Consider the following 144,179-nt stretch of genomic DNA (forward strand, 5'->3'; position numbering starts at 1 on the left):
CAACCCAGGGCTGCAAACACCCCAAGCATACTGTTTATCAATCCCTACAAAAGAACTTGGGAGATGCGATGGAGGGTTTTAGCTATTTGGTTATGCACTCTTTGCTGGGCAGTGGGCCAGGATCCAAAGGAGGGCCACGTGGTACCTAGAAGCAGGGGAAATACATAGGATGGGTCATGTGCCCAGTGTGCAAGTGGTTTCTTCAGATGTTTTATGAGAACATTCCTTTACTTTATAACTAAGGTCATTCTGTTTAGATCCTCTCCTTAAGATTGGAGATAAGGGAAGTGACCAGCTTCCCCTCTCCATTCCATTCCTTATCGCATTCTTCAGATTCCTTATCTCACTGCCAGCTCTCCTAGGCACTGATTAGTGTTTACCCCATACCTCCTTTAAGAGTTCTGCTGATTTTCAGGTATTTTAGAAGTGGGACCTTTGAAGCAATTTATTTCTTCCATCTTCCTTCAAAGTTGGATTTGAATAAAATGTATTGAAACTATATTTATTGAAACCAAATTCCCTGCCTCTGCATTATAATCACTGGGGTTCTTGTCTCATGAACTCCAAAAATAAAATCTATGGATAACGGAGAATGAGTGCAAAAGATTAAGATTTATTCAGGCCAGAAGAAACAGCTTAGCTAAGTGAGAGGGGCCCTGAAACTGGTCAGAAACACCAAATGTTACCAAGCTGGGGCCATCTGGGAAACTGAGGCAGTGCAGAGGCCTCCCTTCAAACCCTGATTCTTGCAACCAAGTCAGAAAGATTTCAGACATGTTGCTCAGAGTAATAGGCGTGAGTTTATCAGAAGGGATGGGAAAGGGGAAAGGAGGACACCCTCAAATGAGAGAGTAGGTCCTCTTAGAGGAAGCGAGATGAAGTGCTCCTCCTGCCCTCCAGATTTATTGGGAGTCCCAGGGTGAAAGGAAAGTAAGGAACTAGGAGACAGAATGAGCGAGAAATGAAAGACGGAGACCAGGCAGAGATACACACAAGAGTTTATTTGTCAGAGCTGACAAAGGCCATCTCTCCATAGGTGGAGAGAGGGGCTTTTATGGGGCAGACTCAGGGATTACAGCTGGGTGGGTCCTAATGTAAGGGTCCGGCGAAAAGTCGGAGAAAGAGACCACCAGGAGACTGACTTATGCAAATGCAGAAGGGGATTTATTGAGGATCCAATTCAGCGCGCTGAGGCCCCAGGCAGGCTCGCTCAAAAAGCGAGAGCAGCCCAGAGCCCAGAGCAGAGGTCAAGCAGAGCTTAAGTACACTTTTTGGGGAGGGCGGGGGGGGGGGGTGGGCTTTTGCATACATCAGAACAAATCATCATGAGGCTCTGGAAAATTGAACAACAACTCTGAGACATGATTAGCACATTCATTGGCGGGAACAGGTCGGGCGGGGGTGATTGGTCACTCCTAAGCTGGGTACACATTCAAACTGATTGGTTCGGGCCCTGTGACAAACTGCACAGGGCCCTAGGCTAAATGGCCAGTAGGGCGTTGTCTTAACTATCTCAGGAATTTCAGGTTCTGGGTGTAGCAGAGGAATTTAACAAAACCTAGTCTTTTACATTTTAATTCAGACTTTGCAGCTTAGAAACTTTACCCTTTCATTCCCCACTCCTTTTTCTGACTACTTTTAATCTTAAAAGTAATAGATCATAATTATTGAGGGGTCTCACTTTCCGTTTCTGCCAGAGAAGCGTACTGCTGTGTGATAACCATGAGTTTCACCTGTCCAATCTGAGCCTGGAGGAAAGAAACTATACGGTTAAGTATACAGGGTCCCACAGTTAGTATGGCTAGAGTGAGGGATACTGGTTCCGGGGCGGAAACAGGTTATTTGTTCCCCTACTAAACCTTCAAATGATTCTGCATCATGAAAAAGCACCCTGGGGAGTATTTGTACCATTACACAATAGTTTGCAGAGCTGTCAAACACCTGAACTGAAATGCAAGGAGTTAATCCTGAGTCACACGCCCACCATGTTCCTTTCTCAGGGACTAGAAAGCCCTGCGTGACATTGATTTCTCCTATCTGGGTGCATACGTGTTGTTTACTTTTGGGTGGGGACCCTAGACATAAATCTGCCCCGGTTACTTCTGGGAGAGTTAACTTTGGATTTTTGCCCCAACTACAGGTGGAACTCTGCGTCTTCAGGCATAAGTCCCATTAACTGCTATCCCTTCATAATAAGGGGGCGTGGCAGAGAGGCATAGCCAGCAGGATTGGGTGAGGTCTGGCTGTGTGGAGTTCAGTACTGTGAAGGTTCCTGTAATTAATTCCCAGAGGGAGGAGTCAGCTATACTCTGGACTGGGGAAGGAGGCAAAGACGGAAACCGGGAGGATTGAGATAGTAGAGGGGTTCTGGTAGTTCTAAGCAAAGGGGGTTTGGGAGGCTTAATTCCTGGTTTGGGGGGATTGGGCCCTATTGCTGTGGGATTTTCTTCCTGCTTAAGTCGGATGGTGAACCAGAGACCAAAGTCATAAGTGGGGCCATAAACATAGAATCGCATTCCCCAGGTATTTCCCATAAGCCATGTCGTCCTGAGTTAGCCCCTTGCTTTGGAGGTGAAAGTTGTATTGAGGGGGTTACATAGACTATTTTTTTCACAGCGAGTGTTTGACACTCGGCTAAACAGTTCCTAGGGTGTATCCAGGTGTCATTTCGCCCTACCTGAATCATGCTGTCTGAGGAGTTTGGTTTCCACCATGCAGCTCCCGTTTGTTCACAACCCCAAGATTTGCAATAGAAGTCATCGGGCCCTCCACAGGTTCAGGCCTGTTTGCGGCTTCGGAAATCAGCCGGGCACACATAATAATCAAGACTGGCTAGTCTACACCTATGATAGGAGTAGATGACATCCATAATACATATGGTGTGGGGGATGTTGCCCTGGTTTGGGGTTGAACGGGATCTGTGTGGGGTCCTCTATGTCAGGGAGGTCCCAGTCAGAGAGGCCTATGGCCAGTTGACAAATGTCTGGATGGAGAGATGGCCACCAAGTCCATAAGGGAGCTGTATGTGAAATAGACCACACTACTTGTCCAGTGGGATTTATAATTTGCCATTGTTGTTGAACAGGCTGATGGGGATTAGGGCTGCAGGTGGTCAGGGGAAGAATCCATAGCCCTACCCACACGATGGACAGGCAATTTGAGAGGATTACCAGTCTGTTCCAGTTTCCAGCCAGAGTCTGGACAGGGCGCAGGCTTGAGATGGGAGGCATGGATCCTCCTGTAGGTGTTATAAGCAGCACCTGGTATGGTCCTTTCCAGCGGGATTCAAAGGATGACACCTGATGTCGTCTCACGTAGACGAAGTCTCCCACTTGATATCGGTGTGGGGTTCCTTGTCTCCGGGCTGATAAGCAGCGGCCAACTGTTTCCACAGGTATTGCTGGGTGTGTTCAAGGGCTTTAAGTCTGTTAAGCAAGAGGGTGTGAAAGGAATCCTTAAGTCTCAGGGTTGGAGTCAGGTCCCTGATTGGAGGAGGGGCACCATAGAGAATTTCATAAGGGGTGAGATTGCACAAAGAGACAGAGGGGGTATTTCTTGCACAAAACAGTGCATAAGGTAGGAGCATAGTCCAATCTTTTATGCCAGTCTCCAAGCTTAATTTCGTTAAGGTCTCTTTGATTGTTCTATTCATCCTTTCTACCTGTCCTGAACTCTGGGGTCTATAGGAACAATGTAACTTCCAATTAATCCCCAGGGTCCTGGCCAAACCCTGACTTACCTGGGCCACAAATGCCGGTCCATTATCGGACCCCATTACCTTAGGCAGTCCAAATCTTGGAAAGATGTCTTCCAGAATCTTTTTGACCACCATGTGAGCCGTTTCTTTCTTCGTGAGGAAGGCTTCGACCCATCCTGAAAAAGTATCTACAAAGACTAGGAGATACTTAAGTCCATACCTTGCTGGCTTGATTTCAGTAAAGTCCACTTCCCAGAACTGTCCAGGTCTGGTCCCTCGCAAACGCTTTCATGCAGGAAGCTTGGATGGGTATGCATTAACTAATTGGCAGACTTGACAAGCTCTAGTCACCTGCTCAGCTTTCTTTTGTCCTTCAAGAGTGCCTGTAACTTCTTTGAGCCTAAATGGGTGAGCTGGTGTACATCTTTGACATAGAGTTGGGCTTTTTGGAATTGTGAACTTGGCTCTGTGGGATCCCGGAGTTCAGTGTCTATGTCCCCAGGCCATAAGTTGCCTGAATGTTCCTGTGCAGCCAAGTTTCCCGGTTGTTGTTCCCCCGGCGTGGAAACAGTTAACAGGGTCACTCTGTTTAGGGCTGCCAACTTAGCTTCCTCATCTGCCCGTCTGTTTCCAACTGCCACGGGGTCATTCCCCTTCTGGTGCCCCTGACAGTGCACTATAGCCAGTTCTTTAGGGCCTTTTACTGCCGAGAGAAGGTGGAGGATCTCATCTTTGTTCTTTATTTCCTTCCCGGCGGAGGTTAGTAGCCCCCTTTGCTGGTAAATAGCCCCGTGCACATGAGCAGTGGCGAATGCCTAGCGGCTATCAGTGTATATGGTGGCTCTTTTGCCTGATGCTAGCTCCAGTGCTTTTGTAAGGGCAATTAGCTCTGCTTTTTGAGCTGATGTTCCTTCTGGAAGGCCAGAGGACCAGATAACATTAGTTTTGCTAACTACTGCTGCTCCAGCCTGCCGCTTACCGTCTTGGAGGAAGCTGCTCCCGTAAACCATAGGACCTCAGGGCGGGGCAGTGGCTGATCCTTTAAGTCTCGTACACTGGTCTCTTCCGCCAGTATGTGTTGACAATCATGAGCGACAGGTCCTGATGATTCTTCTGGCAGTAGTGTAGCCGGGTTGAGTGGAGCAGGGGGTCCCAGCGTTATTCTGTCCTTGTCAAGTAAGAGGCTCTGGTAATGGGTTATTCTGGAGTTTGATAGCCACCTGTCTGGAGGCTGATGGATGATGCTCTCCAGGGCATGGGGAGCTATGATAGTCAGCTTCTGTCCCAACGTTAATTTATCAGCATCCTTTATTAGAAGGGCTGCCGCTGCTATAGCCCTTAGACATTGGGGCCACCCGCTAGCCACTGGGTCCAGTTTCTTTGATAAGTATGCTACCGGCCTTTTCCAAGGTCCCAAAGTCTGAGTGAGCACTCCCCGCGCTATTCCTTTCTTTTCTTCGATGTAGAGAGTGAAGGGTTTTTCTACATCTGGGAGTGCCAAGGCCGGGGCAGATAGCAGCGCCTTTTTGATATTATCAAAAGCCTGTTGGTGTTCAGGGGTCCATTGGAATTGGACATCCCCCTTTATCAGTGGGTATAAAGGGGCAGCCAAAGACGCAAACCCAGGAATCCATAACCTACAAAAGCCGGCAGTCCCAAAAAACTCTCTGAGCTGTCTCTTATCAGATGGGGGTAGTATCTGTACAACAGTCCGTTTCCTAAGCTCAGTAAGCCATCGTTTGCCTCCCCTAAGAGAATAACCCAGGAAGATTACTTCTTGTTGACAAACTTGGGCCTTTTTGGCAGAAGCCCTATATCCGAGCTGAGCAAACTCAGATAATAGTGCTTGGGTCCCAGACTCACAGTTCTCCTTGGTGTTGGCTGCCAGCAGCAGATCATCCACATATTGGAGTAGGGTGACTTCGGGGTGTGTAGTTCTGAAGTCATTGAGGTCCCTGTGGAGAGCTTCATCAAAGAGAGTGGGGGAGTTTTTGAACCCCTGTGGGAGTTGAGTCCAGGTTAGTTGGCCAGATGTTCCTATTTCTGGGTCTATCCATTCGAAAGCAAACAACAACTGACTGTCCTTATGTAGGGGCAAGCAGAAGAAAGCATCTTTTAAGTCCAGCACAGTGTACCATCTCCACTCCGGATTCAGAGTGCTAAGCAAATTGTATGGGTTAGGCACCGTGGGGTGAATGTCCTGCACTCTGTCGTTGATCTCTCTCAGGTCTTGAACAGGACGGTAGTCCCCAGTTCCTGGCTTTCTTACTGGTAACAGGGGGGTATTCCAGGCTGATTGACAGGGCCTTAGGACCCCAAGAGCCAGGTATTTCTGGATATGGGGTCTTATCCCATCCCTAGCTTCTTTGCTTAGAGGATATTGTTTAACACTGATTGGAGAGGCAGAGGCTTTTAATTCTACTACTATTGGAGGTTGTTTTATGGCTAGACCTAACCCAGCAGTTTCTGCCCAGGCATCAGGATAATCCTTTATCCATCTCTGGGGTAGTCTACCTGTTTGATCAGTCCCAGGGGCCATGAAGAGTTGATGTTCATCTTCTACTGACATAGTCAGAGCCGTGACTATAGGGGTTTTTACTGAAGGGTTTAGAAACTCCACTTGGGGACCATCAGGGTTGAAGGTTATTTTAGCCCGGAGCTTGGTGAGTAGGTTCCTGCCCATCAATGGGGCCGGGCATTCTGGGATCACTAGGAAAGAGTGGTGGACTTCCCCTTCCTAGGTCCATTGTCCTCTTTGTTGTCCAAGCCCGATATCTACTGCCATTAGCCCCTTGAACTAAGGATCTTTTATTAGATAGAAGGCCCAGTGGGGCCTTGAGGGCTGAATATACTGCTCCTGTATCTACTTCAAAGTTCACTGGGGTCCCCTCCACTTCAAAAGTTACCCTGAGCTCGGGGAGGGGATCCGAGCCCCGACTTTCCTAGTCATCTTCTAGAGTCAGCATGGCAGGCCGGCGCATCTGCTTCTTTTTGGGGCACTCTTTAGCCCAGTGTCCCTTTTCTTTACAGTAGGCACATTGATCTGAGGCCAGGGGCAGCCTTTGGCGTGGGCCCAGGTATCCCTTCCTGTCTCCTGCCTTCCAACTTCTGGCCTATCTGTGGTTGTGACCAGGACCTTAGCCAATGCTTTAGTCTGCCTTATGTTTCTCTCATCTTCTCTGTGTTCCCTTTCCTTCTCCCTCCTCTGTTCCTTTTCTTCCTCAGTTTCTCTCTTATAATATACTTTCTCAGCCTCTCTGACCAAATCTCTTAAGGTCATATCTTGTAGCCCATCTAAACGTTGTAACTTTTTCTTAATATCTAGGGCAGCCTGCCCAATAAAAGCCATTGCAACAGATGCCTTTTGATCCTCTGCCTGAGGATCAAAGGGAGTGTATCTCCTATATGCTTCCATAATTCTCTCCAGAAACATGGAGGGTGATTCATTGGGTCCCTGAATAATCTCTCTTACCTTGGCCAAATTAGTTGGCCGCCTAGCGGCCGCTCAGAAACCCACCACAAGAGCCCGGCGATAGGTGGACAGATGCTCCCTACCTTCAAAGGTGTTAGGGTCCCAGTTGGGTCGGTTTAAGGGGAAGCCAGCTTCGATGATGTTAGGAAGTTGGGTTGGTCTCCCATCTGGTCCAAGAATATTCTTTCTGGCTTCCAAGAGGATTCTCTCTTGTTCCTCTGTTGTGAAGAGAGTCCCCAAAAGCTGTTGGCAGTCATCCCAGGTGGGCTGGTGTGAGAACATCAGCAACTCGACTAAACCTGTAAGTCGGGTGGGGTCCTCAGAAAAAGGGGGATTGTTATTTTTCCAGTTGTAAAGGTCTGAGGGGGAGAAAGGCCAGTATTGGTAAGCCTGCATCTCTCCCCCGTGCCCATCATCTATTGTGGGCCCATAGGGACGAAGAGGAAGCATTACCGGGGCTTCCAAGTTCTCCATTATCCTCCGCCTGCGGGTTCCTTTAGCCGGTCCAGGTTCCTCCAGTGGGGGAGGGGCTGCTGCTGCTGCAATCATTGCAGCTGCTTCCCCGGGAGGGCTTGGGTCTGACCCAATCACCTCTAGCGGTGGGGCGACCGAGTCAGCAGCAGGAGGGTCAGCTAAAACGGATTGGGGGTTTGGGAGCATGGGTAGAGGATAAGGACGTGGGGGGGGAGTCCAGTAAAGCTAAATCCTGTGACTCAGGGAGAATGGAGGGACGAGGGGAAGGAGCGGAAGGTTTGAGTGATAGGATCGTGGGGGAAGAGAATGGAACAGGAGTTGGGAAAAGAAAAGGCTTCACCTATATGGGAGGAAACTCACAGAGGTCCTGCCAGGTTAAAACATATGGCTGTTGATCTGGATGGCCACGCGGCCCTGGCTGAAAGACAGTATCTCTGACTTTACGGATTAAAGGGAGGTGGAAGGACCCTCCTGGGGGCCATTCAACTCCGACGGTGGGCCATTCTGAGGCGCAGAGTGTCCGCCAGGTCCTGTGTTTCACTGAAAAAGAAAGATTCTGGGCCCTTGAGCAGACATCCGTCCAATGATCAAGAGTCAGGGACAGAGGTGTGGAATGACTTTGTCCCATACTGGGAGTTACTTGAACAAAGACAGGGACAAGACAATACAAACGAGACACCACGAGACACAAACACGGACACACAGTAAACGTTTAACACAAATTTAGAAGCAAAAATTAAAGACAGTCAACTTAACCAGAGGAAAAAGAATAGCCAGATGGGTTGGCAGCAAAGTACACCTGACGAGGGTTCGTCCGCTCCTCTACCTGATGGGGGGCACTTCCGTCCCCCCGAATCCCCCAGGGCGTCCCCTGAGGGGTGGCCTGTGGCTCCTGGACACGTCTGTCCACCACCGCCAGGGGGAGCTTACGCTCTCCGCTGGCAGCCACACGCTGCCAACCCTCAAACCAAAGCTCTGAGAGCTTACGCCCTCTGGGAGCTTGTGCTCTCCACTGAGCCAGAAACCAGACCTGAGCGCTCGCAAAGGAAGAACAAGAAGGAGGAGAAGGAGGAGAGAGAGAGAGAGAGGCGCCTTACTTACCCCCTAAAGCAGTCCGTTGGGGTCTCCCTGTCCGGCGATGCGCAGTTCCCGGCCAACGCACCAAATGTAAGGGTCTGGCGAAAAGTCGGAGAAAGAGACCACCAGGAGACTGACTTATGCAAATGCAGAAGGGGATTTATTGAGGATCCAATTCAGTGCGCTGAGGCCCCAGGCAGGCTCGCTCAAAAAGCGAGAGCAGCCCAGAGCCCAGAGCAGAGGTCAAGCAGAGCTTAAGTACACTTTTTGGGGAGGGCGGGGGGCTTTGCATACATCAGAACAAATCATCATGAGGCGCGGGGAAAATTGAACAACAACTCTGAGACATGATTAGCACATTCATTGGCGGGAACAGGTTGGGCGGGGGTGATTGGTCACTCCTAAGCGGGGTACACATTCAAACTGATTGGTTCGGGCCCTGTGACAAACTGCACAGGGCCCTAGGCTAAATGGCCAGTAGGGCGTTGTCTTAACTATCTCAGGAATTTCAGGTTCTGGGTGTAGCAGAGGAACTTAACAATACCTAGTCTTTTACATTTTAATTCAGACTTTGCAGCTTAGAAACTTTACCCTTTCACTAATGGGGGTGCTTCAGTGTGGGGTTGGTATGAGTGGTGAGTCTTTCTCAGAAAGGCCTTGAGGGAAAGCAAAACTTGTTCTGAAGATGGCGGCTGTCACTTAAGATGGTGGCTTTCACTTAATATGGCCATCCAAATGCTAAGCAAGGAATGGCCTGTTATGCTTGAATTCGGGACCTCCAAAAGACCACCAGAGACCAAGATTGATGTAAACAGCAAGAGGTGTTTATTACGAGCTAGCTCGGTCCTCTGCACCACACAGCAACAGGTGACGCTGAGAGGCCCCGAGCCCAGGGTTTGCAGCAGTTTTATACATTCTTTGGAGAAGGCAGGGACCCCCACATACATCATAGCATCTCTTAGCAAATCATCACACACCGCGGGAAAATCAAATAACTCTAAAACATGATTAGCACATTCACTGGCGGGAACAAGTTGGGTAGGGGTGATTGGTTACTACAAGAGGGGGATTTGTTTGAACTGATTGGTTTAAGCCAAGAGGGGTGTTTGTGCTGAACTACATGGTTTCCCAACAAGTTATCAACCACCATAAACTACTGGGAGGGTTATCTGGCATCCCAGGTATTTCCCTGTCTCATGCTGATTGGTGGCTGCTAGGGGGCTGCTATGGGTCCCCACCTAGCCTGACTGAGTCAGGGACACCTGGCGCAGCAGATCTCTCCTGTTATTTGTAGATAAACAACTCAGCAGGATGGATATGTGCCTAGGAGTGCTCTGTGGGTCTTTCCAAGGACAAGGGTCACGCCCCCTTCCTTGGACAGGCTTTGCTCTGAGATAGAGGCTGGTTTTTCAAGGTGAGAACTTTTAAAGAGGCGGGGATGCACATATGTGGATCTATTACCTGTGCTGGGAGGCCCAGATCCACTCCCAGAATCTCTGGGGCCTGTCAGGGTGGGGGAGTTGTAGCCCCACAATCTCCACCCTCAGTAGGTGGAATGTTCCCCCTTCAGAAGGAGTAGGGCAAATTCAGGCTGTTTCCTAATCTCCAGAGGAATACCCCAAGAAAAAGCCTTAGACTTGGAACGAGGAGGTCAACTAGACTGTAGTGGAGGCGCTCCTTATTAGTGGGGCGGGTTACTGGGGCTTGCTGGGTGCCTATGGCTGAGGTGTTGTATACACTCCCGTGTGTGGGCCTTTGCTTATTTACATAACTGTGTGTGGGTTCCTTCCTTTGCCAGGAGCTCTGTTAGTTGATTTCCAGGCTGCTCTGGACAGGATCTGTTTTCTCTGCTAAATCCGCTCCACACCCTCCCCTCTGCTTTGTGTTGGAGGTTGACCTTGATGGACAATAGCAACCTACACTTCTCACTTCTGGTTGCCTCTGCCAATAAGAGGCCCTGATGAAGAAAGCTCTGAGGGCCAGAGAGTGAGGCTGGAGTATTGATCCCCCACCCCCAGTTTCTGCAGTTAACTTTGGATAGTGCAGACATTTTCATGGTGCTACTTTTTTCAGTTTTGAGCATGACATGTCTTTTCATTCCCCCCACCCCCCATAATTTCTCTTGTCCCTCCTGACTTCTGCCCTATGGGCTTGTCATGGTTGACTGAGATCCTCTACTGGGGGCCATTGTAGCAGGTCTTGGACAGCTGACTTTTTCCAAGTAATTATTGTCTATGACTTCCAGAAACTTCTGTCTTCTCTTGGCGGAATAGACCTGGGGTGGAGGTGGCACCCTGCTGTTAATGGCCCGACATGCATGGTCCTTGGGTGGTTCACCTGAAATTAACTCACAACCTGGGCAAAAAGTCCCCCTGTAAGGGGACAAATAGATGAGAATGTGGGAACAGGAGGTTATGAGAATCATTGTATAAAATAAGCCCTCTGTATAGACACCCCACATGCTTTCTTTGCCAAAAAGCAATCTGCCTGCAGCCCCGCCTGGCCTGAGGGGACAGGAAATGTCACATTCCTCAACAAATTGAGGCAGGTGGGAAGGTCTGGCAGTCAGTGTGGATAATGAAGGATTGAGTGCAGAGAGGTTATCCCTGGGTAATCCCTAACACACTGCCCAGCCCGAGGGGTGCTAACACCTTCCCAGCGCAAGCAAGCCATCACCCCCTGCACTACTCCTGCCTGCCCTGAGACTCCTGCGGAGAAGAAAGAGAAGGTGGGGTTCTGGGGTCTATAAAAGGGCAAGACACACCCACTCCCATGGTCCCCAGCTCTCCAGAGAAGTCTACTCCCTTAAGTAAAACTTGCTTTCTACGCTTGACTTGGTGTTTCTCAGATGTTTAATCTTCAGCACCGACGGAACAAGGACCCATTCCTGATCCCCAAGACTGGTACTACTCAGTACCCCACTTGAGTGTGTCATCAGTTTCCTGCCAGAATCCTGAAAGTCACACATTATCACATTTGGTTTTTACCACAACCTGGAAGAGATATGTGTCTTTACTTCCATAGTGAGCCCGAGAAAGGCTCAGAGAGGTTATGCCATTTGCCCGGAGTTACATAACTTCTATACAGGACAGCAAGATTCAATGGGAGGTGTCATTATTGAAGTCCTAGGCCAGAGGCTGACTCTGGGGTATCAGATCTGGTCATCTGCCACCCCCAAAAGTTGGTCTATTTAACAAAGGGAGCAGACATGGTGAAGCAGGAAGGAGTCTATTTTTGGTTTGGTCAAACAGGGAACACTACAGAAAACTTTCTTCCTGGTTGGAACAATAACTCCATGGTTATCTAGGGAAGGGACGAAAGCAGGGCACCCAGAGGTACACATACGCAAACAACTTGGCCAGGTGGCACCTGCATGCTGCAGCTAGGCTTCTCTGGGTGCCAGGGCTTGGGGGACAGATTTCTCTTCCAGCAGGCGATGAAGCTGGGAGGGAAGGACGAAATGAAGTCAGTCAGGAGAACAGATGCTGCTTCTTTTTTAAAAAAAAATTGTTCTTTTTAGTTATGTGACAGTAGAGTGCATTTCGACATATCATACATGGAGTACAGCTTCCCATTCTTGTGGTTGTACATGATGTGGGGTTTCACTGGTCGTGTATTCACATATGAACGTAGGAAAGTTATGTCCGATTCATTCTACTGTCTTTCCTATTCCCATCCCCCTCCCTTTCCTTCCATTCCCCTTTGTCTAATTCAGTGAACTTCTGTTCTTCCCTACCAGCCCCTTATTGTGTGCTAGCATCTGTATAGCAGAGAGAACATTCGGCCTTGGATTTTTTGAGACTGGCTTTTTTCACTTAGCATGATAGTCTCCAGTCTCATCCATTTACCAGCAAATGCCATAATATCATTTTTCTTTATGGCTGAGTAATATTCCATTCTGTATATGTACCACATTTTCTTTATCCATTCATCTGTTGAAGAGCACCTAGGGTGGTTCCATAACTTGGCTATTGTGAATTGATACGGCTGCATCGCTGTAGTATGCTGATTTTAAGTACTTTGAGTATAAACTGAGGAGTAGGTCAAATGGTGGTTCCATTCCAAGTTTTCTGAAGGATCTCCATAATGCTTTCCAGAGTGGTGACATCAATTTGCAGTCCCACCAGCAATGAGTGAGTGTATCTTTTCCCCCACATCCTCACCAACATTAATTGTTATTTGTATTCTTTTTTTAATATTTATTTTTTAGTTTTAGACAAACACAATATCTTTATTTTACATTTATGTGGTACTGAGGATCCAACCCAGTGCCTTGTGCATGCTAGGCGAGCGCTCTACCACTAAGCTATAACCCCAGCCCCTGTTATTTGTATTCTTGATAATCACCAAGAATGGTTGCTTCTTTGAATCCACCATTTACTCTTATTTTTTTTTTGCAGTGGTGGTAGTTGAACCCAGGACCTTGCACATGCTAGGCAAGTGCTCTACCACTGAGATATATCTCCAGATCTTTTTGTTTTATTTGAGGCATAATCTCCCTAGATTGCCCGGGCTGGTCTCTGACTGCAATCCTCCTGCCTCGGTCCTCCAGGTTGCTGGGACTACAGGCCTGTTCCACTGCACCGATTTTAATAAGCCTGTTGCAGTCTCTCTGACTCAACTCTACTGTCCCACCCTGTCCCTATATTGGATTACCTCTGTGGTTCCCAATCTTGGTGGGCTCAGGGCTCCTCTTCATAAAAACCTCATTGATAATCTTGAAATTCATAGTTAAAATTCACAGTTAATATAGTGTATTTATATACTCAATTTCAAATAAAATAAATATATTTAAAATAGAACAGTTACTTATAGTAAGATACCTATTTTATACGCAAACACTTAGGCATGACCACGTGGGTAGATTGCACTGTGGTTGTCAGCGGCATGGACTTGCTATAATGAGAACATTTGGATCTAACTTAAATAAGGCAAAACGGAATTTTTTCTTTATAGATGACAGTTTGAAATCAGGGCTAGCTAAGTTAGATCATTTCCAAAGAAGCACTGAGGTAGATTAGATATTTGTTCAAAACTATTCACTTTCGGCCTGGGAATGTGACGTAGCTCAGTGGTGCAGCAATTGCCTAGCATGTGTGAGGCCTCGCGGTCCATCCCCAGAACATCAAAGAAAAAAAAATCACTTTCTTCCATCTCCACCTCCTGCATGGGCTGCATGGGTAATGGCAAACAAGACTGAAGTGGGACTTGACATCCGCAGTGCAGTGGGACTTACTCTCTTGTGCGTTGGCCAAAAATCACAAGGAGAGCCTCTTCCAGGATTCTGCTGCCCCTTCAGCCTGGCCCCACAGGGACACACGGAGCAGCATGGGTCCAATCCAAGCAGAAGCCCTGCCTGGCTGACCAGGCCTGGAGCTGCTCTGCCAGCTGAGCCCGGCCTAGAGCTGCCAAGCCTGGCCAACTGCAGTCACAGGGGAGACCGCTCCTGCTTTGATTTGGAATGACTTGCTCCATGATGGACACAGTGATCCCAAGGAGAGGAGCCACAGGTGCAGGTGGCACAGGAGGGTGGTCCTGGGCATTCAGGTACCACCAGCCACGTTGCTGGTTTTGGTCATGTGGTTTTTTTCCACAATGGTGAGGGGAAAAAAAAAAACAAGCAACTTTTTCTGGATGCAGTGTATGTCCCCCAGATGTACATAATGGTTGTATCATGGAATATTCAGAGGTATTAAAACTGTACAAAAATACCTTGTGTAAATTAAAGTTAGATTTGAGTCTCAAGTGATTATAGACAGGTTATTCATCTAAATAAATGTCTATCTAGACTCTAGAAATGTGTGAGACGTTGTGTGGGACTGTTCTAGTCTTATCTGTCCTTTAGCACCCAGTCCCCCTCCAAATACAGGAAGTGTCCCTCCATCATTGTGATAGCTTGAAACACTGGCATGCGTTTCCAAAATGTCCCCTAGGAGGTGGCAGGGCCCACTGTAGGTTCATTAGAGGAGACAGCTCAGTGGTACCTTTCAGCTCATATGTTCTTGGATTTAAAAAATCTGATTAGAGTTGTCATTGAACCAGTAGTATCTGTTACATGCCAGTACTGCTGATATAAGAAAAACATAACTATTGCTTTCAAAAGGCTCAGAAATCGGGGTGCACAAGCCAGCAATGAGGTGACTGTGTACAGGGGCAACAGCGCTGCAGCTGTGGGTGCAGTCAGGTGTCACAGCAGCACTGAGGAGGAGGGAAAGGAGGAGTAAGTGGGGGAGGATGAAAGACGGGGAGGGGAGGGGAGGGGAGGAGGAGGAGGAGGAGGAGAAAGAGGAGGAGGGCGAGGAGGAAGAGGGGGAGAAGGAGAAGGAGGTTGAGGGAAGGGAAGGACGGGGAGGGGCAGCATGGGCTCCACCTGGGCAATGAGCAGGTATTAACCAAGCAAACCAGTAAGGAGTGTGGGATGGAGGAGGAGCAGGCAGCCCATCTGTCCCATAAAGAAAGGACAGTCCACTGAGACTGCAGGGGGAGGACTGTGGCAGGGACAGACCTCGGTTCAGATCCTAGCTCAGCTCTAATCCTGAGCCATCACAACAAGGGACCAGGACCATATGAGCTGCTAGTCCAGGTACCTGAGGAGTGCCCACAGGGATTCTCCCTTCAAGTCTTCCTGACAGGACCTCAGAAGGGCAGGGACGATGGTCATCATCACGGTATGGAACAAGGAGGATGAGGTCGGAGCCTGAACTAGGACGCGTGGAGCTGGGATTCGAGCAAGGCAGCCCGACTCTGGGCTGACCTCCTCCTGCTCTGGAGCCTCTGATCCTGCTTCCTCACCTGGAGGGTGGGGGCAACGAGGCCCCTGTGAACTGGTCCGTGCATACATACGTGCATTCACTTAAAGCATCAGACACATTGGTAGGATTTTTTTTAAAACAAAACAATAGTTATTTTCCAATTTTTTTACATTTTTACAGGAGGAGCATCGTAATCTGAAGAGTTTTTAGTTACAAACCACTCATTTTTGGTCATAACTCCTCAGCCTACGTTGAAATCAGTTTGGCTCCATAGGGCACAAGTGACTGGCTGTCCTGTGTCTGCCTTCCTCATGAGAAAGATACACCTGGGCTGGTCGGTGGTCTGCTGGTCCCTGGAGGAAGACAAGAGGCACACGGAGCTGAGTTCACCGGCCAAGGTGAAGCTGGATCCGTCAGCCACTAGTGCCTCTGTCAGTCAGGTTTGGTTGCTGCGACCCTAATACCAGACAGGAACAACCCAGAGGAGGGAAAGTTTATGCTGGCTCACTGTTCCAGGGTTGAGCTGACCTTTCTAGGGCACACCCACCTCCTCCAGCCACAACCCACCTGCCTACAGTTTCCAACCAGTTAGTCCATTCAAAGGACTGAAGAGGCTACAGCTCCTGCAATCCAGCCCTTTCACCTCTGAACACTCCTGCATCAGCACAGGAGTGCTCAGGGGACACCTCGTGTCCCAACCGTAACAATCATGGTGTAGTCTGGGCGGCGGACACTGCAGAGCCAAACCCCTCAGATGCGTCATGGATGTCCCTGAACTGATAAAACCTCTAGGCATCACAGTTCTCTCTCTCAAAGCCATTTTAGCACTGTCCCAAACTCAAGGCAGTCAGGTTGTTCTTGGTACCTCTCACACTGCATGGGCTAGAATTGGGGTGGGCTGGCTTCCCAAAGGACAACTGTGGCCCTGGGGGTCCTGGTACGAGAAGACAGAGAAGATGGTCAGGCACCAACTACAAAATGCTCCTCTGGCTTCAACCATTTTATCGGAGGAAGATTTGGGAGTTGACAGTCTTCAAAACACACCTCTCTATTCTCTTAATAAAGTCAAGGGGTGAGACTTCCTGACCTCCACTGCAAGTTCACCAGATGGTCCCCAGCCTCTGCTGGAGGAGCTGCTGGATCCCACGCTGTGTGACAGGAGGGGTGGGTGGTGTCCACCTGTGCTCAGGCGTCAAGGGCCTATCTTCAGCTGTGCCTCTAGTTTCCTTCTGGAACCCTGCTGAGTCTCTGGTGTGTCTCTGCTCCCGGATTTTCCCCATATGAACTAAACCACTATTAGGAAGCAAAAGGAGACATTTACAACTAATTGCTCATCTCCATGACCTCCTTAGCTGGTAGCCAACCTTGACTATTGACCATAGTCAGTCAGCCACCCCAAAAGGACTTCTCCATCATCCATGGGCCCCATACATGACAATGGTCCCCCAAATCTATATCCCTAGTGATGGCATGACTTTCCTAGTTTGTGGAAGTACCCTCTATGATGTTTGCACAACAAAATCACTGAGGGATGTGTTTCTTAGAACAAATCCTGTTGTTAAGTAATAGGATGGTGTATCTAAATATGATGTGAGGGTTTTTTCTTTTCCTCTTCAAAGTTTTCTCTCAAAAAAGAGATAATTACCTTATTTTTGTAAACTTTACTATCTCTGACTACTCTGTCATTTACTTGTCTGGATTAACTTTGTGTGTGTGTGTGTGTGTGTGTGTGTGTGTGTGTGTGTGTGCCAGGAATGGAAAACCAGGCCTCGCCCATACCAGGCAAGTGCTCCACCACTGAGCACCAGCCTCAGACCTGTTGGGATTTTTGCTTGGGAAGTTTACCACACTGGTTTCAACTGCTTACAGAGGCCACCTCACAGAATCAGCGTGATTTAAACAAGCAAATGAAATTTAGAAATTCAGAAACTAATTTTGTTGGTAGGATTTCATGAGTTCAATGGAAAATTTTGTAAACAAGTCTTTTGCAGATCACAAAATGTATACAGAAGACATTTTAAGATAAATGATAATGTGACTGGGTAGTTAAGTCTTGAGATAAAATTCCCCCAAGGGGCATCATGCTTGGGACCAGAAAGTTCCTTATCTTTCAGATGTAGAAGTACAAATTACGATGTCTGGAAACTTGTGCTGATACCTCAGAAAAATGTTACATCACAGATGTTACTGGCACATGTGCAGAGTGTGAATGACAAAGAGCAATAGTTTTAAAATAATATGTCATAGTAATGGGTCATGCTAAATTTGTATGTGTATCAATTCTTTAAATGATACAGATGACATTTGACTATTTCATTTATAGTCTCACATGTGCACACATGTGGTATGTCTTCATTACAGCAGCTGTAAGCCTTGAAATTACGTAGATCGATTCCTCCTGCTTTATTCTTATTATTGTAGCTATTCTCTTGTATTTCCATATAAATTTCAGCATAAAATTGTTTGTATTTGGCTGGAATTTTGAGAGAAATTGCACCAAACCTGCATGCCCTAAACCTGGGAAGAATAACATATTTATAATGTTGAGTCTTCCAAATAAAGAACACAGTATCTATCCCTCTACATTTATTTCTGTCATCCCTGATTTCTTCATCAGCATTTTGTAGTTTTCTGCTCATGACTTCTGTATATGCTATGTTAGAGTCATACATATTTCCTTTCTTTGAGCAATTGTAAACGATATTCTTAGTGTTAGTAAAAATATAGAACTACAATTGATGTTTGTATGTTTATCTCATATCCTGCAACCTTGCCAAACTCACTTTTAACTGGAAGTTGTAAAACCTGTACATTCTTTGGCATTTTCTAGGTAGACAATTTTATGTATCATTGGCACATAGGGACAGTTTCTTTCTTTCTGATGTGCCAATGTCAGTGTGCATGCAATTATAATGGACATCTATAAATATCGTCCGAGACTGAGGAGACGACACAGTCACTTGGTAAAAACAAAAGTCTCCATCAAGTGCAGCTGCTGCAGCTGTTTCAGTTTTTGGTTAGCGGCTCCTGGTGGGGACGCTGCCTTTTGGGCCTACAATCTGAGCCAATCTTTGTTCCAAAGATTCATCTCACCTCCTGGCTATGTTCTTATGAAAGAAGGTGCTTAAGACAAGGCAGATAGAGGGGAGCTCTTGTCACAGGTCCAACAAGGAGCGGGCGGCTGGGGACCCCTTAGGGGCAGCTCAGGGAGGGCGGGGACGGAGTGTCGGGGCGAGGCCTCCGCGCGGCGGCCCCCAGCTCCTCCCAGACGCGCGGGGGCGCTGTGCGTGGCCGCGGGTCAGGGCGGCGCTCCTTCTCAGCCTCCTTGGGGCAGACTGAGGCTTTCGGGACGGCGGTGGGAAGATGGCGGCCCCCAGGAACCGGTCTGCCGCCGTGGAGGCTGAGGCGGGCGCCAGGCGGCAGGGGGACTCAGGAGTGGAGTTGGCGCTCCCCTCCGACACTGCCGCGGCTGCCCCGCTCTGCCCTCACGGTGGGTCGGCGTCCGGGCTCGGCCCAGCGGCCCGGCGCTGCGGTCGCGGGGCGGCTTGGAAGTGCTGTGGGCTTTTAGGACTGTTCTTTGGAAGAGATTTTGTTCTCTGTCATGTGTGATGCCGAGAAAACGCCCTTTTTTTCCGGACCTCGTGTTTGTCCACTTATTTGGGAAGCCCTCCCAAGTCCCCGCTGCTGTGGTTTTGGCTCCAGGGTCTTAGGTCTTTGTTGGCAGTGAAAAGGGCCCAGGGTGGGCGGAGGGCTGCGTGGTGTTGGGTGACTCCCAGGGACAAGTACTTGGTGGCGTCTTTGTGGATTGCTGTCTTAAGAAGAAAGTTAGGGAGAAGGGCAGAATGAACCTGGAAATCAGTTTTCCTCTCACTGCTACAGAGAGGGTGTGTCCTACCATAAAAGCTCAGTAAAGCTCTGGAGGTGGCAGGTTCTCGATCCTTGGGGATTTTATTCTCAAGACCCGAAAGTTTGTAACGTTGACAACATAGGCAGCAGCTGTACAGGCCATGGCATTTTCTGTCTCGTAGAGACCACTTTTTAAAAATGATTTCTACTGAGTAGTCCGTGCCTGGAAAAAAGAAAATTTATTAAAGAGAGCAGACTACAATTAACAAAAATAAATATTAAAAAAAGAGCAGAGGACTTAGTTATGATAAATTGTGCATACAGCCTAAACAAGTTTTTATTTAAGGCAATGAAAACTAAGGACTTTGTAGATGACTGTCCTTTGACTTGTTTTCCCCCTATTCTGGAATTAGGACCCACTCTTCTGTTTGTCAAGGTGAACCGAGGGAAGGAAGAAACACGAAGGTTTTATGCCTGCTCAGCCTGTAGAGATAGAAAAGACTGTAATTTTTTTCAATGGGAAGATGAAAAGGTATGACAATTTTCTGAGTATAAACTTTTTAGTTTTAGTGAATGTCAGTTTTACTGAGAATGTCTAAACCAATGGAAATACAGTTTGAACATTTAGTGAGTTGAATTCCTCCCAACCCCCAGTACTAGGGGACTGAACCAGGGCCTCATGTGTGCTAGGCAAGCATCCTACCACTAAGCTGTAGCCACCAGTCATTTTTATATATTTTATTTTGAGTAATGGTCTCGCTAAATTGCCCAGGCTGGCCTCCAACTTGTGATCCCTCTGCCTCAGCCTGCCTAGAAGTGGGGATTATAGACATGCATCACCACACCTCAAGATTTGCTGAGGTGTTAGTATTGGGTGACTGATTCTCTGTGTCTTAGCTTGGGCTTCTGTAACAAGAACGCTATAGATGGTGTGTTTAAACAACAAATACTTCCTTCTCAGAGCTCTGGAGGCCAGGAAGTCCAAGATGAAGGCCTGGTAGATCCAGTGTCTGGTGAAGGCCCACTTCCTGGTGTGCAGATGACTGTCTTCTCATTGTGTTCTCATAGCAGAAAGGGTGGGAGATGGATGAATATGAATATGAGAGCATGTGCATGCTAGAGTGAGCAAGCTGTCTTTCAAAGGGTACTACTACAATCCATGAAGGCTCAGCTCTCATGACCTAATTACTTCCCCAAGTCCCTGCTCTAGATATGTATTGAATATCCAAATTAGGGATGCTCAACCAGTACCTCATTGAGGGCTAGGCTTCAAAAATGTGAATTTTGGGGGGGCGCACAAATATTCAATTCCAAGCATTCCATTTGCAAATACTGTGTAGATTTTTCCCATAAGACTCTAGGTTATCATTCCTAGAATTAGGAAAACATTTAAAAATTTTTTTTTAATTTTTGCATTAAATATCCTTTAATCTACTAGGTGACTGAGGAAGGCACTTGGAGAAATAGTTATAAGCTTGGTATCCTCTTGGACTCAGTTCCCATTAAAGTTTCTGAAAGCTCTGACTAGAGAATTTTCAGCCTTTTTAGTTTTATGGGAAGATGCTCTCTTTACCACTCTTCTGTAGACCTGTTAAGATCACTTTGTAAGAATGAATTTCTCAGTGCTTTAATATATTGGGTGTTGCTTCAGACTGTCATAGAATCTTCCTAGTTTTATGTGATTTGTTTTCCCTCAAATGAATGCTGTTTATAACATTCTGCTGCTAAAATTTCTTGCTCCTGGATTGCAACAGAATGTGATACCAGTTTTTGTAGAGTGGTAACATGTTTGATAATTTGTTCAGTGGGTCTTATATTGTCTTTCAGTTGTCAGGAGCTAGACTTGCTGCGCGAGAAGCTCATAACCAAAGATGTCAGCCTCCTCTGTCCCGAACACAGTGTGTGGAAAGGTACTGCTATGGCATCATCTTTCTTTATTATTTTAGCTATTTATGTATATCTTTTTTATTTTTTCTCTTCTTTTAAATTACTTTTCTTTTTTTTTTTTTTTACTGTGGAGATACACACACACATCATGGTAATATATATATATATATATATATTATCTCATAAATCTTATCATTTCAATGATGTTTAAGTGTACAGTTCAATGACATTAATTATATTCACAATGTTGTGCAACCATTACCACTATATATTTCCCAAACTTTTTCATCACTTCAAACAGAAACTTTTTCACATTAATCAGTAAGCAGTCTGCTTTTTGTTGCTATGACTGTGACTGTTCTAGGTATCTCATGTAAGTGAATCATACAATGTTTTCTTTTGGCTTATTTCACGTAGCATAATGTGTTCAAGGCACATCCATGTTGTAGTGTATGATAGAACGTCATTTCTTTTTATGGTTGAATAATATTTCATTATATGTATATACCACATTTTTTTTTATCCATTCATCTGTTGACAAACACTGGGTTTGTTTCCACCTTTTGACAGTTGTGACAGTTGGCACACAAATTCCTATTTGAATCTGTTTTTTAATTCTCTTGATAGATACCTTAGGGCATTGCCTGGTTATGTGATAATTCTGTTTAGTTTTTTGAGGACCTGACAAACATTTCTATAGTGGCTGCACCTTTTTAATATTCCTATAGCAATGTATGGGTATTTCTGCCAATGCTGGAGGGTTTTTTTGATGATAGCCATCCTGTCATCCTAGTAGTTGTGAATTGGTATGTTATGATTTTTTTTTCACTTTCTTTCTTTCTTTTTTTTTCCTTGTGGTACTGGGATTTGAACCTGGGGGCACTATACAACTGAGCTATATCCCTAACCCCTTTTGGTTTTTATTTTGAGACAAAGCATTGCTTGGTTGCCTAGATTGGCCTCAAAATTATGATCTTTTTGCTTCAACCTCCCAAAAGCTGGTATTACAGAAGTTTTTTGATTTTTAAAAATATTTCCCTAATTACTAATGTTCCTGATCATTTCATGTGTGCATTGTTCACTTTTATATCTTTTTTGGAAAAATGTATGTTCAAGTCCTTTGTCCATTTTTAACTGGATTGTGGTAACTTTTTATTATCGAGTCACAGGAATTCTTCATATGTTTTGGATGTTATATCCTTATCAGACATGGGATTTGCAAATATTTTGGCCCATTTTGGAGGTTTCTTTTGATGCGTAAGAGATGTTAATTTTGATGAAATTCAATTTATTAATTTTTTCTTTTGTTGCTTACACTTTTGATATCAGAGTTGTGAATCTATTGGCAAGGACTGGGGATGCAGCTCAGTGGTATAGTACTTGCTCAACAGGTGCCAGGTCTGGCGTCAATCTCCAGTGCTGCAAAACAAACAAAAAACAAAGAGACCTTCCCTTTGCAAAGTCATTGCCAAATCCAATATCATGAAGATTTACTGTAATGTTTCTTTCTTGAAATACTAAACCAAAATAATTTTTTAAAGTTATACATATCTGTTTTTAAGAATCTGCTTTGTTCAGATGTTTCACTGGGTGAATTAGAGTTGAGTCATAGATTTAATTTCTTAGCAAATCTGTGAGTACAGTTCATTACTCTCCTGTGTCAAAGGCATGGTGTTCTATATGCTGAAAGAAGCTCCTTAAGAAGCCTGTGGTCTGAGTCAGGTGGTGGCATACACCTGTAATACCAGTGACTCCGGAGGCTGAGACTGGAGGATCCCAAGTTTGAGGCCAGCCTGGGCAACTTAGTAAGACCCTGACTCAAAATAAGAAAGACTTGTGGTGTACCCAAAGGTGGAGCACTCCTGGGTTCAGTCCTCAGTACTGCAAATGATGATGATGATGATGATAATGATGATGAAAATAGATCCTGGTTGCTAATGACAAAAGGTTTTGCAGTTTCATGATAGTTCCTCCTGCTACCCAGGCTGCTTATATTCAGGGTTGTGGGATCTCATTCTGGCTAAGTGCAAAGGAGTACTGAGATCTGCTTGAAATAATTTTCCTGAGCTTCTTTTTCTTTTTATTGTTGCTGTATTTGTTTTTGATACTGGGGATTGAACCCAGAGGTATTTTACCTCTCAGCTACATCTCCATTCCATTTTCTAAAATTTTGAGACAACTTAAGTTGCTTAGGGCCTTGCTCAGTTGCTGAGGCTGTACTTGAATTTATGATCCTTCTGCCTCAGCCTCCCAAATCCCTAGGATTACATGCATGTGCTACCATGCCAGCCTTGAGCTTCTTAGCTTTTAAAGCCCTCTTAAGGACAAAGCTTTTCTTAAGATAATGTGGTCGCCTCTTAACTGCTGTACTTAATCAGAGATGTCTTCTTACTGCATGGGAATTCAGTCAACGACAAAAACTGTTGAGAAGGAAATTAATGTAAAGTGAGCATTCTTGTGAGGTTGGCACTGTGCTTGATGTTCCTCATGAGATGATATTTAATCCTGCTTAGGCAGTTTACTTAGATGAGAAAATTGAGACTTGCAGAAGTTAAATAACTTGAAGTTCATGCTGCAAGAATGACTGAGTTGTGACTCTGTGACTCTAAAGCATCATTTTAAAACATAAAAGTAGATAGTGATTAGTAAATGTTGTATAATGATTTCATGTTAGGAGGTACAGAGAGATAAAAGGTAAGGAGTGGTATAGTATTATACCATGATGAGGTTATCATGAGAGAAAATAGAATATTGAAGACGTAGGAAAGAGGAAAAACACTATGTACACCCCTGAACCTATTGCTTTGTTCATTTTGTAGAAATTCTGGCTGGTGAGTTTTGCTGTGCCAAGTTTTCTTTGTTTTACAAGGTTGTAGTCATAATGTAAACAGAGTCTTGTACTTTGCCCTTATCTCCTACTTTTATGTGATAAGCATGTTTTTCATGTTATTACAAAAGGATATTAGTGATTCAATTAAATTCAAAAAAATCTAGGTTTCTTATTTCCCTATATGATAAAATTTTAGTACAGAGCTAAACCACTGTTCTTATCTTTGTCCTGTCAGAATGTGTTTTTTTGATAATAAAGAATATTTTTTTTTTCCAGAGCTGGGGATCAAACCCAGCATGCTAGGCAAGCCTTCTATCAGCGAGCCATGTTCCCAGCTGTGATAATAAAGAATTTTTGAAATACATATATTAATTAAAACATAAATCACTTGCTAAATTATGAAGTTTTAGAGGATTTCCAAAAGATTATTTATTGGGGACCATAATTTAATGTATCTTGTGCTGATCCTTGAAAGCTTGTCTTAATAAAATTGTTTTCAACATCTTAAACCATTTGTTCTTTCATGGTGCTGGGGATTGAACCCAGGGTCTTGTACCTAGGGCCTTGTGCAAGCAAAGCAGGCACTGTACCTAGTGAGCTATATCCCCAGCCCTGAAACCATTTGTGACCTTGGCTTTTGTTTCTAGTAGCTTCCATCCATCCATCCAATCATCTGTTCATCAGGTATTGTTGAAGTCTCAATAAAGAACTTAAAATGCTAGTAATGGGTTGAGATATATATACATATTATATATACATATACATATATATGTATATATATATATATGTATATATATATATATATATATATATATATATATATATATATAAAGATTATACAGAATGAGGAAGATTATGTTAGACATCAACAGTATTCATAGAAAAGACTACATGCTCTGGAAAGTGAGGAACTTGTAAATTAGTTGATCGATACAGCTTAAGGACACAGTACTCAAACAGGTGCTGGAAGATGAGTAGAAGTTGAAAGTTTTTGAAATGTGCTGTCATTGATTTCACTGCGACACTTTCTAAGTGATTCTTCTGGGCTTTTTTACATGCTTTATGTGGGGTACAAGTTTGAAATCAGTCATTCTGAAATTTTGTGGTGCTTTAAGATAAATCCTACTGAAAATTGGCTTTTTAAAGTCAAATCCTTAATTAATTACCTATTAAAAGTGTCTTCAGTTTGAGACTAGCAGTTTATTCTTGTATGTAAAAGGACCCAAGAATGATGTATTCCTACTTGAGATTATTTTCTAATGTGTATAATTTAATTTCATACAACTCATTTATAAATTTAGCTTATTCAAGAGCTACTATATTTGAAAGTTCTAAACTGCATTTAAACTTTGTACCTATCAATGTAACACAAACTTCCTCTCTTTTTGGGCACTAACAAGAGCTTTTTATTGACTATTTTTGAAATTTTAGAAAGGCACGATGGTAACTGGCAAGATAAGTTGACTTTTGTTACTATTTTTTTTAAATCATGGAATTTGCAGTGCTGCACAGGTTTCTAGTTTGCAGAATAGGATTTGATATTTATTTTTCTAATCTCAACTCCTTGAATCATGCTTTTTTTTTTGCGCCAGTGGGCAGGGGTGGAACCCACCGCTTGGTCTATGCTAAGCACTCTACCACTGAGCTATATCCCCAGCCCTCTTTTAACATTTTGAGACAGGGTTTGCTAAGTTGCTGAGGCTAGCCTAAAACTTGGAATCCTCCTGCCTCTGCTTTCGGAATCACTGGGATTATAGACATGTGCCACCAGGCCCAGCTTCATGCTTTATGTTTTATAGGAGTTCAATTGACAGATGTAAATTTTCTGCCTGAGATTTGCTTTTCCTTTTTTTTTTTTAAGCTTTTAAGCTGCCTGTTATGCTCTGAAATGTGTTAATATTCTATTATGTATTATGTTTGCACCCTTATTGTGACCTATGAAGTCTTAGGAAAGACAAATTCGAATGCTAAAATCAGTGTTAATTTATGTACATCCAGATAATTTTGTTTAGTTGATATTTCATTTGGTTAAATTTTTTTTCAGAGCTCATTTAACTTAGATTTTCAAGGTTTGCTATTAGAGAAATGCCATAAACATAATTTGTGTACTCCAGGAAAGGCAAATGGAACATCAAATGGAGATCAATAAAAATGACATTTCAAAATGCTAGCCTGCAATTTGTGATCATGCTGAGCCATTCGCAGAATGAATTTCCTCTCCCCCCAGGGCATGTGCTGTAAATACGAATAAGATGGGGGCGAGCACTGAGTAATCCTTAGTGCTTAACAGTCTCATGTTTTTCTACCAAACTTCAAAAGCCTTGTGTCTGAATATTAAATTTAAAGTAGTATAGTTGAGTGATGATGCTGTGATTTTGAAGGGAGATATATGCCCAAGATCCCAGTTTATTTTTTGTCAAGAAAAGTTTAATAAATTAGCAGTAAAGCTTTCCTAAGGGCAATTTGGAAGTACCTGAAGGAGGTATCAACAAGGTCCAAAGATGCATCATGTAAGTGGAGGTTCGCTTAGCAGTGTTGCACTCTTCCTTCTTTTGAAAATAAACTTAGGTCCCTATGGTGGGTGAATCTTTCTACCTGGGGACTTTCTTTCCTCTTCTAGTGTTTTTGCAGCTTCTGCCTTCATCTGGTGTTACAGTGTGTGCTGAGTAGTCCTTTTGCCTATGTTCGAGTATCAGAATCTGATGTAACTTCATCTGCGTCACCTGTGGGTGGGATCTTCCTCCTTTTCTCAGGTCCTGCAAAGCCTGGTAGCTGTGCTGGATGCTCCACGATAAGCACGTACTTCTCCAGCCAGATGCACAACCTGCTGCTCTGTCTGGATACTCAGAGCATGCGCAGTCATGTGTTTGGTACTGACAAGGTGACCATGGCAGGGAGCTCTCCCTGTGATTCTGGGGTTGCCCAGAGCTGCCTGGAGACAGCGCAGTGTCAGGAGCCAGGACTAAGTTCGCATGTGGGCATACTGTCGAACCGCGCCATCCCCTCTGCCTAGCTGATGGCAATTATCAACCATACCCAATATCATGCACGTGAAAAAGTAAAAAAATACACATCTTAGAAGTGATGAAATTGGATGGTTAAATCTTGCTTTGTGACCCAGTCTGACAGGCTTTAGTGGATGTATAATCTTAGTTTTGCTACAATGCTTATGTTCTCTATTTGTTTCTTTTTGCTCAAGTTGACTATGTGATCTGTGTTTTCTTTTTTCATGAGGTTTCTTCTGTGTTTTCTAGTTTTGCCTTCCTAACTTTCTATACTATGTTTAATCCTTTTCTCTTTTGTCTCCGTTCCTCTAAAAACTGAGAAATGATGGGTGTAGTACATCTCTGCTTCCTGTCTTTCCTTCTCCTTAACTACTGCTGATTTTAATTATTTATTTTCAGAGTTAACTTTTATGTCTTCAAAATTGCTTTTCACTTTTTTTTTTAAGAGAGAGAGAATTTTTTTTTAATATTTACTTTTTAGTTTTCGCGGACACAACATCTTTGTTTGTATGTGGTGCTGAGGATCGAACCTGGGCCGCACGCATGCCAAGCGAGCACGCTACCGCTTGAGCCACATCCCCAGCCCTTAACTGTTTTTAACTTGATTTTCAGCTTTCAATTTTATGTTTTGGCCCATGACCCATTTTACAACATGAGAAAATCACTGTGCTTACACTGGCTCCTGCCTTCTCTTCTCCTTTCATCTGGATTTGTCTTATCCACATTTTGTATTGCGCTGTAGCTCCCTCATTTGCCCAGTCTGAATCTGGGTAAGTGGATTCAGGGCCCACTGATGCCTTTTGGCTGTAGTGTCTTCATTCTTCTTCTGTTTGGCTAAGATTCAAAGCAGTTTTTACTTTTTAAATGAAAAGTCTTTTATTAATCAGAAAGTTCTAGATAAAAATCTATATGTGGCTACTATGTAACTCAATTTATGTGAAACATCCAGAGTGTGAAAATGTGTAGACACAGAAAGTGAATTAGTGCTGCTAAGGGCTGGGGTGGGGCAGTGGGAACAGCTACTGATGGGAGGAGGTTTCTTTTGGGGGTAATGAAGATGTTCTGGAATTAGACTGTGGTGACCCAGCACAACGTTTTGAGTGTGCTAAACACCACTGAGTTGTATAGTGTGTGAATTATGTCTCAATAAAAATCAGTCTGTTGCAGTTCTGCTGTGATTCTGGATAAAGAGTAACCTAGATCTCTTGTCTCCACGCCTGCCTTTTCCCACCAGAGGCAGCTGTGGTCAGCTCTTCTGGCTTATGCTTTTAGAATTCACCATCTAATTGTTACTTCTTTTTATATAACATGAAAATCTCTAGTTGTTCACATTTGTGACCTTTTTTTCCTTTTTTTTTTTTTTTTTTTATACGGGGGGACTGAACCTAAGGGCAACTTAGCACTATGCTATATCCCCAGATCTTTTAAAAAACTTTTATTTTGAGATATGGTCTTGCTAAGTTACTTAGAGCCTCACTAAGTTGCTGAGGATGCCCTCGGACTTGTGATCCTACTGCCTCAGCCTCCCACGTTGCTGGGATTACAGATGGGCCACCACACTGGGCCGTTCTTTGTGTTACTGGGATTGATTGATCATGTGTTCAGGTATCAGCCAACCTACACCAGCCATTATACAGTTAATCATCAGCCTTTCTCCTAGTGATTTTAGAGGTAATTGATGATCAGTGCCTAGAGACTTATGCATTATGAGCTGTAATTCTTTTTGTGGTGGGGTACCAGGGATTGAATTCAGAGCCACTCAACCACTGAGCTACATCCCAGCCCTTTTTGGTATTTTATTTAAAAACAGGGTCTCACTGAGTTGCTTAACCCTTTTACCTTTGAACTCTTGATCCTCCTGCCTCAGTCTCCTGAGCCACTAGGATTACAGGAATGTGCCATCATGACTGGCTGTAATTCTATTATAAAGAAACCTTATCTCATGAATTCTTAGCTTCCCATGTTACAGGTTATGTGGGAAAAGACAAAATAAATGTCTAATTTCTTTTCTTTTTGTTGTTATTTTGCAGTGCTGGGGATTAATCTCAGGGTCTTGTGCATGCCAAGCATATACTTGACCACTGAGCTATATATCCCCAGTCCTTCTCTTGTTCTTTTTAACCAGTTCTCAGAATAATGATTTGGTATTTCAGCCACTTCCAATTGGGGCTGTTGTCCTGAGAGTACATGTATTTTAAAAATTTGGTACATTTTAAGTTCATTGAAACATTCTTTTTGATATAGCACTTTTCAAATTTGACTGAACTTTCACAAGATGATGGGGGTCCTATGTAGGGTGACTGCATAATTTTAATCCAAATCTGGACTCTTTGAAAGTGAAAGGGACACTAACCAGATAGAACTCCAGGATGGCAGATGTAAGCTGGAAATGACCTGGAAAAGCAGGGATTTCTGGTCACTAGTGATTTGTGGGTTGTTAGGGCTTTTTTCTACAAAAAGCCTTGTTGGGGTTGCGATTGAGACATCTTAATAATATTGAGTTTTCTGCATGGTTTATCTTTCTGATTACTATCTCATCTTTGATTTTCCTCTATAATAACTTTTTATTTTTATCTCTTCAGCTTTTCTGGGGTATAATAATTTGTGTAAAATAAATTTCATATATTTAAATGTACAATTTGATGAATTTTGACATATGCATTTACTTGTTTTTTTTTAATTTTTTTTTTAAATTTTTTTTATTGGTTGTTCACAACATTACAAAGCTCTTGACATATTGTATTTCATACATTAGATTCAAGTGGATTATGAACTCCCAATTTTTACCCCAAATGCAGATTGCAGAATCACGTAGGTTACACATCCACAATTTTACATAATGCCCTATTAGTAACTGTTGTATTCTGCTACCTTTCCTATCCCCTACTATCCCCCTCCCCTCCCCTCCCATCTTCTCTCTGTACCCCATCTACTGTAATTCATTTCTCTCCTTGTTTATTTTCCTGTTCCCCTCACAACCTCTTATGTGAAATTTTGTATAACAATGAGGGTCTCCCTCCATTACCATGCAATTTCGCTTTTCTCTCCCTTTCCCTCCCACCTAATGTATCTGTTTAATGTTGATCTTTTCTTCCTGCTCTTCCTCCCTGCTCTGTTCTTTGTTGTTCTCATTATATCAAAGAAGACATTTGGTATTTGTTTTTTAGGGATTGGCTAGCTTCACTTAGCATAATCTGCTCTAATGCCATCCATTTCCCTGCAAATTCCATGATTTTGTCATTTTTTAATGCAGAGTAATACTCCATTGTGTATAGATGCCACATTTTTTTAATCCATTCATCTATTGAAGGGCATCTGGGTTGGTTCCACAGTCTAGCTATTGTGAATTGTGCTGCTATGAACATCGATGTGGCAGTGTCCCTGTAGTACGCTCTTTTAAGGTCTTCAAGGAATAGTCCGAGAAGAGCAATAGCTGGGTCAAATGGTGGTTCCATTCCCAGCTTTCCCAGGAATCTCCATACTGCTTTCCAAATTGGCCGCACCAATTTGCAGTCCCACCAGCAATGCACAAGTGTACCCTTTTCTCCACATCCTCGCCAGCACTTGTTGTTGTTTGACTTCATAGTGGCTGCCAATCTTACTGGAATGAGATGGTATCTTAGGGTGGTTTTGATTTGCATTTCTCTGACTGCTAGAGATGGTGAGCATTTTTTCATGTACTTGTTGATTGTATGTCCTCCTCTGAGAAGTGTCTGTTCAGGTCCTTGGCCCATTTGTTGATTGGGTTATTTGTTATCTTATTGTCTAATTTTTTGAGTTCTTTGTATACTCTGGATATTAGGGCTCTATCTGAAGTGTGAGGAGTAAAAATTTGTTCCCATGATGTAGGCTCCCTATTTACCTCTCTTATTGTTTCTCTTGCTGAGAAAAAACTTTTCAGTTTAAGGAAGTCCCATTTGTTGATTCTTGTTATTAACTCTTGTGCTATGGGTGTCCTATTAAGGAATTTGGAGCCTGACCCCACAATATGTAGATCGGAGCCAACTTTTTCTTCTATCAGATACAGAGTCTCTGGTTTGATATCAAGCTCCTTGATCCATTTTGAGTTAACTTTTGTGCATGGCGAGAGAAAGGGATTCAGTTTCATTTTGTTGCATATGGATTTCCAGTTTTCCCAGCACCATTTGTTGAAGATGCTATCCTTCCTCCATTGCATGCTTTTAGCCCCTTTATCAAATATAAGATAGTTGTAACTTTGTGGATTAATCTCTGTGTCCTCTATTCTATACCATTGGTCCACCCGCCTGTTTTGGTACCAGTACCATGCTGTTTTTGTTACTGTTGCTCTGTAATATAGTTTGAAATCTGGTATCGCTATACCGCCTGATTCACACTTCCTGCTTAGAATTGCTTTTGCTATTCTGGGTCTTTTATTTTTCCATATGAATTTCATGATTGCCTTATCTATTTCTACAAGAAATGCCATTGGGATTTTGATTGGCATTGCATTAAACCTATAGAGAACTTTTGGTAATATCGCCATTTTGATGATGTTAGTTCTGCCTATCTATGAACAGGGTATATTTTTCCATATTCTAAGATCTTCTTCTACTTCTCTCTTTAGGGTTCTGTAGTTTTCATTGTATAAATCTTTCACCTCTTTTGTTAGGTTGATTCCCAAATATTTTATTTTTTTGGAGGATATTGTGAATGGAGTGTTTTTCCTCATTTCTGTTTCAGAAGTTTTGTCGCTGATATACAGAAATGCCTTTGATTTATGCGTGTTGATTTTATATCCTGCCACTTTGCTGAATTCATTTATTAGTTCTAGTAGTTTCTTTGTAGACCCTTTTGGGTCTTCTAGGTATAGAATCATGTCATCCGCAAATAGTGATAATTTAAGTTCTTCTTTTCCTATTTGTATGCCTTTAATTTCTTTCGTCTGTCTATTTGCTCTGGCCAGTGTTTCGAGAACTATATTGAATAGAAGTGGTGATAGAGGGCATCCCTGTCTTGTTCTAGATTTTAGAGGGAATGCCTTCAATTTTTCTCCATTCAGAATGATGCTAGCCTGAGGCTTAGCATAGATAGCTTTTACAATGTCGAGGTAAGTTCCTGTTATCCCTAGTTTTTCTAGTGTTTTGAACATAAAGGGATGCTGTACTTTGTCGAGTGCTTTTTCTGCGTCTATCGAGATGATCATATGGTTCTTATCTTTAAGTCTATTGATGTGGTGAATAACATTTATTGATTTCCGTATATTGAACCATCCTTGCATCCCAGGGATGAATCCTACTTGATCATGGTGCACAATTTTTTTGATGTGTTTTTGTATTCGATTCGCCAGAATTTTATTGAGGATTTTTGCATCTAGGTTCATCAGAGATATTGGTTTGTAGTTTTCTTTCTTTGAGCTGTCTTTGTCTGGTTTCGGAATCAGGGTGATGTTGGCCTCATAGAATGAATTTGGAAGAGCTCCCTCTTTTTCTATTTCCTGAAATAACTTGAAAAGTATTGGTATTAATTCTTCTTTAAAGGTTTTGTAAAACTCCGCTGTATACCCATCCGGTCCTGGGCTTTTCTTGGTTGGTAGTCTTTTGATTGCTTCTTCAATTTCATCCATTGATATTGGTCTGTTCAAATTGTGTGTATCCTCCTGACTCAGTCTGGGCAAATCATATGACTTAAGAAATTTATCGATGTCTTCACTATCTTCTATTTTATTGGAATATAGGTTTTCAAAATAATTTCTAATTGTCTTCTGTATTTCTGTACCATCTGTTGTGATATTGCCTTTTTCATCCCGTATGTTAGTAATTTGAGTTCTCTCTCTTCTTCTCTTAGCATAGCTAAAGGTCTGTCGATCTTATTTATTTTTTCGAAGAACCAACTTTTAGTTTTGTTAATTTTTTCAATAGTTTCTTTTGTTTCAATTTCATTGATTTCCGCTCTGATTTTAATTATTTCTTGCCTTCTGCTACATTTGCTGTTGTTTTGCTCTTCCTTTTCTAGGGCTTTGAGATGAAGTGTGAGCTCATTTATTTGTTGGTTTTTTCTTTTTTTTAAGGAATGACCTCCAGGCGATGAATTTCCCTCTTAAAACTGCTTTCATTGTGTCCCATAGATTCTGATATGTTGTGTCTGTATTTTCATTTATCTCTAAGAATTTTTTGATTTCCTCCTTTATGTCTTCTGTAACCCATTGATCATTCAGTAACATATTGTTCATTTTCCATGTGATGTAGGATTTTTCCTTCCTTCTTTTATCATTGATTTCCAGTTTCATTCCATTATGATCAGATAAAATGCATGGTATTATCTCCACCCCTTTATATTTACTGAGGCTTGCCCTATGGCATAATATATGGTCTATTTTTGAGAAGGATCCATGTGCGGCTGAGAAAAAAGTATATCCACTTGATGATGGTTGATATATTCTATATATGTCAGTTAAGTCTAGGTTATTGATTGTGGTATTGAGTTCTATAGTTTCTTTATTCAACTTTTGTTTGGAGGATCTGTCCAATTGTGAGAGAGGTGTGTTGAAGTCACCCATAATTATTGTGTTGTGGTCTATTTGATTCTTGAACTTGAGGAGAATTTGTTTTATGAATGTCGCAGCACCATTATTTGGTGCATAAATATTGATAATTGTTATGTCTTGTTGGCGAATGGTTCCTTTTAACAGTATATAATGTCCTTCCTTATCCCTTTTGATTAACTTAGTCTTGAAGTCGGTTTTATTCGATATGAGGATGGCCACCCCTGCTTGCTTACGAGGACTGTGTGCGTGGTATATTTTTTCCCATCCTTTCACCTTCAGCCTGTGTATGTCTTTTCCAATCAGATATGTCTCCTGGAGGCAGCATATTGTTGGATTTGTTTTTTTAATCCATGATACCAGCCTATGTTGCTTTATTGGAGAGTTTAAGCCATTAACATTTAGAGTTACTATTGATATATGGTTTGTACTTCCAGCCATGTTTGATTATTTATCCTTTTTTTTTTTTTAATTTAGTTTGTTTCTCCATGATAATCTTTCCCCCCTCCTTCTGTCTTTACCGAGGCACTTCCCACTGATGGTTTTGGTTATTGTTTTTCATTTCTTCCTCATGTAGTGTTTTGCTCAAGATGCTTTGCAATGCTGGTTTTCTGGCTGGAAATTCTTTTAACTTTTGTTCATTATGAAAGATTTTTATTTCGTTGTCATACCTGAAGCTTAATTTTGCTGGATACAGAATTCTTGGTTGGCATCCATTGTGTTTCAGTGTTTGAAATGCATTGTTCCAGGACCTTCTTGCTTTTAGCGTCTGTGATAAAAAATCCGTTGTTAACCTTATTGCTTTACCCCTGAATGTAATCTGCCTCCTTTCTCTTGTAGCTTTTAATATTTTCTCTTTGTTCTGTATATTGGATATCTTCACAACAATGTGTCTTGGCGTTGGTCTACTGTGATTTTGTGTGCTCAGTGTCCTGTATGCATCTACAATTTGTATATCCGTTTCCTTTTTTATTTCTGGAAAGTTTTCTGTAATTATTTCATTCAGCTGGTTACTCATTCCCTTGGTTTGAATCTGTATACCTTCCTCTATCCCGATGACTCGTAAGTTTGGTTTTTTTAAGTTATCCCAAATATCTTGGATGTTTTTCTTGTGATTTTTTTACCTGCCTTTCTGAGTTGGCTAGACTCTTTTCAAGATGATATATTTTGTCTTCATTATCTGACGTTCTGGCTTCTACTTGCTCCACTCTGTTAGTAATACTCTCATTTGAGTTTTTAATTTGGTTTATCGTTTCCTTCATTTCTAGAATTATTGTTTGATTATTTTTTATAATCTCTATCTCCTGATAAAGATGCTTAACTTCTTCTTTTATCTGTTTATGTAATTCGTTTTCAATGTGTTCTTTCACTGTGTGAATTTGGTGTCTCATATCCTCTTTAAGGTTCCATTCCATCTGTCTAAGGTGTTCCTTGAGTTCTTTATATGACCATTTTTCTGATGACTCTAGGTCCTCCTGAATATTTAGGCTGTCCTGCATTGTTTGTACTCCTTTTCTTCCTTGCTTTTTGAAGCTGCTCATGTTGCTTCTTGTTCTGTTTGACTGCTGAGTTACTGTTTACTCCTATAAATTTATTTGATGCTTGGGTGGAAAGGTATTAGAATGGAAGGGAAGAAGTCACTAAAGAGAATGAGAGTAAGCAGGTAGAATTCAAGGAAGGGGGAATAAGAAAATTGAAAAGAAATGAAAAGACAAAAGAAGAAAAAAAGGAAATAAAAAAGAAAAAAAATTTAAAAATAATAATAATAATAAAAAAATAAAAATTAAAATTAGAAGAAAAAAATTTAAAAAAAATTTAAAAAACAACAAGGACGAAAAATGAAAATGAAAAAAAACCCCCAAATTAAAAAAAAAAAACTAATGTAGTCTTAGAGTTTGATTAACTTCTCTTCCAGTAGGTGGAGCTGTGCCCACCGGGCCAAGCTTCTCCTGTCAATAAGCGGGAACCAATCACTGTGCAGCAGCTCCTCCTCCCAGACTGGGCGAGTCTCCAATCCTGAGTGCCTAGGGCCTCCTCTTGTGTCTAGTCCCTTCCCCACTTTTCCTCTAGCCAGGCCCCTCTCACCTGGGACGCTCACCACAATAGTGGCTACAGGCCGGGTCTGCTGCTCCCAGGAGCCCTGTTTTCATGAACGACTGGGTACACTCTCCTTGTTTGCCATTCCCTCAGACCCTAAGTTTGTAAAGCTTGGGGCTGAGAATCCTCAGGGAATTTTACTTGCCCTCCGGTAGCCACGCCCCCGGTAGCTGGTGCAAGAGACCTCAGTTGTCAGCACTGGTGGGAGCGGTAGTCAGGAGTTCCGAGCCGCGGGTCCCGCGCCACTCCTGATTCCCTCGGTCTGGCTATCGCGCTCACGGGAGAGCTGGGAGGGGCCCTTAAGGTTTCCCCGATGTGTGGAGAAGGAAGGCTAGGGGATTACACACCTGTAGCCGCTGGTTTCAATGAAGTTATCTCCTCCGCCGCAGTCTGGTGATGTCAGTTCTCTGCCATGGTGGTGTCTCTTGCAAATGGCGACAGTTCGTTTCCCTTTGCCGGGTGACCAATGCAACGGATGGGTCGTGACTGTCTCTCCTAAGCCCCGTTTCAATCCTGTGGCCACTGCCTATGAAGGCTCGGTTGGCATTTACCTCCGTAGGATCAAAAGGGCCGACCAGTTGTTTCAGCGGGATGGATTAGTGCTGAGTCACAGCTGTTTGTCTGTGGGAAGCAGGCGAACGGGAGCTTGAATTCAGCCGATCCGGGCTCAGTGTGTGTTCTGAGAGGCCCAGACTGTTCGCCCCAGATCCACGTCAGCTCAGCATTGCCTAGTGATCCTGAGCAAACAGCATTTAGACTGTTTACGACTCCCTATGCCCACACAGCTGAAGAGGTCAGTGACTTGATCTCTCCGCGCCCGTCGCCATGTTGGATCTCTCCTGCATTTACTTGTGACACCATCACCATGGCCAGGATAGTGAACATAACCATTATATCCCCAATTTCTTCCTGCTCTATTGTCCCTTATCCCTTCACCTTCAGGGTTTCCATCAACTACTGATTTGCATGTTGTCATTACAGAATAGTTTGCATTTTCTTGAAATTTATATAAGTGAGATTGTAACAGTTTGTATCATTTTTTTAAAATGGGGGTTGTGTTCCTTAACTTAGAATCATTTTTTTCTTTTTACGTTTATCTGTGTTGATGTATTTGACAATTGTTTGTTCCTTTTATTCCCCAGTAAGATTTTATTATATAGACATGTCTGTTCACCTGTTGAAGACATTTAGTTTTCCTCCAGTGATTGATTTCTACAAATAAAGCTCTGGTGAACTTTCATTTATAAGTCTTTGTATGGACTCACACTTTTCTTTCACTTGACTAAATAGCTGGGAGTTGCATAGCTGGATCATATGATGTTCAGCTTTTTACAAGTGACCAGACTTCCCGTGTGGTTGCCATTTTACGTTCCCAATAGCTGTGTATGAGGATCCAGTTTCGGACGTCTACAACATGTATTATTACCTATTTTTAAAGTTGTAGCCATTGTGAAGTGATATAATTTTGTGGTTTTGCTTTGTATTTATGATGTTAAGCATCTTTTCGTTGTATTTATTAATTTTATTTTCTTTGGAGAAGTGTCTATTTCTTGCTGTTTTTAATTGGACTAATTGTCTTTTTATTATTGAGTTTTGTTCTTTATATGTTATAATGTCATTCTTTTACTCAGTATGTAATCTTCAAATATCTCTCCCATTTTTGAGTTACCTTTTCACTTTCTTTATGCTGTTCTTAGATGCACAAAAGTTTTAAATTTCAATTAATTTTTCCTTTGCTGCTTATGAGGTGTGTGTATGTATGTGTGTGTTTGTTTATTGTGCTTGGAATTGAACCCAGGGCTTCATGCATGCTAAGCATACACTATACCCAAAGCCCCATATATTATCTGTTGAAGAAGTTTAGGTCATTGATTCTTTTATACTTTGTGCCCAAGTCCTATTTAAGAAGTCTTTTCGTGTTCATCTATGTAATCCCAGCAACTCAGGAAGCTAAGGGAGGAAGATTGTAAATTTAAGGCCGGCCTTGGCAAATTAATGAGAGCATGTCTCAAAAAATAAGGAGGACTGGGGATTAGCTTAGTGGTAGAGCACCCAGGTTTAATTCCCAGTACCATAAAAACAAAAACAAACCAAACAACAAAAAACCCTGCCAAATCTTTTTGACTGTATAATTTTAATTTCTCCTAGAAAGTTTGTAGTTTTAGGTTTTAGTCTTGGGTCTGTGACTTAATCATATATTCAAAGTCCCTTTTTTCATATAAGGTATTCGTAAGTTCTCTGTGAGGATGTAGACATCTTTAATGGGCGGTGAGGGATGGGCATGATTCAGCTGGTTACAGTATCTTTGTAAAACACCAGTTGACTATATGTGTGTGGCTTTTTCTGGACACTATTCTGTTCTTTTGACAGAAGTCAAAGGTTGTATTTGATTGGGTGCTGGCAAGGTGAATTTTATCTTGTTGCACATTGGATATTTTTTTCTTTTTATGTGAAAAGTATAAGTGTATGTTTTCACATAAATGCCATATTGTTTTGATTACTGTGACTTCATCATAACCTTCTTGAAATCAGGTAGTTTAAATATTCCTAACTGTCGTATGTTTACAGAGTAGTTTGGGCTATTCTAGTTCCTTTTCATTTTTATATTAATTTTAGAATGAGTTTTTTGGTTTCTACAAATAGCCTTGTTGGGATTGCGATTGAGACATCTTAAAATACTGAGTTTTCTCCATGGTTTATCTTTCTGTTTACTATCTCATCTTTAATTTTCCTCCATAATGTTTTTAAATTTTCAGTGTGCTGGAGTTGTACATCTTTTGTCTGTTTTGTCCTTAATAAAAGGGCTACAATCCTAGGCCTTTTTATTTTATTTTGAGATGGGGTTTCTCTGAGTTGCCCAGGCTGGCCTCAAATTTGCTATCCCTCTGCCTCCTATGTAATAGAATTTTAGGTGTGTGCTACCACCCCTAGCCTTCATATATTTTAATGCTGTTTTAGATAGTATTCTTTTCAAATGTCAGTTTCTGATTGTCTGTTGCTGGTCTGTAACAGTACAGTTGATTTTGTGTATCTTTTGTTCTGCAATCTTGCATATTAGTTTTAGCAGGTGTCTTGAAGATTTCCTTAGGACTTTCTACATGTCTGTGAATAAAGATGTTTTAATATTTCCTTTCCAATCTATGCCTTTTATTTTTTTATCTTGTTTCATTAGATGGTGAGAAACTCTATAGTTATGTTGAGTGGGAGGTGGTGAGAGCAGACCTTCATCAGTATGATGCTAGTTGTGAATTTTTCTTGGATGATCTTTATTAGTAGAAGTTCTCTTTGATTCCTTTTTTTTTTTTTAAGAATTCTTACAACTTTTATTGGGTAAAGGGGAGGGAAGGGAAGGGAGGATGCACGGGGGCAGGAAAGATGGTGGAATATGTGACTACACATGGTGTGATGCTACATCGTGTACAACCACAGAAATGTAAAGTTGGGCTGCAGTTATGTACAGTGACAGCATTCTGCTGTCATATATACCTAATTAAAATAAATAAAAAATTCTTACTGTCATAGGATACTTGATTTTTCAAGGGCTACTTTCTGTATCTGGTGTATTGGGTTTTTTTTTTTTTTTATACTGTTAATATGGTGACTCCATTGATTGAATTTATTCATTAAAGCAACCTTGCATTCCAACCTTACATTCCTACCTTATGTTCTGAGATTAACTATATTTAGTCATGATTTATTACTTACTAGTACATTGCTGGTTTTGATCTGTAATATTTGTTAATTGTTGGGAGTTTGTGTTCATGAGGTATATTGGTCTGTAGTTTCTTTTCTTTCTGGTTCTGGTGTTGGAATAATGCTGGCCTCAGTGTGTAGACTTGGTGTTTCTCCACTTCCCCTTGTTTGCATTGTTTTCAGTGGGGAACCTGATGTCATTCTTTGTTCCTCTGTCTTCAAGGTTTTTTGTTTATTGTTGAGTTTGAATAATTTTTTAATGTATATTGTAGTTTCCTTTGTGTTTCTGTTGTGGTTGTCTGAGTTTGTGGGATCTTTTGAGAACTTTTGAAAATTTTCCAGAACTTCTGTTCTGCCCCATTTGGGGACTCCATTTATTCTTATTGAGGCCCATTGATGTTCTGTTTTGGATAGTTTTTGACAGCATTCCTTTACTACAGATCTTTTCTTTTGTAGGCCCTAAATTTCTGTTTATTTTTATTTTATCTAGAGCTTAGTTTTTTCCATTTCAGACAGTTAAAAAAATTTATAGGTTTGATATGGTCCTTTGCTATATTTCCGTGCATGTATTATTTTATTTACTTTTAATTTTTTTGGAGCTGCGGATGGCACCTGGGGCCTGGTGGGTGCTGAGCACTTGCTCTGCCACTGAGCTGCAGCCCCGCCTGTCACGGTCAGGCCCTTGCTTTCCTCTGCTTTCTTGAACACATGGAATGTAGTTATGGTAGGGGCCTCTGTTTCTGATTATATCACCTGTCATTTATAGTTTGATTTGGATTGATTTATTTTTTCCCCATAGTCACAGTCATGTTTTCCTGTTTGCCTACCTGATAATATTTATTTATTTATTTGGCATAGAGGTTTATTTGGGAAGATAGATACACATTCAAGGGAGAATGCAGGCTCTCTTGAGAGTGAGAAGCAGCTTTACCTGGTCGTATTTGATTGGGTGCTGGCAAGGTGAATTTTACCTTGTTGCACATTGGATATTTTTTTCTTTACTTTTTTTTTTTTTTTAATTTGTGATGCTGGGGATTGAACTCAAGGCCTCAACCGTGCTAGGCAACTGCTTTATCACTGAGTCACATCCCCAGCTCTCCTTTTCATATTTTTGACCTTTGTTTTGGGACACTGTTAAAATACTTTTTGGTAGTTCGATATTCTTGAATAGGATCTCCTGAACTTCGTAGAGGGTCCAGAATAGTTTGTCCACTGTCAAACCAAGGCTGAAGGCCAGCCCCAGCCAGGTCTATTCATTTGCCTTTACTTTGTGGTTGCTTTGTGCTAAAACAACAAAATTTCTCTGTTTTGACAGAGAAAATATATGGCTTGTCAAGCTCAAAATATTTACTGTCATCCTTTACAGAAAAAGTATGCTTTTATTTAATTAAACAAATATTTTAATTTTGGACACAATATTTTTATTTATTTTATTTTTATGTGGTGCTGAGGATTGAACCCAGTGCCTCACATGTGCAAGGCAAGTGCTCTCCCACGGAGCTAGAACTGCCACTGGCCTGCTTTTGAAAATTTGTTTTTAAGCTTTTTAGGCAGGACAGAGCAGTTCCAGGCCTGTTTTTTTTTTTTTTTTTTTTCTCCTTTTCTGTGCAGTACTGGATATTAAACCTAGTAGTGCTCTACCACTGAGCTCTATCCCCAGCCCTTTTAATTATTAGTTTTGAGACTGGGTCTCACTAAATTGCCTGGGCTGGCCTTGAACTTGTGACCTGACTACCTCAGCTTCTCAGGTTACTGGGATCACAGGGGTGCACCAGGGTACCTGCGGGGATGTTTTTCCACATCACTGAGGCAGGACCTGTCTGAGCACTTGACCCACTGCTTGTGCATTTTGAGGGTTTTGTACTCTGGCTTATTGGTGGACAAACTATTTTGGGCCCTGTGTGAGTGTTCTGGCAATTCTTTCACTTGCTCCTTTCCAGTGGTTCTCTCCTTAGCCTTGGGTATTTCTCCACTTGCATGTGTGGAGGGCATCATCAGCAAACCTGGGAGTGTGCTCCCTTTTCCTGCACCCCATCCTGTTCCTCTCTGGTGTGCAGCTTTCTGCTCTCACATACTCTGTGAGGAGTGCTCTGCACTTGAGTTCTGGCTGTCTTAGGCTGCCCAAATTCTCTACTCTGTCACATCAGTTCATTGACCTTTACTTTGGGCTATCAGTTGTCCAATATTTTAAAACGGTTGTTTCATATATTTTGTCTGCTTAAAAATTTTTTGAAAATGAAAACAAAAAATTTTTTTTGAGGGCTAGGATGGTAAATCTAGCCTTAGCTACTCTGTCCAGGCTGAATGTGGAAATCTTCAATAGGTACCATTTAGTGTTGAAGGGGAGTACCAGTAAATGAAGTGTGTTTGTTGTTGAGGAGGGGCTTCTGATGCTTTCCATTTGCATTTCATGTCTTGGGGGCCTTTTCCTACTGACATTCTTACTTTGAATTACTAAGAAGTTTCTTTTAATATCCATCTCTTTTTTTTTTTCTAGTCATGGATAAATCTGTCAAATGAACACTTATCATAGAAATCAAAACATTTAAATTGCTGTCACGGTAGCTGATTTCTTGCTGTAGCCATTCAGAATATCTATTTGTCACTGCTGTGGGTGCTTTGAAATGAAATTGCTTGGGTGGAAAAAGTTTTAATACTCACTCAATTCCTTATTAAGTTTACAGGTTCTACATTATAGTCCCCAAATTTAGTTCCATTCAAACTGTTGGACTCTTGTGAAATTGTAGAATCCTTTAGTGCACTATTTAACATGCCTATATTTAGATATTTCTCATCCTCTGTAGTCACCAATAATCTTATTTATATTCCTTTTGTGTTTTTATTCTGTTTTCATCACATATACAAAATCAGCATTTTTTGAAATATTTTTTTTAGTTGTAGATGGACACAATATCTTTATTTATTTATTTTTTATGTAATGCTGAGGATCAAACCCAGTCCTCACACATGTGAGACAGGCAATCTACCACTGAGCTACAGTCCCAGCCCCCCAAATCAGCAGTTTTTAAAACATTCTGACTTTTTTTTTTTAAGAGAGAGGGAATTTTTTTTTTTTTTTTTTAGTATTTATTTATTTTTTTAGTTTTTGGCGGACACAACATCTTTGTTTGTATGTGGTGCTGAGGATCGAACCCGGGCCGCACACACACCAGGCGAGCGCACTATCGCTTGAGCCACATCCTCAGCCCCACATTCTGACTTTGATTATCATTTTCTCTCTTAGATGGTCTCTAGTAAAATGAAGGGAAAAATAAAAAAAGAAATGGTAACTTTGAAATCAAGTATCAGAGTGACTTTTGAGAAAACATGTGGGACATCAGTCAGGTTCTTTTTAAGGCTTTACATATTGTCTTGCTGTTAGGGTTTGTGCTTGCTTCAGCCTCCATCAGTATTGCTGAGAGCAGAAGAGAACATCTTTTCTTTTAGGAGGTAATTTTTCTTGCTAAGTATGCCGTAAGAACTTGAAGAATGATCTTAATTTCTCATTTTAAAATGACTGTCAACTTGAGCCAGACTGTTTAACACTTCAAAGTTAGAACACATGGATTTGTCAATAAATTTAAACATGATAGTAGTTGCCATTACTACTAAGTTGTTTGAGTAATATATTATATTCACATTTTAAATGGATATTGATCTTCATTCAGTGACTAAATTGGAGCATCTCAATTCTTATGAAATTGCTGATTCGTTTCCACTTTGTAGTTATATAGCTAGACATAAATTCTAGCCATCATTCTACAGATTTTTCTTATCTTTGCTTCTTTGTGCAGTATTCTTTAGGATAAAAATAAGAATACATTTTGGGTACTAAAAATAGCAAAAATACATTGTCTTTATAGCAACAAACCTAAAATATACTACTCTGTGTTTCATTGTGTCTTGAAGGTATTTGAGGTTTATTGAGTTGCCCTTGAGTCAGAGAAAGTTCTGTCGGAGCTGTCAGCAGTTGCTCTTACCAGATGACTGGGGGGATCATCATGAGCATCAGATGGTGGGTGATGTCTCTGTCACCCAGTTAAGAAGGCCCAGTCAACTCCTTTATCCATTGGAAAACAAGAAGACAAATGCCCAGTACTTGTTTGCTGATCGGACTTGTCAATTCCTAGTAGACCTCCTTTCTGCCCTGGGATTCAGAAGAGTACTGTGTGTTGGAACACCAAGGTATGTTCTATGATTGTTAAAAACTTTTTTCTATCACTATTATTTAAACTGTGGGGAGATGCATGGAGTTGTTATTTGCCTGTGTAGGGTATGGCATGAAGCTTTTGAGTATTCAAAGGAGGTGGAAAACAGGGTCCCTCTCTTGAGTTTGCCACCTGTATTCCATTTGAGAGAAATCTTTGTAAATTTCTTTTTGATATACTTGATAGGAGACACTTCCTTATAAATAACACATACTCCTTTAGGAGACGCTTTCTGATTTGAGATCAAAATTGTTTAAAACATGAAATTATGAAACATCTCTGTTTCAGAAGAGTTCAGCCCTTTTAAAAGTATTTGCAAAACTAAAACCTTGGTTATGCCTGCCAGATTCTCCTTGGAGTTTCATTGAAATATCAGAGATGAGAGAAAGTTGATGGATTTTGTTGTTTGTTTGCTTATTAACTATGACATTTGTAATTTCTTACTGAATTTGCTTTTGCTAATTGCTTTAGGTTGCATGAGCTGATCAGGTTGACAGAACCAGGTGATAAGAAACCTCATATTAAAAGCCTTTTATTGGACATTGATTTTCGGTAGGTTTACAAAATGTAATATTTATTCTCCTTCATTGTCTCCTGTTTCTTTTTATGTTTTTCTCCTCTTAATTGTTATAATCTGACACAAGTTTTTTTTTTTTTTTTCTGTTTTATTTTCAGCACTGGGATTGAACCCAGGGGTACCCTACTACTGAGCTACATCCCTAGTCCTTTTTAATTTTTACTTTTGAAACAAGGATCTTGCTATGTTGCTGAAACTGGTCTCAAACTTGCAATCCTTCTGCTGGGATTATAGGTGTATGCCACCACACTTGGCCTGACACAACTTTTAATTAACAATTAAAAGTAGTAGTTGGTTATGAAGAACCTTTTTAATCGTGTAAGCTCAATATGTGATCTTCCATATTTCAGTAGGGAAGCAGTTGATTTCTCTCTTTGCTAGTGTACTTCCTAGATATTTTTCTATGAATGTGTTTAGTTGTGACATAGAGGTGAATTTCTTTTTTTAAAAAAAAAAATATTTATTTTGTAGTTTTAGGTGGACACAACATCTTTATATTTATGTAGTGCTGAGGATCGAATCCAGTGCCTCATGCATGCTAGGTGAGTGCTCTGCCACTGAGCCACAACTCCAGCCCTTAGAGGTGAATTTCTGTTGAAGGAAGTTTCTTCTCATGTACTTAAGGTCAAAGATAAACTGAACTTCCTCATGCTTAATCACATTTCTAGGATTTTGCTGGGTGTGGTGGTGCACGCCTGTAATCCCAATGATTTGGAAGGCTGAGGCAGGAGGATTATAAATTCCAGGCCAGCCCCAGTAATTTACAGAGACCTTATATAATTTAGTGAGACCCTGTCTCAAAATTAAGATAAACAGTGGCTGGAGTTGTGGTTCAGTGGTAAGGGTGCTGACCTGGCATGTGTGAGGCCCTGGGTTCAATCCTCATCACCACATATAAATAAATGAAAAAAAATTCATTGACAACTAAAAAATAATTAAAAAAAAATTAAGGTAAACAGGACAAATAACCAATAAATAAAGTTTTCTAGTACTTTGTTTCATCAGCAGATCTTTGAAGTGGGGTCAGACATTTTAAAATATATTTTACCAGATAATGTCCTACTGGCTCACTGGCTACTCCTGATGTGAAGGGAATGGACAGGTCCCAAGACAGAGGACTGGCTAGCATCTGAATCCTGTGGAAGAATGTGAGAATTAAATCGCCTCTGATGTGTTGGGTCATACACGATGAGGCAAAGTGCCAAAGTGCCCCACTGGTGGGTGTTTCCAGGAAGCCGACCTTTGGTTGCTAACACATGGCACCTGTGTCCACCTCCTGTTCCTGTGTTCTGCAGAGCTGAACATACTCCTCCTGGTTTCTATGATTGTTTGAATCCCAGGAGTTCATGGTGGCTATATGTACACTGTGCTCTTAGCGTCTTATAATCTTTCACAAGATTCGAGAACAAGAACATGTTCTTAATACATTATCACACATGGTATATCTTTTTATTTAGATCCAATTGGAGCATATTTGGCCAATATTCCAGTATTTGTTGGCGAGAATCTATGAAATCAGATATGCTTTCTCTCCCTAAAAACAGGGCAGACAGATTTTTAAAGTGTAAAATGTTACATTAAACAGTATAACTTTTGTAATTTATTTTTCTTTAGCTTTCTAAGTCATTTTTTTCTGCTTCTTTCTTCCCTCCCCCCTTCCTTCCTTCCTTCCTTCCTTCCTTCCTTCCTTCCTTCCTTTCTTCCTTCCATCTTTTCTTTTTTTTTTTTTTTTTTTTGGGGGGGGGTCCATACATGCTAGGAAAGTGCTCTACCACTGAACTACATCCCCAGTCCCTAAATCAATTTTATGTTGCTTGAAATAAGCAACTGCATTTTTTAGACCTTTCCTATACTATCTCATTCCTTTTTAACAGCGTTTACCTGTTATCTATTGATTTCTTGTTAACAGGACTAGCATAGTTAGCTAAAGTCTGCTCAACACAAGTGATCCTTGGCAAAATGATAATACAGATTTCTTTGTAAAGACAACTTAGTTTTTTAAAGTTTAAATAGAATTCATATCCTGTTCTCCATTTTTAAGTGGGTTTTGTGTGTATTCACTGTATATGGAATCATTATCACTCTCTACTTCCAGAATATTTCCATCACACTGGAAATAAACCCTGTCTTCACTTACCTTGGTAACCACTTTTGTCTCTATGGCTTGTCCGTTATGGACATTTGGTATGGAATCACTCAAAAGTGACCTTTGTGTCTGACTTCTTTCAATACTCATATGTATCTTAGTGCATAACAACCTCATTACTTCTATAGCTGTAAAATATTCCACCCTATGGGTATATCAATTTTTCTAAAAATTCTATATTCGTTTCCTAAGGTAACTATAAATGCATTGTTTTAAAGGTAGAAGTTTGACTACTGGGTTCTTATCATGTTGGTATTAATGGTAGCTGGTATTTTCTAAATTGCGTGTCCCACGTCAGGCCTATTCTAACTCATTCCTCATAATGTATAGGATGGAGGCTGTTATCTTTGCTTTCCAGACGAGTAAACCGAGGTACAAAGAAGTGAAATAAACAAAGTCACAGTTTGTAAATGGCTAAGCCAGGATTCAAACCCAGGTAGTCTGGCTCTAAAAATTAGGTTATCCTCTGGGGATAACTTTGCTTTTGAACTTGTATATAAGCGTCTCTTATGTAGTCCATCATCTCTCTCTCGTGATCCCTCTCTTTCTCCCTCTGCCCTCCCCTCTTGTGCCACAAAGGTTTTCAGATAAATTGAAAACTGTTTCCAGGTTATTTATATATTTAGAATAAGGTACTCATACAAGTTGGAAATCTTTGGTTGGTTCCAGAAATCTAATCATGTGCAGGAACTATTGGTTTTCATTCCTGGGGCCTAGGACCCAGCAGGCCTCAGTCCAGGCGAGAGCCCGAGCCTCACATTGTGTCGTTAGTGCTCTTTCTCTCCCGTTCTTTTTCTGTGTAGACAGTTTTCCTTTGTATGCTGGGACTTTGTTGACAGCACTGTTAAACGTGTACAGTCTCAGCTTGCCAGTGTGATGGTGGAAAGAAGCCGTCTTTCCCAGGGTCTGCAGCAGCAGAACTCAGGGAGTGCAGTCAGCTTGCCTGGGTCACAGCCATCACTGTGCCCGGGACAGCCCTGGACCAGCCACATAGAGTAGGTTTTCCATAGGTAAGAGGTGCTTGACTGAAAGAGGGGAGATTCAATTGCTAGAGAGAAATAAATAAATAAATAAATAAAACAAACCAGATGTCCATAATCAAATAATTCAGGACAAAATATACAGTTTTCAAGAACACTCTCTCCTACCTTTGGCACCTTCAGTGAAAAGCATACAGTGTTATCTTTCTAATAGTATATAGTTCTTTGAGTTACATTAAAAGTCATATAATGATTTTGATTTCTGTAAAGGCAAGATTTCTTCAAGAGAGTTGTGGTGGATTTGGGCATTATGCTACAGGCCTGTAATCACAGTACTCTGGAGGCCAAGGCAGGAGAATTGCAAGTTCAAGCCCAGCCAGGGCAACTCAGAAAGACAAAGTTTAAAAAATAAGGAAAAAAAAAAAAAAGGCTGGAGAGCACCCCAAGGTGCAATTTCTAGTATCCCCCACCTACCACAAAATAGTTGTGGTGGAATGATTTATGCAGAAAGAAACTAAGAAAATGCCTGACATGTGTCAAACCTGGGTTCAATCCCCCATACCATACCCGTCCCCCCAAATGTATATATGTGTGTGTCTGTTTGTATTTACATATGTAAGTATATAACATATATATGTAAATTTATTCTGTACACACACACAGACAGAGTCAAGGAAATGGTTCAAATTGCAGGACTATCTGGTTTATATTATCTTAGTTTTTAAAGGAGAACGATCTTTAATTCACCCAAAACATTCTGGATTTGGGTTTTTACATTTTTTTAAGCATATAAACATTTTTAAAAGTAGATTCATATAGTATTTTTTTTTCCACTTGCTATATTTTGGGCATAGTTCTTCTTTTTTTTTATATTTATTTTTTAGTTTTCGGCGGACATAACATCTTTGTATGTGGTGCTGAGGATCGAACCCAGGCCACATGCATGCCAGGTGAGCACACTAACGCTTGAGCCACATCCCCAGCCCTGGCGTATTTCTTTATTTTTTAAAAATGCAGATGTATTTCAACACTGACAAAACAGTAGTTTTCAGTATCTCGACAAGGTTGTAGAACCATCATCACTAATTCCAGAACATTTTTATCACCTTTGAAAGAAATGCTCTCCTAGTGATTGGTCTCTTCCCATCCCTCAACCCCTAGCCTTGGGCAGCCGTGGTCTAATTTCTGTCTTTACAGATTTGCCTCTTCTGAGTATTTCATGAGTAGAATCATACAGTAGATGATCTTTTGAGTTTGGCTTCTTTCACTTAGCATAATGTTTTCAAGGTTCATCCATGTATGAGTACATTTTTCTTTTATGGGTAAATAATATTCCACTGTATGGATATAGGGAATTTTGTTTACCCGTTGCTGTGGTTAGGGTGTTAAAGATATCCAGAGGTCCATATGTTAAAGGCTTAGGCTCCAGGGTGGTGCAGGGGAAGTTGGAGGAGTGGCCTTGTGGGAGTCCTTGGTCAGGGTTTGCCCTTGGAAGGCAGGTTTTGTGAGACTCCTTGGCAGTTCTCACAGAGAATTCTTATAAAAGCCTGAATTTGCCCTCCTACCCCCGCTTCTGTTTTGATATAGTCAAATTGCTACATTGCTCTGCACATGCAGCCACCGTTTCCATCTCTTTTAGGACATGATGTAACTAAGAGATGGCCACCAAATTACTTTCATCCTGCAAAACTATGAGTTAAATAAACCTTTTCTCAGTGTAAAGTTAGCTACCTGGGTATTTCATTGTAGTGACACAAAGCTGACTAATCATCCATTCATTAGTTGATGGATATTTTGGTTGCTTCTACTTTTTGACATAGTAATACTACTATGAACGTGTATGAGTTTTATATTTGTATAAAATAGACATGTTGTCTGATCTTTTGTGTATTGTATTAGTTTGTAAGAGCTGCCAAAACAAAATATCACATTCTGTGGCTTCAGCAACAGACATTTGTTCTCTCACAGTTCTGGATGCTGGGAGTCCATGATGAAGGTGTCAGCACATTTGGTTTCTCTCAATCCCCTCTTGGCTTGCCTTACCACTGTCTCCTCGTGTGGTCCTTAATGCACACTCATCTCTGGTGTCTTTGTGTCCAAATTTTTTCTAAAGGCCTCATTTACCTTAATCATCTTTCAAAGGTTCTGTCACCCATAGTCAGATATCAAAGTATTGGTGATTAGGACTTAACATAAGAATTTTGAGAAGACACAAACCAGCCCATAACAGGCATACCTAGAGGTAAAATTGCCTGGGGTCATATGGTAACTTAACTCTATTGAACCATTTTTTTTTTGTGTGTGTGATACTTGAGGTTGAACCCATAGATGAAATTTGAAATTTAACTACTGAGATATACCCATAGCCCTTTTAATTTTATTTTGAGACAGGGTCTTGCTGAGTTGCCCAGGCTGGCCTCAAACTTGGAATCCTCGTGTCTCTGGGATTGTAAGTGGGTGCCAATGTGCCAGGCTAGGTTTAACTTCTTGAGGCTCTGCCAAACTGTTTCCCAAGGTGGCCATGCCACACATTCTGTTCCCACCAGGATGTATGAGGGTTCTAATTTCTCATGTCCTTGTCAATGCTTACTATTCATCTTTTTGAATTGCAGCTCTTTATGGTTTTGATTAGCAATCACTGATGACTGGTGATGTTGAGCGTTATCTCCTCATTGCCATTTGTTTACCCGTTGGAGAAATATTTATTCAATTCTTTACCCATTTTTAAGTGTTTACCTTTTTATTGTTGAATTCAGAAAGTTAGTAATATATTCTGGATATTAGACCTTTATCAGATTTACGATTTGCAGGTATGTTCTTCCTTTTTTATGGATTGTCTTTTCACTTTGGTGAAGTCCAGTTTTCCTCCTTGTGTTTTAGTGTCATGTGCAAGACATGATTCCTAAATCCAGTCATAATATTTATATCTATGTTTAATCCTAACGGTTTTACAGTTTTTGCTCTTACGTTTAGGTCTTAGATCTGTTTTTAGCCAGTTTTTATTCGTGCTTTGAGGTAAGGGTTCATCTTCTTTCTTTTGCATGTGACTCCTCATTGTTCTTTTCCCATTGAATTGTTGTGACACCCTACTAAAAACTAAGTGACCAGGCTGAGGAGTGTAGCTCATTGGTAGAACACTTGCCTGGTATGTGCAAGGCTGTGGGTTCAATCCCCAGCACCACAAACAAACAGAAAATAAATGAATGATGAATGAATGAATAAAATGGCCTACATATCTTAAGCAAAACTAATGATCATAAAAACTAATGATATGGATTTATTTTTGGACTCTATTCCACTAATATGTTTCTATTTTTATGCCAGTCCCACATAGTTTTTATTTATATATTTTGCTTTATAGTAGATTTTGAAATTGGAAAATGTGAGTCTTTCAACTTTGTTTTTTTCAAGGTAGTTTTAATTATTCTGGGTTTTTTGCATTTCCATGTGGATTTTAGGATCAGCCTGTCAATATTTACATTTTTTTTTTTTTTTTGGTGGTACTAGGGATTGAACCCAGGGGTGCTCAACCATTGAGCTATGGCCCCAACCCTTTTTATATTTTATTTTGAAAAGGGGGCTGGAGATATAGCTCAGTTGGTAGAGTGCTTGACTTGCATGCAAAAGGCCCTGGGTTTGATCCCCAGCACCACACACACAAGCAAAATGAATAAAACAGGGTCTTGCTAAGCTTTGCAGAGGCGGGCCTCAAACTTGTGATCCTTCTATCTTAGCCTCCCAAGTCAACTGGAATTATAAGCAAGTGCTACTGTGGCCACCCTACTGAGATTTTTTGCATGTGGTTGAAGATTAATTTAGAGATTATTGCCATTTTAATATTATCTTGCAGCTAGGTGTGGTGGCACATGCCTTTAATTCCAGTGACTTAGGAGTCTGAGGCAGGAGAATTGCAAGTTAGTGGCCAGCCTGGGCAACTTTGTGTTTCAAAATAAAAAAAAGGCTTGGTGGAAGGGAGGGGATGTGGTTCTGTGGTAAAGTATTATCGGGTTCAATTCCCTGTACTGCACCCCTCAAAAAAAAAAAAAAAAAGAAAGAAAGAAAGAAAAAGAAATATGGTCTTTTAGTCCTTGAACATGAGATTTTCCTACTTACTAGGTCTTTTATAATATCTGGGGGCATGGAGTGTACCCCGTGTGTGGTCTGTGTTTACAGTATGATGGAGCTGTGGTTGGTTCAGATTTCTCTCAAAGACCACACACAGTTAGATCAGGAAAAGAATCTGGTGAGTATGAGTGGCAATGAATAATTACTTTGGATAGTTTGGTTCTGGTTTCTCCTTGCCTGATGTAAGGTCTGTCCCAGGCTGCAGGACTGCCTCAACTCCAGCCTTCTCCATGTGGACTATAAATAGCCTTTTCAGGGGTTGTTAGATATGAAGTTAACATTTGCTAAGATGGATTTCTATGTGCTCTAATTTTAGCATGAAAGATGTGAAACTCTATTTGGCAAACTATTATCCAAATAAAGTTATATCAAAAAATGAATTTCTTAGGTTCATTTTATGAACTAATTTTAGTCAGCTCTTGATTACATTTCCTGTGGGTAGAGCATGTTTCACACTTGGTAACTGACTCTCATTTAAAGAGAATGAATGGCCAAATTAAATGAATGTCCTTTTGAGCTGTTTCAAGTGCATGCTTTTCTGATTGGTTTTGTTTGCTTTATTCAATGGAGAGAGTAATTCTTTGTGACCAATTTCATTTTAAGAGGGCAATGTTGAGTGATTTTTTTTTATAATTTAAAATATGAATAATTATGCTCCCTCATTTGTACTTGATGGAAACTGAGAACTGAAGTCTCTTGGCTTTTTTTTTTTTTCCTTTTTCTGGCTCTGCACACTGCTGCCCAGAATGTTTTGGACAGGTGTGCTGTACTGAATTTTAGGCAAATCAAATTTTCTCTTTTAATTTTCGAAAACAACTCTTGTATCTCGGTCAAGAAATGAAAAAAATGAGATTAAATTAGAAGGGAATTGTATTTTCCTTTGCTTTTACTCCCAAGGCAGTGTAAGAAACAAGAACATCCTTGAATAATAGTTGACCCATAGCTGTGCTAGTATTGAAGTACTTTTTAAAAAAATCAGTATTTAAAATTTAGTTAAATAGGAAGATATATTTGTTTACCGGTGATTATTAACATTGCTTTACAGATTCTGGAATGTTTATTAGGTTATAATATGTGGTTTAAATATTTTTCATTTATCCAAGCCTTTTGTTTATTCAGTGCAAATTAATGTTTTATGAAATCAGCAGATGTGCTAACAGTATCATAAATGACATTACAGTATATTTTACAGATAATAGTGAACAGCTGTTACTCTATCTCCACAAATTAGGAAGAAAAAAGTTTAGGTTATATTTTGTTGAACATAAACATAATTCTCTAACACAAGATACATTAAGACATAAATCTTCATGGCTGATATTTATTAAAAAAATACTATTTAGCAATTTAGTATATGCTATGTAGCCAGTATGAAACACTTTACATACATTATCTCATTTATTCTGTGAAGTCCTCTGAGGTAAAAACTTATTTTCCCCATGTTTCAGATGAAGAAGCTGGAGCTCACAGAGGTTCACTAACTTCCTGTGGTTGCCCAGTGTGTAAGGGAACTGCTCAGAGATTGAAACCAAGGGTCTGACTGTAGAACCTGTGCTCTTGACCTCAGTGGAACAGGAAGGGGACAAGCCTGGGCTGTCTGTCCTAAGTTTTCATGGTGGACACTCAGTTGGTAATGGGCGGAGCAGGTGACTGAGAGTAACCATACAAGCAGAGAAATGCCACTCTCATGGTTTGGTCAGAAGTCAAATGAAAAAGAATGTGGCTCTGATTTTTTCATTCTTTCCAATGGTTTATGAATTCCCAAGGAAGATGGTGTGATTCATCTATGAATTACTTAAAACAGACAACATTCAAAATTCTTTTATGATAACAAAGTTTTCTATATTGTATAAAAAACTTGGAAGTCAGCACAAAAGACCATAAGACCTGTCTGCATAAATGGGGAAAACAATACAGATATAACTAAGAGATATAGAAAACTCAGCTTTGTAAGTAATCAGATAAGTGCAAATTTAAACCATAATTGGTAAGAGTTTAGCCCGGTAAATTAGCAAAAATTTATAAAATGTTAATCCCCAAAGCTGTTATTCTCATTCATTGATGATGGCATTTTAAAGTAGTACATTAGAAAAATAAAATGGTTCATTCAGTAAATAAATGTCCCTCTTTTCTGGTACTAATTCAATAAACATGAATGCCCATACTTCTTTTTCTCTGATATTGAGAAGCATATTTTATTAAACTAATCTGCATTAGACAAGAAAAACTGCATTCTTTCTTTTTTTTTTTATTAACCACAGAAGAAAATAATTAACAGCTGGAGCACAAGAAATGTTGATTTAGTGTTTTCCTTAAAATTATTAACCATGAGAGATATATTTTAATTGCCAACCAACTGAAAGTTTAAATTGTATTATAATCTGTCAGTAATCCAGTTGCTTATATATAGTCTCCTGGTCCACAGGAACATTTGTGTTTCATGTTTGAGGAGTCTATACTTTTGTCACTGGTTTATTAAACTTGGGAAAATAATTTCAGTTCATTATTCATTGTTAAGAGTCCCTGAAACTTTTAGAAAGTATTATTTATTTCAAACAACTAAAAATCATGAAGTTCATTTTATGAAAGTGATTTGTAGTTTAAAAGTGTAGTTTAGGTGGAATTGCAAGTTGGTGCAACCAATATGGAAAACAGTATGGAGATTCCTTGGAAAACTTGGAATGGAACCACCATTTGACCCAGCTATCCCATTCTTCAGTTACCCAAAGGACTTAAAAACAACATACTATAGTGATGCAGCCACAGCAATGTTTATAGCAGCTCAGTTCACAGTAGCTAAATTGTGGAACCAATCTAGATGCCCTTCAGTAGATGAATGGATAAAGAAGCTGTGGTATTATACACAATGGAATATTACTTGGCATTAAAAGAGAATAAAATCATGGCATTTGCAGGTAAATGGATAGAAATGGAGAATATTATGCTAAATAAGCCAATCCCCAAAAACCAAAGGCTGAATGTTTTCTCTGATATGTGGATGCTGATCTATAGTGGGGATGGCAGGGAGCATGGGGGGAATGGAGAAAATTTAGATAGGGCAAAGGGGAGTGAGGGGAAGGGAGGGGGAATGTGGGTAGGAAAGGTGGTGGAATGAGATGGACATCATTACCCTCCAAGTACATGTATGAAAACACGATATGTAGTGACTCTACTTTGTGTACAACCATGAAAAATTGTGCTCTATATGTGTACTATGAACTGAAATTCATTCTGCTGTCATATATAACAAATTAGAATAAATAAATTAATTAAATAAAAATGTAGTTTAGTTAATATTTACTTACTGTGTGGCTGTGGCTGGACAAGTAATTCCAATAATAAATTATTTTACAGGTATTCACAGTTTTATATGGAAGATAGCTTTTGCTATTATAACATGTTTAACCATCATTTCTTTGATGGAAAGGTAAGGATTATTACCCTTATTTCTTGCTTTTCTTATTTCAGAAAAACAAATTCAGGAGTATCTCCTTTGTTATCTTTCTATCAAGGCCTAGGTTCAATGAAAACAAAAACTATATTATTGGTTGGGATTGAAAAATGAGTCTCCTGATTTAATAAATACAGCACTGTTTTCATTTGAAACAATTTAGCTTTGGGACACATTATTTTTCAGCCACGATAGCCATTAAAATAAAGTATTGAAATAAATAACATTTAGAATTAGATGTGTTCCCAGAGTTACTGGGATTTGAGAACTGATCAGATGAGTGGGAAGGAGGTGGGGAGTTTAAAATTGCTTGACCTTGTATCATAAGGGACTCCTCAGCAAGGGCTGTGGCAGTGGGGAAAGGGGGACAAGGAGGGCACTGTGCAGGCATTGCCCCAGTGGAAACAGGACTTGCTGCGAGGACCGAGAAGGAGGAGCTGAAGCTGCCTTATGCGTTGCCTGCAGCCATTTCTATCCCATCCTCCAAAACAGAGCAGGGAGGCTTGGAAGGGATGTCTGGAAACGTGGCTGTTGTGGAGCTGGTGGGATATTGCTGTGGGGGAGACCAGATGGCCATTTCCAAACTGCAGCCAGGAGGACAGGTCATGACAGTGATGGGAAAGTAGGCAGAGTGGTTTAGGGTGTTTCGTTATTTGTTTTTAATACCAAACTATGATTTTCCTTTTTTATTTTGAATAATAAATACAAATAAGGGTAAAATTACATTTAAAAAACTTTTGGCTAGAAATTTCACATATTTTCAAAAAGTATCATGTTGTTAGCCTTTTTCTAGGAAACTCTGCAACTTACTATTGAAAATTTATAGAATTACCTTGTAATAAGTTTTTGAAATAATGAGTCGGATAAGCTGCTATGGCTGAGGCCCACTTTATCTTTGCTCAAAGAATACAGTGGCCCACCTCATCTTTCCTTACTCTGTATTTTAGCAGCAGCCTCTAGCTAGCCCTGCGACTGTAGAGATTGATCTACAGAAGACTGTTCATCAGTCTTTTCCTGCCTATGCAGGAAAAGTTTCTCCATGGAGATTTGCCATCCCTTGGCAAAATATCTGCCTGTCCACCAGCATCTCTGTGGCTCACAGGGGACTCAGGCGCTGTACCTCAGCACTTTCTGGTCCAGTTGCTTAAAAAGCAAGAGTTCCCCTCACAGGGATTTATCATAGCAACCCAGTGTAAAAGATGTTATATGCCTTAATGGTAAGGGGGCTTCAAGGATGCCAAACTAATTAAGATGCCAGGCATGCCCTGTAGTAACTGAGGTGAGGGGAAGAGCCCAGTTGCTGTGGACCTTAGCATAAGCAAGTTCTGTCTCCTAGAGGTAGCCAACACTAGAACCCTCAGAACTCATGAAGGCCATGGTTCTTGATTCTTACCTGCAAAAAAATATTTTTTTTAATGTTTTCTAATAAGCTAGGAGTTTAGGCATTGCTAGCTTGTGTATTAGCTGTTTTGTAGCCTAAGAACTGACAAGAACAATTAGAGGTGGAAGTTTATTTAGAGCTCACAGTTTCAGAGGTCTCGGTCCATAGACTGTCAGCTCCGTTGCTCTGGATATAACATGACGCAGAATATCATGGCAGAAAGGTATGGAGGAGGAGGCAGCTCAGGACCTTGTACTAGGAAGTGGAGACTCTCACTCAGCATGGACAGTGTATAAACCCAAGGGCATGCGCCCAGGTACCTACCTCCTCCAGCCACACCCCACCTACTTTCAGCCCCCACTCAGTTAATCCCTTCAGGACTGATGAGCTGGTTTGGTTAGGGTTCTTGTAACCCAGTCATTTCCCCTTTAAACCTTGCATCGTCTCACACATGAGCTTTTGGGGGATACCTCACATCCAAAATAAAACAGCTTGTTTTATTTTCTCTCCTTCTGTTTTTAACTCTAAGGAATTTAGAGGGTTTCAATTTCATCTGTGTCTTATGTCCTTGCTCATGTTAGTGAGGAAGGAAGTGCTGGGCAGTGGCTGAAAATGGCTATCCTTTGACGTGCGTCCTCTGCTTTAGGAGTTCTACCGGGAGGTCATCCTTGTCCCTTGAATCAGTTGGATCTTCTTTTGATTTAGTAGTAGAACAATATATATTTTATTAGAACGTACATGTAGTTATTGAAGTTTAAAATGCCATTATACTTTAAAGTCCTGTGCCAATTTACTTCTGTAAACGAGTACTTGAAAAAGGGCTTCCAAGTGACTGGAGATGATATGATAGGTGTAGCTCTTATTAACTTCACCCAGAGCAAAAGATGATAAAAATCCTAGCTAATGTTGGCTTTGCATTTACGGAACACTTACATCATCCTGTTGGGAAGGTGCATTTCCAGCCTGGCTTTGCGTTGAGAACTTGTTTGTTTACTTACTGTGCATGTTCAAATAAGCCTGTCATTTACCTGATTCTCAAAAACATTTTTGACTGGTAATTTGTGGCTGTTATTGAATTGAACTCATGGTGGTGGACAAGTCAGATAGGAGAAAAACTTGTCTTATTCTTCTTTGTGTCCCCAGGGTTTAGCACTGTCCCTGCTCCTGTTTGTTGAATTGAATTGAACATTTTAGATAGTTTTCATGGGTAATGAGTTTCTCTCTTTTAGGTTACTAAATTTAGTTTTTTAATTTAACCATTTGAAATGTGTAGTTGTCTGATAGTGATGGTCTTTGAATTTGCAATTTAAAAACCTGCTTATCAAGGAACCCAAAGATAAAATCTGAAAGGTGGGGGGGCAGGCTAAGACAGGCTTTGGATGTCACTGAGGGACTTTGCAGTGGCAGGGTGACTCCCTTAAGTTTCCAGGACTAAGAGTGAGACTGAGTCTAATGCATTCTCCTCCAAATAGGATAAAGTGCCTCTCTCCAGTCCTAATTTAGAAATGAATTTTTATTTTATTTGTTGCAGGCTGCCCTTGAAGTATGCAGAACATTTTTACAGGAAGATAAAGGTGAAGGAGTCATTCTGGTGACAGACCCTCCTTTTGGTGGCTTGGTTGAACCTCTGGCTAATACATTCAAGAAGTTAATTGCTATGTGGAAAGAAGGTCAAAGCCAAGGTGTGTAATTTTTTACTGACTACAAAAGAAACAAGTATCTACTTTCTGTCAAATTTTAGCCAAGCTCAGTGAATCAGAGCACTGATAGAAAATGCATGTCTTGGGCTATTCTCTTTTTAAAAACACACTTGCTTGATGATGGGGCAGACTTCATTATCGTAGTACACTTTGTATTATCCTAATCATATGTTTTTAAAATGGCTTTTAGGTAAAATACCCTTGGAAGAACATCAATGGCTTGTCATTTGTTCAATAAATATTTACTGAGTGGCTGCTGTGTGCCAGATACTGTTTAGGTATTAGGAATACATAAGTGAATAAAGTAGACATATGTCTGCCCTACAGGCCTTACATTCCCTGTTCCTAAAGTCTTGCCCAGAGCTCTTAAGAGGCCACCCAATCTCAGGCCCAGATCTCTGAACTTTGCCAAGAGATGTGTGGAAATAGGACATTCAGTAGGCTAGTAGTAGTGGTTATTGAGGACACATAGATTCTTGCCCTAGAGGTGGGTTAATGAATCGGGACAATTATTCAGTTTAGAGTGGATTAGGACTTCAAAGCATTTTACGTAATTATCTAATTAGGTAGTACATTCATATTTTTTAAGATATAGCTTCTAGCTTGTGAAATGATAAATGTGAGAAAGTCAGGAGTTACATGATCAAGCTTCTCCATTAATTGTGCTACACAACTATTGTGTTTTGGGGACACAGTACAAGCAAAATCTGAAACACTATCAGACAACTACACATTTCAATATTTGCTGTTCCTGAGACCATTAATCAGAGTGGATAAAGTCAGTGTTTTGTTTTAGATATAAAAGAATATTTCCATTAACCTTTGGGAAAGGTCAAGTTATAAATGGCATAGTAGTAAACATTCTCTTTTTTGTATGAGAGAGAAATGTGTTGCATGATTGAAATTTCTACCAATACCAAAAGTTTTTCAATTAAAGTTGTTTGTTTTGTTTTTTCTTTAATATTGCTATCTTCTTTTCTTTTTCTTTTTTGTGATCCATTAGATGAAAGTCACCAAGAGCTGCCCATTTTCTGGATTTTCCCTTACTTTTTTGAGTCCCGAATTTGTCAGTTTTTTCCCAGCTTTTGCATGCTGGATTACCAGGTATAGTAAATTTTATTTTGTCTTCTGGAATGGTTGGGGAATGGATATTCTGCTTAAATAAATATCCTGACAAAGACTGTCCATGATTTTAGTAATTTAAAATATTTTGAGCTGTGTCATACATTAAAATTATTGCCATGTATAACTTGTCCTGTGGTTCCTAATGTCTATAATCCCTAGGTGCTTGTTAAAAATACAGATTTTAATAATTTTAGATTATTTCATTAACAAGCTGTTATCATTCCCTTCTTTTTGGACTACAGGTTGCTTCTCTACCTTTAAGGTGCTATAAATAACACTGCTGTAAATAACTTTAATGCATATAATTTTTTCTAGTTTTTATATAACTTCCTTGAAATAGATTTCTAAAACCGAGATTACTTTCTCAAATTTAATAGGCATTTTTTATAGCTATTGAGCCATTCATATTAACAGGTTTCTTTCCAAAAATGCATAGCATAAGCCATTTTAACCTTGACTTTTTGAGCTCTGCTTCAGGCAAAAACTACATCATAATTCCTCTCAAAGCTGCTTACTCTCCTTTTTAGGGCATCCAGTTTTCTGTTTCTTGTCTTAGTTTCTGTTTCTAGAGTTGACATTTGTGATACAGAGATAGCTGATGTATCCTGGAGATGTTAACTAAGTAACTCCTTCCAGCTTCCAGTAGCACCTGCTGCCTCTGGCAGTAAGTCACCATCTAGTTCAATGCTTGGCACTAGGTAGGTGCCCCATGTATGTCAGATGGATAATTAAATGGAAAAAAGCATGAACTGTGGATTTGAAGAGATCTGGGTTTTAATCCTGGACTGACTACTTGACTTCTCTCAAGCTCATCGTACCTGTTAAATGAGTACACTGATAACGAATATGAGCTTCAGAGAGGATGCATGAAAAGCCTGAACCCCGTCCTCAACACTTGCAAGTGTAGAGTAGAGGCTATTACTGTCAGCAATGTTGTCATTTAGTTAGTCCCACGATGAGGCAAATCTCTTTCTCTGGCCCTGTTTTTACATGACATCTGAGATGCAAATTTAGCTGAGCTGGGTGCGGTGGCACACGCCTATAGTCCCAGTGGCTTGGGAGGCTGAAGCAGGAGGATTGAGAGTTCAAACCCAGCCTCAGCAAAAGCAAGGTGCTAAGCAACTGAGTGAGACCCTGTCTCTAAATAAAATAAAAAAAATAGGGCTGGGAATATGGCTGTCGTTGAGTGCCCTGAGTTCCATTCCCCAGTACCATCACCCACTGCCCACAAAAAAAAAAAAAATTGGCTAAGACAAGGTCCCTCAGATAATGGTTGCATCTATACTTAGATAAGTGTTTTCATGATGGACAAGAGTTTGAAATGGTAACAGGGGCAAGAAAAGGAGCTCTTTAAAGCAGTGGCTGAGGGGCTGGGGATGTGGCTCAAGCGGTAGCGCGCTCGCCTGGCATGCATGCGGCCAGGGTTCGATCCTCAGCACCACATACCAACAAAGATGTTGTGTCTGCCGAGAACTAAAAAATAAATAATAAAGCAGTGGCTGAGAGAGTTTCATATGGCATAACCTCCTGTGCTGCTTACTTGGGCAACCTGTGTTACCAAGAACTTGAGGAAATATCCAGGGATAGTTTGATGAATAGTTGTTGCAAGGCCCAAGTTTATTAGAAATAACTATAAGGGCTGGGGATGTGGCTCAAGCGTTAGCGCGCTCGCCTGGCATGCATGTGGCCCTGGTTTGATCCTCAGCACCACATACCAACAAAGATGTTGTGTCCGCCGAGAACTAAAAAGTAAATATTAAAAAATTTCTCTCTCTCTCTCTCTCTCTCTCTCTCTCTCTCATTCTCTCTTTAAAAAAAGAAAGAAAGAACTATAAACAATTCAGTGTATTGAAGAAAAATGGTTCTGGTCAGCCGGGCACAGTGGCACATGCGTATAATCCCAGTGGCTTGGGAGGCTTAGGCAGGAGGATCAAAAGTTCTAGGCTCCTCTGGGCAACTTAGCAAGACTCTCCCTCAAAAAGAAAAAAGTGTGATGTAGCTCAGTGATAGAGTGCCCCTGGGTTCAAACCTAATGAGTGTGCACACATATACACACACAGGTTCTTGTTAGATCATATGTGTCTGATAGGGTGAAAAGTCTTTTTTTTTTTTTTCCTGTAAAGAGCCAACTTTTGGAAAGACGAGTGAGAATAAAATCTATAAAACCTAAGTTTTTTCATGAGTCCTACTAAGAGTAAGAATAGTTCTGCTCATTATGTGCTCATGTTGGAGAAACTGATTTCACTACATATCCTGGTATATTAATCTTGTTTACTGTATCTCCCTTTGAGATTTTTTGCATTTCTTTTTTATTTTTGAAAATGTCTCCGGACCTATTATTATTTAATTTCTGAGCCTTTTGCTTTCTTCTTTTGTTACTTTAACTTCATTTTCTGGTACTTTTTTTCTTTAATATAAGCCTTTATCAAATGAAAAATTTGAAAGTCTTCTCTCCTTCACAGATCTTTCTCCATAGATCTTGATTAGGCATGTTTTCTGACATTGCTGAAAATGATTGTAAGCCCTGAAGCCACAGTGCAATAAAAAAACCAAAATCATTAAATCTCTTTTTTAGGAATACTTTTCAGATAAATGGAAGGAATAAATGCTACAAATATTCATAAAATATAAATTATGTAGGCTTGTGATAAAGCCCTTGATAAGTACAGAATAAAATAGTTATCAAAGACCTGGAAAACCAGGAATTATTATTAAGGACAGATTATAAAGGAAGGATGTAATAATGAAAAGAAATTTTGATTTAAAGTCAGTGTCATTTAGAGGCTATTTAATCTTGGGGGAAGTCACTTGATCTTTCCAGGTTCCTGTTTCCCTACCTGTAAAATAAAATGATTGAGCTAAGGGTAGTGGCACTACTTCGGAGGCTGAGGCAGGAGAATCACAAGTTTGAGGTCAGCCTCCGCAATTTAGCAAGATTCGTCTCAAAATAAAAATAAAAAAATAAGAAGAGCTGAGAATGTACCTTACAATTATAAAGTCTCTGGGTTAAATCCCCAGTACCGGAGTGGAGGGGAGAGGAGTTGTGTCTGGGAAAAAGAAAGATTTAACCAGAAAAGGGACGGTAAATAAGTTTCACTTTTAGTGCTAAATCTGATAAATGGAAGTGACTTTCTGGATTTGTTGAGGCTATCAGCCTCAAGAGGCAGAGTAACATGATTGAATAGTCCAGAGTCAGGGAGTGTCGGTGTTCATGTCCTATAGTTACCACTTGTGAATTCGGTGGTCTCACGTCTCTTCCTCATTGAACATTCTCTTTTCTCTTGTTTCTGTTTAACCTGGACACTTACCTGGAGTGTGGAAGGTACAGCTGTTTGCTTTTGTCAAAGCTACTCTTTTGTGAAGTGAGCCTGTGTAGAAAACTTTCAACATTAGCTTCATGGTCAGAAAAGAAACTCTTTTGACAGGAATTTCTGGGAAATTATTGCACATTAAAAGATGTCAACTAAAACCTTGAAACTCAGTGTATAATAAACAAGGGGGGGGTAAGAGACACATGGGAATTTTAACTAAGGGCTACCTAAGATACTGGGAATATAACTGAAAGATTTACCAGAAGCTGGTGGGTGTGTGGAATGCATTTGGGACCTTTGGTGTCTGTTGAAGTTAAAAGAATAGTCCTCAGGGCGTCATGGGAGTACTTGTGTTCCATCTTTAATCTTTGTACCTGACATAATGCCTGGAGCACAGTAGGTGCAAAACAAATATTTGTTGACCTGAATGTCTTGGTTCTCCGTATAACTAGTTTCACCCTCATGTTACAGAGGATATTTGCGTATAGATCAAATTAAAAGCTAGGAATTGCAGAGATTTTGTGCTTTCCCTCATTTCTATACAGTACTTCATCACATTAATCAGTTTCGTGGGAGAAATTTTCTATTTGAAAATGCCTCTCATCATCATTGTGAGTGAAATGTCAGGGATAATGATGGGAAGATGGTGTATCGGCTCTACCACTAGGTGATGTGCAATTTGCAAAATTGTGTTTGCTTTACAGCACTTCCACAGGAGGTTTATTTGTGTGGATGAAGCTATGAAATATGGATGTATGTTAGAGGTACATTAATTTGCCCTAGCAGCATGCATTTTACATTCCATATGTTTATAGTTAATTAGCACAACAAACCCGCATTTAAAAATAATAATAATCTCAATTAGGTTATGCAAAATCAAGCAATCAGCCACCTTCCTGACACATACATCCTCTGACTCCTTGGGTACCCATAAAGAAATTGTTCTTTTTTTCTCTGTCTTCCATCTGCTATCTGTTGCATTGCATAGGATGGCCAAGTACCAGAAACCTTTCCACAGTATTATTTTCCAACATTAGAAAATGTTCATAAGATTCTCTTAGATTTTTTTTTCTTATGACATTCATAAATTTATGTTCAAAATGTCTTTATTGAATTTAAATAAGGAACTGTGTATTCAAATCCACAGTGGTACATTATGGAAAAGTTGTGAATTTAAATCATTAAAACGATTTCAAAGTACTTATGGTACTTTTTAAAGGTGATTGTGAAGTAGAATCTATTTTCGTATCTTAGTCTGTAATAGGTAACATGTATTCACAGAATTTTGAAAGTTGGAAAGAAACAGAGGTAACCTGGGCTGACTTCCCAATGTAATGATCCTCTCTGCTGAATTCATGACGAGTAGTCATCTAGCTTCACTCGAGTGCTTTCAGCCAGTGGACTCCTATAGCCTTACAAGGCAACTCAATTTATTTAATAGCCCTAATCGTTAGAAAATTTTCTCATATTGAGATAAAATATGCTTCCCATTAACTTCTAACCATTGGTCCTAGTTGTATTCTCTGAGGCAATAAAGGATAAGTCTAATTTCTATTCCATATGACACCCCTTCAGTTGTAAAATAGCTGTCTGTCCCTCCCAGTCTTCTCTTTTCGGAATAAACACCCCCAATTTGTTAACTGTAAATCTGATTCATTCCCATTGTTTTCAGTAGAAATGAGCCAGTTTTATCAATGTGTCTCTTAAAATGTAATGACTGAATGCTTGGCTGCAAATGCCGTCCCACCTGTTACTTCCCTTGTTAGGATACTACACTCTACAGTTAGGCGGGACTGAGGGCTCACAGTGCTGGCAGTCAGCCAGAAACCCCTAGGGGTTTTCGCATCATCCCTTGGGGCTCCTCATTTTCTACCTAGCTTCCTCCACTACTGAAGCTTGTTGATGGGCCTTCCTAAATTTGTTCATCTGTAATTTGATGGGCATTGGCATTAAACTTGCAAGGCCCTAGAGAGAGAGTCTAGGAGTCTACCTTCAAAGATCTCCTTCTTCATTGTCAGTTCCTTATATTTTTGTGATTTGTTAAATAGCCAATTTGCAGACCAGGTCTCTTGTACATTCTTAAGTGTATTCTTGTTCAGAATCAAAACAATTCGTTATACCTTATTTGAAAGTTAGAACACACCTGTATTGGGCCGGGCGCAGTGGCGCACATCTGTGATCCCTGTGGTTTGGGAGGGTGAGACAAGAGAATCTCAAGTTCAAAGCCATCCTCATCAAAGGCTAGGTGCTAAGCAACTCAGACCCTGTCTCTAAATAAAAAATACTAAATAGGGCTGGGGATATGGCTGAAGTGGCTGAGTGCCCCTGAGTTCAGTTCCTAGTACACCCCCCCCCAAAAAAAATACACCTGTATTGGGCTCCTAAAAATGGTATTCTCACGGTCTTCTTGTGAATAATCTAAAGCATTGGTTCTCCAATTTGCGTTTGCCGGGGAAATGTGCTGAAACAGACTACTCAGCTCCACTCCCTAAGTTTCTAATTTGCTAGGTCCTAGGTGGGGTGAGAATTTGCATTTCTAATAAGATCCCAGGAATGCTGATCTTACTGATCCATTTTGAGAATAACTGATCTAAAGAAAGATGGATTGAGGAGCCAAGTGGATTTGTAAACAAGATTGAGAAGTGTGTGGATAATAGAAGCTGGTAGAAATCATGCTTGTTAGCTTCAGTTTACCTTTTTTTGGTGCTGGGGATTGAACCCAAGGCCTTGTGCATGCAAGGCAAGCACTCTGCCAACTGAGCTATATCCCCAGCCCAGTTTCAGTTTACTTTTAAGATAATCTGAAACTGCCAGTTGAGTTAGGGATCTTGCGGGGAGAGGTACATGTTTGAAATAGTCTTTGTGGGGAGAACACCTGTTAGTTGTGGATCCTTCCCTTCATCTCTGCCTTTCTACCTTGTGCCCCCACTAGATTAAGTGTTTACATACATAATCCCACTTAACCTTCACAGTAACCTTAAGGCAGGAACCAAACCCTCCTTTTACTGATAGAAAATATGTAAACTTTCCTAAGGTCACATAACAAGTAACTGGGAAAGCCACTATCTGACCCCTGAGTCTGTGCTCTGCCTGAATGCTAGAGGGCCTGTGGTGAGTGGAGGTCACAGTGAGGCCGCCCTGAGACCTGGTGGACTGAAAGCTGACATCTAGCCAACTTCACATGCAAGAACTCAGTCTCCAAAAAGCTAGCATATATCTTTGAAGGCATAGTCTTTTAAGGCCAAAAGCTAAATTCTTCTTTCTAATAAAGTCTGTTGTGTTAGGTAAAAGATTAGTATTGTACCTTTAGTATTAGATAACATGAGTTTGTCATGAAAGATTTTACCTTTTTTATGATGAAATTGTACTGCCATAGAGGACTCTGTGGGCTGTTAATTATTAAGTAAGAAGCTCTTCCTTTATTTTTTTGTGGTGCTGGGGATTGAACCCGGGGCCTTGTGCATGCAAGGCAAGTACTCTACCATCTGAGCCATATCCCCAGCCCGTGAACTGTTACTTTTAAGAATTTCTTATTAAGTACCTTGGTTTCACCTGCATCTTGGCATTAGCTTGTTTGTTTATTGGATTGAAAGGCTTTGTAAATGTTGGCTCATTTGAGTAAATTTTTTTACCTTAATTTTTTTCAAATTTCTAGGTAGATTATGACAATCATGCACTTTATAAACATGGAAAGAAGGGTCGAAAACAGTCTCCTGTGCGTATTTTTACCAACATTCCACCCAACAAAATAATCCTTCCTACTGAAGAAGGGTACAGGTAAGATCACAATAGGACTTTGAAATTCACGTCACTGAAAATATGGTTATGTGTAACTAAAACAGTGAAGTGCTTTTAATATTGAGTCATTTCATTTTTCTGTTGTTGTTGAGTTTGGTCCATAATTTCATATTGAATTGAATTCTGATTACCTCCAATTCCTGGAACAAGTGCTTTGTAAACTTTTATCTACTCTGTGAATCTCAATAAATATATGCAGTTGTTTCATATCTCTTTAGATTTTGCCCTCTGTGTCAACGATATGTTTCTCTTGAGAATCAACACTGTGAGCACTGTGATTCTTGCACATCCAAGGTACAGTTTGGTTATATAATGTATTTTTTCTTAATTCTTTTTTTAAAAATTTTTTAGTTATACATAATACCTTTATTTTGTTTATTTATTTTTATGTGGTGCTGAGGATCGAACCCAGGGCCTTGCACATGCTAGGCGAGCGCTCTACTGCTGAGCCACAACCCCAGCCCTTAATTCTTAATCTATAAAAAGACTCCTTTTAAAATTTTGTTTTTAATTGATACATTGTAATTATACATAGTAGATTGATATGTCATATTTGTCCATGCACATAGTTTGCTTATTCTCCCTCCCCAGTACCTTCCCTTTCCATCCTGTCCTCCCTCCCCCATTCACTTGTTCTACCAGTCTTTCTTCTATTATTATTATTTTATTTAGTACATTGTCATTATACATATAAGTAGAATTCCTTGTGGTATATTTGTACCTGGATATAACATACTTTGGTAGATTTCATTCCTCAGTACTTCCCATTCTGTCTCACTGGATTCCCTTCCTCTCTTCTATGGGTCTCCCTTCTATTTTTGTAAGAACATCCCCACCCCTTTATTTCTTTCTCTTCCTTGTATGAGAGAAAACATTTGACCCTTGACTATCTGAATCTGACTTATTTTACTTGGCATGATGTCTCCGGTTCTATCCATTTACCAACAGATGACATAATGTTGTTATTTTTTGTAACTGAGTAAAACTTCATTTTGTATATGTACAATATTTTCTTCATCTATTTGTCTGTTGATGTGTACCTAGGCACATTCCGTAAGTTGGCTGTTGTAAATTGTGCTGCTGTGAACATTGGTATACATGTATCACTATTATATGCTGGTTTTAATTCTTTTGGATAAATACCAAGGAGTGGGATGGCTGGTTCTATTCCCAGTCTTTTGAGTAATCTTCATACTGCTTTCCAGAGTGGTTGTACTAATTTGCAGTCCAATAAGCAATGTCCTTGAGTGTATATCCCCGCCCCATCCTTGCCAGCTAAGTATATTTTAATACAATAGTACTTTATTTCTAGTTATAGAGTACAACAGGCTTTTAAAAGTACTTAATAGCCTTCATCATCAACAACAGTTACTTGAATTCATTTTCTTATGATACTGTGTAACTGATAAAATTAGGAGTGTTTTAAAATAAGTCACTAAGTGAGTACTAGATTTGTAGTACTAGATTTGTATGTCTGTTGAGGGAAAAATTATTATGTTTCAAATAAGGCATTGAACTATGGATACCATCACTGTTATTAATTGTAGTAATAACTAATAACATGTGTGGTGCACTTTTTACATGTCAGGCCCTTGCCTAAGAGCTTTGGGTTTGCATGGATTAATGCATTTAATCCTCACAACAGCTTTATGAGTTAGGTACAGTTACTCTCCACTTTTTACAGATAAGGAAGGACTACAAGGGTCATGTCTCCTATTTATTATTTTGTCTTAATAAACTTTATTTTTTAAAATAGCTTTAAGTTCACAGCAAAATTGAACAGTGGGTACAGAGATTTCCCGTGTTCTTTCTACCCACCTTCCCAAACATAGGCCCCACTGTCAGTAGATGCACGCACCCATCAACACTTCGTAACACCATGAGTCATGACTTACATGAAGGTTCACTCTTGGTGTCGCACATTCTTTGGATTTGGATGACTGTATAATGACTGTATCCACCAGATAGATACCTACCGAAGGACATCTTCTTGGTTGCTTCCAAGTTTGGGCATTATGGATAAACCTCCTATTTCATTTTTAGGAAGATAGAATGCCCCTTCAGTTTTGTTTATTTCCACATTAGAAAAAGGATGCTAGTTTTTTTGTTTTTGGAGAGGGGGTACTATTAAACACAAATTATTCTCCCAAGAAAAGGCTGAATTTATATAAATATTAGAAAAATTATTACTGATCATGCTTGTTTTTTCCCCCACTTTTTTTGTGGGTGCATTATAGTTGTACTCTACTTGTTTTTAACTATAGAAATACTTTTGACTACATATTTTCACTTAGTTTAGAAATGATCTGTATTTACGCCTAGATTGTGTAGAGTTTAAAATGGAGGAATACAAAACATTGTTATTTAGAGATGCACATATAAATGGCAAACGTAAAAAGAGCAGGGAAATGACCATCTCAAAGACCAGAATAGTGTTTGTTGTTCTTGGGGAAAGAGGGACACTGACGGGAAGGAGCACCTGGGGTGGGTCTGGGTGCTGGTGATATCTGCTTCTTGACCTGGTGGGTTTCCTTAGTATTGCTTTAAAATGTGCCTTAAATTAGACATGTGTATTATGTACTTTTCTCGATATATTTTACTTCACAGTTTTAATATTACTCAAATAGTAATCCATAATCTATCTTTGTAAGTTACTTAAAGCTCTCAAATATGAATGTCATTAAGGATTATATAGTATAGACACATAAAATTATGAATCATTAATTCTCTTGAAATTTTCATTATGAATCCTTCTTTGTACAGATTAGGTTGCTTGAACTGGAGTGGATTTTCAAGATCATTTAGATAAATCTCCTAATTTTACAGTTAAGGAAATTGAGGCCCATCAAGGAGGCATTTGAATTGAGTAGAGAAATGCATAAATTAAAATCAGAGTATTTAATTGTGAAGCCCAGGAAAGAGAGAAATAAGAAATGAATAATTTACATAGATTTTAATAAGGCATTTTAATTTTTAATTGTGGAACTTGATTTTTAATAACAAATATAATTTAAAAATTGTTTTTGTAGGATGGCAGGAAATGGAACCATTGCTTTCTCTGCAAAAAGTGTGTAAAGCCTTGTAAGTATTGAGACTGGTGTTTGAGCTCTCTGTAAACATTTTTGAGTTCTTCCTCTAAGTAGTATTTTTATTTCATTGCATTTAAAAAGAAAAAGTAATTAATGTAGAGACCTGATAGAACTTATTTGCTTTTTAATCTTTATAATTACCAACCTGTATGTTTTGTTTTCCATGGGGAGAGATGACTGCTAACCTGTTTCACTGTGGCATTTGGCTTGACTAATTGTTTTATTATTATTATTATTTTGGCTTGACTAATTTAAATAGGGCACTATGCTACTCAGTCAGCTACCACTGTGACTGGCTCTCAGCTCATGACTTTTGAGGAAGGGCTGAATTTGTTGCCTTGTAAATCAGAAGTTACCTGGTTTAAGTGGGATTCTACCCTCTTTGGTTTCTTTAGCCAAATTAAACTAGCTGTGCAAACCAGCCACAACATTTAAAATAAATGCTATTCTTGCATTCTACCTTAAAAGTCAATAAAATTAAAAGTTATATCGCGTGAACTTCTAAAACTTCAATTTTTATTTTACAGCCTGGATCCACTGTAGCATTTGCAATCACTGTGCTGTTCCAGATCATTCTTGTGAGGGCACGAAAGATGGCTGCTTTATTTGTGGTGAATTAGATCACAAACGCAGTACTTGTCCTAACATTGGTACCTCTAAGAAAGCTAACAAGTTAGTTGAATTTTTTAATTACTAGAAAAAATTTTCTTTGTGTACTTTGTATGGAACAATCTACAAAAGTACAGGGCATCCAGAGGATTCAAAAGTGCCAACTTGTTATTGTTGCCATGACATTGTTCACAGAGATGGGGGAGGGAGAATGCCCAGAGGTCTGAAAGGGTGCTTTCAGGGAGCTCCCGGCTTTACAGGTGAAACACAGAAATAACCAAACATGAGGTGGAAGGTGATTTCACATCTGTGGTTCATATAGAATCATAATTTTGAAATGAGAGTTCAGGCGTTATGGAAGGACAAGATATTTAGGTCAGGCCTTGAGGCACAGATCAGATACAGACATACAACGGTGGAAAGGAAAGAGAAGGCATTTCAAGAGGCATTTCATTTGATTCCACGCAGTGGGAAATGAAGTTATTTCTTTAAATTACATCCAGTTTCATCGAAAATATTGAGACATGTTTAATACTTAAATATTTAAATTTCTATTATTATTTTTTCCTGTGATTATTTTCACTATTCCCACCATTATTTCTTTCTGATTGTAACTCAGAGCAAAAGTTATACCATACTTAGAAAAACTACTGTTATTGCAATGGGGTGAATTTGAATGATTATACTTAAAAAAAAAAAAAAAAACTAAAAGAGGTTCTAGGGATTAAGTTGTCTTGTTTTATTGATTTTTTTTAAAGCAAAAACAACAAAAACTATTTAATATCACTGTTATTAGTTGCAGGTTACCAGATAGCCAGATTTAACATTTATGTCAAAATCAAAATTAGGATAAAAATATGGAACTGTATCATATGATTTGTGATGAAAATCCATTAGATTAGTTAGATTAGTATTACAAATATCTGATGCTTTTATGATTATTTTCTACTTATTTATTTATTTATTCCCCCCCCCACCAGTAGAAATTAGTATTTTTTGTGGTACTGAGGATGAAATCCACAGGCTCTCTACCTGTTTCTTAGGTTTTTTTTTTTTTGTATCATACCTTATTTTATTTATTTATTTTCATGTGGCGCTGAGGACAGGTGGGCCTCACACGTTCGAGGCTCACGCTCTACTACTGAGCCACAATCCCAGCCCCTCCTTAGTTTTTTTTTTTTTTTTTTTTTTTAAATGAAATTAAGTTTCTGAGGCTGAGTTTGAACTTGCAGTCCTCTTAATTCACCTTCCCTAGTATCTGGGATTACTGGTGTATGCCACCTCACCAGACTGGAAATTTTTTTCCATTAAAGTCCATCCACTTGAATTCTGCGTGCTATTTAAACTGCCTCTTTTCAAATTTAATTATTTTCACTAGGTAGACCAAGGTAGAGTAGAATCTAAAAAACAATAATTAAATGAATCTTTTGTTTTTCCCTAGAAACCTCTGACTTGTAGTCTGGAATTATTGCATAATTTATGGTGTAATTTTGGGTGGAAACAGAAGTGACAGGTTCAGGCTTTAATTCTGTGAACTTAGTATACATAGAAACTGAGTTGGCATTTTGGTAATTGTAGGCTCTTTGTTGCTTCTTAAATGACTAGTGTATTTGATACTAATGTTGTTTTCATTGGGGGAAATCATCTAGTATATTTCAATGTTAGATTATAACAATTTTAATTCTAAGAGCAAATCCCTTGAAATGTGGTTTTCCTGATAATTCTTAAATAGTATTATTACTTTCTTCTGTAAGAAGACTCCTAAACTTGTTATTTCTTTCAAAAAATGTTCATAATGAAATTGGCAAGGCAAAATTATTTTTTAATCATAATAGTATTTTATTTATTATTTCATCAAAATAGTTTTAATAGTTTTAATAGTTTAATAGTTTTAATAGCCTGTGTTGTAAAAGGTCTCCCAAACTTATGCTCTTTACAACTGTCTCATTCTTTGTTTTTTCTAAGTGGTAATTTTCCTTTAAGTGTGAACTGGAATGGTGCTGGCTCCCTCTTGTGGTTAAAACTCGTTTTATCAGTTACATAAATCCTTGCATTTAGAGGACAGATACTAGGTCAATTTAATTTTAAGGTAGAATAAAACAGTTAAGTTATTATACTCAATAAGTTCATCACAGTTAAAAGACTTTATCTCTGGAAGGTTTATTTATTTACATTACAAATGAATATTTGTAAATATTTTCCTTCTGGTTTTGTTTACTATATTCCCAAGTGAGATCTGGTTCATTCTTAGTCTTACTTATGGGTAGATGAACTGAAGAGAAATTTAAATTTTGTATATAGAAACACATGGTTCATTGACTTTGCTATTAGTGAAAACACTTTACTTCATTAAATTTGCTAAATCATTACTTATCTGGAAATTATCCTCTTTAAAAAAGAAGGATGGGGGAGAGAAGAGATTTATAAGGATTTTTTGTTATGAACTGATGAGATATCCGAGTCTATAGTGCAGAATCTAAATGTGGAAAAAAGTAATGTTGTCAAGCAAACTTCCACATAATGATCATGTGAAACTACTAATAACAGCCAATGTTTATTGAATAACTACTATATGGTTAGCATTTTACTTCAGTAACTTAGAGTATATGTATCAAGGTGATTAAAAGCACAGGGTCTAAATCAGCTGGTCCTGTTGTTTCCTGTTTGGATGATATAGGACTTCAAAGCCTCAATTTCTTTTTTTTTTTTTTTGGTTTCTTTTTTTTTATTGGTTGTTCAAAACATTACAAAGCTCTTGACATATCATATTTCATACATTAGATTCAAGTGGGTTATGAACTCCCATTTTTACCCCGTATACAGATTGCAGAATCACATCGGTTACACATCCACATTTTTACATAATGCCATATTAGTAACTGTTGTATTCTGCTACCTTTCCTATCCTCTACTATCCCCCCTCCCCTCCCCTCCCATCTTCTCTCTCTACCCCATCTACTGTAATTCATTTCTCTCCTTGTTTTTTTTTTCCCATTCCCCTCACAACATCTTATATGTAATTTTGTATAACAATGAGGGTCTCCTTCCATTTCCATGCAATTTCCCTTTTCTCTCCCTTTCCCTCCCACCTCATGTCTCTGTTTAATGTTAATCTTTTCCTCCTGCTCTTCCTCCCTGCTCTGTTCTTAGTTGCTCTCATTATATCAAAGAAGACATTTGGCATTTGTTTTTTAGGGATTGGCTAGCTTCACTTAGCATAATCTGCTCTAATGCCATCCATTTCCCTGCAAATTCCATGATTTTGTCATTTTTTAGTGCTGTGTAATACTCCATTGTGTATAAATGCCACATTTTTTTATCCATTCATCTATTGAAGGGCATCTGGGTTGGTTCCACAGTCTAGCTATTGTGAATGGTGCTGCTATGAACATCGATGTGGCAGTATCCCTGTAGTACGCTCTTTTAAGGTCTTCAGGGAATAGTCCCAGAAGGGCAATAGCTGGGTCAAATGGTGGTTCCATTCCCAGCTTTCCCAGGAATCTCCATACTGCTTTCCAAATTGGCTGCACCAATTTGCAGTCCCACCAGCAATGTACAAGAGTACTCTTTTCCCCACATCCTTGCCAGCACTTATTGTTGTTGGACTTCATAATGGCTGCCAATCTTACTGGAGTGAGATGGTATCTTAGGGTGGTTTTGATTTGCATTTCTCTGACTGCTAGAGAGGGTGAGCATTTTTTCATGTACTTGTTGATTGTATGTCCTCCTCTGAGAAGTGTCTGTTCAGGTCCTTGGCCCATTTGTTGATTGGGTTATTTGTTATCTTATTGTCTAATTTTTTGAGTTCTTTGTATACTCTGGATATTAGGGCTCTATCTGAAGTGTGAGGAGTAAAAATTTGTTCCCATGATGTAGGCTCCCTATTTACCTCTCTTATTGTTTCTCTTGCTGAGAAAAAACTTTTCAGTTTAAGGAAGTCCCATTTGTTGATTCTTGTTATTAACTCTTGTGCTATGGGTGTCCTATTAAGGAATTTGGAGCCCGACCCCACAATACGTAGATTGGAGCCAACTTTTTCTTCTATCATACGCAGAGTCTCTGATTTGATATCAAGCTCCTTGATCCATTTTGAGTGAACTTTTGTGCATGGCGAGAGAAGGGGATTCAGTTTCATTTTGTTGCATATGGATTTCCAGTTTTCCCAGCACCATTTGTTGAAGATGCTATCCTTCCTCCATTGCATGCTTTTAGCCCCTTTATCAAATATAAGATTGTTGTAACTTTGTGGATTAGTCTCTGTGTCCTCTATTCTGTACCATTGGTCCACCCGCCTGTTTTGGTACCAGTACCATGCTGTTTTTGTTACTATTGCTCTGTACAAAGCCTCAATTTCTTCACCTAAAAGTAGTTGGGGGAAGGGTGACATCTGCCTTGCTTAGTTTCTTTCCTAGCTCCTTAAAGAAGATGTGCATTCAATTTTGTGTTCCCCACACCTGACAAACACCATGCTGATTGAACAAAAAGTGAGGCTTAAGTTTGATTCATTAAGGATTATGTGCTATTAATGAAGTTCTCCCAGGTTTTGTCCTGGGAAGACCAAGAAGGGCAGAGTTTGCTGTGGCTTATGAGAGGTAGACTCTAATGATTGATATTCCTGGGCAGCCAGGGAAGTTTCCATGTGTGCCAGTGGCTATTAGTGTCAGCCCACTCCTTGGTTCTTGATGTTATAAAGAGCATGATTTTGCTACCCTGGAGATGTTGAATGAATGCACCAGTAATCTTTCCCAGACACAGATTGCATGTAACTTAGTCCAGAGAACACCAGAAACAAAAAGATCTGTTTTTTTAAAATATTTAATCTTAAGTTTTAGGTGGACACAATATCTTTATTTTACATTTATGTGGTGCTGAGGATCGAACCCAGTGCCTCGTGCATGTTAGGCGAGCACTCTACCACTGAGCCACAACCCAAGCCCAAAGATCTGTTTTTGTTTTGTTTTGTTTATACCAGACATTGAACGTACGGGTGCTTAACCATTGAGTCACATCCCCGGCCCTTTTGCCTTTTAAATATTTTCTGTTTAGAAACAGAGTCTAAGTTGCTTAGGCCTCAATAAATTGCTGAGGCTGGCTTTGAACTTGTGATCGTCCTGCCTCAGCCTCCCGATTACGTTAAATGAGATACATGTGCTTGGGAATACAGGCGTGAGCCACTGCACCCTGCAGAAGGGATCTGTTTTGTCTGATGTAGTGTAGTGTTTTGAGAGGGTGAAGTGAGTTCCAGCCTATTCATTTTGAAACTAGTCTTCAAGAAGATAGGGACCACAAAAGGTGGACCGCCTGTGTGGCACTTGTCAGGATTTCTATACCTGCAGAGGGAAGGAAAATTAGCTGCAGGGCTTATAAAAATAGGCCTTTTCAAGTGTCAGTTTTTCCAATGTGCTCTTTCATTTTCCTACTTGTGCTAATGCCATATGTATTAATCCCTGTCCTAAAAAGTATAATTCAGGTATTTGGAGATTGAAGTGCTGAGTTGAGCAGTGTAGATACACCGAAAAAAGCAAAAGCGAAAAACGAACTCACTCGTTGGTGTGGTTATTTACCTTCATGGTGTGTTTGTCCCAAATAGCTTGTTCTAAATCTGTAGTAGTCATCTTTTAAAGAAATGTCTTTTCTCGAGCATTTTGCTCCGTCAGGCCTCTGTTTCTTTGTTGTTATGGTTGGGATATTGAGGATTTATGCTTACGATACAGCAAATTCTTTCCCTTCTATTTTCCTATTTGGTTAGCTAGTTAATTAAACTTCACCATAATTACATAATTCACTGTGCTCATTCTATAAAATAATTTAGCACCTTGTTTTTCAGAGCTGTCAGAAAGCAGAAGCAAAGAAAAAGTAATAAGATGAAAATGGAGACCACAGAAGGACGATCCATGAATCACACATCTGTTACAGGGAGAAAGAAGAGGAGGAAGAGAGCCCATCAATATCTTTGCTCTTAAATGTCCAGTGGCTTGAGAATAAGAAAGATTTATAGTCCAACCTTTGATGCCATTTTCTGCAAGTGCCACACTGGACTTAAATTCTTTAAACGTATGCACCTTTCTAAGCTCAATAACAGGCAGGTGGCATTTGCTGGCTTCTCCTTCCCCTTCTGCCTCTCTGGAGACCTGGGGAGCTGTTCCATCCTGAGCTGGGTTTACTGGTGCACTCTGTATGCCTTTTCTCTTCTAAATCTCTCCCAGTCTTATTATTTTAACCTCCTTTGCCTGAAAAGTGGGCATACAGCATTCTTTTGCAGATGATTTCAGAAGAAAGTGAAAGTAAAAAACTGTAAAATTTTGTTTATATTGAACATAAAAGTGTGTTTAGATATGAAAATATTCTGTTAAATAGTAATCAGTGGCTTAACTCCTCTTGCAAAGAAAAGTACAATTTACAGTTATTTTTCAGTTGAATCTGATGATGGAAAGAATTTTTTGGAAAGGCACTCTACATATATAAAGGTCACAATGATATTATTATTAAATGTTTATTTTTCCAGTACTTCTTGTAGTTGTCCTTGATGGTATAGACTCACTTAAATATTGGGTGAATGAGATGTTTAGAACCATGACTTGCTGTCACTTCAATGTCTTTTAACCAATGCTGTAAGTTTATCTCTTTGGAATAGCGGTTGGTAGCAGAAGGGAGCATTGTAATTAAAATCCTCACTCTTGTCTTGATGAACACTTCCCAGCTGCATGGCCGTGGCCAAATTACTCACTCTCTAAAAACTCCAGTTTCTTCATTCTTCTAGTGTGGAGCATAATAGCTATAACTCAGTATATATTAACTCAGGTTCGCTCCCCCAGTCACCACCGTCACCATACTAAAGATTGAACCCAGGGCACTCCACCACTGAGCTACATCCCCAGCCCTTTTTATTTTTTATTTTGAGACATGCCAAGGTTGGCCTTGAACTTTCGATCTTCCTGCCTCATCCCTCTAAAGTCGCTGGGATTACAGGTGTGTGTTACTGCACCTGATTCATGTTTTTTTGTGATTACGTTAAATGAGATACATGTGCCTGGCTCTCAGTTTTCCTCTGTCATTGACAAGTTCTGTCAACAGATGAAGATTGCTCCTGGGACTTAATGGCATCTGCTGGTCCAATAGTCTAGCTCTGAAGGGAGTCATTTGAACTCCCAGAATAAACATTATCTGATATTATCTCCTTAAGACTGAATAGTTTTGAATGACTTATATTTGCTTAGTGACTTATTCCCAAACAGCTGCTTTAAATTTGATTTGAAGGCATCTTTACTTTCAGTTATCTCAAGCCCTGTGAGTACTGCACCTCATCTGGTGTTATAATTTTAGGTAAGTAAGATTGTTTAATGCATGATGTGAAATACTCAAGCATGGCTCAGAGCAATAGGGTAGTGGTGTACATCAGGCAACCTCAAAATAGGAGTTAAAACTCTGGGACTTAATAAGCATCAGAGAATTCTTCTTTGCACTCTCCACCCTTGGCAGTGCTGGGGATGAGCCCAGGACTCTGTGCATGCTTGATAAACATTCTACCACTGAGCTACACCGATAGCCCTGTCTTGTTCCCTTTGGTATGTGATTGCTGTGATGACAGGAAAGGCAGGTCTGGAGACGATTAGATGAGACATAAACTCTGTAAAATCATTGTGAGTTCCCCTCTCTGAATCAAGCCTGGATAGGGATATTGCCTGACTTTTATGGTGTTCACTGTATATTGGTAAAATACTTTGAATTCTCCTCTGAAAATCTCAGACATACCTGAGTGACTCTGACCACTAAACAATTGGGTCCCTATGATCAATGGTTATTTTCATCTACATGTTCCTTAATTTTAAGATAACATCAATGGTAAAGTCACCACTGAAGCCTGGTATGTGTGGTTCTATCTAGTTATGTGGGAGACTGAGAAGGAGGACTGCTTGAGCCCAGGAGTTGGAGGCTAGTCTCCAACATAGCAAGACCCCTATCTCCAAAATTTAAAAAAAAATTATCATAGCTTTCCTGGGGAGAAAAAAAGAAACATTCTATTAATTATACATATTAATTTTTTAGATTTTTCTGATTTTAGAAATATTGAGACTCAGAAAGAGTACAACTTTAGAATTGAGGAAATAGAGTATTAGTTCTAATGAGGAGTAATTTTTCTTAAAACTTTGTTATCTTAGAAAATTAGTATTAAGGAATTAGGTGATTCTGTTCTTATACTCAATACCATTTTTTTTTTTTTAGTTGTTGATAGACTTTTATTGTATTTATTTATGTGCGGTGCTGAGAATTGCGTCCAGTGTCTTACACATGCCTCACACACGCTACTGCTGAGCCCCAGGCCCACTCAATACCAATTTTTAGGACTTAATCTCTGAACATTAAGATACCTCCTAAAACAGCAATGGGAAAAAAAATGTCTGAAATTTGACAGATAAAAATTTGTAAGCTTTTTAAAAGTTGACATTTTAAATAAATAATTACAGGTAAATTTCATCTGCTTCTTACATTACCAAATTTAATGAATTACCACATCATATTTTTAGGCTCTCCATGAGACTTTGCAGTTTTTTCTTCATCAGTCTGATCCTTAGTCTGTTATATGCTGCCTTCTTTTCATACTATACTGCTCTTCCTGCTTGGAATGTGGGCATCTGTTGAAATCTTATGGAGTCTTCAGGTCCTGGCTTCTGAATCCATGAGTCTACATACTATCCAATATCTTCTTCTCTGAACCCCTCAGTGTTCTGTACCATTTATTTTATTTTCCCCAAAGAGTTGAGCTTTCAACGTTAGTACACATTTTATCTATGCTTGTTTTTTTAAATATTTATTTTTTAGGTGTAGATGGACACAACACAATGCCTTTATTTTTATGTGGTGCTGAACCTGGGTCCCCCCTGTGCTAGGCAAGCACTCTACTGCTGAACCACAATCCCAGCCCTTATCTATGCCTATTTATTGAGTAGGTACTCAATAAAAATCTGAGGAAAGAATGGAATTGTCCAGAGGCTTTGAGATGGTAGGCATGCCTAAGATGTGGAAAGGACTTGCTTCTGTGTGTTTATTCTAAAGACTGAAAAAAGGAAAAGAGACCTAAATAATATTGGATGGGATTAGGAGTTGATATGTGGCCCATCTTAACATGAGGTTCTAAATGTGGGCATGTGCAGGAAGGAAGATTGGTAGCCTCATCTGGAAGCCTTTGAACTTAGACAATAATTCAGTTTTGGGAGTAACTTGAAGAAAAACCCTTGAGTTGATATCTGGCCCCTTCAAAGCAATCTATAAAATACTCGGCATCTGAGAGAGATTTGCCTAATTCTGAAAATAAAACCACAGCTTAAAAAGAGTCCAATGTGCTGCCACCTCTTTTGCAACGTCCTTATTGTTCTCTTCAGGGGAGCAGTACATCTCTGTCCAGTGTATTAAAGTGTGTGTTAATGGGTTTTCATTTTATATTTCTTTTTAGGTCCTTAAATCCTGCCCTATAGTAGAACGACTTTATGAACTTGTTTACCCTATAGGTATTAGAAACTTGTTGATGGCAGGGACCTGTGGGTGTCATTGGGCCATTGGGCTTGTTCACTAGAGCTCCTAGAACTGTGCCTTGCACAAGGTGATACCAGAGATCTCCAACTGCATTGTATGTGATATCAGTTAGTGGGAAACAGCCAGATTAACACATTTTCCTGGAATTAGTAGGTGTTCACAACTACCAACTCACTAAGTGGAAATGCCATTATAGACTACTTTATGCCTCAGCACCCGAGCTGTGCTACTTCAGAAGCTAGTACACTTAGAGTGCCTAGGTAAGGAAAGCTTCCACAAATGCAAAGGACAATCTGATTTTACTTATTCAATGTGATTTTAGTTGGAACATTAAGACGTGGGTTTAATTACTTGAGGGTCAGCTTAGAAGGTCATTGCAATAAACTGAAGGTAAAATCTCTACTGTTTGATTTCAGTCGTTGTAGTATAAATGTTAACTCAGCAAGATTGAGGAATATAGCACCAAAAGTCAGCAAGAAGATCTCAGAGCTCAGAGAGGTGAGTTTAGCTCATTAGCCAGATGGTCCCAAGAGTCTCAAACTGTTGAGTTGCCTGGTACATTGCAGACTAGCAGAGGGATAACAGCAGGTGAGCTCTAAGAAACCAAGCCTGGATAGACGGGCCAGTGTCTTTATCAGCAGATGGGGAGGCCAGGAATGGGAGAGAATGAGAAGAACTCCGCCTATTCATTCTGTATGCTTTAATGAGGATTAATTTTTAAAATTAATTTAAATTAATTTTTTATTTTCCAGTTAATATATGAGCCATGAAACCAGAGGAAATTGAAAGCTCTTTACTCCTACAACCAGGGATAACCATCATTAGAATTTCCCTCTTCTTCCAAATATAGTTCTTACATGTAGTTATACAGACTCAGCTGAAAGTACCCCCAAAACTCAAATTGGAAATACATACTGTTTGCAACCCAGACTTTTTCACAGACATGTTGCAAATACCAATTTATGTTTATAAAGATAGTATTATTCTTCAGGGTAGTTAGTTCCACCAGTAGTTAGTTCTGGCTAGGCTTGTGATAGGGGTGAGTTCAAGGTCACGATGAAGCTTAGGACTTTTGTTTTCTGGTTGAGGAAGTGTTCATTCTCTCTCCAGTGGGGAAGCCAGCATGGAGCTTCAGTTGCTGGGGAGCCAGCCTTGGGGTGCTGCTGCTGCTGCTGCTTGCAACCTGTCTTCAAGTCTTCGATACTGCTGGACTTTTAATTTACAAGAGGCAACACATACTACTTGTGCCAGGATTTTTTGGGGGGTACTAGAACCCAGGGCTTTGCACACACTAGGCAAGAGATCTATCCCTGAGCTACACTCCTAGCCCTACTTTTGTCATTTTGAATCAGTTGTCCCCCTACCCATGAATGTAACCATGGTAGAACAGAGAGCTTCCAGCATCAACTTTTACATTTATTTATTTTTCCAGCAAGTTCACAATTTGTTTATTTTGTGTGTTCCACCCATTTCATGACTTCAGAATAGCCTTTCACATGGCTTGCATTGGTCACCTCCCATACAACTCCATCTTCCATCTCTGGATGTGGGAATCCCAAAGCTTTGTTCAGACCCTGACTTTCCCCCATCATGTGCCTGTCTAGTTGCCTGGGGCATCACAGATTTCCATGCTACATCTCTGCCTTAACACAGTCCTCACTGAACTTCTTTTCTCTGCTCTACTCTCTCCCTCCCATGCTCCACTACCCCAGCTCCCTGAGTCAGTAACAGCCAGCCCTCTGCTCCCTGATCCTGTGCACTCACATACTCCAGCCTGCCTCTCAACTATTCCCTTCCTTTTCATTCCTCCAACCTGATGAATAATCAGTTCTGCTTCAGGAATGTTTTTGGAAGCTGCCTCACCATCCCTTTAACTAGGCTTCCTGTTGTCTTTATACTTCTAGTCCTTTCCATTCTAACTCTCTGCCCTTGTCCTAAGAATTAAGGCCTTAACTAATCAGATTCTGTCACACTCTCCCTTCCCTCCCAATTTCTTTTGCAGCTACCTAGCCCTTCAAAAATCCATTTCTGTACTATCATGGTATGAAAATATGCCACTAGCATGAGCTAGCCCAAGAAAAATAATTATTTCTAGAAAGGTAGTTCTTGCACCCCCTCCTAACACTAGAGGAGAATATAAAGAGTATGGAATTACAGAGTCCATTTTTCCTTCCATTCTCCTCCCTCGTCGGCATATATTTCTACTCTCCTGCCCTGGTTTCCTTAAAAAGCACCACCTGAGTCTTGGGCTTCCTTTCTTCTTGATTCTGTGCCACAAAGGTGCAAATGAGCAAGTTTGACAAAGCACTCTTTCCTCCTGATGGGAAAGACAAATAGAGTAAAACCAAAATCAATCTTTTTTTTTTTTTGGTACCAGGGATTGAACACAGGGGCCCTTAACCACTGAGCCACATCCCCAGCCCTTTTTTGTATTTTATTAGAGATAGGGTCTCACTGAGTTGTTCAGGGCCCCGCTAAGTTGCTGAGGCTGGGTTTGAAATCTTGATCCTCCTGCCTCAGCCTCCCGAGTTGCTGGGATTACAGGCATATGCTACTGTGTCCAGGAAACCGAAATCTCTTTTTTGGGGTCAGAGGAAAAAGAAAAGGCTGGAAAACACTGTATTAACAGTTCTTGTCCTACTGGGAGCATTTCCAGTAACCATTACACAGGTGATTCTCCTATAAGGCTATTCACTGTTTCCTATGTTGAAAGGCCTTCTTGGAAATTCATACTCTTCCTTGAAGGTTGGTATGCAGGTAATTATATTCTCTTCTGTCCTTTGATACCTCTTGGAACAGTCACTTTTATGTGTTGTATGGGGGTTCATGTTGAGGTTAAATTCCAGAAAAATGGCCATTCAGTTTCCATAAGAACATTAAGTGGAGTGTATTGGACCCCCACTGTACTAGTAATATTTGTACAAATAATATAATTATCCATTATTGCTGCTCCAAATCATTAATGAAAACACATGAAAATGCATTTCATGAATAACAAAGGCAAGTCCATTTTCACCTTGGATAGGTTGAATCTGGGAAAATTGGGGAGACATGTTAAGGTATTTGCAGCAAAGGCAAGAGTAGGAAAGCCTATGTCTGAAAGGGAGCAGGGAAGGCATTGAGTCAGAGATAAGAACAGTGCCTGGCACTGGCATATGTAACAGCTACTTGCATATTTGTTGCTAGAAGAATCTAATGCCTGCTCCTCAAGGGCCAGATTCAGAAAAGGGCAAGAATATTGGACTTACTGAAAGATGGCTGGCTTTCTCCCATAGATGTCAATTCAGGAGTCCCAGTGGTGTTCTCTTAGGTGGGAACTGTTGAACATGTTGACTCTTATTATTTATATATATATATAAAGGAGCACCTGCCAGGCTAGGAGCCTTCTGGGTTGAGTCCATGTATCCATGTATTTTTACATAATAAAACCTTAGCTGGAGGATCAATCTGTGAGAGCCCATAGCCCTCATTTATTATAGTGGGCTGCTACCACCAATAACTTGTGAGGTGCATATTTAAAGAGGACGAAGAATCAAAGTATTATTTGCACATGTGAAGGAGTTTAAGCAGGCTCTCCCCCAACCTTAATTGCAAACTGGAGTCATTTAAAGGATTTTAATAAACATTGGTTCCCCGGGTTGGGACTGTGGCTCAGCGGTAGAGCGCTCCCCTGGCATATGCGAGAGCCTGGGTTCGATCCTCAGCACCACATTAAAAAAAAAATAATAATAAGTGAGGTAAAGGTATTGTATCCAACTACAACTAAACAGTAAATATTTTTTTAAAAAATAAATACTGGGTCCCATTCGGTATTAATCCCTTTAATTGATCTGGGAGGGGGGAGGCGAGCTTTTTAAAATTCTGCTGAGCCACCAGGACTGAGAACTAAGACCTGTTAAAGGACTCCTGGCTGATAAGGACCTAAAGTTTACAGCGTCTCTAAGGCCTTGCTCCCAAATCTTCGACGATCTTTTTCCCTACAGCAGTGAATTACTCTGAAGACTGCGAAGACCTGAAAGCACACCCACACACGACTGGCGGGTGGCCGGAGAGACACGTCCCTATCAGCCCCCGGGCCAGCCCCCTGCTAGCTCCGCCCCGAGCCCGCCCTCGCCACGCCCCTGCCCATGCCAGGCCCCGCCCAGCTCCTCCCCCGGGCACGCCCGTCAACACGCCGACCGCCCCAAGCCCTCCCGCCTGCTCGCCACCTCTTTCCTCTCGCGAGGACTCCCTGGCGCCGGAAGTTCCCGGAGCGAGCTGCGGGGCGGGGTGGAGGGAAGGGTAGCTGGGCCGCGTTGGCCGAGCAGGGCGGCTCTCCCCGGGACCCAGGGAGTCTGGCTTTTCGCCCAAGGCCGGTGCCGAGGGCTCCGCCGCCCTCTGACTGGGGTGTGGTTGCAGGGCCGCCCCTATGTTGCGTTTTCCGACCTGTTTCCCATCCTTCCGGGTGGTGGGAGAGAAGCAGCTGCCCCAGGAGATCATTTTCCTGGTCTGGTCGCCTAAGCGGGATCTCATTGCTTTGGCCAACACCGCGGGCGAGGTAAGTGAGCCGGCTGGGTCCACTGGCATTGGGTCGAGAACCCCAGTCCAACCCGGCTCCCGTGGGCCATCCGTTTCCTGCGCTTGGCGGCCCACCTGCGTGCCCCGCCCCTGCTCCAAGGCGGCAGTCAACTTTTAAGTAGTGGAACTGTGAAGGACTGTATCTGCCAAAGACGGTTTATTTATATGCCAGTTTCCTGTATTTTGGGTCATGAGAAGTTTTCGCTACAACTACACAGCCCTGCATCCTCAAGTCGCCCCCATTCGTTGATTTGTTTCTTGAAAAGCCCATGCATGATGTGCCACTCTGGAGCAAGGAGGTGGTAGATTCTTGAACCTGCCCTGAGTCTTTTTTCGGTTTAATAGCAGAATAAACATAAATTGTTCTCAAGCCTTACTGCAAATGTGCATGGTGTAACTACCAATAGGGGAGGTTTTAAGGCTCTGTGTCCTGTTGTCCAACTTTTTATACCTGGGTTGGATGGCCACTTTCCACTTGAAGGTACCTTTAAGTTGAAAAAGAATGGTGTGTCACTGGATTCCTGACAATATGTGTGAACGCTGTCAGCGTTTCTAGTCATTTATATTATGCTTTATCTTGTATAACCAGTTTGTAGAGGGTTTTCTGCTAAAGGGTAGTTTTATTTGGCAGCCATTTTGTAAGGAAACCTTCACTTATGCATCTTTCCTCCTTGGGCAGGTAAAGTTGTGTTATGTGTAGCCAAAATTTGAAAACTAGGTGGTAAGGCAATCCTAGCAGCCGCAGAAACTTAGCAGCCTGTAAAACTGCATTACCATGGTATCTGCCTTGACTCAGTGTATCAGTATGATGTCTAGTTTCTTAAGGCTCTCCGTGAGTCTTTAGTCTCTCTTCTGCCAGGGTGCTTTGGAATTCTGTCATGATTCTAGAGAGATTTACAGGTAATACAGTCGTGGTACTAGGAAGGAAGGTAGATATTGGGGCATCAAGAGCATTCAGATGGGTATATGATAGCGGGCACTGTTGTTTCCATTTTCTCTAAGAAGCAGCAAAGGGCATTGTCTGAGTGAATATCGAGAAGTAAATTTGGAGGAGAGAGAAGAGGTGTGAAAAAGGTGACAAGGCAGGAGGGTCTGGGAAATGTAATAGGATTGCTTGTCAATATTAAGGACTACTGAAGGTTAGTGGTCTAGTAGACAAAGCAGTGAGTATGCTTGTACCTGTTTCTTCATTCTGTTTTGCTCTGTGGATGCAGACATGATTGGGCTTAAGCAGGATTGTTGTTTCACAAGTGTGGCAAAGAGATGCAAAGGAGTTGAAGTTACATGCAAATGTAGTGACCATAGTGATGAATCTTGGATTCTAACCTGATCAAGGAGGCGAGTGAGGGTATTTCAGGGTGAGTGACATTGAATAGGTAGTAGAATCAAAGGATTGTATACCCTGATGAGGTTGAGGAATTAGAGTTGGATCTTAGTAGAGATCAGCTGGAAAGTGGGAATGGAAGTTTGAAACAGATTTTGGCAGCATTGTGAACTGTTGGTAGTGACCAGGCCCAGGGCGTGCACCTAGGAGTGGCTGTGGTGAAGTAGGGAAATATGATCATTGGAGAGAGATAGCTGAGAACGGTCACCAAATGTAATAATGAGTAGTTTTGGAAAATGTGAGTGAGCAAGGAGACCAGCTCTTTAAGGAATGAGAAGAATGGCCTAGGGGTCTGTCATATATTTGGAGATTTTAAAGAAGTCATCCAGAAATGGTATTAAGAATCGAGGAGGATACCTACTTCATCTCCTAGCCCAGTAGAAAGACTACACAGGACATGGGATACAAAACGGCCACCAGCTGCAATGTTACAGGGAAGCAGTAGCCTCAGGTGAGAGGTGCATTTCAGAGAAAAGGATGAAGATAGTGTTTTGAAGATGACCAATTGATCATGAATTGCAAAGGACGTGGAGGGAGAGTGTCAGAAGAAAGAAATAGTGTAGGTAATTCCAGACAAGAGGATCAAATTTAAGGTGTGAGCGATTCTTTGGGAGTCCTGGGTTCCCAAAGGTGACTGATATTATCAGGAATGAAGGGCATTCTGACCTGTGAGGGAAGGCAGGAGACTAGTGAGGCTTCATGTGTGGGGACTAAGGAGATGGGGAGTGGTCCTTTCATGCAGTCCTGAGACTTTTCTCCTTTTTTTCCAATGGTTGGTTATATATAGAGGCTAGAGTAAGGACAGGTTTAGTTTTGAGGCTCAAGGAGCCCTGGAGCATCATACTGACCTTACAAGGTGGGCATTTACTGGTGCAGAAACGCAAATGTAGACTGGGGTAAGTGACTTATTCAAGATCCATGGCTAGAAAGTGATACAGCTGAAATTAGATGCCAAATTGTCTGATCTAAAGTTTAATTATTTTACTATTTTTAAGTGCTATTTATGTTCTTTGTTTCTTTTTTGTTGTTGTTGTCTTTTTCTTGGACAGTCTTTTTATTCCTTTCTAAAAGGTAAATCTGTTGATATAAAAGAAAAATGTGCAAGTACAGGGTTAAATTGAAATGCTTATTTTATTGTTTTCTTTCAAAATGCCTTATGTTCATTCAGCTACTTGTCTTCTGTTCCTCTGATAGTTAAATATTTTACTCAGTAGATGATAAGTGTTTAAAGTCTTATGTTGGGGGGGGTCTAGCTTTATTTTGTTTTTTGAAATAGATTTTTAATTCTGACATTTTATCTGTTTTATCTTAGGTTTTACTTCATCGACTTGCAAGTTTTCATCGAGTTTGGAGTTTTCCACCAAATGAAAATACAGGAAAGGAAGTAACCTGTCTGGCTTGGAGACCAGATGGCAAACGTAATAATAATATTATAAAAAATAACTTTCTTATTTTCATAAAGAGTGTTCTGTATAAAAGTTATTTCAGAAAGAATTAATTGTGTACACTAAAATTACAAGTTTGGGGATTTTAATTTTTTAGAATGCTTTAACAATTTTTCATAGAACTCAGATGAATTTTATCATCTTCCTTCTTTGGCAGATATCTCTGGCAAAGATAACTTTGAAGTGAGATCTAATGGAGTATACAAATGTTTTGGTTTGATTCTTTCCTTTTTGTGCTTGTGCTGCACCATTTGACCCAAGTACCACCTGTCATTTACCAGTCAGTTCAGTGCCACCTTGGCCTTTTTCTTCCAAGAGTATATTTTAGCACTAACTATGTGACTCATAAATATTCTTTGTGTGTCTATTTATTGCATCTAAACGACTGTTAGCTCTGACTCCGTTTCTTGCAGTTCTGTGCTGTCTTTTTCCTCTTGGTACCTTTCTGTTGTTGTTTGGGTATGGCTTTGATTACTGAACTCTTCTTCCATGTGTTATTTTATAGTGACAGTCCTTATATGAACTGTTGTACACATGTAGACTGTACAGTAAAATATTGTAAATCCTAAAGCCTAAAGTTCATTTGTATTATTGGTGTTTTAGGAAGAAAGTATATTGTTTTTCTGAAGTAAATGATATGTGCTCCTCACTGTTTGTTGTTTTTTTCTAAATAAACATAAGTACTAGAAATTCCCTGAAAGCCTATCACTTAGCAATTGGTGAACACCTTTCTGACATTTTCTGATAAAATATGTACATATAGAAATCTGTATGTAGGGTTTTAGCAAAAGAAGTTATTTGATGCATGCTGTTTTACTGTGTGATTTTTTCTTTTTTTGTCTCAGCATGAATAAATTTAACACATTAATGTTAAATGACAGCATGCTAATTTATTATATATTGTAATTTACTAAATATATCCCTCTTGATGTACCTGTATATTATTTCCAGTTGATGGCTTTATAAAGCAGTGCTGTATAAACATTCTGAACACTGACTGGGAAGAACTTGGTATGATTTTGTAAAATGCTTCCAAAACACTATACTCATTCTATAGTCATTTTGCCCAGAATGTGTATAGAATATGTGTAAAATTAGGGGACTTTTGTTGTGGTGGTTTGTTTTTTATTTATTTATTTTTGGCCATAATGGGGATCAGACTCAGGGTCTTGCACATGTTAGCGAAGCACCACACCTCTGCCCTTACACCCAGAACCTTAAAATTTGAGGACCTCAAGGTCTTCAAGATGTTACTATCATCATAAAACCAGGATCTCAAAGGTGGAAAGCCAGTGTGTAGAAATGTGCTTAAATAGATGAGTTTATCATTTTCTTAAAGTACATTTCATGTTTTTGGACAATAAAATGTGTTTTTTGTTATAGAAATATCATTTCAAGATACTTTTACATTGTTTTTTAAAACAGGAGGCTCAGATTGCCCCACATCCAGCAGAGTTATGTGTAGCGGTGTGCAGTGAAACTTCATTGCTCTCTGTTTAGAAATTCTTAAATTGGATATGTTAGGAAGATAGTAGTGACTTATGTAGAGAAACTATAGTAGATAATTATTCAGCCACAGTCAAAGGAGGAAGACTCATCAGTATTCGGTGGTGGTGTTTACTATTCTGGGTTAGACACATAAATAGACTTTTCAAGAACACAGCAGATGGAATCACTTCCTATCTTTTGGACTTGTTTTTAGGACCCATATGTCTTGATGATAAGTTAATTCTTAATCTATTAAGACCCATTTTGTATTTTCTGCTTGACAGTAAGATTACAGTCCAGAGTTTTTGATGTTTAAGATGTTAAGGACAATATGTGAGAAAGTAGATTGCTTATGAAATTTGAGCAATTAAAAATAAACTTGGATAATAATGTATATATGTGCAAAGATATCTTTAGTGTTTAATTTCTATGATTAGGATGTGCTTAAAATAGTCCAATTGGGCATTAAGTGAAATACCCATTTATTTTTTTGCAAATGTTACATAATCTTTTTTGATTTTTTTTTCCCCCTTGTTTTAGTTTTGGCCTTTGCTCTTGCTGACACCAAGAAAATTATTTTGTGTGATGTAGAAAAGCCTGAAAGCTTGCATTCTTTTTCTGTGGAGGCTCCGGTTTCTTGTATGCATTGGATGGAAGTGACTGTAGAAAGCAGGTACAGTAATCAGAAAAGAACACTACCAGCAGTAACAATAGCATACCCAGGAAATTTTCATGTTTTGAAATGGGGAAACACTTGTCTTGAGTGTTCAGTGTACATTGCATTTAAATTTTGGTTTACGCCAAGTATGGTGGTATATGCCTATAATCCATGTGACTCAGGAGGTCGAGGCGGGAGGATCATAAGTTTGAGGCTGGCATTTCTTAAAAAGGAGTGGATTAATCCCCAGTACCTAAGTAAATAAATAAAATTAAGTAAATAAAATAAATTGGTTTTAAGGTTATCAAGATAAAATGCTTTAATATTGTGCTGGGTATTTTTTCTTCTAAAATAGTCTATTATTGGAGCAGCAGTGCCTGAATGGTCACGATTTTTCTCTTCATTCATGTTTAGTAGTTTATATCAATGATTTTATACTTTCAAGTAACATTAATTAAAATTGAGATTCTGTTTTCTGTTTCACTTTTTTTTTTTTTTTTTTTTTGGTCTGGAGTTATGTCTTTTGTGTCTTAGTTGAGCATTCTGTTGTGACACTGAATAGGTTCTTTCCATGCCCATGGTTTTCATAGTTTCCTTTGTTTGGTGAAAGTATTTTGCCTTAGTGTGTGTAGTGAAGCAATGCACCAGGCTTGCAGTGAAGGTGGACTGAAGGGTCACTGAGTTATGACTAATGTTAAAAAGAAGAAAGGAAGAAAACTGTTTTTCTTTTGAGGGAAATTAGCTTTCTTTTCATTAGCTTTTCCTTTTTAATTAAGGTTCACTAAGTTAATATCAAATGAGTTGTAAGTCCTAACTGTTAAGAATTACAAATGAGATGGTGTGAGGGGGAAAAAAAGAAAAAGAAAATGCTAAAGTCTAATCTAAAAAAAAAAAAGAATTACAAATGGTTATTTGACTTTCTAGAAGTGGGAGGAGCAGAGCATGCCTTATAGTTCACGTCCCAGCCCAGTTACCTGCAGAGTATATTCCTAACATGGTATCTGCTAATAGCTTAGAAATGTTATGTGGAGATTCTGGGATCTCTCATCTACAATGTGTCGAAGTGGGAAAAAATACTTCCCAAGTCACCCCAAGTCACACGTTTCACTTGTTCACTCATTTGTTTTCCAACCTCATTTGGAGGTAGACTTGGGAAAGAAAAGTAGTACATAAGACTATTTCAAAATTCGTGGTATTTTCTCACAGCTGCTGGGTTATCAACAACCCCCCCCCCCAGGTGTATGTAAGCCATAAACCAATAATCAAATGTTAGAATGATTGAAATGTTCCTTAAAGTTACCGTTTACACTTGTACATTTAGTTTGGTTTCTTATGTGAGAGTTAAGATGTCATAAATCCTCAGTTGGTGTCTGAATACTGAAAGTACATAAAAGCATATTACATTTGTGGAGAAATTGCTTACTATTATTCATTTCTATAAATGTGAAATGTATAGGATGATTTATTTTACAAAAATAACAAATTCCTAGTTTTGCATTTCTCATTTGTGATATTAGAACGATTGTTTTATGATGATAAGATATTGTGGCATCTTTTTACTTGATAAGTTTTATAAAACTGGAAGTCTTTTTGGGCTGGGATCGTGGCTCAGTGGTAGAGCACTTGCCTCACATGTGAGGCACTCGGTTCAATCCTCAGCACCACATAAAAATAAATAAAGATATTGTATCCATCTATAGCTAAAAATATTTTTTTAAAAAAACTGAGAGTCTTTTAAAAGAAATGTACATTTTTAGCGAAAAAAGAAGTAAACTCTTTGGTATTTTTATAATGCTTGGTTTTTTCTCCTTTTTAGTGTATTAACATCTTTTTATAATGCTGAGGATGAATCAAATCTTCTCTTACCTAAGCTGCCCACCTTGCCAAAAAAGTAAGTATCATATCATGTGGAATTAATCTTCCACATTTCTCTGTCCTTTATTTTTAATACTGTGGCAATTTTCTTATGCATTAAAATATATATATATTTCTTTTAAGAGTATTTTTTATCTTTATCTGTTTTCCCCCAGTTATAGCAGCACCTCAAAAATATTTAGGTAAGATAAACCTTTTTCATTTTCAAGTAAGGTAATATTTTATTATTTGAGGATATAGTTGAAAGATGACCAAATTTATTTTTGTATTTTAGTGAAGAAAATTCTGATGAAATTATAAAGCTCTTGGGAGATGTCAGGTAAATCTTGCAGATACCTTAAATAAGTCTGATTTCTTTAAGTTGATATTTCATATTTGAGTCAGTTTTCAGAAGTTTCAAGCAAGTCTTTTGTCATGTTGTTTCATTGTTGATATTAATACCACTAAACAACATAGTGATGTTAATATCTGTTGTTTTTAGTAGAGTCTATCAATGATAAAACTGATGACAATTTAAATTAGCCAGAAAAAGGGTTGTTTTGTTATTGATTACATATAAATATGATTTTCAATGTTATTTTACTATAAACTGGTTTTTCTTTAGGCTGCACAGAAAATTTATATTGTTCTTTTGGGGAAAGAAAAGGAATAGCCTGGATGCAATAAATCTTGAGTGGTAGTAGATTTGTCTGGTTTTTGTTCCCTCAGGGCAGTGTTAGCATGTGGGTTATGTGGGAACAGTAGCCATGTTTTCTGGTTTAAGAACTGAATCGTCTCTGTTGTTGGTTGGTCCTCAGCTTTTTGCATTATTTTTAATTAGGCTGAATATTCTTGTCCTTGGAGGAAGCTCTGGATTTATTGAGCTCTATGCTTATGGAATGTTCAAAATTGCTCGAGTCACAGGGGTAAGTTTTTCTTTAAAAATGTTCTATATTGTTTATCATAGAATATATAGCAGTTTACTTATGGAATGAGAATAAAACCAAGATTTTTCAGTTCTTAAATAGAGGATACAGTGGATAGTGGGATAGTTTCTTCTTTTTTAAAAAATTTATTTATTTTAATTAAGTTTATATGTCAACAGAATGCATTTTGATTCGTTGTACACAATTGCAGCACAACTTTTCATTTCTCTGATTCTACATGATGTAGTGTCACACCGTATGTGAAGTCATGTGTGTACCTAGTTTAATGATGTCCATCTCATTCCACCATCTTTCCTGCATTCATACCCCCTTCCCATCCCTCCCTCCCCAGCCCTCCCTCCCCCTTGCCCAATCAAAGTTCCTTCATTTTCTCCAATCTGCCCCCCCCCCGCCCTCCCATTATGGATCAGCATCCACGTATTGGAGAGAGCATTTGGCCTTTGGTTTTTTGGGATTGGCTTATTTTGCTAAGCATGATATTCTCCAACTCCATCCATTTACCTGCAAATGCCATAATTTTATTCTCTTTTAATGCTGAATAATATTCCATCATTGTGTGTGTGTGTGTATGTATGTGTGTGTGTATATATCACAGTTTCTTTATCCATTCATTTATTGAAGGGCATCTAGGTTGGTTCTACAATTCAGCTCTTGTGAATTGAGCTGCTAAAACATTGATGTGGCTGCATTACTGTAGTATGCTGATTTTAAGTTCTTTGGGTATAGACCAAGGAGTGGGATAGCTAGGTCAAATGGTGGTTCCATTCCAAGTTTTCTAAGGAATTTCCATACTGCTTTCCAAAGTGGTTGTACCAATTTGTTTTCTTTCTTTCTTTCTTTCTTTCTTTTTTTTTTTTTTTTTTTTTTTTTGGTGGTACGGGGGATTTAACCAAGGAGTGCTTTACCACTGAGCTATATCCCAATCCCTTTTTATTTTTTACTTTGAGACAGGGTGGTTTTTGAGGCTGACCTTCAACTTGCAATCCTTCTGCCTCAGCCTCCCAGGTTGCAGGTATTATAGGCATGCACCACCATTCCCAGAAAATTCAGAGGATAATTTTCTTATTAAGATTAAATAGTAGCAAAATGATGTATATAGAGATCAGGAGCTATTGGTGGAACTAGTCAAGTTTTTATCTTTAACCAAAAGATGAGTATGATCTACTTGATTATGATTTTTTTCTAGCTTGCAGTAGATAGGATTTAGAATTTGTGATTGGAATATAATGAAAATCATCAGAAGTAATTTTAAGCTTAATACCAAATCTACCACTATTACTAGATCTTGTTGTATTAGGGTTCTATAGAGGAACAGAATCAATGGGAAATATAATTATAAAAAGAGATTGGCTTAGGTTGGCTTATATGACCAGAAGCTGGATAGTCCATGGTGGCCATCTGTAGGTTGGAGAGCTGGAAGAACCAGTAACTGTGCGGTGCAAGAGGCTGAAAGCCTCAGAATAAGAGGGACCAGTGGTTCTACACTGGCTCATCAAATGCTTCTGAAAATTCCCTAGAGAATTGCTGGCAGAGTCCGCTTTGGAAGAGTGTAAAGAGGCGAGAGTATGATATCCTCAGACAATCACAGCTGCAATCAAGAACCATTCAAGGACTGGGATTGTGGCTCAGTGGTAGAGCTCTTGCCTAGTACGTGTGAGGCACTGGGTTCAATCCTCAGTACCACATATAAATAATTAAAGATATTGTGTCCATCTACAACTTAAAAAAAAAAAAGAACCATTCAAGAAGAATCGAGCTTGTATCTGCTTATGCTTCCTTATTCGCCCAATTTTTATTCCATCCAAGCCATCATCCTATTAGAAGGTGCTGCCCATGTTTAGGGAAGGTCTCCATTTCAGTGTGCTATGCCACATGCCAATTTCTAAACACACTCTCATTGACACACTTAGAAGCCTCTTAATCATTGGCATGTCTTAATCCAGTCTAGTTGACAGTTCAAATTAGCCATTTCACTTGTTCTTTATAGTTTTTTAAAATCTTACTCTTACTATTCCCTAAAGGGGTAGAAAATACAGGCACTTTGGAATAGTTGGTTCTTTTAACACTTGGTATGAGGAGGAGCAGGAATCAGGATATTTGTGTGTTCTTTCAACTGGGAAGGCCCATGCAGGCAGACACCAACCTTCACCTGCTACCTGTGTCCTGTCTATGGCAGGGACCAGGAGTGTGTGTTTTTAATTGTTCAGAACTCTAAATTTTTGCTTTCAGTATTATAAGCAGATGAGACCTTGTGGTAATACCCCGTGTACTCAGGGTGGCTGATAACTATTTTACAGATTGCTGGTACTTGTCTTGCATTATGTTTATCAAGTGATTTGAAGTCGCTATCAGTGGTCACAGAGGTTTCTACCAGCGGTGCTTCAGAAGTTTCATACTTTCAGGTGAGTATTGAAATTTGATACAGTAGAGAGCAATTATATATTTCTTAGGCCTTATAGGGGCTTTTTTGTTGTTTTGGGGGCAAATTTTTCTCCTTCCTTCCTTTCTTTTTCTTTTTTTTTTTTTTTTTTTTTTTTTTGTGTGTGTGTGTGTGTGGTGAACATTGAACCCAGGGCTTTGCACATGCTAAACATGCTTTCTACTACTGAGATACACCCCCAGCCTTTATAGGTTTTTTATTACCTATATCTCAGTATACTTTAATAGTCACCAAAGCAAAATTTTAAAAATACTTGGAATTTCTGAATTTTACATATTGACTGCTCTTACATTAAATAGTATATTTTCCCTAAGTACTTCAATATCATTTTCATCAAAACAGTGTTTCAATGGTCTGTTGATGACCATATTAATTGCTTTCTATACTAGTGTAACTTTGGTCCAAGTGCATTCTTACGATTCTGTCCTAGATAGTCCTAAAGGCTAATCGTCACTGATCATTTAACATGTGCTATGACTGAGTGCTTCAAACACAGCACTCTAATGGGTAAGTACTATGATTATCCCTGTTTTATAGATAAGTACATGATCACCCAGAGAAACTAGAACTTACTCCATGTCACAGAATTAGAAGGTGATGCTAAGCAGTCTAGTTCTAGCATCTGTGCTCTTAGCCAGTACATAACCTCTTGGGCAAAGTGAACATTTAATATTGGGGAAAACCCATTTTTTATTGTTTGCTATTCATATTGTAGATGGGAAAATTTTGAAGGGTCTCCCATAGGATACTTGCATTATAGCTTTGCCTGCCAAGAAATCTTCACCAAATTTTCATCTTAAATATCTCTGCCACTTAACCTAAGTACAGGTGAACTCTCAAAAAGTAGAAAAGATGCAAGATGTGGTATGTGTGGTGCGTTCCAGCAGTCTCGGTTGCATCCAGCATGTCAGAGAACCTACCACTGCAATGGCTGTTTGTGTTTGCTCCTCATCATGAGCCTGAGAAGCTATGATTACCATGATTTCACTTGGACTATGATAAAAATTATCACTTTCTATGAGTTTTGTAATAGATACCTTTTTAAAAAATATTTTTTTAGTTGTAGATGGACACAATATCTTTATTTATTTTTATGTGGTGCTGAGGATCGAACCTAGTGCCTCATGCTTATGAGGCAAGTGCTCTATCACTGAGTTACAGCCCCAGCCTCATAATAGATATCTCTTAATGACAACTTCATTGAGAGACAACTCACATATCATTGATATTTTCTGTATATTTATCAATAGCCTTTAATTTTTTTACTTCCATTTAATTTTGACATACATTTTTGATTATTTTTAATTTCCTCATAATTCTGTTACAAAATAGATTATCATATTTATAACTACCTAAAAGGGACTGATGACCAGAGAGTGATCTGGGCACCATCACACATAGGAATCCTGAGGTTGTGTTCTGTTAGTCTCACTGTGTTATGCTCAAAGCAGGCAGAATTCTGATATGGTCTTTATAATAGTTAGGTCTAGACTCTCTTTAATTACAGAATTATTTTTAGCTGGGCAAGAAAAGGTTTGTCTTTTAAAGAAGAAAATGCATCTGATTGTGACGTACTTTATTTCTTTTTATTTTATAGCTTGAAACCAATCTCTTGTACTCCTTCTTACCTGAAGTAACTCGAATGGCCAGAAAGTTTACTCACATTTCAGCTCTTTTACAGGTATTTATAGTTACTTTTTGTATTTACTATAAGCTTTTAAAGTTCCATAGAGATAAAACTTAAAATTTTTATTTTGTAAAGCCATCTATAGTAGGGGATGTCTACCAATCCTCTCATAATGTTCATGAATTCAAGAAAATGAAATTTAATTGAGAATTTATTTCCACCCAACTCTATTTACCACTCCCAAAAGAAAAGGAAAAAGAATGGTTTTAATCTTTTTAAATGTTCCATAAATAAAATTTCACTTGTACTTTATTACAAATAAAGTATTGTGGAAACATAATCTCCATACTAGTTAGCTTCTGCTTATAATAAACCCATCCCGGAGTAGTTCACAGTTCTGGAGATTAGCAGTTTGGATGGGCTTAGCCAGCAGATTCTGGTGATCTGGGCCTGGTGCAGCTTCTCTCATCCAGGTTGGTCACGCAAGCCAATCTGTGGCCTAGGCTAGAATGGCTGTGTACTGTTTCATATCTCTCATTCTCCAACGAGCCAGCCTAGCCTTGTTCACCCTGTAGTAGTAGCAGGGGTAGTATCAAGAATGCAATTTTACATATTGACTGCTCTTACATTAAATAAAATATTCTTAAAGCTTTTTTGGGGAGGTGGGGGTGGCACATGCCTGTAATCCCATCTCCCTGGAGGCTGAGGCAGGAGGACCTTGAGTTTGAAGCCAGCTCAGGCATCTTAGCAAAGCCCTGTCTCAAAAATGACATGACATGGTGTGACACAACACGACATGTCACGGGCTGAGAGTGTAGCTCAGAGGTGGAGTGCCCCTGGGTTCAATCCCCAGTACTGAAAGAAAAGAGTGCAAGAGGAAGGGTGCAAAGACTCGAGGCTTAGTACCCAACAGTGTTTTTTTCTGCAGTGTTCTGTAGAGTGAGATGCAGGTTAGGCTAGATTCAGGGCTGGACGGATGAGCCATAGAGAACTGTGGACATGGATTTTGTTCTATTATGATCCTTAATTTACTTGGCATCAGAGGTTTCTAGAGATCAATGCTTTTTAAAAAAGTCCTATTTAATATTTGAATAGCAGAACAAATCAGCATGTTTACACTATGCATTAAACATAAAAAGTTTGAGGATATTTGTTTTACCAGATACAAACTTAAGAATGAGCCAGGTGTGATGGTGCATAATTATAATCCCAGTGGCTTGGGAGGCAGAGGCAGGAGGATTGCAATTTCAAAGCTAGCCTTAGCAAATTAACAAGGTCCTAAGCAACTTAGCAAGACCCTGTCTCTAAATAAAATATAAAAAAGTGCCCCTGGGTTCAATCAATGGATACTCACCCCCACCTTCCCAAAAAAGCTTTTAAGAATATTTTATTATAAAGTTCAAAGAATCATTAAATGTTTTATAGTTAAGGATTACCAAAGATTAGCTCTGATTTCCTCTTTTTCTGGCTTAACTGAGATAAAAGAGTGATTGAAAGTAAATACTGGATTTCTTTGTGACTCTTTACATAAGAAGCACATATTATTTAAGTATTTTTACTGTTTTAATATTTTTTTCTTTTTGCTAATAGTATATAAATTTGTCACTAACATGTATGTGTGAAGCATGGGAAGAAATACTGATGCAGATGGATTCTCGTCTCACTAAGTTTGTGCAGGTAATGTAATTGTAGTTTCCCATGGAGTTAGAGTGCCTACTATCTACATACACTCTATCTATCAGGGACATAAGAAAAATCAGTCTGATTTATAAAAGGCTAAAATCATCTGTTTCAGTTGGCTTAGTCTAATCTCATATGTTATTTTCTCAGATTTGTGAAAAGGACTATGTATTTTCTGTTGCTATAACAGCTCCCAGTTTTGGATACTGAAAGTCCAAGGCTGTGCATCCCCACATGTTCTTCCTCTCATGAGGAGAGTCTCGTGGCAGCAACATGTATATGAATAAGAGGAATCACACAGCAAGACAGGAAGCCAAAGACTGGGGAGGGATCAGTCTTACCTTTTAGGATAACTTACTCTTGTGGAAAGTAACCAGAGTTCCAAGAGAACTATCTTAATGTCTTTCCAGGGCAGTATCTGTAATGACCTAACCACCTCCCACTACACCCCATCTCTTAACAGTTCTACCATTTCCGCATCACCACACTGAGGACCAAGCCTCAATACATGAGCCCACAGGGGACAAGTCACATCCAAACCATAACAAACTCTCTTCCCATTGGTACTACTTAAGTGGAGATAGGATTATGAAGTAGAGCAGGTGGGGCTTGAGGAGCAGATGTTGAAATAGGGTTGTGTTCCCTATGATTTTGAATAAACATGCTTATAATTTATAAAGTATATATCATAATTGTTTTTGCTTTGTTCAGGAAAAAAACACTACTACATCTGTGCAGGATGAATTCATGCATTTGTTGTTGTGGGGGAAAGCAAGGTAATAAAAGCAGGATAAGTGCTCCTGCTCCCCCCCCCCCACCTTTGTTTTTCTTTTCTTAACAGTAATTATTTCAAAAATAACCTGATTGCTTTTAAAAAGTAGAAAATTGCAGAACATAAGACCCCCTCAGGTGTATATCTTTTGGGGCTTTTTCATGTATTTTTTTATGTAGGTGTGGTTGTGTATATGCATGTGTATTTATTAAATGGATAAACATTTTGAAATTTTTATGTAGCCAAACTAATCTTTCTGGTACCTTAAAAAGATTTGTCTTAAAAAATTCAATTATTGATCTGTATCTAGAGTTTTTTTATGGCTTGTGGGTTTTTCCTTTATATGTTTTAAATGTGGTTTACTGGTTGTATGCTGTGAAAGTTTAGCTTCTTTCTTTCTATAAGTGATTAGATCATTGTCCATGTGATTATTGAGTATTCACCTTCCCTTCCTGATTTGAGGTGTTGGTTTGGCATATGGTATATTCTCTCACATTTTCTGTTAGCTTCTGGGCTGTATCGTTTTTGTCCCTTTGTGAATATACCAAAGCCCTCATTTTTGTTGGGCTAGTTCCTTCTGTTTACTTTGTTTCAAAATCTTGTTTCTATTTTGAAATTTAAGTTTTAAACAATGGATTCTAGTTTTGAATGGAAAAATGACTAAAAACACTTTCTTTTTCATTGTAGTGCTGAACTTCAGACCCTCTTGATGAACCAGTTAACCGTAAAGGTGCTGTTGAAGTATTTATGTATTATGAATACCTTCTTCAGTTTCTTCTTTTTTGGAATGGCATATAGTGTCCTAGTTGTATGCTAAATATATTTTCTTCTCTTAATTAGGGCTTAAAAAAGCTTGGCCAGTCTATAGAGTCATCATATTCCAGTATACAAAAATTGGTTATAAGTCACTTACAGAGGTATGAAGGTGATGTAGAATTTTTTGGTATTTTATCCATGTGTACATGTCATTAGTCTCTCTGTGCAGCCTTTCTCAATTTGGCATTTTTGTTTTTGAGCCTTTCTAGCTAAAATTGTTCCATTGCCATTTGAGGGTAATATTGGCATACCCCAAGATTTAGAGAGTCAACAATGATAGTTCTGCTTTGTCAAATAATTTTCTAATATGTTTCTACCAGCCTGAATCTTGTCTGGGCCTTTTTTCAGTTAAGCATGAGATATATTTTAAAATAGGTCATACACCCTTTTTTGAGCAATGAAATTAAGTAAATGCATAGTGTGCGTTTTTTCTTTTAACACCTTGGCGGTTTGTTCTGGTTATCCTCATTTTACACAGGAAGAAACTGAAGTTCAGAATTGGTGTTACAGCTGGCTGGTAGTTAAAGTCATAGCTAAAACTTGCTCCTGGATCTTCTAGGTATCTGCTATTTCTGTCCACAGCTACTTTAGTGAAGCAGTCAGCAAGTGGATGCTGAATATTCAAGTTAGTTCTGTAACTATGCTGAGTACCTAACTCCAGTCCTCTTGTAGCCCCATGACACTTTTTGCACTGGTCTCTTCAAGCCCACACTTTATCCCTTGAATGTGTTTTCCCCAGTGGATCTAATGACGTTTTGAGAACTTTGCCAACTCTTTTGAGAACTTCCCTTTGCTCTTAGAGCCAAGACCTTTGCATGGCCTTTAGCATACTACTTCTCTGCTTTGCCCACACTAGTGGCCTTTTAGTTTCCCACCCAGGGCCTTCTTAATGCCCTTCTCATTTTCCAGAACACTGCTCTCGGCTTGCGCTCATCTGTTCTTGGGTACATTCCTTCAGAGAAGCCTTTCCTGGACCTCCAGATTAAATCATGTTCTTGGATTATGCCTTCACCCACTGCCTTTCCTTCAAGGCAATCGTAGTAGTTGGGACCTGTCAGTGCCAAGGGGACACCATTGTTCATTTTGTCCTCAGCATCTAGCATAGTGCCTAACATCAAGTCAGAGCTTAAGAAATATTTGTTGAATGTTGGATAGTCGGGTGAACAAGATAGCCAAATGGTTGTGATAAAAGTACCAGGTAGGACTAGAGCTGGAGATGTAGCTCAGTGGAAGAGTGCTTGCTCAGCATGTGTGAAGCCCTGGGTTCAATCCCAGCACTACCCACCCCGCCACCCTGTACTCCAGAAATGATTGGGTTAAATTGTGGAACATAATTTGATCATCTAACAAAATCTAATTTTGTGGTTGTGTATATTATCTCAGTCATAATGACTGGATGCTTCTGCTATGGTTTTGTTTTGTTTTGATACTAGAGGGTTGAACCATGGGCACTTGACAATTTTGCTATATCCCCAGTTTTTTTATTTTTTATTTTGAGATGGGACTTGCTAAGTTATTGAGGCTGATCTCAAACCTGTGATGAGAATTTGAGAATTCTTTTTTTTAAGATTTTTTAAATATTTATTTTTTAATTGTAGTTGGACACAATATCTTTATTTTGTTTATTTTTATGTGGTGCTGAGGATCGAACCCAGGGCCATGCATGTGCTAGGCGAGTGCTCTATCGCTGAGCCACAAACCCAGCCTGAGAATTATTTCCTGTAGAAAGAAAACTAAAGTTCCCTTCAGTTTTTTTGTTTGTTTGTTTCTGAAAACTTAGACATATTCAGATAAAGTAGTTGCTCCCTACCACTTTGATGATAGTAATGATATTTATTTCTGCTGTTTTACTAGTGGCTCAGAGTCCTTATTGTACCATTTGAGTGAATTGAAAGGAATGGCTTCATGGAAGCAAAAATATGAGCCTCTTGGACTAGATGCTACAGGAATTGAAGGTGATGATTTAATTTCTCAGTAGAATGCATTAAACATAGCTGACTTATTCAATAAGTGATACTTATTTATTTCTCTTTAGATGCTATTACTGCTGTGGGTTCTTTCATACTCAAGGCAAATGAACTTCTTCAGTAAGTAATGGGGTTATCTAGGATCATTGATCTGAGAACACTCACTTTTCACTTAAATAAGAATCTAGTCTTTAATTCTCTGAAAGTGAGGTTTTAAATTTTCATCAAAATTATGCTTATAAGTGATTAAAACATACATAAATAGCACAGAGATCTTACAAATTAAAACTATTGTTTTCCTGTCCATCCAGCCTCACCCCTGAGGGAATCAATCCATGAAGTCTAGTATCTGTCCAAATAGATTTGCAGAACAAAAATCTAGTTTAAAAGACTGGGAGGAGAGTAAATTATCAAAATAATAATACAATAGAGTTCAATGTAAAATAACTCTTATTTTCAATACAATGAATGAAAAGACCCACATCTTACAGATGTGTTGTAAAATTCCAAGATACTAAGATAAAGACTAAACCTCTTAGAGTGATCTTTGAGATAAGAAACAAAAAGAAACAAAAAACAGCCCTTCTAAGAAGTGAGAAATCAGGAAGCAAGAAAACCTCCATCACCAACAGGAAATCTACTATAATGGAGCAGTGCTTCCAAAGTTACATGAGAACGTATTTCCCCTTTGGAATTTTAAATTTAGCTAAGATCTTGAATTAAGAATGAGGGTCAGAGAAATAACACAAAAAAGTTTATCTTCCACATCTGAAAGCCCTGAGCTAATCCATGCAAGCAGTAAAGTAGGTACGGTGTGGCAGCTGCACAGGAACAGGAGCGCAGTGTGCAGATAAACAAGGATGCAGGCTACAGGAGGTCTCTGGGCAGAGGGGTTTCCAGGGGTGCAGTATTGCCCTTCAAACAGGGAAAGAATGGAAGGATGTAGCAAAAACAGCTGATGGAAGAAAATAAGAAGGGCTTACAGAATCCAGGGAAATCAAAACAGGTAAAAATAGGTACATGCATTAGCTGTGGTTCAGAAATACAGAAGCAACCTATAAAAGAAGTAAAAACAGACTCATAAGGGTTAAAATGATACTACTTTTCCCTGTACTTTGAAGTATTCTTTGGTTTACCACATTTGCTGAAAGCAAATATATTGGTTTTTTTTTGTGTGTGATCACCTTTCAATATGAATGAAAGGTACATTAATTTCTTGTTACTTTCAGGTAAGTAGGATGTAGCATTTTTATTATAGGTTACAAGTAGAGAAATAAATCAGCAGTGATAATTTTGATTGTTAGCTTGGTTGCTTGGGAAGGGGATGAGGGTATTGTTTGGGAAAGAGAGGCTTGTTTTTGTTGTCTCATAACATAGGAGATGTTGTGGTATTTTTTATTTCAAGTAATTTATTTTAAACAGAAGAGTGTATAATACTGACCCCACCTCTCCAATTATGTTATGAAACTCCATGCTTGGAAAGAGTCTTGAGACAGGAGTGAAAAGTGGAGGTATAATTTGTTTGGAGTAATTATCTTATAGATGTGAGCTTAAAGAGATTTTTAAAAATAATGCCAATCTTTGCATTCAGAAATAGTTACATCAAAATGAAAATGACTTTTATTTATAACTTAATTTTGGTTCATTTGTATAAAACCCATGAACATTCAATTTTTTAGATATTATTGTCAGATTGGAAAATCAACTCAAGAAAATAATATTTGTTGATATCAGAAGTATTAATGTACTACAAACTTATAATAATGATTTTCTTGTTGGAATTAATATTTTTCTAACTGACCAATAGTATTTGTTTTAAACTGAGAATGATGCTGAAATCTCTTTTTTTTCCTGATTTCTTTTATTTGCAAAGTTACAAAAGGATTTCATACTTTTCTGAATGTCAGGAAAGACTATTACACAGTTTATAGCAAGGAAGTTAGAACCAGTTAGAATGTGAGTTATTGGTTTTGTTTTTAAAAAGAATCAGGATTTGCTTTTTTTGACATTTTATTTTTAGGGATGTGTTTGATTTGTAAAATCTGCTGTTCCAAAGACTTAAATGTCATCCAGATAGAATAAAATAGAACAGTAAGGATTTTTATATTCCATGACAAATTGAGCAATGATACATGAAACCCACATAATAATCCTGTTTCTGATTTATTTTTATCTTCTTAGAGTTATAGATAGCAGTATGAAAAACTTCAAAGCATTTTTTCGGTGGCTCTATGTAGGTAAGTTATGTTCTTGTTATTTTAACACTTTAAAAAAATGTGCGAGTATCATCTTAGTCTGTTTCAGTTAACTCCAGTGAAGTTTCAAATAAACTCCTTTGTCCCCTTCTGCCACCTTCAGTAGTTATTAACATATGACCAGCCCTACCTCCCCACAGAAGGAATAGAGCTAACTTGCAACATCTTTTGCCCCTGTCACTCATTGATGACCCATCCTTTTTCTTTTCTTTTTTTTGAAACCTTCGAATGCTTTGTGGGTTGAAATAACATTTTCAGACCCTGTTATATATTGGGCACTTGTTTTTTGTTTATTTGTTTTTTAATATTTTTTAGTTGTTGTGGCATGCTCGGCCACTGAGCCACAACCCCAGCCCCCAGCACTTGTTTCTTTTTAAAGCTCTTGAGTAGCTCCTGTTTTATACTTTGGTCTTCTATTTCTAGATCAGTGCTGCCCTTGGTGGTAGCCACCAGCCACAGTGGCTTTTAAATTGATAGAAATTGTCTAAAATTACTTAGTTTCATAGTCGGTCTGACTGCACTCAGTTCTTAGGAGACGTGGTCATTGGCAGCACAGAACTGAACATTTCTATGGGCACTACCCTTGGGCAGTGAGGCCCCAGCTTGATAGCATGCAGACCACAGTGGTCTTTGCATCTCCATGCTGCCTTTGTATTTATGTTGCCAGTTTAGTTTAACTTACTGATTTGATACCAAATGTCTAGATATTTACTCTGCAGTATATATACATCTTATTTAGTTTCATTTATACTGCTATTTTTGTGAACTCTTAGTATCCTTGAAATAACACTCTATACATATCCCTCAGCATATGCAAGATTTAGCTACAAATGGAATTTATCCCATATTTGTTCAAATTCTAAAGAGTGAAATAGCTGCTAAATTACTTGTGTCCTTTAAATAGATGTCCTTATCTTCAGTTCTGTTATTATAAAAAAAGATTTCATATTTGTCATCCTAATAAAATTGCTTTTGTTTAAAGATTGAATGTGATCTTGATGCTTAAAATTCTTAGATTTTCCTAAAAATTGTACAAGCACTAGTCAGAATGGGGAATCAGAGTGTGATTCCGGTTGTCAGAATGAATTACATTGTTAAAACTGAGATGTTAGGAGTCTTTCTTTAACAAAAGTAATAGTTTGGTTTGAAAAGTTATAATTATTGGAGGTAATTTACTTAGTTTCTATAATTGCTTGTCCTGACGGCAGTAGGAATCAGGATTAGAAGAGAAATGGATTACTGCTCAGTCCTTGTCATGAGACGATGACACTGGGGAAAGCACACTGGATTGCAGAACTGGACACCTAATTGTAATCCTGCTTCTGCCACCAATAGTAGCTGTTAAACCTTGGTGGTCTGTTTTGTAAACTATAATCTCCACGAAGGCAGGGCCTAAAATCTGTATTTGCAGAAGTCCCTCTGACATGCTTGTTACTCACCAACACAGGGAAGAAGTGGATTCAAGCAGGCAGGACCATGGGTAGTGCACCTGCTTAGTCTTCATGTAGGTGGACACACACCAAGTACAGTGCTGAATGGGGACAGCCCCATGAAAGGACAGTCAGCTGCTCCATGTACTAAATTAAAGAGAAGTATATAAATATGTGTGTATTTTATAACTCTTGTTGCAAATGTCTTTGTGTAAGTAAAAAGGCCAAGGGAAATAAGCACATTTCTTTGGTATCATAAGACTTTAGAGGAAAGAATTCCTCGATCTGAAGACAGAAAACATCACAGGCAAAAAGAGGAATCCTTGCACACAGTATTAACACAAGACAGCAGGTAGACTTGTGTGGAATGGCAACAGGTTGAGTTGAAGGAGAAAAAGAAAAATAATAGTTTAGAATGGTTAGACTGGTTTTGACCCTGGAAATATGAATCAGACTTAAGTTCTTCATGCTTTCAGCAGAAAAATAATGTTTTTCTTAGTAAAAAAAAACTGTTGAAAATAGGAGATTTAGTCCAGGGAAACACATTTCTATATTGAAATGTGTCTATAATTGAAATTATGTACCTAGTTTTCCTTTAAAGGTAGTTTTTAACTTTGTTTCCAGCAATGTTGAGAATGACAGAAGACCATGTGCTTCCTGAGCTGAATAAGGTAATGTACAGGCTCACAGTGGGCCCTGCCTATCCTCTAGTTAGTGGGTTCAACCACCCGCAGATTGAAAGTATTCTGCATAAATATCACATCTGTGCTGAACATTTGCATAACCTTTTTCTTGTCATTTCCCCCTATACAAAATGTAACATCTTTATATAGGCTTTACATTGTATTGGGTGTTCTAAATTACCTAGATATAATTTAAAGTATATAGGAGGATGTATATGTGTTATTGGGTTTATACCATTTCATATAAGGTACTTGAGCATCTCTAGATGTCGGTATCCAAAGAGGCCTGAGGAGGACCCTGTGGGTACAAAGGGACAACTATGTTTTTCTAATGTATTGATAATGTCCTAGTTGAGCTTAGTTTTGCTGGTCATCTGGTGACCAGCAAAACAGTTATTGGTTAGCAAGAAGTCAGGCTGTAGACATCAGATAGATCCATTAAGACTTTTTAAAAAGAAATATGTATATTCTTTCATCTTACAGAATATCTTTAATTATGGCTGTCTAAATTTATAATTTTCATAGGGTTTTATAATCCATATAGTATATTTATATTCTTTATGTGTTTTGTATTCTTTGGCTCCCTTGAAACGTGTGTGTGTGTGTGTGTGTGTGTGTGTATGTGTGTGTAAGTAACGGGACTGAATCCAGTGGTACTCTGCTTATGTCTCCAACCCTTTTTATTTTGAGATGGGGTGGGGGACAAGTTGCCCAAACTGGCCTCAACCTTTGAGAAGCTAGGATTATAAGCATGCGCCACCACACCTGACTCGTTCCTCTTATTTATTGCTCTTTAAAGTTTTTCCTATTCAGGCAAAAGCTAAAGACACTTAAAAAAAATTATATTGCTGTTAACTTTATTTTGAGAGATAAAACATGTAATCATTTGGAGGGATCTTAATGTGCAAGTTTTTGAGTGCTAGAAGAACTAGGGTGGGGTAAAGGTCAGATCGCTGCCAGCAGCCAAGGCCCACAGTGTCGCAAGCATGACTGTGGACTTGCAGTCCTTCACCAAGGTTAAGGTGACTTGTCAGGGTGGAAGGGTTTACAGTCTCCTTTCCCAAAGGAAGGCCCCCAGCACAAGGAGTTTTTTGCACAAGGCCTAAAATGACAGCCTTAGGCCACAAAGAGTTCTGTAGGTGTTGAATTAGCTGATTGAGAAATAGAATTAAAATGTTTAATTACATTATCAGAATTTTAGGAGTTCGTATTTTCACAGCTGCATAATCTATTTTTTTGAAGGAACTGTTTCCCCTCATGCCTTTTAGTAGAGAGTAAAAAAGTCACATTTATTATTATATAATATTCGTTTTATTGGGAGGCTTTCTTTACAGAGACAGTAACCATTTTTAAAATTTATTTTTTAGCTGATACATAAAAACACAAAAATTGTATAAACTGAGTACCAAGTAATGTTTGATACATGAAACATTGCATAATATTTAAATCAGATAAAACATACTCAGTGCCTCAAATTTTTATCATTTCTTTATGGAGAAAATGTTCAGAATCCTCCCAGCCTTTCAGACTCTTGAGTACATTATTGGTACCTACAATCACCCTCCTGTGCAGTAGTGCACCAGAGCTGCTTCTCCTAACTATAACTTAATATGGGAAGCTTCCTTTTATCTTGATTTGTTTTCTTTTTGTCGTTGATAGATGACTCAAAAAGATATCACGTTTGTTGCTGAATTTCTTACTGAACACTTTAATGAGGTAGGAATTTGGTGTTACTGTAATGCTGCTTTTTTGAAAATAATTGCAATAAACCTGGCAATGATAAGAAATAATCAAATTTAACTCAATTAAAGTCTCTAACAACTCATTTTTTAGACTATTGAACTAATCAATGGTAGTACTTATTTATTGAACACAGTCTATAATATGAACTTCTGTTTGTGTATATGTTTTTTAATCCATGAAAGAAAAGAGTAACTGCTACTTATAGCTCCTTCTAAAGTTTTTGTCTTAAACTTTAGTTGTTTTCTTTTCTTTTGAGCTTACTTAAGAATTAAACAGTGTGTTCTTTCTAGGCTCCAGACCTTTATAATCGAAAAGGAAAATATTTCAATGTTGAAAAAGTTGGTCAGGTATGGATTTTGGATTAACTGAGTTTGATTTTTAGAAACTGACTTTTAATCTTCATTAATGTACTGTACTGTCCAAAGTTTACACCAAGTTATATAGTGGTTTTGCCCTGATAGCTTAATAACTGCTGCTCTTTGGTTGTTTTACTATTTGGTCTCAGAACTCTCTTACATTCTTAATAATTATTGAGGATCCCAAAAAGCTTTTGTTTATGTGGGTTATTGGGTTGTTGTCTGTAAATGGTATATATTATTAGGAATTAAACAGAACATAAAAATTATTAAATTTTTAATTCATTAAAAATAAGAGCTCCATTTATAATTATATGTTAATATAAATATTTTTAATGAAATAACTACAAAAATGTCAGTCAAGAATGGTGTTTTGTATTTTTGCAAGCCTCTGAAGTTCAGCTTAACAGGAGACAGCTAGAACTCCATTTTTTAAAAAAGTGCCTGGCTTAATAACTAAAATGGTTTCATTAAGTGCTCTTCCTCAAGATAATTTTCTTGCTTTGGAATGAAACAAAAGTGCTTTGTGTATACTTCCAAATTCTATCCCATAGAATAATAAAGGTGTGTAGTCAAGTGTTGAGATTTGATAAAATTAACAATTTAATAGTTCCATAAAACATAAATGAAACAATGTATGATGTGGCAAAAAAGGATACAGTGGCTGCTGGTATGATTTGGGGCCACTACCCTTACTCAACAAAGGCATTGGCAGTTTTTCCTATCAGTGCAAACACCAACACAGTGAAAAGGTGAGTGGCTTCTTGGCATTATTATAACACTGGTATTGACCTCATGATCCCTGAAAGCATCATGGGATCTGTATCTACACCTTGAAATCAGCCGCCACAGATCATATTGATAGTTGGTACTTGTGTAAACTAATTTATAACTTATACATGTAAAATTAAAATAAGCTCATGAAAATAAAACACAAACTTTTAAGCTCAATTTATGCATTCTGTAACTATCACATTCTAATATTTTAGTGATATTTTAGTGTTGTGCAGTCTGTTTAAATATTTGACATGTAGCAAATTTTGGTCACCTCCTATTCTCAGGAAATGGTGGTGAACTTTCAGAGTTCTTGGCAGTAAAACAGGTTAACTGATTACATAGAAAAATATCAAATATTTTGGAAGGTCTTATTGTTTTCTTTATTAAGTTTAAATTTTTATCTCTGTAGTATTTGAAAGATGAAGATGATGATCTTGTGTCACCCCCTAACACGGAAGGAAACCAGTGGTATGACTTTCTCCAGAACAGCAGCCATCTTAAAGGTACTTCATGAACTAGATAGTCTTTGACTGTGTTTATGTTTAATTAAGACTGGCTAATAGTTTGTAATACTTACCTAAGTTATTCAGACCTATTCTTTGTGTTCATTTTATTTAAAGAAACAGAAAATAACAAATAAGGCATAACCCGTTAGTGTGATAGGTAGAAAACACTCTAAAATTTACTACTGACACTGAAATATTTTTTTCCCTCCTGAAACCAACTGAGTGTCCTGTAGTTCACTTCAAGTCTCACACTGACTACCTGGAGTTCATGCAGACTCCACAGAGTTGAGGGCTCAGTCTCACAAGACAACCTGCCCTCACTTCAGGTGGCAATCACAAGTGCCAGGTCCCTTGGTTACCCACATCTCTGATGTGGCTACAGGGGACTCTCATATTCCCCTTCCCTTTCAGGTTAAATAATCTGCAAGGGTGGCTCAAAAAAATCGGAAACACTGTGGTTTCTCACTGTGTTTATTATAAAGAATATAGCTCGGGAAGGGCCAGCTAGAAGGAGAAGCACAGGGTAGGTACGGAGGGAGAAGCTTCCATGCCCATCGAGCACTCGGTGTCTGCAGTGTCAGCAGGAAGTTCTCTGAACCTCATTGTTTGGGGGTTTCGTGGAGGCCTCATCACATGAACGTCATTGATTAAAACACTGGCCGTTGGTAGTTGAACTTGATCTCCAGCCCTTTACTTCTCAGAGTTTGGGGGATAGAGCTGAAATTTCCAAGCTTCGGTCACAGCTTGGTCTTCTTAGCAACCAGCCCACAGCCAAAGTCTGTCTAAGAGACTCCAGAATTGCCTCATTGAAACAGAAGACCTCCTATCACAGCAGGAAATTCCATAGGTTTTAGGAGCTTTGTTCCAAGACCTGAGGACAAAGACCACATGTCTTTCTGTGTGCACAGCATTGTCAATGGCTGGGGACTTAAAATGCTAACATGATGAAAATGCATCTTGGCCAGCTCAACTGGGACATGGGATGCTGTATCAGGTGACTACAGAGCACCGAGGAAGACACTGGGTTGCAGAGTCGGAATGGGTGGATTCCAAGATCTAGACACTTCTTCTACATCAGGCAGTTGCCTAAACCTGCTCAGCCCCTTTGTTTTTTTCGTCTGTAATTTGGAGATGATGATGTGTACTTCATACGGCTATTGTAAGCAGCAGAAATAACTATATCTAACTTTCTACTGATAAAGTAGCCTTTTTAAAAGTGAGGAGATTGTTTACACACAGCTGGTTTCTTGTCTCCTTTTTGGTTTAGGACCATACTCTTCCAAAACAGCACTGCACTGCCTTTATCCTTCTCTCATGGTCAAGATAGGAAGGAGGAGCTTATGGTTGCCAAGTCATTCCTTTCCTCTTACGGCCAACAGAAACCTTCTGTTGGATTTTGGTGGGGCCAAGCTTGCACTAGTGTGGTTGCTTTTAGTGCCCGGGGGAAGGGGGTGAAGGGAGGAGGGTGACAGGGGGCAGAAGGCCATGGTCATTTTTAATGAGATGTGTGAAAATATAGTGAGAATTCCACCACGAGATGGGCAGGCCAGCTGTAAGAGTAGATCACTTTCTCCTACTCATTGGTTTGCTCTACCTTTGGTTTTGTTTCTGTTTTTGTTTGAAACCAGAAAGTCCTTTGCTGTTTCCTTATTATCCTCGAAAATCGTTGCATTTCGTGAAAAGGCGGATGGAGAACATTATTGATCAGTGTTTGCAAAAGCCAGCAGTAAGTTTGAAAGAATGCATGTCTTTGTATAGGAGCAAGAATATCTGACTCACTATGTAAAGGACCACGATTATGCCAGTGAACAATATGAAAATGCTGACATTTGGCTGGTATTGGCTATCAAAAATGTCAGTTTCATGTGGTTCAGTCTTACCCATCTTGTTGTTTTCTTATGTAAATTAAAAAATATATATTAAAGTGTTGGCATTTGTAGTATTTTATTCTCCCAGAACAAACTCAATATAAAGTCTTAGTTACAGAGCTGATGTGACTCATATTTACTACCAAATAAACAAAGCACTGATGCTCTGAGACTAGAGGGAGGTGGTCCTTCACTTGCCATGTGCTTGGCTCCACGGTCCTTTTCAGCCCCAAATTGCCTTTCTCTTTTTCTTACTGTTGTAATTGTCATTAAGATTTCTTGTGTGCAAGGTTTGGTGACATGGATCATTTTTCTTTTTTTACTACCCTTGAACAGTGATGTTTAGTTACACTTTTCTGTAGAGTATCTCTGTGCATGTAAGTGCTCTTAAGTATATTTTTATTTCATTGCAGCGCTGGGGATCAGACTCAGGGCCTCGCACATGCTAGGCAAGTGCTTTTCCAGTGAGCTACCTACTTAGACCCTCTAATCATGTTTTTAAATCTTATTTTATATAGGATGTAATTGGAAAATCAATGAATCAAGCAATCTGCATTCCCTTATACAGAGATGCAAGAAGGTAATTCTATTATCCTGTTGGGTAGTATAATTTAGCAGCCCATTTAAATTTTTCTTACCTTTTTTCCCTTTTTGTTTTAGTGAGGACTCTACACGTAGATTGTTGAAATTTCCTTTTCTGTAAGTTTGTGTTTCTCCCCTAGCTTGTGTGAACAGTACAATTTTGTTCCAAGCTTAGATAACTAAATACTATATTACAATGTTAACTTTTTTTCTTTAGGTGGAATAATAAGACTTCAAATCTACATTATCTTCTTTTTACTATTTTAGAAGATTCACTTTATAAAATGTGCATCTTAAGGAGACATACTGATATTTCTCAGTAAGTATTAACTTGAAGATGTGTCAAAGAGATTGGATTTTATTATAATAAAACATATACAGCTTTCCTTCCAGAATTTCCATAGTTAACCTTTAGGTTTGTCATTTAACTGTTCTCAGTCACATTTTTCACAGTAACATTAAGATCATAACACTGAATTAGGAGGCTATGTGATTCCTTTTTGTTCTAGGTTACTTAGTTTTACATTGGCATCTTGCCATTGTATGTGGTATTTCCCCCGGGTTAGGAAGAATATGACAGCAGAATCAGGAGGATACCTCATGCACTTCTAGAAGTTCACAACTGAATTAGTGAAAGAATTTTTACCTCAGGTTAAGTTTGCCTTTCATTGGACAGAGGCCTTTGCTCATAGAGACTTGTCTTGAGAACCCAAAGTGAAAATTCTAAAGGGTAAATCATGTTCAGAATGCCATTAATACCTTAAATAGTTTTAAATCTCAATTTAAAGAAAAATTTTTGAGACCAAGATGCAGCCAAAGAAAAACAATTTGGCCATTCCAGAGGTCCTTAGTTAAGGAATCTAGATACTTTGGGAACTATAGGATTTTAACCAAGTTGGTTTGACTATCTAGGTGTTTAAATTATTTACCAGTATTCTGGAGTGAGAATAGTGCTGTTTTGCTGTGAGATTTAGTTTTTAGGTAAGTGTGCTAACACTGCCAATCAAGTGTACTAACACTGCTAAGCATTTAGATTATTGGCTTTATCCAGTTGTTCCACAAAGTCTTTTCCCTTTTCTTTCTTCAAGATCTGTAAGTAATGGACTAATTGGTATTAAATTTGGGAGCTTCACATATGCCACAACTGAGAAAGTCAGGAGGAGGTAAGCCTTGACCTTGTGTGGATGATGTGTACAGATACTGGTGAGGTGGGCTTGTGTGTGTCTGTTTAGTTTAATGCAGTCACAGAGGAGTGTGGACAGACTTGTGTACAGAGATGATATGGGCAGAAGGGCTCTTACTTTCTACAGAGGGGCCAGGTTCTTTACATATTTATATGCAGAAAATAATTCGACTTCTAATTGAATAGACTTTTACTATCCTGCAAGAATTTTTGTGGTGTGTTTTCATAGGAAGAATTCATTCTTTTGAGTTTCCTGTCTACTAAGAAAGTAATGTGCTTCCAAGGGCCAGACGGCCTGCAGGGCTCAGATTCATGTTGCCAACAGAAAAAGTGAAGTGATAGTCTCACTGAGCTGGGATTTTTTTTTTTTTTAGGATACAAAAGGGTAACAGTACCAAAGCCATCCCAGAGGGTTTCCAGGGTAAAGAGCTGACACTATCGCAGGCTGGTCTTTTTCTCACTCTTTTCTTCCTTACACACAAGGTTTTTTTTTATAATAAGGTCTTTGGAGTTACTATACCTTTTTCATGTGTGAAATCCTATTTTTACTTTTAAGTCTGGTTTTACTCTGGTTTTCTGTTTACTTAAGGTGTACATAAGGCGTCACTGGGGGAATTTTCACAGGCTTAAGGCTTAGCCGTTGATGTGGGGAGTTTTTTAGTACTGTAATTAGAACCCACAGTTGCCGCTGGTGCCACCCCTTGTGATCCAGGGAGAGAAGATCCTTTTGATTCCTGATTTTTTTTATTACCTATTTGTAAGGCCTAGTTATATTTATGAAAATTAATACAAAAGGTTTTACAAACTGATGATATGTTTTAATTGTCCACTATAAAGAATATCCCTTAATTCTTTACCTTTTTTCTGCTTGGTACAAGTATAATGTTATGCATACAGTATTTTCAGTAGTCCTGATCATTTTTGATATAACAAAACTGATTTCACTTCTAGCACTTACAGTTGTTTAGATGCACAGTTTTATGATGATGAAACTGTAACGGTGGTTCTTAAAGACACTATAGGACGTGAAGGAAGAGACAGGCTCTTGGTCCAGTTGCCATTGTCTTTAGTATACAACAGTGAAGATTCTGCAGAATATCAGTTCACTGGGACGTACTCTACAAGGTAACTAGCTCTTTAGTAAGACTGTCTACTTGATATAAAATTCACTATTTTTTGACATATACCAAAGATTGCAGGTTTTTACAGATATGGTAGATAATGGTTTTCTAGTTCCTAGGGGTAACCTTAGAGGCAGCTGAGGGGGATACTCCCACTTTTTTTTTTAATATATGTTTTTTAATTGTAGATGAACACAGTACCCTTATTTTATTTGTTTATTTTTATATGGTGCTGGAGATTGACCCCCGTGCCTCACACATGCTATGTAAGTGCTGTACCACTGAGCCATAGCCCCGGCCCCATACTCCTACTATTTATTCAAAAATGCTGACTTTGATTTAGCTCTCCTTGTCCCTTTGCTTTAATAATAAATCCAGAGTATTTGCTGAGATAGTATGGGAAATTCCTTGAAGTAGAGGATGAATGGGACTTCTCTTTAGTTTTATTTTCAAGGGTAGTATTAACCCTAGTTTGGAATTAATTATTTTAGATGTGCCTTTAGTACTTTCTAGAATTAGGAACCTCAGTACCCATTGCAGAGAATACACAGCCAATTCTGAGATAACTTTAGTTGACTGAGATTTTTAAGTAACTAGAGCCCTTCTCTAATTTAAAAATGTTTCCAGCCTGGTGCCATGATGCACTCCTGTAATCTTAGGGGCTCAGGAGGCTGAGATAGGAGCATCGTGAGTTCAAAGCTAGCCTCAGCAATGGTAAAGCGCTAAGCAACTCAGTGAGACCCTGTCTCTAAATAAAATGCAAAAAATACAGCTGGGGATGTGGCTCAGTGGTTGAGTGCCCCTGAGTTCAGTGCTCAGTACCCCCACTCAAAAGTTACCATTTGTTTTCCTTGAAAAGGAATCAAAATCTTACTGAGATGATACTGTGGCTGTTTGGAATTACAGTATTTTTATAGAATCATATCCCAACCGGCCCCTTTTTAATACATTGGAAATGAGAATATGGGTACAATTAGAACCCACAGTTGCCCCTGGTGCCACCCCTTGTGATCCAGGGAAAGAGGATCCCCTTTTGATTCCTGGGTTGGTTTTCCCCTCCAGGCTAGATGAACAATGTAGTGTCATTCCCACACGTACCATGCATTTCGAGAAGCACTGGAGGTTACTGGAAAGTATGAAAGCACAGTATGTTGCTGGGAATGGTTTTCGAAAAGTGTCCTGTGTGGTAAGTGTTTGCAACTTGTTCACTAAGAGTTCCAGCAGGAGGGACCTTGCTTCTGTGGAAACTTCTTCAGATTCAGATACATGATAAAAAGCCCTTCTGTTGAAACATTGTGTGATTTACAGTTTAATTGATGATGAGCTTGTGGTGGCCTTAGCTATTTAATTCTCTTGTTGTAAAAAAACTTAAAATGTAGTTAGGATAATAATCTGCTTCAGTTGCCCCTATTGTATGTTTTATATAAAATGAAGACTGAGTTTAGTAGTTTTATAGTAAATTGGTAGGAATATAACTTTCTGTAAAACCATTCTTCAAGTTTTATGTAATGTATTTGTTAAATCATTAATTTAAAAATTCTTCATATTGCCTTTTCCTCTTTAGTTAAGTTCAAACCTCCGTCACGTGAGAGTTTTTGAAATGGACATTGATGATGAATGGGAGCTGGACGAGTCTTCGGATGAGGAGGAGGAGGCTGGCATTGAGCCCGTGAAGATCAAGGAGGAGACTCTGTCCGAACCGGAGGTGGGGACCCAGCACACGGCCGCTTCTGCTCTGGCCCCAGAGATCGTCATCAAAGTGGAAAAACTTGACCCTGAGCTGGATTCGTGATCCAGCTTGCCAGTAGTGGTCTGGAGCAGTTTCATAGGACGTGGACTGAGATGTCTTGGACCATTTTTCTTTGTGTAACAAAGAAATAAACAGTAAATTTAATTTCTTTGATATTCTGTTTCCTCTTCTCTTAGTGGTGTGGTCACTGCGATAGACAGTTTTTTTGCTAAGGTTTCTTTTTAATACTGTGTGGGGGGCTAGAATTTAAAGAAAACACAAGTTGAATGTGAATAAAAAAGGCAAATTTTCTGTCAAAAAGATGTCCAGAATTAGTCTTACATGAGGAAGAATTGAAATAGTAATTTATTACTGGAAATTTTAATGAATTAATATTTTAAAAACTTACTTCCATTTTACCCTTACAGTTCATTCTAGAATACGTTCAAATTTGTTTTAAAATAAATTATACCAATTTACTCTAAGCCCATGATGATCTTACCTTTTATGACTTAGATAGCAAAAACACTGCTTGATACCCGCAGGGTTATCTTTTCTCCTTACGTTCCTTTGTGCTCGATTCTCTGAATCAGCAGTGTCTAGATGTGTCTCTTTCCTATGACTTAGTTAAGGACTTGGTAGCTCCCTGTTCGGTGATTACCTGGGAACATGAATAATATGGATCCATAATCCAGCATCAGTGCAGAGCCAGTGTTGACTTCCTAATGCTGATTCCAGTACAGTAGTATTTTTTTTTTTTTTTTTTTTTTTTTTTTTTACCAAGGATTGAACCCAGGGCCACTTAATCACTGAGCCACATCCCAGCCCTTTTATTTTTTATTTTGAGACAAGGTCTCGCTAAGTTGCTGAGGCTGGCTTTGAACTCGAGATCTTCCTGCTTCAGCCTCCTGGGTTGCTGGGATAACAGGTATCTGCCACTGCAAATGGCTCAGAAAGCTAGTATTCTTCTGTGACCTTCAAAGGGTATTCCATTTTATATATGATTTATTATTATTTTTTAAACAGGCAAAGTACAGATTAATTAAAGATGAAAGTAGCACTCTATAAGGTAGAGCAGAGTGAGCCAAGCAAGAGAGAGAGGCTCAAGGCCTGTGTATGAATTCTTATACCAACTCACTGACAAATGAAAGAATCACTTGTTAAAGCTTTAAATATCTCTAGCTGCTTTCCTGATTATATGCTGTGTAGTTTGTCAGTTGAATAGTAGGTAGGCAGCTTACACTTGAGTTTTAGGTACTGTTAAAAAAAAAAAATTACGGGAGGTCATTGTTTTAGACTAGGCTCCTGTACTGACCCCAACAGACTGCCCATATTGAAGTCCCTTGTCATCAGACTGAAACCAATTTGTTATCTGACCTAGAGAAATCAGAAGAGCCTGAGGTAATAGCCAAAATTTCCAAACAGGCCAGTTTCCATTGACATGGCATCTGGGATTCTCTCTGCCTCGATTCTTACCAAAAAGTAACCTGATACTATTTTTCTGTCTCCCTGTAACTTTGAAATGATCAGTCTGCTTTTTGTTCTTTGCTTCTGTTTTTTTTTTTTTTTTTTTTCCAGCCCTTGTTAGGCTTTATAATCAACTTCTGCTCAGTGGAGTGGAGCTTCACTGTGCTATTTTATGGGATGAAGTGGTGCCCAATTCTAGAATTATAAAATAACACCAGTTAAGATCTTAAACTAAAGTTGTACTTTCATCCTTTGATGGGACTACAGGGCACCTCCACTGGGGTTTGAGGGGAACCCTGAATGGAAGCCACTGCGGTGTGTGATGTGCAGGTGCAAGGCCAATATCTTCAGGAGACCAAGCATATTGAACTGCAGCCTTACACATTATAGGCGTTAAACTTGACCAATATGTAAAGTACATAAATGTCTTGATTCATGGTTGGTGTTCATGGTATAGCACAGAATATCTGAAATGAGCTTTTGCAAACAAGGTAACGGTCAGACAATGTTGAGAAATGATAGGCTGCAGAGCATTTTAGAATTAATGCATTGCACAAATTTACCACATAATTGTGAAGATTAGGGACAAAAAATTATAGCTTGTCCTTAGAATGAAATACAATTTCACAATAAGAAGTGAGTTATTACTATCTGTCCCATATGACTTCTACATTTAATAGATTTTTTTTATATATGCACATTTGCTTCCTGTGGTTTTGGCATTGGCATAAGTTGAAACCTAAACTCCCAGACTTCTCTTTTGAGCCAGGGATGGGCGTTGAGGTCGACTCTCGCGTAATGTCAAATTGAAGTGGATCATTCCTATTGTGACAGAGTGGGTTTTCATTACTGCTTTTAATATATGTAACAAATATTTAGGAACTGGATTTGTATTAAATCCAAGTAAAGTTTAAATTGATAACCAAAGCTCTTTTAAGTTTTAATAAGACGTATAGATAGAGTTAATTTTCTGTTTATTGTTGTATGTTTAGATGTATGCTATATTTTTTTATACCACTAGGCACTGCTTTAATATTTAGAATCAATTTGATCATTTTAGATGTCACTTTAGTATATGTAGCCACAAGTACTGCATTTGAATTTTGAATTTAGTGAACAAGCAGATGAACTGTGGAGACATGGAGGAACCTGAGAAGTGGAGCTTCACTGTAGGTCTTTCGACACCTGGCCTCATGCATTGGGCCATCAAATGCCTGTCTCAGGATGTGAGGACTGAACAAGGGGCACTTGTAGAGCATGGTGGTTGATGACTTGGTACCTGATTAAGACTGGCACTTCTGGCCTGGGTATGTAGCTCAGTTGCTAGAGTGCTTGCCTCGAATGCATAAGGCCCAATCCCCAGCACCACCAGGAAAAAAAAGACTGGCACTTCATACTTAGCGTGTTCTATGTTGTTCTTTTCCAGAATAAATTGTGTTGATTTAAATAAAATTATTATTTTGGCCAGACTTAACTGTGATAAGTCTTTTCAATTCTCTGGCTTTGTAGCTTTTTGGTGTTTCTTTTTTTTCCCCCCTATTGTGTTCTTGATTTTCCTCCAAAATAAAAATCTTACATTCAGCAAAATTCTAAAACATTCTATCTTCTTAATTCAGAACATTTTAATATAAATGTGACTATGGCATAGCCTTGAGTTTAACAACATGACTAGGGGAGTTATATGCATCTAATCCAATTTTTTTCATACTTTTTAGGGAATTCCAGCAAGCAGACGTGGTAAAGCCTTATTTCTAAAGGATGCTGTGAGCCAGGCACACGCCTGTATCCCAACAGCTTGGGAGGCTAAGGCAAAGGCAGGAGGGGATCACAGGTTCAAGGTGGACTTCAGCAATTTAGCAAAACTCTGTCTCAAAAAGTTAAAAAGACAACCCCCTACCAGGTCCCCATTGCCTTGCAGAAGTTCTGTTCCCATTTCCACTTGAATAAATTCTACTGTTAGACTCAAAAATAAAAAAAGGACTGGGGATATAGCTCAGTGGTAAAGTGCCCCTAGTCAATCCCTAGTGTAAAAAAACAAACAAACAAACAAACAAGTAAATAAAGGGTGCTGTAACTGAGATTGCCTTCCATGATTGCACTGGAGCTAACCGGTTTCTCTGATACCTTTTGAAGTTGTGACAATTAACTATCTCTGTAGAGTTCATATTTACAGCGTCTGCTTTTGACCCTCCATCTTATTTTTACTTCTCATGGAGCACAGGGAGCTAGTACTTAGGATCACACTGTCAAGATAATAAAAATAAGGTGAAAGTAAGGAATATGTTAGAGCAGAAATGATCTCTTAGGAATTGTCTATTCTTGGGGCTAGTGTTATAGCTCAGTGGTAAATTACTTGCCTAGTAGGTGTGAGGCCATGAGCTCAATTACCAGCACCAAAAAAAAATAAAATAAAATGAAAACTTCAGAAGCTTGTGTTTATTAGCTCTAGGAAATGAGTTGTTATTATGGTAGGTAATCAGTGTTTACCTTCTAATTTTTTTCTTCTTAGCAAACTAGAACTTCTAGAAACAAAACATTTCTATATCAAAATTGCCCAGACAAATGAATAAAAATGCAAATTCATGGATTCCACTTCAAGCTCATGCAGAACATGAGGGTCAGGCCCAGGGCTACATTTTTTTTAAGAATAAAATACAATTTATTAAAGGAATATTGGTTACATACACATGGGACATCTTAAGTAAATCAACACTATAGCAATCCTAAATTCTATTTGATTTCTTCTTGTATAAAAAGTTTGGTGATAGATGCCTGCATTATCAGTTTCGTTGGGTATGGCTATAGGTGGCATCCTATATAAAAACCCTACACTGCATCCTGTGGAATACACACATCTTAAGTTCATTCACACAGTCCATTTCTCTTAAGCTGCCACTGAAATTTAAATCATTCCTCAGTTTAAAACAGTGAAGAAAATGAGTTTCTCAGGAACCTAAATGATAATTTGTTCTTTTAGAACTAACTTTTCACTTAACAAGTGTTTTGGTATATTTCTCACCCACATTAAGCCCTTTGCTAAAGGAACCATCTACTTTAGATAGCCTAAAAATAAACTACTAGATTCTAGAGTATTTTTCAAGTGTTTTAAAAGATTTGTCATTTATGATAAAAACATATATGAACATCATGGAAGCGTAGACATGTTCTGCGTCACACATTCCTCTCAGCAGGGTAATTTTTTAAAAATCATTTTTATTGTTTATTTTTTAATTTACATTTTAATTATATTGGGGATTGAACTCAGGGCCTTATGCATGCTAGCCTGGTGCTTTACCACTGAGCTATCTCCCCAGCCCCTGTAGGATAATTTGTAGAGTGTGTATAATCCTGGTATTAGATGTTGATGGAAATAATTTGTCTTTAAATACCTACACATTTAAAAAGGAAAGAAGCTAAGCTGGATGCCAGTTTTCCATAAGAATGAATTTGTGCAACATTTCTTTCTATTCTGCAAATACATAGCCTGGCCTTAGCTGACTGCAGATTGTAGATAGCACTTTACAGCATTTAAAAAATGAAGAGAAGCCGGGAGTGGTGGCACACAATTGTAATCCCAGCAGCTCAGGAGGCTGGGGCAGGAGGATCGTGGGTTCAAAGCCAGCCTCAGCAAAAGCGAGGCACTGAGCAACTCAGTAAGACTCTGTCTCTAAATAAAGAGAAAAACCTAGCTTGTTCCATTAGATCAAATAACCTGCTGATACTTAAACATGGTGACATTTTTATGAAAGTTGTACCCAGATGTAGGGCAAGATGTAATGTGGGACATGTTGCATCAGAAAAGAGGAAACCTAACTTGCTGGCTGCTACCCGCTTCCCAGTCTCGGGGCCACGTGTGGCTAAGAGAGCACCTAGCGATTAGCCAGAAGGCAATCTGGGTTGTGATAAAGAATTGGACCACTTCTAGGATAGGCTCAGAACCCTTCTGCTCTCATGGACAGCTTGGACAGCTCATGTCTCCCATTACTGCCTGTAGGATGGGTGTACACGTGAACTCTTCCCACCCTGATTGGCTCCTGTACATTATATTAGTTGTGTGTGTTTTCTCAATAAACGAGATCCTGCTTAGTTCTCCCTGATGTGTCTGATTGTCCTCCGTCGATGGAGGGCTGGGTGTGGGCGGCCAGTCAACCTTTACCTTTCTTGGCCCATTCTGGTCGGGGCATGCTCCCCCAATCTCTCCCACAGGTCAGGAGGGAACGGAGGCGGGGCTAAAAACCCCAACACCCAGAAATCCACTCAATGTCCAGGGTTGCATTTTGAACCATTTTAAAATGGTTTAATCACCTGATCATTTTCGTGCCCACTAAGGTCTATAATTTTTTTTAATGTAAGCTGCTTTTTTAGAAATTAGATGTTTGTGATTACTTCGTTGTAAGATCATAAGTTGCTCTCCAGATTGCATTGAAAATTGGTGTATGTTTTTCTTTAGAAATGAGCCTAACTGGTGGTTAATCACACAGGCAAGATGCCCACATCTGTACAAATCTGTGTAGATGAGGGAGGGCGTGATTGTGCCCCAACTCTTTATGTATTGCCGCATGTAGAAACGAATCCTTTAGGGCCACATTCCAGCCCTAACAAGATTATGTTCAGCTGAGTAGTGGATGCTGAGTTGGTATTTAGGGGCCATTCTGGTAATAAGTCATTACAGTCCATGAATGTCACCTTTCCTCTGGTGTATGCGGGCTGAACTCCGCGCTCCAAGACAAGTGTGATGTGTAGTTATCACCATATGGATGATGAATCTGTCCTGTGACAGGACTAGGAATGAAACTGGTACTTACTCACTTGCTGTATTTTAAACATTAAAAGGAGGACACAAGTTTGTTCCTGTCTCCTGCCATTGAGTTGACACTGTTCACATATTCTCCAATGAGACCCAAGACTTTTGTTGTTCTTTTCTGCCTTCCTGATTCCTGTTATAGGGTAGATGTTATTGTTATTTTAAATTGTGTTGGTCCTGCAGTTTGGGTAGTAAAACTGGATGTTTAGGAGCCCCGATCAGATGCACAGCCAGCTGCTGAGCCACACTCACGAATGTCACACTTTAGTTGATTCTGCAGAATGGCTAACGTTGGAACCACGGCCCTGCCCTTTCTCCTTCACACTGCTGTCTGCCCAGTTGTTGCACAAAGAGGTCTAAAGGGTAAAATATAGATAAGAAACGGTCTCTAGCCAGGCATGGAGGTGCACGCCTATAATCCCAGCAGCTCAGGAGGCTGAGACAGAAGGATCCTGAGTTCAAAGCCAGCCTCAGCAACAGCGAGGTACTAAGCAACTCAGTGAGATCCTGTCTCTAAATAAAATATAAAATAGGGCTGAGGGTGTGGCTCAGTGACTGAGTGCCCCTGAGTTCAATCCTGGGTACCACCCTCCACCAGCCAAAAAAAAAAAAAATAATAAGAAGAAACGGTCTCTTCTCATGGGATGTGAATTCAGATCTACCGTCAACGTGGATGGTGAAGGTGCTGACGCCATTGTTCTGTGGCCCTACGAGGTGTAGGCCCTGTTTTCTGCTGCGCTAGAGTAGGAGCTCTCAGATGGCCTGGGTGGCAGAGGAGACCCAGGTGACTGGTCATCACTGGGGTTCATCAGCCTGGAGCAGTCTGGCTTATCAAATGCCTCCAGGAAGTGGAGAAAGGGTGACAGAATCGGCTTTGATCTCTGAAAAGCTGTAAGTGGACGGTGATCCTGCAGACACTGCCCCAGGAGGTGGAGGGCAGGAGCCTTCTTGGAATGTGTGCGAGCTGGACGTGGGTGAGGGGTGGAGACCAGTGCTGTGAGGGGGCGAGAAATGGAGTGGCCGGAGATGGACCATACGGTGCACGTTTAAACCTCAGTTGAAGGAATTCACTGAAGTGGGGGAGAAATTGACCATTCTAGAGAAAAGGGGGGAACACGTGAGACAAAATCTTTTTTTCTTTAGTTTTTTTAAAATTTATTCTAACAATATCTTTGTATCAAGGCAAAAAGGGCTTAAAATGTGACAGTGGAGGTGCCGGCTTTAGGCTGGAGCAGGTGGTGGCAGATGCTGGCATTTCTACACCTGGAAATAGGTGCAATTTTCTTGGGAAGCCACTGTTGGGATCTCAGTGGGGACTTCTGAGAGGAAAGAAGTGCAGTTGCTGCCTCCGAACGGGAGTGGATTCTCTGAGGAGGTGTCAGCCTTGAGCCATCCAAGGTTTGGGTACAAATCAGAGTGAGCCCGGACTGGGGGCATGTGTTAAGCTCCTGTGTTCATGGACTGTTCAGGGGGGAGGTGATGAGATTATGAGAGCTGAGATCTGATCAGTGGCCGTCCACTTGATGGGTCACAATTTGAAAGGACCGAGAGGTTGACAGGTGAAGGCAGCTGGGGCATGGCGGGAGGAGGAGGGAGGTCACTGGTGCTTGTGTTGAGTCCTTGGTATCTCGCGCTCTCTCTGCCTTCCAGCTACCGTGAGCTGAGCGGTTTCCTCCATCACACCTTCCACCATGATGTTCTGCCTCACCTCGGGCTGAGAGCGGTGGAGTTAGATTTAATTTGGGTAGGATTTTTTGCCCCCCTTCACATTACAAAGACTATCCAGGCATTTGCAAAAGGAGTAGGTAGGGTAGTGGCAGTGATAGGGCCTGCGGGTTAGAAAGTGGGAGGATGGTGCAGATTCAGAATAAGAGAGATGGAAGGTCAGGGAGAAATTATGGCCAGAGGGCAGGACACTGGCAGTGAAGATTCTGGAGGTGATATTTGGTGATGACCGTATAGCCACAGCAGTGGGTAGCTGGCAGGGGGTGCAGGGCAAACACCGGAGCTGAGCAGGCTGCTGCAGTTGGGATCGGAGGATCCCCAAGGCCCGTTGTTAAAGGCCTGGCGTGCTACTGGGAGGTGGTGGAGCCTTTAGGAAGTGAGGCTTCCTGGAAAGAAGTGAGGTCCTCCACTTGAGGGTGATATGGGGATCCCCTTTCCTGTTTCTCGGTTTGCTGTGTGAGGTGAACGAGACTCCTCCACCCCTTGCTCCCGCCATGATGTACTGCACTGCCACAGGCCCAGAGCGACAGTCAAGCAATCATGGACTGAAACATTTGAAACCATGAACCAAAAAACCCTTTCCTCCTTTTAATTTAATCATCTCAGGTATTTTGTCATAGTAACAGAAAGCGGACTGGCACATAGGTCCAGAACTGAGTAACCAGGGTTTCGGATGGCTTGTGCATGTGACTGTTAAAGTCACCAAAAAAGAAAACAGCAGCCATGGTGGAGAGGATAATAGTGAGAAGTGGCCAGGAGAAGCTCGTGTGCCTCCAAGGTCCCAGGGCTTTGAGAGGTCAAGGGGAGGGCCAGTCACTTACTCAAGGTCACTTAGTACATCGTGAGGCTGGGATTGAAGCCGGAGGGGGGTGGGCTAAGGCAGAGTTATAATTCTCAGTCCCACACCAGCTGCCGAGGAGCCGGTCACAGACACCGTGCTTATAAAGGATATAAAAGCAAAATCAAAAGGCCAGCCAACCTCCAAGCCCGGCTACCAGCCAGAGCTCAGTGCTCCCGACACCTGGAAGATAAGATGAAGGGCTGGACGGAGGAGAGGCAAGCTCTGGCCTGACTTTAAACTGGAAGCCACACTTGTCTCCGAGCGCCCTGGGAGGTTGGCATACACGGCTGCTCTTCTTTAGTGCACTGATCACAGAACCAATGTCATGTGACCCAGGGAGGAGGCAGCCGGAGCTGACTGCTCAGGAGAGTGGCCTGAGCCGCCGCTGCCCAAGGGCCAGGTCAGGAAACGCGGGACGTGTGGACATGCCTGCGTGAAGGCACATCAGGGCCTCCCAGCTCTGGGTCAGTGGGGTCCAAGTTGTCAGCCATCTCCCGGGTTGTCTGAAGCCCTCAAAAGGAAGTGCCTAGTCCAGCAGCTCTGGCCATGTGGAACGAGGCAGGACAGGCCTGTGCTTTGTCCTTGTTTCCAAGAGGTGGCACTGGGCTTCAGCTCACTGCTCGGCAGACCCAGGAGGTCCTAGACCCAGCAGGACCTGGGAATCCCTGGGTCTGCCAAACCACACCCCAAAATGCTGTGTTGGGTGGGGCCAGCCCAGCCCCCAGGCTTCTGGTGGCCAGAGGGCCTGCCCCTGCCCCTGCTCGCCACCCCGGGTCTTCTCCTTGTCTCCATTTGGCTTTTCAAGGTTCTAGGCAGAAGTCGGTCATGGGAGGAAAGCGTTAGTAGCATCCTCACATGCTCTGCGCATGCCTGCAGTGAAGGAGTTGCTGACCTCACAGGAGTTCAGAGAGGTTGCTGTGACTTGTCCCAGATCACACAGCTAGCAGGGGACAGCGCCGGGATACAAACAGATGGCGCTGGTTGCTGACGGGGATAGAGCCCCTGCCAAGCCCATCCACCATCACTTTAGTAAGCCTCACCCTAGTCCTGCAGGCAAGTGCTGCTCTTAGCTTCACTTCACAGATGAGGAGACTGAGACGCGGTGGGCACTGACCAAGAGCTACTCCATGACCCTGGGAGGGATGGGATGTGCAGCCTGGGGCCCCAGTGCAGGGCCCGGGCATGAAACTAGCACCCCACACCCGCTGCCTGCTGGGCGCTGGTTCCTCCCTTCACTGCCCACCCCCCCCCCCCATGGCTGCCTTGCCCTGGGCCTCCTCCGGCCTGGGCTCCTGCAGAGGCAGGACCACCATTGTCTGTGGCACAGGCCAGTGGTAGTGACGGCGGGTTGTGTTCTCAGGCTTCACTCTTCAAGGAGCTCCCTCATCAGCTCGGCAGGGAAGGCGGCCTCAAGTGGGGTTAGGACTTTTGTCCCCTGAAGCTCCGGGAATGCCATTGTGAGTCTGGGAGGGACCCGGGCGTCCCACCCGGCCGTCGAGCATGATTTCCTCGGCAAGGCAGGGCTGACTGTGTCCCCGGGACTCCTCCTCCCAGGGGCTTGCTCCATCTGCAGAGAGGCCACCAGCTCTTCAGGCGGGGATGAGGGTAATGGCCTGAGTGCTCCCCAGCCCGGTTCCCCATTTGTCAAGATCATTTTGCATTTTGCAGAGGAACAAGTTCCAGAGAGACATGTCCTGGGGAAGGCCGTGAGTTTGGGGAGAGGAAGAAAAATGGTTCTGAGGAAGAATACAGGAGCCCAGCAGGAGGCAGGTGGGCAGCTTGCAGTAGGGAGACCCTCAGGGACCAGAGAAGGCTCAGTCCTCAACACTGCGGGGACGACCATGTGATCCTGTGAAGTAAGGACCAGAAAGGCACTAGTGGGGGCCCCTCACTGGGGGCTGGGGACCAGATGATACAGTGACAGAGAATAATTAACAGCTGAGCATCACGCGTTTTAACACCCAATTAAGCACCACGTGCTCATTATCCTGTTTCTCCATCCGACACATAAGAGGGACTCGGCTGGGTGAGACCATCTTGGGATGGAGCAGCAAGTGTCATAGTTTGCATCTGAGAAATGGAAATCCAAGGGGCACATTTGAGGATCGGCTCAGCAATTCAGGAAAACAAAAGCCTTCGCTCTTCCAAGCATCTAGTCCAGTTTGTCACCTCCTAGAAAGTTCCAAAGTGAGCGCGATGGCCCTGAATTAAGTGTCCTTTATGCCTAATTAAATGTCTTGCTAAGTTATAGCTAGTCTTGCTCCATCTGGAAACAGGCAGGTGACACATCCCACCTGGTCCGGGCCATGTGCAGAGAGCAAAGGGATGGACGGTGTTTGCACCAGGAGGCCACTGAATAGATGACGCGCTGTGAATCCTGAGGAAAGACGGTCACATGTTCCAGGTGAAGCAAACCGCAAAGGAGCGGCCGCCCTCGGGGAGAAGGGTATCACTTAAAGTACAAGAATAAAGGTTTGTTGTCCCCTGTTCTCACTCTTTCTTTCCCCAATGGAGAAATTCAAATGCCTTCCCAAGCCTCTCTTCACTCCTCCAAGCTTTCCCCCCAACATCCCTGGCTGGCCCGCACCTGCACCTCAACAGAGTTCTCATGGAACCCATGTATTCATTAAGCATCGACCAGGATGACACCCTAAGTAAAATGCACTACTCAGGAGGAAGGAAGCCTTATTGATCTTTGGTGCAGTGGAGGACGGAGAGGCACAGAGAAGTTAGGTAACTTGACCAAGGCCACACAGCTAGTGAGGGATAAGACCAAAATTCTCAATCATTGGCTGTACATCTCTGACATCTACCACCTGTTCCCTTTACTTGTGGTTCATGCACATTTCCTTTCTGGCATGTGAACTCCTTGAGTTGAGGACAGACACTTCCAGGAGCCTGGTTGTTGATCCTCACTAATACAGTGCCCTCTGGGTGGTCCTCATTCTGAAGTTGATGGGGCCTGTGCATGAGTCCAGTTTGGAGGCTGCAGCGCCTCCTGGTGCCTGAGAAGCCCACCTTCGGCTCCTGGCAGGCAAAGCTGCAGGCTTTCTAGCCCTCAGCACCCGGTCAGAGGAACTGAAGTACTCAAGGTAAGGGGGAGCCGCTCTCTGCAGCCACGTGGCCTCGTGAGGATCTGAGTGTGCTCTGTGGGAGAGGCTGGCGGCGGGATTAGAAGCAGGGAGTGGAGAATGCCTCCATCCAGGAAGTCTAGGCACAACACAGACCTATGGCTACTCCTGGGCCCAGCAGTTTAGGCCTGGGCCTGGGCCCAGGAAGGAGCACAGACCAAAGACAGGGGCTGTCTGTGCGCCCCTTCCAGAGTCTGCAGATGTGGCAGGTGGTTGGAAGTCCCTGCAGAGGGCAGCAGCTTGCTTGCTTGTGCTGCTTGTGCAGGGGGTCTTCTAGGTATGTGACCTGCAGCCACACAGGGCCCAGCTCCTAGGGGCCATGCTTGGTTTAAACCCTTAAGACCTATGAAATGAGAACAGGCACAAGCCCTGGGCTCAGAGCTGCCCAGGGAGGGAGTCCGTCAACATCCCGTGTGTCTGTCTGAGACTCAGGCTGCCGAGGAGGTGGTGCCTAGGGTGGAGGAGGTGAGCCCCAGCAGGAGGCTGCAGGCCGGGGAAGCTGCAGGTGGCAGGTTGGTTCAGGGAAGCTCAGTGGCTGTCTGGTTGGAGCAAAGGTCAGGGAGGCTGTCAGTTATTAACAGGTCTGTGGAGTTTGGGGCGATTGCTACAGAAGTTATCACGTAGCTTCCTGGGTGGTCAGTAGAGCTCATCCGGGCCCTGCAGGTGACTCACAGCGGGCTGGCTTCCTGGGCTGCTCCTGTAGATAAGGCTCCACTCCTGGGCAGGTTGTGGGTCAGAGTCCTGTTCTATGGGCAGTCCCACCACTGTCCTCCTGGATCTTCTGTCTCTCTGTCTTGAAGTCCTGCACAGGAAGCCCTGCTCTTCCTTGGACATGGGACCAGCAGTGTCCTGGCTGCTCGGGTTCACCCTGGGGTGGTGACCAAGGGAACGCCCCTGATGCTCTGTGGCTTCGGGAGGCAGCCCGACACAAATCATTTCTCCTGAAGGACTCAGGGCCTCCCGGCCACATCCCGGTGAATGTCCCCGAAGGTCTCGCTGACATGCCCTCTCCTTCACAGGCCGGCAGCTGCTCCACGGCACCGGGGCTGTGTTTCCTCCGTCTCGAAGGCCAGGTGTGGAGTGGCCATGAGCGCAGGCTGGGCACAGAGCCAGAGCTCACAGATTCAGATCCTGTTTGTGTTTAATAGGGAAGTTTTGATCTTACTGTTGGAATTTTAAAATTTTTGAAAAGATTTGCTAAGCAAATGTACTGCGCAAACAGGTTTGTGGGAACAAGGACGGCACTTAATCTGTTGAGAGTGAAATTATCAAGGATCTAAAGAGTCCCATGATCACCCCGATCACCTCATATATAAAGTCTGGTTTCAATGCATTCTTGGCTGCCCATGAGAGTGACTCTTCAGGCCCTCTACTTGGAAACTCACCAAGACACCCTGAAATGCAGGAGCACCCCCTCGCCCCCTTATTGGTGGTGGTGGTTGTGTTCCAAGACCCCCCGGGAGATACCTAGAATCTCCGACAGTACTGAACTCCAGGTATATATATATATATATATATATATATATATATATATATGTTGTAGATGGACACAATATCTTTATTTTGTCTATTTATTTTATGTGGCACTGAAGATCGGACCCAGTGCCTCACACATGTGAGGCCCGCACTCAACCACTGAGCTACAACCCCAGCCTGAACTCCAAGTTTGCTGTTTTACTATACATATATGCCTGTGGTGAAGTTTTATTAGACACAGGAAGAGATTAACAACAACAAGTCATGTGAGTGAAGTCTCTTTCTAGAACTTTCCATAATATTTTTGGACTGTGGTTAACCTCGGTAACTGGAGCCTTGGAAAGTGCAACCTCAGAAGAGAGGGACGGTCGCATTCAAAAGCCAGAAGCCAACTCTCTGGTTGGCTTGCTCCCGAGGGTTCGCTGCGCAGCGCAGCCCTGGACACAGGGCTGGGGCTCCTCTGGGCTGTGGTCCCCCCTGTTGCCCACAGCCTTCCTGAGCGACCTCTGTCCATGGGGACCCGGGGTGCCTGCAGCATGAGCACCGTCCCTCCGCTCCTCCAGGCCAGTCCTCTGCCCAGGATGCACATCATCCTCCTGCTTGGAGGCGGCCTCCCAGGAGCCATCCCTCAGTCCAGGCCCCCATGGCACCAGATGCTCAGGGAGCTCGGCCAGGAGGCCACGCAGCCACAGTGCCCTGAGAACCTGACCAGGCCACTCAGCCTCCCCCATCTTTATCAGGGGGCCAGCGATCCCACCCCAGCAGCATTCAGGTGGGAGCCGAAGCGGGGCCCCATCCGCCTTGCCTTCGTGGGGACCTGCCACCGCTTCTCCTCATTGCTTGGGTTCAATTATTTATCTTTCTGATCAAAGCAGATTTCCCTATTTAAGTGTCAGGCACCCTTGGTGCTTGCTTGGTTCAGGGCCTTCCTCCTGTTGGTGGGCAGATGGTGTTTATTGACCTGTGTGTGCTGTGTGCTGGGTGCTGTGTGCTGGGTGTCTATCAACCTGTCTTTGCGTTCCAGGTGTGAATCCCACTGGCTCATGGTTGTTGTGGTTTAGCTTAGGTGTCCCCCAAAAGCTCATGGGTGAGAAAATGCAAGAAATTTCAGAGGTGAGCTGGCTGGGCTGTGAGAGTCTTGACCTAACCAGGTGCTGACCCGCAGGAAGGGATTAGCTGGGTGGTAACTGTGGGCAGGTGGGTGAGCTGGAAAAGGTGGTGCCCTTGGGTCACATTTTGTCCTTGCTGAGTGGAGCACGCTCTCTCTCTGCTTTCTGGGGGCCATGTCCCGATCTCCTTTCCTCCTCTGCACCCTTTTGCCATGATGGTCTGCCTCACCTTGAGCCCCGAGGAATGAGTTGGCCATCTATGGATTGACCCCTCTGGAACCCTGAGCTCCAAGAGAAACCTTTCTGATTCTAATTGTTCTTGTCGAGTCTTTTGGTCACAGTGGCAAAGAAGCTGACTGAAACCACGGGGAGTGATCTTTACAGTGTGCTGCCGCCGCCTTTGATTTGCTGGAACCGTGCTGACCATCTGGTCATCTGTGTCGTCAAGGATATTGGCCTACAGTTCTCTTTCTTTGTCATGTCTTTGTCTGGTTTTAGTATTGGGGGAGTACTTGCTTTGAGCATGAGTTTGGAGGAATCTACTCCTCTTGAGCTTCTTGGAGAAACTTCAGAGGAATTGGACTGGGCGCAGTGGCACATGCCTGTAATCCCAGCAGCTCTAGAGGCTGAGGCAGGAGGATTGCAAGTTCAAAGCCAGCCTCACCAATTTAGTGAGGCCCTAAGTAACTCAGTGAGACCCTGGCTCTAACTATAATGCAAAAAGAAAAGTGGGGGGTGCTGGGGATGTAGCTCAGTATGCACCCCTGGATTCACTCCCTAGTACCCCCCAAAAAAGAGGCGTTGGTATTATCCTTTCTTTGGTGCTTGGAGGAAGTGAGAATTGAGGTCATCTGGTCTGGGCATTTCTTTGATAGAAGATTTTTTAACTGATCCAATCTCATTACAGGTTACTAGTCTGTTCAGACTTCCTGTGTCTTCATGATTCCGTCTGTTAGGGTGTACGTGACCAGGGATCGGCCTATCAAGTCTGTTGACAGGTAGGTGACCCTTTGCATCCCTGTGCTGTCAGTTGGAAAGCCTCCTTTTTCGACTCTGATTTCATCTGGGTGTACTCTCTCTTTTTTTTTTCTTGATTAGTCTAACTATGGATTTGTCGATCTTCTTGATCTTTTTGAAGAACCAGCTTTTCATTTTGTTGACCTTTTACATTGTCTTTTTTAGTCTCTATTTCATTTACATAGGCTCTGATTCTTATTGTTCTTTCCCTTCTACTAATTTTGGTTTGGTTTGTTCATGTTCTTCTGGTTTCCACCGGGTGCAGCAATGAGCTGTCCATTGGGATCTTTCTGCTTGTTTTTTTGATTTGGTGTTGATTACTGTGAACTTTCCCATTAGAATTGCTTTTGCTGTATTGGAATTTTTTAAAAAAAATTCCTAATTTTTTAACTCTCTTCACTGGTCTGTTTCCTTTTTCTGAAATTCATATAAAGGGATCCTCTTTCCCTTTTTTTGGTCTTATTTCTCTAATTTTTCACATCTTTGCCTTTCTGCTCTGTCTTCCGCCCACTGTTGATGGCATCGGGTTGCTTCCAGCTTGGGTCATTGGGGACAGCTGTGCCATTCTTTTTTTTTTTGGCGAGGGGATACTGGGGATGGAACCCAGGGGCACTTGACCAGTGAGCCACACCCCCAGCCCTATTTTATATTTTATTTAGAGACAGGGTCTCACTGAGTTTCCCAGCACCTCACTGTTGCTGAGGCTGGCTTTGCACTCTCAATCCTCCTGCCTCAGCCTCCCGAGCTGTTGGGATTATAGGCGTGCACCACCACCCCCGCCTGGCTGGCTATGCCATTCTCATAGGTGCACTTTGGTTAATCTACTTAAGCATTTCTGTTGGGTATATACCCAGGAGTGGGTGGCAAGGTACACGTTTCAAAATGGCTACACCAATTGACACCCCCTCCCGAGGTGTCTAGCAGGAAGGCGGTGGGGCCTCTCTGGCACTGAGAGCCTCTGGTACTTGGACTGACTTTAGGTCCCTGGGATCTCTCCTCATATATCCCTAGTTGGGAAATTCCTTGTCATGATGACCTGCCTGCCAGGGGCTGCCATCTGTCCAGGGCGCTGGAATTCATGAGGAATACACTGCAGAGTGTGTCCCACACAGCTTCATGGAGGGCTCTCGTTTGTCCCAGGCCATTTGAATTCCTAGTTCCAACCGCCAGTTGGGGCAGAGCTTGCTGTTACAATACCCTGTATGTCATGGAACTTAGCACTAACAGACCTTTCTGAATCAGCCCCTCAGATGTGGTGAGAAGCAATGTAATCCTCTCTGATTATACTGTCTCATTTAAATACTTTATTCCCCCATGTGATGTTGATAAAAGCCACGAAACTTAACTCCTCTTTACTACGTCTCTGAATTTCATATTAATAGTCAACTTCCCCCTTTCAAAATCTGTTGTAGTGGAAATGGAAACCTTATCATTTGGATTCAGACTATCCTAATTTAATTCCTAGTGCTATGTTTAACTGTGTGATTTTGAGTAAGTCACTTTACCTTTTTGATATTCAAGCTGCTTGACTGTAAAATGAGTTTATCTACCTTACAAGGATAGGATCAGACAACTGAAGCAAAAGCAAATTATAAACTTTGGTTACTGGACAAATATAATTTATTATGCACATTAAAGTTTGGACTTGATCTATTTGGTTATTAAAAACCTATGAGAGGGGCTGGGGACATAGCTCAGTTGGTAGAGTACTTGTCTCAAATGTCCAAGGCCCTGGGTTCAATCCCTGGCACCACACACACACACACACACACACACACACACCACAAACCTATGGGAGAGGATGTTGATGAAGTGGAGCTGGGGGTTAGAGAACAGAGAAAGTAGGGGAGGAGTGACAGTGAGGAAAAAAGTAGACTCCAGAAAGCTAGTGACAGGTCTTAGTTCCTGGGCTGCCTTGGGGCAGAAATTGGGTCCCCAACACCTGTGAAGTGGCCAATGCAGAAATGCATCCGGCCACTAGAGGGAGCCACAGATCCGGCTGGGTATCAGCCTCATATTGAGCTAAACTCCTTAGAAGTTTTGCAGATTTAACATTTGTAAGTCTGGAAAAGGCGCCAAGCCAGACATGCCTTTTCTTGGTTTTTAAAAATCATCTTACTTTTCAACATCACCACCACCATCACGTTAAGCCTGGTCTTTGCTCGTCTATCCATTAGTCTTGTTATCTCACCGGTTTCTTTTCAGAGTAAAAATATCGCCTTTTAAAAATCACAATATTCAATGGAAAAAACGATTTTCTCGCAATTCAGATCCCATCAGGGCATCTTTCCTCTGTAGTGGAATTACATGACAGGCCAACTTTTTTCTTTCTTTAGGTGCTTGGTCTGGGACCCAGCACACTAGGTAAATGCTCTGCCACCAAGTCCCCAGCCTGAGATGTCACCTTTTAAACCAGAAGTTTGCTGGGTCAGGACCTGACCGGGGGCCAGGCCTGCGGAGGGACTCATTATTGCATTTGATGTCCGCAGAAGTGGAACACCAAGGCCAGGAGGGGTCCCGGCTGGCAAAGAATCTGTTTGTTTTCAGAGTTTCTGATAAAGCCTGAGAAACCACACAGGTCGAACATTCAACCAATTCCTTTCACTACGTTACCAACTTTTCTGGGAAAATCTGTATTTGGCCACTCTGCTGTGATAAGAAGCAGCACCCCCCCCCATGTTTTTCTCAATTCTGGGAAGAGGGGAAAGCCTAGGGGTTTTCCTCCTAGAGGGGAGAGGTCAACCCTGTGGTGAGTACACCCAGCCTCAGCCCTCCCTCCTCTGCCCAGCACCCAGGTAGGGCCCTGCCAAGAAGCCACTCCCTAAACCCCTGGCCGGCTGCCTGGGAGGAAGAACCCGGGTCAGGAGCAGCTGGGGAGAGTCCTGGGACATTTGGGAAGGCTCCATCTGGACACTTGGGTATCGGCATTGACAACAAGCATGAGCTACTCTTGCTGTGTTAAGGGTGACAATAACAGAAGTCAGACTTGGTGGAGTTGGCTGGTCCCCTTCCTTCTTTCCTCCATTCAGCCAACACCTGGGCATGCTCTCCCGCTGGACTCCAGTCTGACTCCTGCATGCAGGATGAAGGAGGCCCAGGCCTTGGTCAAGGTCACAGATGGAGTGTCTGAATGACATGAGAGGGGCAGGGACCAGGAGAGGGTGGTACCAGACAAAGGAGCCACAAGGCGGCTTTGTCTTAGGAGCCTGGGGAGGTGTCATGGGAAGGTGGCACTTGAGCTGGGTTTGTAAACGAAAGTCCTCCTACAGACCCGGTGAGGAGGAATGTTCCAGATCCACAGCACATGTGCAAAAGCTTGGAAGTGTCCGTGCTTGAGTCACTTCCTGGGACCTGCAAGTCAGCTGAGGATGGCTGGAGTGGTCTCAGGAAGAGGAGCAAGAAACCTAGCCAGAGGCCTGAGCAAGGTTCGGACCTGGAAGACCCCATGGGCCATGTGGGGAAGGTGCGTGTCGAATATTCATTCAGCAGACCTTTAGTGCTCCTGTCTCTGGGGACACTGACCAGCAGCCAGTCCTTGCCCTGTGGTCTTACATTCTAATGGCTGAGGAAAATAATCAATAATCGATAACAATCAAGTGAATGAGCAAACTAATTTCAGGCAATGGTGCCGTGTATGAAGGAACGCAAAGCAGACTGAGGAGCGAGGGAGGGAGGGAGGCAGAGAGGAGATGGGTTCCCCATTAGGTGGGCACTTGAGAGGTACGAGTGAGGTGCGGGGCCAGGTGAGCGCGGGATCCATGTCTTCCTGGCGGAGGGAACAGCAGTGCGGAGGCCTAGGGTGTGCAGAGAGGGGAGGAGCCATGGGCACTGGGCCAGGCGGACCTGGAGCACCAGGCAGGGTTGCAGGGTCTGCCCCAGGGGAGGACGGTGGAGGGTTTGGCCAGAGGAGCTTCTGTTTCAAGAACTGCGCTCGCTGGAGGGGAGACTTGGGAGGAGGCCACTGGCTGCAGAGTCAGGTCCTAGGGCTCCTCACACTTGCTGAACCCTGGGGCAGGGCTTGGGGCCTCCACCCCAGGGTTTAACCCGCCCTCCGGTGCAGGAGCTCAGCCAGGTGAGGGGCCGCTGTCCATCAGGATGATGAGCCCCAGGGAAGCTGGGCCAGAGACTGGACTAGATCTGACGTTGGCCCCATGAGCTGGGTGACACCATGGGGGGTGCACTCAATGTGGGGACATGTTAGTCATCCAGAGGTGGCCAGCGTGCCTCGAAAGTGGTCAGAGCAGGAGGGTCGCAGGGAGGAGGCTGCCTAAAGCAGCTAATGTTTGCTGGGTTCCTGGTACAGGCCAGCACTGGGTCCTCCCACTTGGACTGTCCTATGTAATCCCCGTGGTCACCCACTATCGTCACCCCCACGGAACCAATGAGGGAGCCGGGACTTATTGAAACTAAGGAAGAAACACAACAGGGTGAAAGTAATCAGCACCACTGAATTGGACACCTAAAATGGCCAGACTGGCACCTTTATGTTCACGGTGACTACAAGTTTAGATGTTTTTTAAAAAGAAAACAAATACAGCAAAGAAAAACTGCAGTTTTGTCAGTGAGAGAGGCAAGATTAAAACAGAGGCAGCGGGAATGAACCCAGGCCCGGGCTCTTGTGCTCTGTGACCAATGGCCTGAGGTCGGAGGATGGGTCCCTTGCCCCGTGCTGGTACCCTCTCTTCAGGACTCCAGCACCTTTTCGTGGAATATTTGGAATTGACATTTGGGTCTGCAGGCGAGCACAACAATTTCTGTTGCTTTGTTCATTGACACATCCCAAACTCCTGGTGCCACAGACATCTGTAGAATGAATGATGGATGTTTCCTCCACTTCCCAAGGAAATCCAGAGTTACGGCATGTCCCCCGCCTCGGCTGCCCACGAGTCTACATGACTCTTAATGCTGACCAGGGCAGAGGTAAAACCTCGGCTGTGAGTTGCGACTTGACCTTGGCCGGGAGGCTGCTTTTCCCTGCAGCAGGTGCTGTCCCCGCCAAGGAGCTGAGTGGGGAGGGTGGCTAGCACAGGGAGGGAGGGGGAGCCCCAGGGGGATCTCGGAATCGCCTTGCATCTCCCGGGGGACCAAGACTCAGAGAGGAAGGTGGTTTTGTAGAAATTTAAATTAAAGTGCTTTTCTGTGTCTGTCCCTAGAACTTCCCTGCTCCTGGCGAGGTGTTCCAATCCAGCCCAGGACTAGCCAGGGCACAGAGAGCTGAGAGGGAAGCTCTTTGGGTGGCCTCTTCCACGAACTGGGCCTCCCCCAGGCCTTTGTAAGCGGGGCCCACGGACCTGCACCTCCCTTCACCTTTCCTCTGCCTGCTGCCAGCAGCTCAGGGCTGCTCCTGCCCGTCTGCCAAGCAGGAAGTGGGCACCCAGTCCCCGCCCTGGCTGCTGACTGCAGGCTGGGCCGTGCCAGGATGTCATCGCAGGTGGCCTGATTTCCAGGCGGGCTTTGCTCCTTTGGCTTCACAGAGCCACTGTTTCTAGAACTCACAGTGCTGCGCCTTCACTGTAAATGCAGCCAGCGCTGAAATCCAAAAGTCAGTTGGCATCAAATGTGACCTGGATTTGGTGGCTCAGCCTCACCTGGATGGAGACTGTAACACGGCTGCATTTAGCCTACTAGTGTGCCGACGAGCGGGTTCTACAGCAGAGATCTGAATACGTTTCATTGTGGCGTGCTCTGCCGCGTCCCCAGGGCCGTCCAGCCAGGTGGACCAGCACTGCCTGGGCTTTCTGAAATGTGAGCATTTAAGGGACATGGACCTGTACCTGTCCTCACACTGGTAGACAGTGGGGAAAAGCACGGCACAGCTCTCCGAGTCAGACTAGGTGGCTTCAGCTACACATGCTGGTTGTGTGGTCTTGGTGAGCCCCACAACCTTCTAGACCCTCTGTTTCTTCTTCTGTGAAACGGCAGCCATGACATTGCTTTCCCAGAACTGTAACAAGGTCTGTCACCTGCACCTTCTCTCACCTCCTCTCAGGTCCTTCTTAAACGGCTTCTTCCCGGTTGTCTCCATGACAGGGCTCAGATGTCCCTTTGCTCAGGGCTCTTTCCCAGGGAGGCCCCCCATGCCTTCCCTCGTTCTCCTGCCTGTGTCCCTGTGGATGTGACGCGGCTCTGTTCCTTGCTCCTACCTGTTGCTCTGAGGGTGAGTTCCCGAGGGTGGGGTTCCTTGGCCTGGCTGCCTGCTGCCTGGGCAGAGTGTGCAGCAGCCTGTTGGGGCTCAGGGTGGGTGCACAGGAGTGGGGACACCCGGCAGAGTGGAGGGAGAATGGGGTCCAGTCCGGGGGTGGTGCAGCAAGACCGGGGCCGACATGGCTCCCCGGCCCACTCCAGCCTCCTGTCTTTCCCCCACATGGAAGTCCCCCCTGGAGTTCCTGGGTTCTCATCCTACTTTGACGGGGGCTGGAGGAGGCTGAGGTCCCCAGGGGGCTGGGGGACGTGTGGGTGGGGGATTGTGATGATGAGATGCTTTTGGTTTTCAAGGGAGGACACAGAGCCCAGCTGGTGAGATCCTTCCTTAAAGGCCTTCTGCACGGGTTTCGGGGAGTCGCCTGGAGGGGTGCTTGCTGCTGCCCCCCACCATGCAGCCCTGGAGTCCTGGGGCTGGGGTGTGCTCTGCAGGGAGGCAGACCCCTCCTGGGGTGTGGACAGGACAGGGCCCCAGCAGGGGTGGACAGAGTGTCCCCGACCTTCTGGGTGCCCCTGGGTGCCAGTTCCTGGGGCAGCTTTGATTCTGGACAAGTGTCCTCAGGCTTCCCGGTACCTCTGACTGAGGAGCGTCACCTGCTGAGGAAAGGACGTTTCCTCTGGTCCTTTGGTCGCCCTCGAAGGCTCTCCAGCATCTCAGCGGCTGCGCCAAGGGCTCTCAGCGGCTGCCAAGCAGATGCTGCTGCTCAAACAGCCGGAAGCAAACGCCCTGCTGAACCTGGGTGGACGCCCCAGAAGCTGGCCGCGGGGCTGATGACGGCAGGCTGGGGGTGTCCAGGACAGGGGAGGCAAGGGGGTGACGAGAGGGTGACTCAGGTGTGGAGTCCAAGGCTCCCAGGGTGGTCTTCATGAGACATTAGAGACCATGACCATTGACACGTGAGGAGGGAACCAAGTGGGCACCTGCATTTCTGCTCCCAGGTTGTTGAGATTTTAATGTTTTGTCATTTTCTTTAGATATTTAAATAAAAAACATAATGTCAGGGAGACATTCTGGGTGGGTGACTTCTGTCCGCCATGGCTGCTGTGGTTCCTGGCCCTGCCCCACCTCCCGGCCTTTGGAGGAGGATCTGCTGACCCACAGCTGCCAACCGTGTGCCCAGAGGGCCACACGCACACCCGGGGTCCCTCCCTCGGCCTGTCCTTGTACCCATCAGGCTGGTGACGAGGTCAGGCTCGGCCCCTCCAGTCCCACAGTGTGAGGCTGCGGGCAGAGTTCCCACTGGCCACCCCTTGCTGCCGACTGTGAACCTGACATGGCCTCCGTCACCACCGAGGGCCGACCTCATCCAGCACTAGTTATAATACCATTAGCTGCCGTCCGTCTTTCATCCAGGGTTCTTGGATCTTGCTCCATGCCCTCTTCTGCCCCGGGTCCCATTCAGTCATTGTGGGTCCCTAGCCTGCTCTCGGCTGGGACGATTTCTCCGATGTCCTATTTCTTTTCTTTGAGGAATATCCACCGGTGGTTTGAAGCACGACCTTTGACCCAGGTGTCTGGGGTCTTTCCTATGGTTGGATTGGCTTCTGGGCTTTCAACAGAGACCGCAGAACTGAGGTTTGGTCCTCATTTCACTGGACCAAGTGTGTGTGGTGGGGCCAGATCATTTTCATTGAGGGTGTGGGTCTGGTCCCGAGCTGAGGTGGGGCTGGTGAGTTTCCTCCACCCTGAGGCAGCCCGTGGCCCCCCATTTCCATCCTGTACTCATGGGAGCAGTCACTGTTCGTCAGTTTTCTGCTGTGAGACAAAATACCCGAGGTGATCATTTATAAAGACAAAAGGTTTCCTGTGGCTCATGGTCATTGAGGTTTCAGTCCATGGTCACCTGGCCCTGTGGCTTTGGGGGCTGAAGTGAGGCAGCTCCTCATGGTGGGAGCAGGTGGCTGGCACCCTCTTCCTCACCATCTTGCTTTGCCCTCCCTCTTCCTTCCCCTTCCTCTCCCAGCCACCCTGAGCCAGCTGACCACGCTGGGGATGCCCACGCAGCACTGCTCTTCCCCAGGGCAGTGCCCAGCGGGGTTCCTTCAAGGGAGATGCCTGCACAGGGTCAGTCTGCGTCTGGGGAACAGCCCCTGGAGCCGGCTAGGTCTCCCCGTGGCCTTTGCCCCCTGCTTGGGGAAATAACCTCGGCAGAGCCGATGGCCTCCCCAGCCCCTGCCCAGCCTCTGCCCTGGAGGTCTGTGGAGGAGAAGAGCAGGTGAGGGGCGGGGAGAGCAGGTGAGGGGTGGGTTGAGTGCCTCCTCCTCCCCGTGGGGTCCGGCCGGTTCCCCAGAGGTGGAGGGAGAAGACCACGCTGTCCAGGGCCCCCGGGGACCTTCTAGGCTAACCTGCCGCCTTCCCGGCTGGGCAGTTGGTTGGCTCAGTGGACAGCGGGACAAGGTGAAGGCCCCGGTCTTGTAGCTTCGGCGTGAACAGATTGTGCACAGATTGGTGCCTGGGCTTCGGGAAGGTGGAGGCTGCGAGTTTGTTTGTTTGTTTGTTTTTTTACAATAATTTGGCTAATCTTTATTGATAGACATTTAGGTTGTTTCCTATCTTGATATTTTTTTTTCCATTTCTAATTGGTTGTTCAAAACATTACAAAGCTCATGACATATCATCTTTCATACATTAGATTCAAGTGGGTTATGAACTCCCATTTTTACCCCGTATACAGATTGCAGAATCACATCGGTTACACATCACATTTTTACATAATGCCCTATTAGTAACTGTTGTATTCTGCTACCTTTCTTATCCCCTACTATCCCCCCTCCCCTTCCCTCACATCTTCTCTCTCTACCCCATCTACTGTAATTCATTCTCTCCCTTTTTTTTCCCTTTCCCCTCACTTCCTCTTATATGTAATTTTGTATAACAGTGAGGGTCTCCTTCCATTTCCATGCAGTTTCCCTTCTCTCGCTCTTTCCCTCTCACCTCTCGTCCCTGTTTAATGTTAATCTTTTTCTCATGCTCTTCCTCCCTGCTCTGTTCTTAGTTGCTCTCATTATATCAAAGAAGACATTTGGCATTTGTTTTTTAGGGATTGGCTAGCTTCACTTAGCATAATCTGCTCTAATGCCATCCATTTCCCTGCAAATTCCATGATTTTGTCATTTTTTAGTGCTGAGTAATACTCCATTGTGTATAAATGCCACATTTTTTAATCCATTCTTCTATTGAAGGGCATCTAAGTTGGTTCCACAGTCTGGCTATTGTGAATTGTGCTGCTATGAACATCGATGTAGCAGTATCCCTATAGTACGCTCTTTTAAGGTCTTCAGGGAATAGTCCGAGAAGGGCAAAAGCTGGGTCAAATGGTGGTTCCATTCCCAGCTTTCCCAGGAATCTCCATACTGCTTTCCAAATTGGCCGCACCAATTTGCAGTCCCACCAGCAGTGTACAAGTGTACCCTTTTCCCCACATCCTCGCCAGTGCTTGTTGTTGTTTGACTTCACTGGCAACATCCACCACCCTGAATACAAAGGCTCAAGCTAGGAAGCTGCGAGTTTGCCCCCAGCCAAGGCCAAGGTCTCTGGAGCCGCCTTGCGGGGGCAGGGGCTCCCTCTAGCAGCTGGTCATGGTAAGGCATTAAACGGCAGCCGCTGTGGGGAAGCGGGTATGAGGACGAGGTCTGAGGTGGAGGTCCGAGGCCGGAGGACCAGGCCTTTCTCCTTTCTCCTTGGTGGAGACAGGTGCAGGAGGAGCTGCGCACGTGGCTTCTTTCTCCTCGGGAACCTGTCCACTCCCACGTGGCTTCCTTGACAAAGAAGCCCCTTTGCTCCCTAGTGTGTGTGGACCTCAGCCACCCATCAAGTTCTAAGTGCATTATCAACGTTAATCCATTGAATTCACTCAACAACCCTGTGAAGAATGAGCCTCATTTTTCAGAAGAAACAAAGGCACAGAGAAGTTAAGGATCTTGCCCAAGAACACACAGGGAGTAGGCAGAGAAGCCCTACGTAAGTGAGAAGTGAGGTGCCAGGGCTGCAGGCTGGGGTCCTCCTCTTGTACCTGGGCCCTGATAACAACTCTAATGACACCTGCCAGCTCCTTGTCAAGCCTAGAATCCCTGCAGCCAAAGCCCTTTACTCCCATGCCCCTCCTCACAGTGGGCAGCCCAAGGACCATCATCAGCTCCTCTGTACAGAGGGACACTCAGGCTCAGAGAGGGCCAGTGACCTACCCAGTGTGGCACAGCTGGCCGGAAGGCAGAACTGAAGGTCGGTCTCTGTTGCTGCACTTGACTGCTCTCTCCCAGGGGCTGGAGACAGACCCCCTGCCCTTCTAACCTGTATTGTCCCCCTCAGGACCAGCTTCCTCTGCCCCGTACCCCTCATCTTCATGCTGCCTATTCTGAGGTCCCCGTCCTGCCTCCTGAGGTCCCATGCTGCCCTCTGCATGGTTCTTGTTTCGCTCGGTGGCCCTTCTCTCTCGTCACACCCCGACTCTGACCCTGATTTTCTCGGAGGCCATGTTACCCCTCCCCTCTCCCAGCCCAGGGAGGATCTCTCAGAACCACGGCACGTTTGGGGCTGAAGATGGCAGGTGGCAGATGCGTCTTAGCCCCTCCCTCCTCCCTCTGTTCAGAAGAGGCGGCAGGTGACTGTATTCATGCCGATTCCGGGGCTCCCGCGTCAAGGGGATTGTCTGGACTCAGGAAACGTGCATCTTGCACGACTGTCTAAAGTGATTCTGGTTCAGTTTGAGAAACGGCCCCCACCTGGGTGGGGGTGGTCCTGGTGCGGATTGGGACATAGTGCTGGCCTCAGGGGTGGAGTACTGGGGACAGCCTGGCCACAGACCTGCGGTTGCAGCAGATCTCGGAGCTGTGATGGGAGAGGGCTTGCATGGCCAGGGGGCATGGGAGTCCTGGAAGTCCTGTGGCCATCAGCCGTGGCGTAAGTGGCCGTATGGGCCAGTCTGCCGAGGTCACTGGTTAGACTAGGTGGCTGACCTGGTCCACGTTCCCTGTGTTAACGTAAAGCGTTTTCAGCTCAGGGTTCATGGCTCCTCCATTTGCAAGGCAGAGTCAGGAGTCCTGAATTCCCAGCTGATATTGCTGATGAACATTGATAAGTTAAGGATCAATCCTGTGACCTAACGTGAGTTTGATCCCCGAGTAAGCTCCGGGAAAGGGACAGATCAGGCGGCCTTGTCACCTCTCCATTCTTTGTCAGGGCTCCTCGGGATCGTTGGTGGGCCACGAATTTGTCCCCGTGGTGGCTTCGTAATGCCACTGCCCCTTCTGAGCCCACCCAGGTGAAGACAGTCCAGGATAGAAACATCGAGATGCTTTTGGAGCCTCCGAATACGGCTCAGGCGGCTGATGGTGGAGTAAATCTTCCATTATCTGGGCACAAGCTCCGTAGAGAAGATGGAATCATCTGGCGGCCGCCTGTTGCAGGGGGTTTTGTTGCCATGGTGATGGAAAACTGGGGACCAGGTTGAGAATATATTATGACACCAAGACTTGAAAACCTTCGGTGTGCCTGACTCTGACATATGGGCAGTAATGGCCCTACCTGGGCTTGGCCATGTGGACTCTGGCTCTTTAAATGGCACCTTGATGACCCCAACAGGGGAGGGGGTCCTGCCAGGTGCTGCCTCCACCCCTTCCTCTTTGCGGGTTTTAGCTTCCTGGCTCCTCCCACTTCTACCTGTAGTGGCTGTCCCCTCCTTGAACTCTCCGTAAGTAGAGATTTTCTGCTTTGCCCAGAAAGGTAACCGGGAGTCCTCCCCGCCCCCCAGGCTGTGTCTGCACTGGTGCTGTCCTAGATGTCACGGGGGCTGCAGGCCTGCTGCCTGGGCTCAAGGAGAAATACTCTCATAGGAAAAGTCGTGTTCAAAAATAACTGCCATCTACAGTCGCTTGGAGTACACTACAGGCAAGGTAGAAATCCAGGCCCCAGGGAGGTTTATTCTGTCTGGAGAGGGAGAGGCCTCCTTTCAGGGAACAGGGAATCATGGGTGGGGCCTGGAGCCAACTGCGGGAAGGACAGCGTCACAGAAGATGGTCACGATCCAGGTGATTTCAGCAAACGTTTATTGAGCATTTACTAGAGACCAGGTGTTAATTCACCAAAAGTTCTCAGCACAGACCCCTTAGGCTGGCTGCTGTGAGGGAAGAAGGAAGAAGAAACCCTCCTCAGAGAGTTTTCAGTTGAAAAGTAAACTGAAAAGAGTTCCTCATTATCTTGGACCCCCCTGGGACCCCTCCTCCTCCCTCCCTGTGTCTCCACTCTGCTCCCAAAGTCTGTCAAACAGGACGAAGAACCCAGGGTCCGGGGCCCTGAAGGGATGGACTTAGGCCAGGTACCAGCAAGTGTGTCCCCACCCTGCAGTGGGACCCACCAGGAAGGCTGGAGAGCGTTTCCTGTGTACTCTGTGCCCGGGGAAGCCTCAGTCTCTGTGGAGCCTGATTCCAGCTCAGTTGGGTTTGGACTCCATCAGTTTTGCTGAGAATCACTGCAGATGTACTGGGAATGGATGGGCTGATGTTGACTGAGCTCCTCTGCCTTGGTGTTTAAAGCTTAGTTTGTGTTAAAAATGGAGCCCCTGCAGTCACCTGAGTGGTAAGAAGGTGAGTACTGAGAATATACTCATTTAGAGGCGAAAACACTGATGCTCATTTGGGTTAGGTCACTGCTGCAAATCATACCTGATGGTAGAGTCAGTTTTATTGGTTTTGTTTGATACCAGGGGTTGAACCCAGGGGCACATACTCACTAAGCCACATCCTAGCGCTTTTTTCATTTTTATTTTTAAGAGACAGAGTCCTGCTGAGTTGCTTAGGGCCTTGCTAGGTTGCTGAGGCTGGCTGATCCTCCTGCCTCAGCCTCCCAGGCCACTGAGATTACAGCGGCACACCTCGGCCCCTGGCTAGAGCCAGGTTTTTACGTTCACCTTGGTATGCTGCCAGTGAGGAGAACAGGACTCCCCGTCCTGGCTCTTCCTGACTCTTCTGAGCACTTGGGTGACTTCATTCTCTTTGCCCTGAAGAACGTGCTCCTCTGAGGAGCAACAGCAAAACCTTATCAGGTGCAGGACATCAGATGGCCAGCGTACTGGTTGTTTTTTTTTTTCCCCCCTAAAGCCTGTCATAGGATTATAAACCATGGCTCGCATTTGTCCTTGTTTTCATCAACTGGAATACAGCTAAGAGGACCCTGGGTTTT

General features: G+C 41.4%; 2 protein-coding genes across 3 annotated transcripts; both read left to right on the plus strand.

The window, feature by feature from the left end:
* Positions 1-18,821: 18,821 nt before the first annotated feature.
* ZCCHC4 (zinc finger CCHC-type containing 4) lies at positions 18,822-77,031 on the plus strand. The gene is given in 14 exon segments (XM_081304100.1): positions 18,822-18,962; positions 19,732-19,850; positions 21,146-21,228; positions 43,242-43,517; positions 44,012-44,092; positions 54,723-54,795; positions 57,732-57,882; positions 58,904-59,004; positions 65,992-66,113; positions 66,353-66,428; positions 69,164-69,215; positions 69,751-69,895; positions 75,660-75,742; positions 75,745-77,031. Coding segments are annotated over 14 exon segments (1,575 nt in total). The 5' UTR covers positions 18,822-18,835; the 3' UTR covers positions 75,831-77,031.
* A 6,567-nt stretch (positions 77,032-83,598) lies between these two features.
* Positions 83,599-115,403, plus strand: ANAPC4 (anaphase promoting complex subunit 4). 2 transcript variants are annotated; one of them, XM_081303561.1, is made up of 28 exons: positions 83,600-83,900; positions 86,617-86,722; positions 88,778-88,910; positions 90,712-90,786; positions 90,926-90,952; positions 91,045-91,089; positions 91,591-91,675; positions 93,994-94,098; positions 95,734-95,817; positions 97,354-97,440; positions 98,155-98,219; positions 98,903-98,945; positions 99,056-99,132; positions 100,886-100,986; positions 101,067-101,118; positions 103,180-103,235; positions 105,308-105,354; positions 107,026-107,082; positions 107,400-107,456; positions 108,652-108,745; positions 110,377-110,474; positions 111,135-111,196; positions 111,277-111,315; positions 111,416-111,517; positions 112,287-112,361; positions 113,333-113,506; positions 114,565-114,688; positions 115,067-115,403. In XM_081303561.1, the coding sequence occupies exons 1-28, from the start codon at positions 83,772-83,774 to the stop codon at positions 115,292-115,294; spliced, it is 2,427 nt and encodes an 808-aa protein (XP_081159687.1). In that variant the 5' UTR covers positions 83,600-83,771; the 3' UTR covers positions 115,295-115,403. The 2 variants fall into 2 exon arrangements, with proteins under 2 accessions (XP_081159688.1, XP_081159687.1); XM_081303562.1 differs by lacking the exon at positions 114,565-114,688 and having other exon boundaries at positions 83,599-83,900; positions 115,067-115,205.
* Positions 115,404-144,179: the final 28,776 nt, after the last annotated feature.

The sequence above is a fragment of the Spermophilus citellus genome (genome assembly GCF_964194105.1).
Source record: "Spermophilus citellus genome assembly, chromosome: 8".
Classification (NCBI taxonomy): Eukaryota; Metazoa; Chordata; class Mammalia; order Rodentia; family Sciuridae; genus Spermophilus; species Spermophilus citellus.

What these genes read in the sequence shown, in the direction of transcription:
- ANAPC4 (XM_081303561.1), top strand. Translation starts at nt 83,772, where the DNA reads ATGTTGCGTTTTCCGACCTGTTTCCCATCCTTCCGGGTGGTGGGAGAG. An exon ending in TTTTCGGTGGCTCTATGTAG is followed by an intron (nt 103,236 to 105,307) that starts GTAAGTTATGTT and finishes CTTTGTTTCCAG; the next exon opens with CAATGTTGAGAATGACAGAA. An exon ending in AGACATACTGATATTTCTCA is followed by an intron (nt 111,518 to 112,286) that starts GTAAGTATTAAC and finishes TCTTTCTTCAAG; the next exon opens with ATCTGTAAGTAATGGACTAA.